General features: G+C 40.6%; 1 protein-coding gene and 1 pseudogene across 1 annotated transcript; one reads left to right on the plus strand and one right to left on the minus strand.

The window, feature by feature from the left end:
• Positions 1–24357: 24357 nt before the first annotated feature.
• On the plus strand, positions 24358–93886 carry LOC126249218 (hsp90 co-chaperone Cdc37-like). Its single transcript, XM_049950873.1, has 4 exons — positions 24358–24531; positions 92529–92649; positions 93181–93342; positions 93588–93886. Exons 1-4 carry the CDS (start codon positions 24358–24360, stop codon positions 93884–93886), a joined length of 756 nt encoding a protein of 251 aa, XP_049806830.1.
• A 4684-nt stretch (positions 93887–98570) lies between these two features.
• Positions 98571–99562, minus strand: LOC126249219 (hsp90 co-chaperone Cdc37-like; annotated as a pseudogene).
• Positions 99563–144179: the final 44617 nt, after the last annotated feature.

Consider the following 144179-nt stretch of genomic DNA (forward strand, 5'->3'; position numbering starts at 1 on the left):
ATATACTAGCAACACCAGCCACTTTCTTTCCTCCACTACTGCCATTATAGTTAGCTGAGCAATTATTTTCGTGTCTACCTTTATTTCTTTGTGGACACCTAAAATATTTAGATATTACTGCCACACCTAAAACTTTCCCTGTATACATACTGGTGGCAGATACTACGCCATGAAGAGATGAGTGTCCCCATTTCTGCCAGGTACCATCGGATGCTGCAGTCAAGTTCTGTTACCACTGTTTTCTATTACTGCCTTTTCCACAGCTTTCTTCATAGATTCTGTTGTGTCGATTCCCTAAGGTCTCGACACAATGAGTGGCTAGGTGCACGCGAAACTAACGCAGACGGGCGTAAATTCTGAAACAGGAGACTGGATGAAAACTATAAAGAAAAGAAGAGAGATTTTAATATACTTAACTTTAATGTAGTCTTGTTCTTGTTGAAATACATCTCTTGCATAGTAGTAAGCAATTAGCAATGATACACATGGCGCCTTGCTAGGTAGTAGCGATGGACTAGCTGAAGGCTATTTAATCTGTCTCTCGGCAAATGAGAGAATGACTTGATACGTCAGGTCGCAAGCTATGTCGTCCGTACAACTGGGGCGAGGTCATGTCCGTGTCTTGTGACCTGCCCTGTGGTGGCGCTACGTTTGCGAATACACAGTGGCGACACGCGGGTCCGACATGTACTACAGGACCGCGGCCGATTTAAGTTACCACCTAGCAAGTGTGGTGTCTAGCGGTGACACCACATTCCTCCCCCGCAAATCGGCGAACGGTCGTGAGATAAGGCTTCCGCCCGCCGTGGGGAGGACCCCATGTTGACGTATGCGATGAGGTGGGGAGCCTAACAACAGGCGAGGCTGTGCCACCCGCACCCGGCCATTCGGTCCGAGGGGAGCTAGGAAACGCCTGCAAACCTAGTCCAGGGTGCACGTCAACATGAGGTGTATGCGCACGGAATGAGACAGAAGGGTCGACCTCCATGTGGTCGGAGCACCCGACGGGCGAAGACGACATCTGGTCCGGAGCGGGCAAGAGGTCCATGGCGGAGGACGGCTGGTCACGGGAAGCAAGCGGCGGCGCGTGACCCAGGGAGGCGCGAGGCGGCTGCAGCGAAGCGTCCGCTGCTGGCGGCGCCGGCGGCGGCTGCGGCGGCGCGACGCCATGAGGCAAAATGGAAGGCATCGTCGGTAACACCTGGGGATGAGGCGAGCCAGTAGATGGGTCCCCAAGGCGCTGACCCGACGGCTCCGTCGCTGAAAGCAGACGGGGAGCGGCAGAACCCAGGCGACGACAGAGGCGCAGCTGATTGAGATGCCGACGCACCTCACCAGAGGCCCCCAAAACCAAATACATCGCGCGGCCGAGGCAGCGAAGAATGCGCCCTGCGAGCCAACGCTGTGAACCGCGATAGTTGCGATAATAGACAACGTCGCCAGGAGCAAAAGCAGGAGTCTGCCGCTGCACAGGAACCTGATGTGGCGGATGCAGCAAAGACATCAGAGTTCGATGAGGACGACCATGGAGCAACTCAGCCGGCGAGCGACCATCGCGGGGCTGAGAGCGATATGAGGACAAAAAGAGCAACAAAGCGTCCTCCCGAGAATGCGACTCTTTCAACTTCAACATCTGCGACTTGAAAGTCCGGACCAATCGTTCAGCGGCACCGTTTGACTGAGGCGAAAACGGCGCGGATGTCAGAGGTTGAATACCATTGGCCTTGCAGAACGACTGAAATTCTGCGGACATGAATTGTGGGCCATTGTCGGAAACAATAGTCTGCGGAAGACCTTCAATGCAAAAGATAGCAGACAAGGCTTGGATTGTGGCAGAAGACGTCGTGGAAGACATCCGGACAACAAAAGGAAAATTACTGAAAGCATCGACCACAACCAACCATCGAGCATTCCAGAATGGACCAGCAAAATCGATGTGCAAGCGTTGCCAAGGGGAAGTGGCTTTCGGCCATGCAAAGAATTTCCGCGGCGGTGCGGATGGTTGTTCGGCACACGCCACGCAAGAGGAGCACATATTCGTAATCGCAGCATCGATCCCGAACCAAGTACAGTGCTGCCGAGCAAGTTGTTTCGTTCGCACTATACCCCAATGTCCTTGGTGAAGAAGCCGTAAGACAGAGGACTGTAACGAACGTGGGACTACGACTCGGGATTGATCATTATCGGAACGCAACAACAAAACACCACGTCGTACAAAAAGTCTCTCCTTGTGAGCAAAAAAACGGCGAACCAAAGGATCCTCGATCCGTGACTTGGACAAGGGCCATTGCGTAGCAACAAAACGCAAAACGGGAGCAAGGACAGGGTCAGCAGCTGTGGCTGTAGCTACACGACGAAAATCAATCGGAAACGATTCGACCACGTCATCGGTTTCCGAATCAATGAACATGCAAGCAAGTTCGGAAGAATCGAATGCTTGATCCTCAGCAACAGGCAAACGGGACAACGCATCAGCGTTGCCGTGCTTAGCAGTGGACCGATACAAGATATCGTAGCGGTACTGCGAGAGAAAAAGTGACCAGCGAATGAATTTCTGCGCTGTACGTGGAGGTACAGGCTTGTTCGGATGAAAAAGCGATGTCAACGGCTTGTGGTCCGTGATGATGGTAAAGTGACGACCATACAAGAAATCGTGAAACTTTGTTACACCAAACACAAGAGCCAAAGCTTCCTTCTCTATTTGGGAATAATTTCTTTGCGCAGATGAGAGCAATTTTGACGCAAAGGCAATAGGGCGATCATGCGAGCCATCCTTGTGCGCAAGCACAGCACCGATCCCGAAATCCGATGCATCTACCATCAACAAAAGGGGTTTTCGGGGATCGAATGGCGTAAGGCAAGTATTTGAAAGTAACGCCGATTTCAACTGGCGAAAGGCGCGTTCGCATTCCGTCGTCCAGACGAACGGAACACCTTTACGGCGTAAGCGATGAAGCGGAGCTGAAATGGAAGAAGCATTGCGCACAAATCGATGATAATAATTTACCTTACCCAGCACACTCTGTAGCTGTTTTAAGTTCTGCGGTGACGGCAAGTCCTGAATGGCACGAAGGTGCTCTGGACTCGGATGTATTCCTTGGGCATTTATGACATGCCCCAGGTACGGTAAGTCACGAGCAAAAAACACACATTTGTCCTTCCTCAAGCGAAGACCATTCTGACGCAAGACCTGAAATAAGGTCCGGAGATTCTGCAAATGTTCGGCTTCTGTCTTTCCTGAGATCACAATATCGTCCAGATAGTTCGCAGCAGTAGGGACCGACGCACAAATAGGTTGTAAATATTGCTGAAATAAAGCAGGGGCGGATGCACACCCGAATGGCAGTCTTTTGAAGCGATACAAGCCAAGATGCGTGTTAACCACTAAGACGCGCTGGGATTCTTCGTCCACAGGTATTTGCAAGTACGCATCGGCTAGGTCCAATTTTGAAAAATATTTTCCCGGGCACAGTTTGTCAAAAAGATCTTCCGGGCGGGGCAAAGGAAAAGTAGCAGTCACAAGTTGTGGATTCACAGTTGCCTTGAAGTCCACGCAAAGTCTCAATTTTCCGGAAGGTTTTGGCAAAATTACTAAGGGTGAGGCCCAGAGAGAAGCCTGCACACGTTCAATGACACCTTGAGATTCTAATTCGGCTAATGTTCGTGCGACCTCATCACGCAATGCGTGGGGAACATTGCGCGCTCTGAAAAATTTCGGTTGCGCGTTGTCTTTCAGTTCCAAATGCGCTTCATAGTTCTTAGCGCAACCAAGGCCCGGTGCAAAAATGTCTGCAAATTCTTCACAAAGACTAGAAACACTGGCGGAAGGCACAGTCTGATTCACTGATAGGACCTGATTTACAATAGACATATTAAACAATTGAAACAAATCTAAGCCAAACAAGTTCACGGCACTAGAGGAACGAAGAACATAAAATGACACAAGTTTTGTCTGTCCCTTGTATGTTGCAATAAGGCTGCACTGTCCTAACACAGGTATATGCTGTCCTGAGTAACTAGTTAACGTAACATTTGCGGCACGCAATGGCGGGGCGCCCAGTTGTTTGTACGTGTCGTGATTAATCAATGAAACTGCAGCTCCGGTATCGAGCTGGAATGGGATCACTTTTCCTGCAAAGTCTAAGTCCACAAAAAGTTTATTGTCTTGTTGACGACAAGAGCGACTGTCTCGTGCAATTTGAACGGAGACAGGTACAGAAGCACTTGCGACTTTACGGGATTTCCGGCGACGTCGACGCACACTTTGGGTGGGACGAACACAGCCACTGTTAGCTAAAGTGTCACTGGACGGGTGGGAATGAACTACATGAATGTCCATGGGCGAAGGTCCACGAGCCTGATTGTCCTGGGTTCGATTCCGGCGCGAAGCAAAAGGCCTGGAATTATTGCGAGTGTCTGATCTAAGCTTTTTCTGGCAAACACTTTGTACATGTCCTTTCTTGTGACAGTAAAAGCAAATAGCTTGGCGTGACGGGCAATTTTCACGCGAATGTCTAGTTGCACACCGCGGGCAAGATTTCACTGCATTTGCTTGCGTACGCGGCGCACGTGGTTGCAAGCTAGGCTGCCGCTGCGAAGTCGGGCGCGAGGGCCGCTTAGCGTCCCGTGCAGCGGGCCCGGCGGGCCGATGAATGTGACACACTGCTGGCGAAGTTTCAAATGATGCCTGAGCAAAGTCAAGTGTGTCTTGCCTGTCCAATATGTCTATCACTTGTTGCAGGGAGGGATTAACTAGCTTCAAAATCTGTTCCCTTATGCGAACATCAGAAACGTTCTGTGCAATTGCATCACGCACCATAGTATCTGAATATGGGAGGCCACATTCACAGGCAAACGCGCAGTCTCTAGTAAGTCCTTGCAAAGTTGCTACCCACTCCCTGTTAGTCTGACCGGCCGTACGTTTTGTACGAAAAAACGTATACCGTTTGGCAACTACATTTACTGTTTCTTTGAAATAGGCATCCAAAGCAGACAAAATTTCCTCGTAGGACAGAGTTGCGACGTCGCGTCGGGGAAACAATTTCACTATCACACGGTAGGTAGCCACACCGACACAAGAAAGCAAAAACGGCTGCCGCTCTTTACCTTGAATTCCATAAGCAGTGAGGTGGAACCGGAACTGATCGGCCCACTCAGTCCAGCTCTCGGTTGTGGCCTCGAAGGGCCTAAATGGCGGTGCGACAGCGTTGTGTGGCTGCGGTAGCGAAGAAGCGGCTGCCGCCGCATCGGTTTGCAGCGCACGTTGACCCTGGACGAGCTGTCCAAGGGCTTCCAATAACGCCTGCGTCTGCTGATTCTGCAAGCGAAAAAATTCGGACAGTACATCTGGAGAATGCGGCGAAGCCATGACACAAGCAAATTAGAGCAAGTATAACACAAAGACTGCAACGTGGGCGCGGCACCACTCCTCGGCGCCAAAATATTGTTGTGTCGATTCCCTAAGGTCTCGACACAATGAGTGGCTAGGTGCACGCGAAACTAACGCAGACGGGCGTAAATTCTGAAACAGGAGACTGGATGAAAACTATAAAGAAAAGAAGAGAGATTTTAATATACTTAACTTTAATGTAGTCTTGTTCTTGTTGAAATACATCTCTTGCATAGTAGTAAGCAATTAGCAATGATACACATGGCGCCTTGCTAGGTAGTAGCGATGGACTAGCTGAAGGCTATTTAATCTGTCTCTCGGCAAATGAGAGAATGACTTGATACGTCAGGTCGCAAGCTATGTCGTCCGTACAACTGGGGCGAGGTCATGTCCGTGTCTTGTGACCTGCCCTGTGGTGGCGCTACGTTTGCGAATACACAGTGGCGACACGCGGGTCCGACATGTACTACAGGACCGCGGCCGATTTAAGTTACCACCTAGCAAGTGTGGTGTCTAGCGGTGACACCACAGATTCTATACCGACATCTTCTACTTAGACACTATAAATCTGTTATAATTGCCGTCCGGGGTGGCCGACCGGTTCTAGGCGCTACAGTCTGGAACCGCGCGACCGCTACGGTCGCAGGTTCGAATCCTCCCTCGGGCATGGATGTGTGTGATGTTCTTAGGTTAGTTAGGTTTAAGTAGTTCTAAGTTCTAGGGGACTGATGACCTCAGAAGTTAAGTCTCATAATGCTAAGAGCCATTTGAACCATTTTGTTATAATTCGTAAACTTGGTTGTGGGATTTGGAAGATTCATCATGCCATAGAAAACTGCACCTGTAGTAGCACCCTTACCAACTGTACACAAGGCATAAACAAATATAATTTTGTGTTCATAGATTTTTCTACTATTTTCTTCATTTTGAGTTACTGCAACACTGTTCCGAAGGGCGGTCATGTATGAACACTTAACACACTTCAGTTCCATTTCACTGGAAAGTCCTACCAGATTTTTTACAGAGAGTGCCAGACCAACTTCACTACACTGAATACATCTTTCACAGTTTGCAAAAATTCCGTTGACAACTGACATCAAATATTTCATACACACCCGATTCGCCCATATAACATTCAGACGGTTCGCTAACTGAACCATGCTTTCTCTACGAAGTACTTTATTTCTCACTTTCATTGCAATGGGCAGGTGTACCATCAAGGTTAGGTTCATACCGTTGGTTATCGTCGTTTTTGTTTACTGTAATAACACCTACCTTTAGCTTTCCAACATTTCTCCTTTTCTTAAAAGCCTTTAGAGTATTTCTAGTCAGTTTATGTTTACCCATGATTATCCTTTACGAAAACAGACTTCAATGAACAGTGTTCACTATGAATATTTTCAGGATTACAAAATAGTGAACAAAACATGAAACACACGACAATCCAGCGAGTGATATACATCTAAATATCACAGGTTAGCCACAACACTTGTTTTGTAACACTACTTTTCTCTCAGATCCCCAAAATGTACATGATGAACATGTACACTCATGAGTACGACATCTGATAACAGTTTAACAGCGCTACAGTGGGTCACCTCATACAGAAGATATTTTAAAAATATTTCATAAATAGTTAGTCTTCTGAACTGAAAAAATTATATGTCAATTGAAAGAGAAATGTCTGTAGATTTTTTAAAAGGAAAAAAAGTGAAAATCAAACATTTCATGATTTTGAACCTTTCCGGAGTCCCTTAAGTGATTTAAGCTGCTTCGCTGCACCTAGGATAGCTACGTCTAAGTTACTAATGTTGACAGTTGTTGTTGTTTCGAATTGTGCAATATTTACTCCGTCTTCTGTGTTGACGGAATCTCAGAAAACCACGTTTAGTAACTCAGCAACGGTGGTGCCATTGGTGTACCTTATAAACAAACAGAATCTATTAGGATTTTCTGCCAGATTTCGAGAAAGAGTTTCATTGTGGAAACTATTAAAAGCATTTCAAATTAAATTCGTGCTAAATTTTGAGCTTCTGTAAAACTTCTCCCGCGCCCGGGTTCCCGGGTTCGATTCCCGGCGGGGTCAGGGATTTTTCTCTGCCTCGTGATGACTGGGTGTTGTGTGATGTCCTTAGGTTAGTTAGGTTTAAGTAGTTCTAAGTTCTAGGGGACTGATGACCATAGATGTTAAGTCACATAGTGTTCAGAGCCATTTGAACCATTTTTAAAACTTCGCCAATAGTTAGGATTTTGCATTCTTTTAAATTCTGCGTGCTTTTTTCACCGCTTCTGCAACAGTTTTGTGACTTCCTTCGTGTACTTTGGGGGATCAATTCCATCGCTTATTAATTTATTTGGCATATACGAGGGTTGTCAAGAAAGTAAGTTCCGATCGGTCGGTAAATAGAAACCACAGTGAAAATCAGAAACATTTTATTTGCAAGAGTTAGCTACAATTTCCAGATACTTCTCTACATTGCCGCCACTCCGACTTAGACATTTGTCGGAGCGTTGTACCAAATTTCCAACACCATCGTCATAGAAGGCAGCCGCGTGTGCTTTCCGATAATTCTCTACGCTGGTCAATAGCGCGTAGCCTGCACCCCAGTATTGTCTTCGTATCCAGCTTTTCATGTGAACAGAGATGATACTCAGGAGGAGCCAATTAAGGCTGTGTTGTGGGTGATCGAACACTTCCGATCGAAAAGGCTGCAGGAGCGTCTTCACTGCCCCTGCAGAGTGCGGCTGAGAATTGCCATGAAGAAGGAAGTGCGGGCCCTCCTACTTGGCGGGAGACATCGTTGTTTTACTCACCTTTACTCGCTCACAGTGCGCTCACAACTGAAAAGAGCGTCTTGATGCGATCGACGGTCATACTAGAGACACTACCCAACACATCTGTGCAAAGCTTCATCGGGTTTTCACTGTGGCGGCCATTTCGTGACCGATCGGAACTTACTTTCTGGACAACCCTCATATTTTTCAATTGCCGTTGACACTATTTCTTTGAATTCAAACCACATCTGGTCTGTGCTTACATAGTCAGATTGGAAGGAGAGGAGACTGTCTTTTAGGTAGCCGTCAAGTGAACCTTTATCTGCTTTTTTAAACAGCTACATTTTTAGGTTACTTTTGGTGGATTTAGATGTTACGGTAGTCAGTCTTACTACAAGCACATTGTGGTCACTAATCTCTGTATCGGTCGACATCCTCATTATTTACTCAAGATTATTTGTTGCTAAGAAGTCACGTATGCAACCATTTACACTTGGAGTGGGCTCCTGAACTAAATGTTTCATACTCTGTGGACAGGATGCAGCCTCCTTTCGTAGTTCTTCCCATGGTACTCTGTGTACAGGATGCAGTCTTCATCCTTACTTCTGCCCATGGTTCCCAATGTACAGGATGCAGCTCGTATCCTTAGTTCTTCGCTTGTTACGCTATAGGTGGGATGCAGCTTCCTTCCTTAGCTGTTTCTGTGAAACTATATGAATAGGATGCAGCTTTCTGCCTGATCTCCACCCATACTGCTCTACAGACATGGTACAACTTTCTTAGTTATCTCTAAACGCGTTCCAAATTTTGATAATGCAACTTACTCTGACTGTAGAAGATGGCACTGCTGAGATCTTTGTATGGTCAGTAGCTAAGTACTTCTTAATACCAGGCGTGTGTAACAATGATGGCTCTGAGCACTATGGGACTCAACTGCTGTGGTCATCAGTCCCCTAGAACTTAGAACTACTTAAACCTAACTAACCTAAGGACATCACACACATCCATGCCCGAGGCAGGATTCGAACCTGCGACCGTAGCAGTCGCACGGTTCCGGACTGCGCGCCTAGAACCACGAGACAACCGCGGCCGTGTAACAATGATTTAAACTAATTAGGTGCTCAGTTTTAATGACCTAAATGAAACGTTATGATGGTATAAATACGAATGCCAGCTGTTTCCAAGTCACAAAGACATTTTCAGATTTAAGTTTCCCTAAAACATCCGAAAACTGCGACTTTTAGAAGCTCAGGAGCAAAAACTAAAGTAATAACTTTCTTGACATTGGAAAATCAGTTGGACGTATAACTATGAAGTGGGTGATACTGGAGAAAAATGTTTTTTTCACGATCACCTCTTCTTTGGACACTTTATGGTTCTGTTGCTAACTGTTCAATCCTTTTCAGTTCATTCTCTGTCGTATAGTGCTTACTGGTGTTGGTTGGTTTGATCATTTCAATTCACGTCAACTGTAACACAGATTCATAGAGAAGGTGATTTAACATGTATCACTGTGACACTTGATTCAACGGTTTTCTATGAACAATACCTAAGTCTTCATGCGACCAGACAGTTATCGGAAAAGCATACATTTGGCAGTAAAAGTTATCATTTAAATAAAGAACTATTGTTCAGTTTCCTATAGCAACATACTGACAATGATTTTATTAGCTACAACTGTAACATTTTACAAAGAAAAAGGATATGTAGATGTTAGTGAGTTGCCTTAGTTGAAGGTGGATATCATTTGACAAATTTCACGCCTGTGAACCATTGGGTTCATTTGTTACTAACGCAACTGTTCAACTTACAGCACCAGTTCTTTCACATCAGAGTGTTTTAGAGAAACTTAAGTGTTACTTCTGACGCACCATTCGGAAATATTTAACGTAGGAAAGGACAGCTACGAGGTGGGAGCATCTAAATCTTCACAATACTCCGCAAGCCACCTGACAGTGTGTCAAAGGGGGTACTTTGGTACCATCATCTGATCCCTCCTTCCCTGTTACATTCCCGAATGTCTCGTGGGAAAAGTGATTGCAAGTAAATGATTATTACCTCCAGTTACTCGAATTTTCTCGTTGTGATTATTTCTCTAGACGTATGTGGGAAGTTTATGTCCGTGAATCAGCACTATTTTAGGAAGCATTTGCCCTTTTCTCACATGATATACTGCAAATTATGAACGAAGGGCAACAGGCAGATTCCAGATTTCCAAAAAGTATATGACACGGTGCCTCACTGCTGACTGTTAACGAAGGTACGAGCATACGGTACAGGTACCCAGATATGTGAGCGTCTGTAATAACAGAACCCAGTATGATGTCGTAGACTGCGAGTGATCACAAAAGATGCGGGTATAGTCAGGAGTGCCGCAGGGAAGTGTGAGAGGACCATATTATTTCCTATATACGTAACTGATCTGGTGGACAGGGTGGGCAGCAATCTGTGGTTGTTTGCTGATGATGTTGTGGTGTACGGGAAGGTGTCGGACTTGATTGACGGTAGGAGGATACATCATAACTTAGACAAAATTTCTAGGCGGTGTGATTTATGGCAGCTGACTCTAAATATAGAAAAGTGTAAGTTAAATCGGATGAGTGAGAACAACAAACTCACTATGTTCGAATACAGTAATAGTATTTAAATATCTGGGAGTAACTTTGCAAAGAGACATGAAATGGAATGAACATGTGAGGATTGTGGTAAGGTGAATAGTCGACCTCTGTTTATTAGGAGAATTTTACGGAAGTGTGGCTCATCTATAAAGGAGACCACATGTAGGATGATAGTGCGTCTGATTCTTAAGTACTGCTAGAATGTTTGGGATCGGCACCAGGTAGGATTAAAGGAAGACATGGAAGCAATTCAAAGGGTTGCGGCTAGATTTGTTACCGGTAGGTTCGAGCAACACACAAGTGCTACGAAGATGCTTCGGGAACTCAAATGGGAACCCTGGAGGAAAGGCGACGTTCTTTTCGAAGAATGCTATTCAGAAAATTTAGGGAACTGGCATTTGAAGCTGACTCCAGAACGATCCTACGGCCGGGAACATACATTTCTTGTAAGACCACAAAGATAAGATACAAGAAATTAAGGCTCATACGTATTCATATAGACTGTCGTTTGTCCCTCGCTCTGTGGAACAGGAAAGGAAACGACTAGTAGTGGTACGGAGCACCCAACGACTCTGTGACGAAACGCACTGCTCTTCATTGGACTTCTCTATGTCCTCTGTTAGTCCTTCAAGATAAGGGTTCCAGAGTGAAGAGCAACACGCAACAGTCGACCGAACAAGTGTTTTGTAAGCACCTCTTTCGTGATGAATTACATTTCCGTAACATTTAGTTCAAGCAAATTACAAAAAGTGGGGGAAAAATTTACAAAGTTTTGAAACTTTGGGGAAACACTCTTAGAGGATGTAGAAGTAAAAAATAGAAAACTTCCCTCCACTATCTGGGGAGCTTCCCCTCCCCCACCCCGTAACATAACTTATTTTCCTTGTTCCAACTTTACGAAAAACGGTACATTCCACGAAGTTATCTATATGACAGAAAATATTTCTGGTGAAATTCTGCTCAGAGAAGGTCAAATGCATGTTTATGCAAGGAAATTAGTTTATGAATGCTAAAATCTAAAGGTAAAAAAAGTGACATTTCTTTTAAAACAGACTTTTATTCATACAGAACAATTTTGCTTTATAGTCTTTTATTTTAGATTTATGCAACTTAAATCACTGGAATGAAAATCATTTTTCATGAAAATTTAGAATTACTGTAAAAATTAATCGTTACTTTTGTTGTAATATATCTACAATCACATTAGCAGTATGTAGACAATGAAAATACCACAATAGCTGTCAAATAAATAAATTCTTGTAAATATTTTTTTTTACATAAATCCATCATCAAAATCTTCTATCAAATCACTGCGAGCCATATTAGTGCAGTTTCATTCACGGCAGTTTTTGCACATTGTTGTGCCATGTAGGTCACCCTTCACACATCCGCACTCTCCTCCGCAGCCTTTAGTGCAGCCGCTTGGAATCAGTAGCAGAATTTTCACTGGAGCAGATGGTCGTTTCATGTGAATCGGTGAGAGGGATGAGTTTGATTCCGTCCAGCTCCAATTTCTGGGATCCAAGTCGTTCCTCAGCCATAAATGGACTTGTAGGTAAACTCGGTAAGACTGGAGGCGACCTGTATCAGTAGTGGGTGGCAAACGAGAGAGTATGACAGCATTGTTTGACTGAACCACAAGTACATTAAAACGTTTAAATCGACTGCCATTTGAGTTATCATCAGAACTCTCTACCGTTTTTGTGTAGAGAGAGAGTATAAATTTCTCTCCTGCTTTTGCAATGGTATCAGGAGAGGAAGCAGGATCGTCGAATATCGGTGGAATGTTATGAAGTTGGGGATACCGGCTGAATAGTTGGAAAGCTTGCAGCTTTCTTTTCCCAAACACGGTTCAAGTGCTCTAGGAACCACATACTGCATGAAGAAACAGTGCTGGATTCCTGCATTCATGAATGAGTGAAGAGTTACGTATATCCTTAGAACTGTATCACCTTGTTCTGATGCTACCTTTACCATCCTTCATCACGATGTCTGTGTCGTCTGGGGCAAGAGCGATAAGTAACACAAGAAGATGCACATCTTGACCCACTATAATCGCTTGCTGGTAAAATTTTGAGGCATTTATTGCTTTTGCAATAATTTCAACATCTTCATCGTCATCCGCAATCCTGGTTTCGATACCAAAGCTGTCTAGTTTTTGCGCAAGCTGTGTAATAATCATTTCCTTGTTGCTGAGGTTACTAAGAAAGGCGGACTGTGATTCAACACATAACGTCTCGTCATTAAAGAAAATTTCTCATGAGGTCTGCTTTATCGTTCAGCTTCGGCTTTCAATAGCTTCATGTTCAGAGAACGTTCTGAATATCCGTCAAATACAACAGCAAAATCATCTTTATAAAGTCTCTGAATATAGGCTATTAAGGTTTTATAAACGTCACCAAAAGTTCCTTCCATTCTCAAGCTACGCGGCATGGTGCATAAGCAACACTCTATCTACAACAAAGAACTTCGATTTATTACTGTCAATATTCCTTTCAGGTATTTGATTGAAAAGATTTTACAGTGACGACTTTTTTGTTTTCCTCGTCAATCCACTGCTGTCAAACAGAGACATTGGTACTCTCGATAATTCGTACGTGAGCCGGCCGAGGTGGTCGAGCGGTTCTAGGTGCTGCAGTCTGGAACCGCGTGACCGCTACGGTCGCAGGTTCGAATCCTGCCTCGGGCATCGATGTGTGTGATGTCCTTAGGTTAGTTAGGTTTAATTAGTTCTAAGTTCTAGGGGACTGATGACCTCAGAAGTTAAGTCCCATAGTGCTCAGAGCCATTTGAACCATTTTGAACCAATTCGTACGTGAAGCAATCCTTTGAATCATCAGGTAAATGACACGTGCGCAGTATTCTCTGAAATATCTGTGTTTTATCTACTTCAATTATATTTTTTTCAAGCCTAACAGTTGAGATGCATAATGTCTTAACCAAATTTTGAGGAGACAGTAACTATTGTTCGAAGAGCTTCTTCACCAACAGACACAGCTTTGTTGCAGTTTATTTCCTGATAGCTACTAATCCAGATCCTAATGAATACAATTGCTCCTTATAAACAAATGGAGTCTATTGTTACAACCATAGCTGAAATATTTTGCGAATTTTTCGTCAATTTCTATTCTCCCACTCCTCAGTTCAACATGTTGATCACTCGAAACCGAATGTAAATTGCAGAACTGTTCCACAGCTTCACATATGTGAGGTGCTATCGGTGAAACCTCTTCCGTGTGAAACACCTCCAACGCTCCTCAGGTTTTTCATCAGCGTTTGTTCCATCGTCATGTCCGTCCATACTCCACACCAATAATAACCAGAGCGTCGAACCCTGAAGAGGCTGTCCTTGGTGAATTTATTGAACTCCGCTAGTTTCATGGTTTCTTTCATTTTTTTCATGTCATGGAGGTACAAATTACACTCCTTAGCATAAGGAAAGTGTCCAGTTGCATGGAATACTGGGAGCATAGCTCTCACACATTCCCTATGGAGCTCCCAATTTCTCATACGCTCTGCCTGGGTGAAATGCAATGCCAAAATGACAAGCTAAATGTATTGTATTCATAACTGGGAAGTTTTCCCTCTTTGTTTAATATCATCCATTGTGTTGGCAAATTTATTTTTCAGCTTTTCAATCACTTGATCTTTTTCCAAATCGCCGAAAGATGCACCGTTTCCACTCAAACCAGAAATACAGTCTGTAAGTTATTTCTTCTCCTCCTCCATGACTGCCATTTCCTCCAGTATTATGATGGAAAGAGTACACATGACTGCAGATTGAGCCTGAATTTCTCTCGTGTACGCACGGCCGGAAAGTATATGGGGAACAGAAGATGCAGCATATACAGTCTCCAAAAGTTGAGAGAGTCCACTGTCTCTAATTAAGAATCCTTTTGCTTCTAGGAAAGACATTATCAAGTGAAAGCCTCCTAATCGAATAAATGCATTAGTGAATAGCTCATTCCCTCCATTAGCCTCCACTGCAACTACATTTTTAGCTTTCATGTAGAGGTGTTGATCAAACTTCAGGATACATGTTTACTGTGTGGTCTTCTTACTCTCCATGATGGCATAAGTTGAAGCAATTAAAATAGTACTATAATCTGTGGGCGGGTTGTTGATGAATGGAAGCGCTAATACATTTTATTGCGTATAAGGTTCTCTAGTTGTGATTTTCTCCATAAAACCTTGCCATGCAGAAACAGAAAGCTGTAATTTCCCATGACCCCAGTAAAATCGTGATAGGTACGCTCCGTCGCTTTAGTGAAAGATTGTTGTGAGTAGGCATTATGCAGAAAAAATTTCTACAATTACAGCACTATTCCGCTTTCGGAATGTTATCAGACTAATTTTTTGGGCACTTTGTGTTTCAGTAGAGCTCGGCATGACAGAGAGTTTCGTTACTTTCTGATGTTCTATCGCTCTCCCAGGAGTCACACACCTGATTTCATCCATAGTATGGAATGTGTCTTTGCCCGTCATCGTTGCATTATTAAAGTCAGCATTATCAAAAACGAACTGCGAGAACAAGTCATTTCAAATATTTGGTTTCCAGAACTGAACGCAGAAGCCTCAAATAAAGCCACAGTGTTATATGAAGAGCAGAAACCCATATTCTAGACAATTTCAACAATGTTTTTTGATCCCACTTTACGAAACAAGTACGCTGCAAGATCAAGTTGCAGTGGGGAGATAAATGGACGAGGCATGGTAGGTGACACAATCGCATGAGATATTGCTGTGCATTTTTTAAAAGGGGATTGTTCACTACCTTTCTTTTTTGACAAAACCACACCCTTCAAAAATTCGGGTAAGGTGTCTGGAACTACAACTTCAGCATTCTCTGTCAAGTCATTGATATTTGGGTAATCGTCAATACTCTAAGGAGACATTCTTTCATCTTCATGGATGATAGCTGTTGCTGCTTCTGCTATTCTCTTTCTCTCAAGTTTTTCATTAACAACTCGTTCATCGTACCATTGATTCAAAAGTTTGTGGCCACTGCCACGAAAACATACAACTGGGGGATTTTTGGCATTGTCACAAACAAGACCCCATCACCGAAGTGTTCAGTCAATTTGTTCTTCAGAATTTTTATAGGCATTGTCTATGCTTCTGGGAGACATTCATTAACTTTCTGCAACAAATCGAGCAGTGAAAATTCACATTCCTCTGAACTATCAATAATTTTTTATAATTCTTGAAAAGCGGCATCAATGTTGGTATCTTGAGGGCGGCCTCTTTTTCGAACAGAGGAGGGGTTCGACACAAATTTAGCATAGCAATCTTGATGATAACGAGCTTCTGCAGCTAAACAAAAGATACTATTGATGCGTTTGGCAACCTTTCTACCGAAATCATCATCGCGTTTCTCTGCTTTCTCAGGCAGCGTCTGTTTCACAGTGAATGAATGAATGTCGTGTGAATAGGGCCTCCCGTCGGGTAGACCGTTCGCCGGGTGCAGGTCTTTCAATTTGATGCCACTTTTGGAACTTGCGCGTCGATGGGGATGAAATGATGACGATTAGGACAACACAACACCTAGTGCCTGAGCCGAGAAAATCTCCGACCCAGCCGGGAATCGAACCCGGGCCCTTAGGACCGACATTCTGTCGCGCTGACCACTCAGCTACCAGGGGCGGACTGTTTCACACTTAAAGAGCGAACTTAAAACACTCCACGGCGTTTGTGTTTCTATGTGACACTTTTCAGCACATATGAAACAGTCTGTTTTGAAATTGAAAGGATAAGAGGAAAATGATCTCAAATTTTTATCATCTGCTTGTGCAACATTCTGATTAATTAGTTTACCTATATTACGTTCCATAGTATATTCACGTCGACAAATCTTATGTTCCTCAATCAGTCCTGCGTTCTGTAGAAGATTATGAGCCCCATCGTTCCGTTCCTTGCTGACGCGTATCAGAGTTTCCAAGTCCTTCGTGACTATTGATGTCTCTCCTTCCGAAACAGATTTACCATAAATAAAACAGAACGCTCTGGCACTACTTTGAGAGTTCACAACATTAACTCAACTGAACTGGACACTGGGCAGCGAAGTAGTCGTAGGGGAGCGCTGAGTGAATGGGAAAGGTAACTTGACGTTTTCATTGTTGACACGTAATCCTGATTTCAACAATTCTGATCGCAAAAGAAATGTCATCAAGTAGAATATATGGGCAACGAAATATTTTCATACACTTAATTACGCTTTTCATTTAAATACTTTGCTAAGTAACAAAAACTGCAAACTATTACTTTAACAGAATTTCATTTCAATTCTTATATCTCAATCTCTATTCGTATAAATGAAAAGACGCACAATATCTTTTTCGTGTACAATTTTGCGAGGAATCTATTTACTACTAAGAGCTCTGTTCGAAAAATAAGCCTTTTTGAGTATAAATTTAAAATATGGTACAAATTGACTTTTGGAGGGGATAAAAGGGGGCCGCTTCCCCCTACGAAGGGGAACTTTTCTGTTTCTTGTTACTACGCCGCATATGAGTGTTTTCCAGAAGTTTCAAAACTATATACATTTTTCCCCCATTTGCTGATTTTGTTACTACTTTGCCTGGAGTAATTCTTCCTATGAATCTTACAAGGGAATGGTCCACTAAGATATGTCGAAACCTACCCTGAAATTTTTTGTACAGAAGAAGACAAGGAAAGAAATGCACTGTCAAAATTTTAGCTGCTAAAAGGCACTGAAATTATTTTAAAAAATAGCTGAAAATTGCCAAATTCGTAGCGCGGCAGGCGGCAGTAGGAATGTACACCCCTACTGGCGCTGTAGCAACTGTGCATGCGCAGCTAGCCACACACACGCACGCACGCACACACACACACACACACACAAACACACACACACACACACACACACACTGCCGATGTCGGCGGTACATTTCTCAACAGGAAAAACGATACAACCCGATGGTAAGTTTGGAATTGTGGATGAGTTAGAAGAAATAAGAAATAACTGTGACGATGCCATGAATTGCGGTTCGAACGACGTCAGTTGTGCCAGCAACAGTTCTGAAGAATAATACCTTCCAAGAAAAAAAAAAAAAAAAAGTACTCCAACAGCTTTCAGCCACAATGAAAAGGCAGTGATATATTGGTTAAAGGAAGGAGGGAAAAAACTCTTGAAGTTACGCAGTGTGCAAAGGCGTTTTCGTTTCGTAAAATCGGAGCGTGAACTGTACAAATGGAAAAATGAATTAAATGAAGCAAGAAATATGCGCCAAGCGGAAACCCGAACCCATCTGAATGAAAAACTGTTTGAAAATCCAAATGAAATTTTCACTTTGCAGCGGAGTGTGTGCGAAATGTCAAACTAACTGGCACACACTTTTAATCTACCAGGAAGTATCAACTGTTCTAAAGATTTAGAGCTGCTCATGTGAGGCTATGCACCGTTACCGATGGAGATCTAGGAGACTGGGCCCTCCGAATTGCATTTGACAAGAACTTTGCAATCTTCCAGCCTTCGTCGACCTGCCTATGCAGGTTCAAGAAATCGTACAGAATAGGAAGTCGCAAAATTACCAAGTTTACGTCACGTAAACGTGTAGAGCAGCTTCCAATGATAGACAATGCTAAAGAGAAATTCGTAACTGACGTAAAGACGAAACTTTCTGTAAACCCTGCAACTGCTGTTTGTAAAGCTGATCAGTCAGATTTCGTGAAAAAAAAAATGGTTCAAATGGCTCTGAGCACTATGGGACTCAACATCATAGCTCATAAGTCCCCTAGAACTTAGAACTACTTAAACCTAACTAACCTAAGGACATCACACACACCCATGCCCGAGGCAGGATTCGAACCTGCGACCGCAGCAGTCCCGCGGTTCCGGACTGCAGCGCCAGAACCGCTAGACCACCGCGGCCGGCAGATTTCGGGAAAGAACTGCATGCACACAGAACTTAATCATTTCGGGGTGAAAAAAAGACGGAGTCGATTGCCCAATCAATAAATGCAATAAAACATTCATATACGGTAATGCCAGTCATAAGTATGAGTGGTTTATTGTTTACGCAGTTGTATATCTGTCTTCAAGTACCGCAAGGCAAATTAGGACAAAAAATAAAAAAAAAAACATGGAATGTTTAGTTGCAAAAATCTTGTAATCCACATATCAGAATCTGGGAAAATGGGAAAGAATAATTTTCGACATTTCGTTCTAAACGTATTCCTACTAGCTGCAGAAACTAATTCATTGCTTTTGTTGGATTCATGGTCTCGACATAACAACGCCTCTGTTTTTGTGGAGGACGGCGAAAAATCTGTAGATGTAATGTGGATCCCACCTGGAACTACTAATGCGATTCAGCCTCTCGGAAAGAATTTTTTTGACAGTGGAAAGCAGTTTTCAGGAAATTATCAGACAACATAATTTTCGATACCTCTCTCTCTTTTCAGATATATCAGCGGAACAGTATTCTTAATCTCCAGTCATTTGTGCAGTCATTTACCAGTTTTCTTCGCCACGCTTTACGAATTTGATCAAGTATGCCTGGTATGCAGCGCAATATGCAGAACAACGGGAGGGACCATTTATAAATCCATCCCAGTTCTGTCTACATACAATTAGTGGTTAATGGAAAGTGCCTGACTGCATCAATTTTTCCTTTGTCCTGTGTGCCTGGTGCTAGAAAAGTGTTTGTTTTTGTCATTCAACAGACACTTCGTACTTTTGTGACGACTACAGGGAATAAACTAAGGATTGTTTAACTGATAGTCAAATGTACAACATTCAAAAATTATTATAAGGAATGATCTACAAGGATTGTTATATAATGAAGTACTGCAAGACACATTTCATTTCAACAAGTTACATGTGCTCAATGATGGAAGTCATTTGTGACATCAAACACTGGCATGATTTTATTTTCTCTGCTACCCATTTCATCAGAATTACATGTGCAAGAATTGAACTGTCGATATGAAGTTAGTCAAAGAAAAGTTTGTACAGTTTAAGCCAGGTTTTCACCGGAGCAAACAAGCACGAGCAAAAGAGTCTTCTGACTAGTTTACCTGGTAGGCCACTTGCAGGTCTTTCAACTGGACGCCACTGCAGCTACATAGGTGTGCCTATCCTTCCCCAGTTACCTAATCGGAAAATGGAGACCTGCAGTTCAACGTGGAATCCGAACCACATGTCTTTCGTGGCCACTCCAACATCTGTGGGAAGTGAATGCTCGGTTAAAAATCACAGTGAAAAAGTTGTTAGGGTCCGAACGGAATTAGATCCTGCGCTCTCTGGATCACGAAGCGAACTCTTTGCCACTAGACCATTTTTGTTTTAGAAAAAAAAAAGGAATATGACCATTAGACCATACACGCGTAGTGGAAACGCTAGCTGTGTCACCTCTTGAGATGATGCTCGACGTCAGTAATTAGTGTTCTGTTTATAAATTTCCCCTCAATGCTATTGAGTAGCCAGGGAAAAATGGCAGCCGGCATACATGGGATATTTTGGACCAGTGCTAAGGAGAGGTGGAGATGCAATTCCGTGTAAAGTGCACGATCTCCGCGCATGTCACTCTTACATACAAATTGAAACACTTAAATTCTTCCTTCCCTGCACCATTTTGGGTACTCCGTCAGGAACAATGCGCTCGCCATACTAGATACTCCTCACTAAATAGCATAGTTTCGCTTTGTGGCTCTAACAAGATAGAGTCGTATCCTTTATGCCGAATATTAGCTACGAAAGCTAAAAACTAAAATCACAGCGTTCACAGGCAATGTTCGCTTCATCGTGTTCTCTTCCGTTCCTTCTAGTATAAACGATTCTACCCATATACAAGCGAATGGTAGACAGTTTTCTACAAATGCTCATTCGCAAGTGTTCCCTTCCATCCGCCACGTTGCAAATCAGGCTTCAGGTGCTTAAAATTGGTTTCTGTGAACTCCCAATAATTCCGCCACACGGCGCTGCGTGAGTGACTCGCCGAGTCGAGCGGTGAGCGGGCAGGGCTGTACAAACTGAAGTTATTAGCTGTTCTTCGCGCAGCATAACTGTGTAATTTCAACATTTTTAACAAAATACTTTCAGAGCCTCTTAGCAGCTAAAATTTTGGCAGTGCATTTCTTTCGTTGTCTTCTTCCAGTGTAAAAATTTCAGGCTAGGTTTCGACATGTCTTATTGCACCATTCCTTTGTCACACTAGCAACTGCTTCTCGTGTACTTTGTTTTATGTGCTCCGCATTCTTAATCCTAGATATTTTACGGTAGATACTGTTTCCAGCAGTTTTCCGTCAGTACTGTACTGCTGTAACAGTGGATTTCTTCTCATATGTATGCGCAGTGTGTTACATTTATTTATGTTCAGGGTCACCTGCCAGTGACTGCACCATTCATCAATTATGTGCAGGACCTTTTGCAAATCGCTGCAGTCTTGTGGCATTGCTACCTTCCTGTAGAAATCCATATAATCTGCTTTTAGTCTTACGGAGAAGATGGTTCAGATGGCTCTAAGCACTATGGGACTTAACATCTGAGCTCATCAGTCCCCTAGACTTAGAACTACTTAAACCTAACTAACCTAAGAACATCACACACATCCATGCCCGAGGCAGGATTCGAACCTGCGACAGTAGCAGCAGCGCGGTTCCGGACTGAAGCGCCTAGAACCGCTCGGCGACAGAGCCCGGCTTACGGAGAAGGCGAGGAATTTTCTATCGCGTGACAGTAGAACACTCGGAGTTGTGAAACATAATTTCTTGGCTGATACGTCATCACATGCCACTAAAATGTAGCGTCACACAGAAGTCTTGAAACTTCTTACTTCAAAGTACCTGTGACCGTAAAGTATTTCGCTAAGTGTGCAGGCTGCTCAAGAAGCAACCGAATACATTTGTCTTATCATCTTCGACTTTTATAAAATAGTGCAACATCTACATCTTCACTCCGCAAGCACCGTTACGGTGTATGGGGGAGGGTATTTCTGGTGCCACTATATTTTTTCCCCGTTCCCCGTTCCATCGCGAATGGCTGTCAGGAAAGATGTGTATGAGCTCTAATTTCTCTGATTTTCGCATTGTGGTCACAATCCATATGTGTGAGTAAGTAACGTGCTGGCTGACTCTTCCGGATTATACTCTCTCGGAATTGCAAGAAAAAACCTCTTCATGATGCGAACACCACTCTTGAAGCACAGCCATTAGTGTCTGTTTAGCATCTTCATAACACGCTTGCACCGACTAGTGACGAAACACGCCACTCTTCGTTGGATGTTATCTGATTCTAGACTGATGAACAATACTCAAGAATTGGACGAACAAATGTTTAGTAAGCCACTTCTTTCGTGGATGAATTGCATTTCCTTCCAATGAATCTCAGCCAGCATCTGTTTTCCCTGCTATTTGTGGTGGTCGTTCTACATCAGTTCGTTCCGGATGATTATTCCTGGGTATTTTGTGGTAGTTGTACTGTTTCCAAAGATATGTAGCCAATAGTATAACCGAACACTGACAGATTTCTTCGTCTACTTTTGAACAAATTGTTCAAATGGCTCTGAGCACTATGGGACTTAACTTCGGAGGTCATCAGTCCCCTAGAACTTAGAACTACTTGAACCTCACTAACCTAAGGACATCACACACATCCATGCCCGAGGCAGGATTCGAACCTGCGACCGTAGCGGTCGCGCGGTTCCAGACTGTAGTGCCTAGAACCGCCCGGCCACTCCAGCCGGCTACTTTTGAACAATAAGTTACATTAATTTAAGTTCAGAAGCAACTGCCAGTCCCTGTACCAATCATCTACCCTCTCTAGTTCTTCCTGCAAATGAACGTCCCTTAATATACAAGCTGCACAATAATAATTTAGTGGGTTATTGACTCATTTACTGAATCCCATAAAATTACAAGTGTTATGTTGTAAGAGTCTCATTATATGATGTTATGAACTCTACAGTGCGTAAAAGTATCATTGAAAATGCAAAAATTTCACGTAATATTCTCTGTTCACAGGTCGTCGATCAGTTGCCGTCGTGGGACAAGTTCGGTGAGTAAAACTTTTTATTCATTTGCATTTTCATTTTCCTATTCTTAAAAATTAGCAAGTAATCGTATAAGGCGTAGAAATAGCATTTCTGATAATTAATGTGTTTAGTGTCCACCTTCCTAGGTTATATTCAGGAAACAACTGCAGGATCTATAAGGAGTACACAAATGAAAACGAAACACATGGAAAAAGTAAGTAAAATGTTTATTTCTTCAAAAGTAATCACCGTAACTGTTACTACATTTCTCCCACTGTGAGAAAAGACGGCCAATGCCTTCATGGAAAAATGTTTGCAGCTGCCTACGGAAACATATTTGTACCCAGGCGTGCACCCATTCTTCTGATGCAGATTGATGGCGACGAAAGTCTTTCTTCAGGTCTTCAAAAATATTAAAGTCGGATAGAGAGAGATCGGGAACTTGTGGAGAGTGTGTAAGGTTGTCCCAGCGAAACTTCTGCAGCGTGGTCGAAACAATGTCCCACATGTTGCCAACTTTTTCAGCTACGATGCAGAATTATCGCTCGAAAGCCCTTACACATCCTCCATATAGTCCCGCCCTCTCCTCACGTGATTTCCATATTTTTGGAGCGTTGTAGAAAGACGTTCGTGGCCGTCGATTTACTTCGGACGAGAAGTTGCATGCCAGGTTGCAGTCAAGGTTCCGTAGGCAACAGCAATCATTTTTCCAGGAAGGCGGGAGAAAGGCATGAACAGTTATCGCGGTTAATTTAGAAGTAATGAACCGTTTTACTACTTCTTGTCCATCTGTCTCGTTTTCATTTGACTGTCCCTTATAAAGACGCTAGGAAGACCTGCTACAGGAAGGCCTCTTTTTAAACACAGCTACCTCCGAAGCAGTTGTAGGGGTTGTGATTTATACAATATTAATTTACTTCATGCAGTTTTTCTATAAACATTTTTTGATTACAAATTCAAGATCATAGTAAATCTCCAGGAACCGTTTTCTTCAAATACCTCGACCGTGTAGTGACAGGACAGTATTATGTGGATGCTGTCTGTTCGAATTTGCAATCTTCAGATCGAAGTTTCGAAATCTGGCAATAGGAGATATTTGTTTGGTGGTGTTGTCTTTACAGCAAATACAATATGACGATAAGAAGATGAACGAGTAGCTAGTTTCAAGGTATAGGGAGATGACCAAGATAAAAACGAAGAAGCAGATTTTGTTACGGAGAAAGTGGGTAAAGGACCAAATATTGAAGTGGAACCAGGTGTCGAAGAGCAAACAGAGCAGAATGGAAGAGTGTAGCTAGGTTGTTAGCAGAAGTGGAAGAAATGGGTGGAAGGGTAGATTCAGGTAACAAAGAAATGGGTGGAAGAGTAGAAGCTGGTAACAAAGACCTGGGTGGAAAAATAGAAGCTATTGATAAAAAGGTAGAATCTGTTACTAACAAAGTGGAAGTTATTTGCATATCTCAAAAGCAAGTGCGGAAAGAACTCAAAAGCCTAGACAAGAGATTTGAATAAAGGTTGAAGGGTTTTAAAAAGGGAGTTCGAAGAGGGATTGGAAAGGAGAAGTTCTGAGGTCAAATTCGACATGGGAAAAGAGTTTGAAAAGCTTAAGGATGATGTGAAAGAGCCATTTAAGGAAACAGAACTCGGGTTAAAGGAGAAACAAAAGAAATTCGAGGAAAGGGTGGAGGAAAAACAAAACGGCTTGAATAAAGATGTAGGAGCCCAGGCTAAAGAATGTGAACAAAGAAAGACTGAGGTAAAGAAGTATTGTAATCACATTGTTGAGAAACATAGGCAGAAAACTAAAGCAGAAGTGAAAGAGATTAAAGAGACCACTTCTGTGATTGAGAATAGGGTAGGGACGCTATAAAAACAGTACAGGACAGGAATTGTAGAGCTTCTGCTGTGGTGGTGTGTGTGTGTGTGTGAGAGAGAGAGATGGTAGTAGCTTTAATAATATAGTGTTTGATCCCAAAAGGGAATGTACATCCGATGTCCTTTGTAAATAGTTTGAAAAGTCAGTTCACAGCAAATTGGACAGAGAAAACAAGCCAAGAAAGGCCAGTGCTTATTTACAAAGTGAGAGTTTAGATTGGGGGGCAGATGCACCCAATAAATATGAAACTTTTGAGGAATTTGAGTCGGCTTTAATGGGAGAGTACTGATCCAAAGAGAAACAAAGTGATGTTATAGGGGCTTTTAAGACCGCTCCATGGTATGATAGGAGAAAAACAGAGAGAGTATGAGAGAACATTGTGAAAGATTGATTAATAGACTGAAACATTTGAATGGTACTTGGAATGACACGGATACTATAGAGGTTTGCTTTGAAGTTTCCGGAAGTACAACGGGTTCTCCGGGTTTATACAGTATTAATTTACTTCGTTCAGTTTTCCTTTAAACATTTTCTGATTACAAATTCACGGTCATTGTAAATTTCCAGGAACCGTTTTCTTCAGAGGATCGCTCGCTGCCGGGCTAGAAACCCCTGTTGTTTTGTCAGGATCCAGACCGAGAACTGTGTGGCGTCGTTAGACGCAATAGAACACTATTCAAGATTTTTTCGTTTATTACTCAGAATAAATGTCGCGTCCGTGTCTTCGGCAATGGCTGAGGTCTATGTAATCCGGAGAGGAATCTGCTGAATCCAACAGCTGCCGGGGAAGTTGCATCAGCTCGGAGCGGAAATCGATGAGACCCTGGTGCGGGGGACTGCCGCCTGCCGGCGAGGTAGGCGCGCCCCGTCGGTACCCTGCTTGGAGATGGCGGTGCCCGCGACGTGTGGGTTTTTACTCACACGCCATTTTCATGGAGTACTCAGTCCCTCCTGCTCGTGTTGTCCCTCAGGTGGACTGCGATGTCGGATGTCGTGATGTCACGCTGAATGCTGAACGTGGCCGACCGATATGGTAGACCGTCAGATTCGTGAGACGCTGTAATCTTAGGGCAGCCTCCCGCCTGCACCAGAGCTGTGTTGGTAGAGCCCTAGACTATCCATTATTGTTGGCTGCTGTGCTGACTTCAGTGCTGGATGCTAGATTTCTTTATCCGTGGTTATGGGTTTCTGATCTTCTCGTGAGGCAGCAAGTGTAAGACGAATACTAGAACAATCTGATGCGCTAAACGTTACCATACCATACCAAGAGAATGTAGTGTGAACGGCATGGCCGCCATCGGTTGTACTGATTAAAGTGCTCTAAACTAGTTGGAGTGGAGTATTTATGACATTCGTAACGACCGAAGCAGTTTTGCTATCTTCGAATTGACAGCGGCCTTCATTTCCGCCACATTTGCTTAAAGAATTTGTTACAGTGTCTTTACTACTTAGTCAAACTTCTGCTAGGTGGTGTTGTGTGCTGCCTATTGTCTCGTACATAACGTTACGAGAGTAAAGGAGACAGTTCGGTCTTTGCTCTTCGAACCATTTTCTGCTGAGCTCACTCGCAGTTGCACACAAGAGTGTCGAGGCCGGTGTCTTCCTGACCGAGGAACGGTATTGAAATGATTACGTTTCCCAGCTAGCGGCTGTTGATATTTCCCCGTGATTGAATAACGCCGGCTCACAGTGGGGCCGAATCCCCTAAACGTGGCAGAAACCCCAAGAAGACGTTTAATTCAGACAAAACGCATCACATGGGTGTATTTGTGGTCGGTGATTACGAATTTGAAGTTACATATTGTCTAAACAAAATGGCGGATCCAATATCGCAGCGAGACGCATGAAAACCCGTCATAGTTTATTAATAATAGCGCATATATAGGATTTGGAGATCAGTAATTATAACAATTAACACAGTGACAACGTGATTTGTTTATTAAACTAAAATAACGGAATATTCGTCGAAAATGTATTGGAGAATAATACTTCTTCGATACCACACAAATTGCCATACAATAGTATAGTGGAACAATCTTCAAAGTCGGTGATTAAGTACAATTAATACGCGTAATAGTATAATCAACGATAGAAGTAATTGTTACTGTTTCGGCGTAACGGCAAGCGCCGGCACGCGGCCAGGAACGTTACAGCAGAGAGGGCTATGAGACGACGTCAGCCAATAGTACCCTGACGGAACCCTCTGTAGGAGCGGCTTCTACACGAAGAGAATACGAGGGGGGACCCAAAAGTAACCGGAATCATAATGCTGCACTTCGTGTAATTGTAGTAGCAGGTTGCGCCGCCAGAGGGTTGCAGTAGGAGCTCTGCTGAGTCATTCTGCCACGCGGCGTCACCCAACAGTGAGACGTGTGGTTTCTTTGGCAGTTCTTTGTGTGTGCGTACAGTGCAGACGTGACACGAGGAAATGGCTAGTTCTTACGAACAACGTGCGCCAGTGAAGTTTTGTTTCTTGCTCGTCAAGAACGCAGCATAAACTTTTGCGATGATTCACACAGCCTACAAAGACCGTGCTCTTTCTAAAACGCAAGTGTACGAATGGTTTTCTCGGTTTAAAAAGGAAGAAATGGTGGTTGAAGATCAGCCCCGTTCCGGTCGACCTTCAACTGCTCGAAGCGAAGACAACGTCGACAAAATCAGTGATCTCATCAGTGAAGATCGACGCAGGACAATCGACCAACTCGATAACTTGTCCTGGTTGTCCTGGAGCTCAATTCAGCGCATCTTGACCATCGATTTGGGGATGAGAAGAGTGGTAGCAAAATTCGTGCCTAAGCTTCTTACCGGAGATCAAAGGAATCGTCGCGTTCAAGCCTGTCTCGAAATGAAGGACGCGTTCAAAGATGATCCACATTTTTTCAACAAAATCATTACAGGTGATGAGTCATGGTGTTATGGGTACGATCCAGCAAGTAAACGACAGTCATCACAATGGAAGTCACCTGTCTCACCTCGACCAAAACAAGCTCGACAAGTGAAATCGAATGTGAAAACGATGTTGATCTGTTTTTTTTTTTCTTTTGACATCAAAGGGATCGTACACTCTGAATTTGTCCCTGAAAACCAGACAGTAAACCAACAGTTCTATTTGGAGGCTATGAAACGGCTTCGCAGAAGTTTGTCGCGAAAACGTCCGGCTTTGTGGGATTCTGGCTTGTGGTTCCTGCCTGCATCATGACAGCGCTCCCGCGCACACGGCTCTCAGCGTGCGCCAGTTTTTGGCCTCAACGAAGACGACTACCTTGACCCACGCGCCCTATTCTCCGGATTTAGCACCCTCGGACTTCTTCCTATTCCAGAGGATGAAAAGAGACTTGAGAGGGAAGCGTTTTGCGGATGTGGAAGACGTAAAACGCAATGTCATGAAAGTGCTAGCAGGTACCAAAGAGCACGAATGTAAAAGGTGCTTCAAACACGGGAATGAACGTTTGGACAAGTGTATTAATGCTAATGGAGAGTACTTCGAAGGAGATTAAGGTTGTATTTGAAAACAATAAAGTATATGCTTTCTAGAAAGAAATGCCGGTTATTTTTGGGTCCCCCCTCGTATAAGCGTTGCGGCGCCTAGTCGCGGCCAGAGTTGAAGTCGAGCCACCCACGAACGCTAGAGCAGTGACTTAGAAACTGTATTGGTTCACTTTTATTACGAATTGTATATACTGAAGAGCTTGCTTATGTTTGTCTGTCGCTCCTTGCTTGCGACACGTCTATATCTCATAAAGTTAAGTATTTTAATAACATCCTTTTGTAACAAACTCCATTAATACGATTTGCTTGAATTATTGTCTAGTGATCCGAGAAAGCAGCTTTCCTAGGCGTCCTATATAATACGAGTGGGCAGAACACAACAGTTATGATGACAATAACCATTATTATTATTATAACAGTAGCTAACATTCAAAACGTAATCTGACTGATGCTGAAGATGTTCTTCTGCTGCATACAAAATTATGTGATTGGTTTCTACTTATTAATCCGAATCAGTATCGCTCTCGAAGTCCTCAGAAGCCGCATCGGAATCTTGTATGGACTGTAATGGTATGATTGGAATTGCAGTAATAGCTCTATTGTCTCCTTCGACAAACAGTTCATATGTTTTTGTGGCAGTATTCTAATACTGGAAATATACTGATCGGAAGTTGCCAGAAACCTCTTGAAAACGTCTTCCATTGTTTTTACTTTCTGGAAAAGTCATCGCGATATATTTTAATATCTTTGTTTCTCGCTTCTTGTGCTTCTTCGGATAACTGATCGATTGGTAGCAATGCGTGGTCTAATATTTGTGGACTGTGACTCAATAGCTTACGCACTGTAATGAGCATATAATAACATGGATACTGCTCAACGAATTTTCTCGCAGTTGCTAGGGCATAGTCGTGGAACTTAACATTATTGATTTCATGTATACACGAAGTGACTTGTAATATGACGTGAAACCGTTCTATCAAATATATGTCCAATGATGTTATGAGAGCACATGTTTTTGAATTTTCAAAAAAGCATCGAGCTGGCACTTCTGTAGCCAGGTTTTGAACGATCGACAATAAGCCCCAGTTTTGAGCTGAATCCCTTTTGAATGATCTTCTTGCGCGTTTCTTCTTCTTCTTCTTCTTCTTCTGCTGCTGCTGCATATCCACTAATGGATGTTTACGATCACATTTGCCTAGTCTTCTCTATCTCCTCTGCGTTTCTTCCGTTCCTTTTCCTTCGGTACTGCGTGCTCGCCAATTTTTAGTCCCAAGTTTCTATGACAAATGCAAGCAGCTTTCGAAAAACCTGATACAATTATATAATGCTGATAGTCCAAACCGCAGATTCTGTTCGTTGACTTCTTTTTGTAAAACATCATCGATGTTACTGAAATCTTTGTTAGCACTTCCACATAATTATCATAGTGACAAAGAGTTTGTTGATGCGAGTGCGTTGCATACTTTGCCATCGATCATTGTGAACGCCATATATAAGAATTTTTAGCATATTGCAGCCCCGTCAGCAACTGTGATAGACGAGCCGAAACCTGGGTAAAGACCAGAAAATTTTCGCATTATAGATTAATCTAGCCGAAACCTGGGTAAACACCAGAAAAATTTCGCAACTGAGGCAGATTTTTCAGTATAATTGAACGCCATATTGTACGAAACCAAGATTTCTTTTCCATGCATTATATTTTTAAAGGAAACAAGTGACTTTATCTGCCTTTTCAATATACCGTACCTGTCTGACCGTAGTTTCTGTGCTTTCATGCAAAAATTGTAGTCTCAATGGTCTACAAAATCGAGGGGACGAAGGTCTAGGATTCTTCCAAATCACGACAGCTGCCTCTGATTGTGGATCCACAGAAATGAGTTGCAAGGATACCACCGTTGTAAAAAATACATTCGCATCTGACAAGCGCTCATCCTCAAATGTTTGTTTATATTCACTTTGTCAAAAAATCAAAATGTTCAAATGTGTGTGAAATCTTATGGGACTTAACTGCTAAGGTCATCAATCCCTAAGCTTACACACTACTTAACCTAAATTATCCTAAGGACAAACACACACACCCATGCCCGAGGGAGGACTCGAACCTCCGCCGGGACCAGCCGCACAGTCCATGACTGCAGCCCCCTAGACCGCTCGCCTAATCCCGCGCGGCTTCACTTTGTCCAGAACTTCCTTGACAACCCCATTTGAAAATGCTTTGCATGTGGCTAACATTCGCTTGATCCTCACTACGAAAGATATCCTCTTGGCATAATAAAATAAAATACGGTCGGTTGTCTGAGCCAATAGCTGGACTTCAGCCATATTTTCTGGGATGGTGGTAGCAGTATTAGTTGGATAGCAATTTTTTTTTTTTTTTTTTTTTTTTTTTTTTTTTTTTTTTTTTTTTGCTTCCGGCAATTTCTTGTAGGAAGGATACAGCTTCTCCTCACTTCTCGCTCCCAATCCCTGACACTCACTCTTTATGAATTTGTATTCAACGTATTGTGAAAATGCGGCTTCGGCGGACAAAGTTTTCTCACTTGCCGCAGCCGATTCAAAGGCGTGTCGATACTTTGACTCTCTAGATGGACTTGTCATTGTTGTTTCAATAACAACCTTTGCAGCATCCAACTGACCTGCTAAGTGCAGGCTCATTCGAGTAGCATAAGCCGACTGTTGCTGCGTCGAAATTTCAAGGGCTAACTGGGTTTATCTGAGTTTAGACCTCTTGCTCAATGACGCAAATTCCCCAGAAGGACGCCACTGCATTTACTAGTCGATGATAGATCACAGTCAACCTGATACTTGACAGTAACAGTAGATGCTGGAAATGAAACTAGTGCATTAAGCCATTCATTGTTTTGTTTCAAAAAGGGGCCTTTGCCCTGTTAGCCATTTACCAACTTGTCATCGATTTACTAAACTTTCATATCCTCCGGTACCTGCAACAATCGACCAATTTTCCCGGAAAGTTGTTCCTCCAAGTAAGGGGTTAATATGCATGTAGACAATCATTCAACCGCTGTTTAAAGATGTTGAATATTTCTTGCCGGGTGAATTTCACGTATTCTTCATCATAACCTGTGTGAAAAATATTACATTAGCGTTAGCAACAAATTAAGTACAGACAAATAGTCAAATATCGTAAGCGTGTTGCACGGAAAACGTAGTTCTGTAGCCTGTCGCGCCACGCGTGACACCATGTGATACGATATGTGGGATGCACGGGCCCGAGGAAACATTCATGATACAAGACCGTTGGCACATTTAGGCAGTTGTTTCTTGTCAATTCCATCAGATAATTGACCAATCTGTAGTCTGAGAGTTGTAATTTCGCGGTACATTGCTGTATACGCTACTTTTGCTCTGGTTGAAAATGCAAGTTCGGCAAATATTGGTCGTTTTGTACAAGCATCGAAAAATATATAATATAAATAGGATAACCATGAGATATAGACTGCATTAGTCTATGAATATGTTCTACATACCTGTAGCAATCGATTCCGTGGTGTAGAATTGAATTTCTTCACTTCACTACGTAACTCACTAACTGAGCGTAAATTTGCCTAGCTGTCACAGCGACCCATGTCAGGATCACCTTTGAACTGACGTAATTCGACATGTATCGAAGGCAGGGACTTATCCTTTTAGCGTGAGATGCACCAATCCTTCCCCTACCTTACCCACCCCACCAAAATCTCAGAATCGAAAATTCATTTTTCAACGTTTTGAGGATTCGTCCCCACTGTGCGGCTGTTGGAACCTACAAGGGGAGGCCGCCAGTTGTGAAATTCAGGTTCGATTCATACTGCGCACAATGAAAGCTCATGGCCAGAGCTGTAATGTGGCAAAGCACCAAGATGCACTTCTCAGCCGTTGTCGAGAAAATGGACTGTTAAAAGAAACCGTTGCGGTGAAATACTCTCTACTACAGCGTCGTGGCGCAGCGGTAAGCGCTCTGGTTCATAATCCAAAGGTCAGTTGCAACAATTATGCATATAATAAGTTGTTGAAAGTCGTTTGTCGTGGAAAAATAATACTTGAAATAAAACACAATATCACAAATAATATTCAAGTGGATACAATTTATTGAAAAGTTCGGTATACACTCGCACTAATTAACAATTAGTGACCAGAAGTAGCTGGAGTATCGCACGAACCAGAGTTATCATAGGAACATGGAAAGCAGAAAACAGCACGACATCGAGCACATCTGATAAACGATACACCAACGCATCTGTCAATTGTTGTTTCGCCACTTCACTGTGTATAGAATCCTCTTCGATCACATCACTTTTATGCGAAGAGCCCGGATCGCTCTCCAATAGTACCGCCTCCATTTTTCCGTTTGTTTAACAGGGTGTACCAAAGCTCTCACACACGCACTGATTTTCGACGATGTTAAAAGTTGCGCTAGGGACCGCATCTACCTTCTTTCGAAGTTAGCAGGCAACTACGCTGTTATGCGGCGGCTCGTTTCGGCCAATTCAACATTGTCCTTCAAGTTTAACGAGCGAGTAACGGAGTTTATATTTCATACCTGCCACAGCAAATTAGTGTTCATGGGGTCTCTATTCTAATTCGAACGTTTGACTTACACTACACGTATTCGTTTCGGAATATCGTTTCTACGTCTTTCGTTAACTATACGTGGTAAACATTATGAAGACAATTAATAACATTTGTGAAATACAACTTTGTTTGCGGAAAACATAATGATGTTCGAAGTCGCCAGTTTTTCCACGACAAACGACTTTCAACAACTTATTATATGCATAATTGTTGCAACTGATTGATGGGAATTTTATATATATATATATATATATATATATATATATATATATATATATATATATATCTGAATTACAAAAAGCAAATACTAAAAAAAAGGTTGCATGGCGCGAGATTCGATCCGGCAACCTTCGCATTACGAACCCTAGCGCTTACCGCTGCGCCACGACGCCGTGCAAAATTATTAATCGTAGAGAGTATTTCATCGCAACGGTTTCTTTTAACTGTCCATTTTCTCGACAACGGCTGAGAAGTGCATCTTGGTGCTTTGCCACATTACATATCTGGCCAAGAGCTTTTATTATGCGCAGTATGAATCGAATCTGAATTTCATAATTGGCAGTCTCCCCTTGTTAGAAAATGTTACTCGCCCGTTTCCTTACTCATTTGTTGCGTCACGAAATGAGTCTACAAAGTCTCTGTGTCATATACCGGTGAATGTGAAGTAAGGTGGTGCTGAATGAGGAAAGGCAAGAGTAGTATTGTGAGTGGAAGTTACTTTCAACACTGAAAAGTATCACAAAACGCAATTTTAGTTTATAGCAAGGAAATCGTATGTTCTGGAGTGATGAACCAGTGGCCAAGTCTTTGAGTGTCCGTATTACACGGGATACTTAGCATTTGACATTGATGAGAGAGAGTAACCATTTATACGATTTATTTTTAATTTGTTGTTGTAAGGACATAATGATGATGTAGCGTCTTCTACCATTTCAAAAAATGGTTCAAATGTCTCTGAGCACTATGGGACTGAAGCGCCTAGAACCGCTCGGACCCCGCGGCCGGCTTCTACCATTTCCTTTTTGCAAGCTGGTAATCTGTTCATGCTTCATGACAAAAAATAAACGCAGCTAATTGGCACAACATATTACACACTTCATCCCAGAATGTTTTTTTTTATGTCCACCTATTGAAAATTTTACAGAGAGCTGTTAACTTACCTAAAGCTGTATATACCAAGGCAGAGGATTTTTGAGAATGAAAAGCACGATATGAGGCGAGGTTAGAGGACAAAAGGAAAAAAGGGATCTACAATTAATATGACGATCTTAGCAACTAGAGAAACTAAAGCAGAAGATATTTTGCTTGAAAAGGTGGATAAAGCCAGCGACAATGAAGGCTAAACATAGAGAGTGGAAGATTGGCTATCAGGGGCGCTGTACGGCTAAAGAAAGAAGGAAACCATAATTGATAGGACGTTGTTAAAAGCAAGAGTAACGGAAGAAGAAGTAATCATTAGTACACTACCAAGTACAGAAAGGACATAGAAATTCAAGAGCACAAAAACAGTTTTGAGAGAAAAGAAGGAGGACTGATATTAGACAAGTTGAGAGCCTTAGTGCTAAATAAAAGAAACAGCGCCAACTCTTTGCCACTACAAACTCCATTACATACGTAGACACGACTCGGCGCTCTTAGGCAGCGGTCTGATGACGTCACGAACCGACCGTTTTGTGCATACATACAGCTTGTCCCAGGAAGGCTGCTCAATATTCAGGGATATGACCGGAACGATCATTCGAAGCAAATTAATCTAGTAAACATGAGCTCTGAAACGCATACCTCAAGACCTATGAGCATTTGTTCATTTTCGCTATTGTGAAAGTTATCTCTTCTACTGAACAAGTGCACATAGTTCATAACGCGTGCATTTTAGTGACCGTTTTTACCAGACGTTTTTGCTTCGAATGATCGTTTCTATCATTTCCTAGTTACCAAAATACATAGATGGTCTCCTGGCTAAACTGTTTCTCCGCAACATTCTTTCTTTCAGGAGTGCTAATCTTCCAAGTTCCGCAGAAGAGCTTCAGTCAAGTTTGGAAGGTAGGAGGCGAGGTGTGGCGGAAGTATTTCTAGGACGCGTCATAAGACGAACTTGGGTAGCTCAGTCGGTAGAGCACTTGCCTGCTAATGCCAAATGTGCTGAGTTCGAGTCTCGATCCGGCACACAGTTTTAAGCTGCCAGGATGGTTCATATCAGCAATAACTCCACTGATTAACCAAAATCTTATTCTGGAGACATACTGCAGGCTGTGGCTAAGCCATGTCCCAACAATATCCCTTCTTCGAGGAGTACTAGGTTTGCCAGTTTCGCAGGGGACCTTCTGTGAAGTTTTTAATGTAGGAGATGAGGCACTGGCTAAAGTAAGACTGTGATGACGGGTCGTAAATTGTGCTTGGGTAACTCAAACGGATGGATATAATCACACTGACATTTTACTACAAAGGCTGGTCTCTTGTGGATAGGATCATTGACTATGAATTCGTCGACAGTTGGCTTTTCGTTCCTGAGGGTCTAAATCCATTTATGAGGTGAATTGGTTATTCATCCGGACGCATCCTTTTTTTCACAGACGAAAACGAATACAGTTGTCTCGCTCCTGAGTCACTACGTCCATTATGTTGTTGAAGAAACCGACGAACTTGATTTCCGTGTGTTTCACCATTATCTGGAGGTCGCACATTGTAAATGCCACGTTAATAAGCACTGTTTGCAAAATCGTTTATTCTTGTCTTTAATCTACAGGGTGTAAGCTGTGATCCCATGAGTGATGTTTAATTCCTTCCTGTTTCTGGTGCACAATCATGTGAATCCTTGATCTGTTCACTTTTCTTCCATTTACATAGGTACATCACAATAATAATAGTAATAATGTTTTGAACAATAGGTTGGGAGTTAGTTTCCTGGTTGTTCACAATCTATTTCTCTTCTTCTGTTTCTAGTAATTAGGAGGAGGAGGAGGAGAAGGAGGAGAAGGAGATTAGTATTTAACGTCCCGTCGACAACAAGGTCATTAGAGACGGAGCACAAGCTCGGATTAGGGAAGAATGGGGAAGGAAACCGGCTGTGCTCTTTCAAAGTAACCATCCCGGTATTTGCCTGAAACGAAGTAGGGAAACCACGGAAAACCTACATCAGGATGGCCGGAGACGAATTCGAACCGTCGTCCTCCCGAATGCGAGTCCAGTGTGCTAACAACTGCGCCACCTCGCTCGGTGTGTTTCTAGTAATTTGCAGCAATTATCATATGATAATTTAAACTATGTTGGGCTGAATGTTCATGAAAATACCGAGTTAGTCTGATATTAAGAGCAATAAATTAATAAATAAAAAGGTAAAAATGTCGGTAGAGCCTTTGCATGCGAAAGGCAAAGGAGCCGATTTCGCATCTCGGTCCGGTACACAGTTTCTTTCAGTCTGCCAGGAAGTTTTACGTCAGTCAGCTTGAGGGCGAGATATCGGTGCTTTGGAGCCTCATTTGCAGAATTATCGTCAGCTGCTTCGCACCCCAACGTTAGTTTTGTCACTTGAAGAGCAAGCAGGATAGGATATCTCAGTTGTGTTTACGTATAGTTCACATTACTAATAACTCACTGGGGCTATATTAGTAAGATCCTAATGCGAATCTCCTGTTCATTTGACATTTATAACAACATCTTATTAATAAGTTGGTAGAACATGTCCTAAAGCCGACGTCCAGTTCATTTGGTTTTTTAAACCTTATCATATTAATAAAATAATAGAACATCTCCTACTGCCAAAATAATCATCATTAGGATTTTGAAATCCCATCACATTAATACAATAGTAGACAATGTCCTAAATTTGACATGATGTTCGTTTTATGTCTCTTGATTCACAATGAATTAGTACAAACCTAATTTTTGACTAGCATAAGGCTGCAATAAATCCTGGAATTCATAGTTAACATAACTAATCTGCAGCGCTAGGAGAGTGGAATTGTGTTTGTATAGCTGCATCGAGGTCCGTATATCTGGTTATGATCTTTAGTTTAGATGGCCTTTAGGTTAGATGGCCTTGGGCAAGTACAGAAAGGGCAACAGCCTCAACGGGTGCGGGGCAAAGTCAGGACATGCGGGGACCAAGCAGCAATCGGTATTGTAATTGTCAACTGTCGAAGCTGCGTTGGTAAAGTACCGGAACTTCAAGCGCTGATAGAAAGCACCGAAGCTGAAATCGTTATAGGTACAGAAAGCTGGCTGAAGCCAGAGATAAATTCTGCCGAAATTTTTACAAAGGTACAGACGGTGTTTAGAAAGGATAGATTGCATGCAACCGGTGGTGGGGTGTTCGTCGCTGTTAGTAGTAGTTTATCCTGTAGTGAAGTAGAAGTGGATAGTTCCTGTGAATTATTATGGGTGGAGGTTACACTCAACAACCGAGCTAGGTTCATAATTGGCTCCTTTTACCGACCTCCCGAATCATCAGCATTAGTGGCAGAACAACTGAGAGAAAATTTGGAATACATTTCACATAAATTTTCTCAGCATGTTGTAGTCTTAGGTGGAGATTTCAATTTACCAGATATAGACTGGGACACTCAGATGTTTAGGAAGGGTGGTAGGGACAGAGCATCGAGTGACATTATACTGAGTGCACTATCCGAAAATTACCTCCAGCAATTAAACAGAGAACCGACTCGTGGAGATAACATCTTGGACCTACTGATAACAAACAGACCCGAACTCTTCGACTCTGTATGTGCAGAACAGGGAATCAGTGATCATAAGGCCGTTTCAGCATCCCTGAATATGGAAGTTAATAGGAATACAAAAAAAGGGAGGAAGGTTTATCTGTTTAGCAAGAGTAATAGAAGGCAGATTTCAGACTACCTAACAGATCGAAACGAAAATTTCTGTTCCGACACTGACAATGTTGAGTGTTTATGGATAAAGTTCAAGGCAATCGTAAAATGCGTTTTAGACAGGTACGTGCCGAGTAAAACTGTGAGGGACGGGAAAAACCCACCGTGGTACAACAACAAAGTTAGGAAACTACTGCGAAAGCAAAGAGAGCTTCACTCCAAGTTTAAACGCAGCCAAAACCTCTCAGACAAACAGAAGCTAAACGATGTCAAAGTTAGCGTAAGGAGGGCTATGCGTGAAGCGTTCAGTGAATTCGAAAGTAAAATTCTATGTACCGACTTGACAGAAAATCCTAGGAAGTTCTGGTCTTACGTTAAATCAGTAAGTGGCTCGAAACAGCATATCCAGACACTCCGGGATGATGATGGCATTGAAACAGAGGATGACACGCGTAAAGCTGAAATACTAAACACCTTTTTCCAAAGCTGTTTCACAGAGGAAGACCGCACTGCAGTTCCTTCTCTAAATCCTCGCACAAACGAAAAAATGGCTGACATCGAAATAAGTGTCCAAGGAATAGAAAAGCAACTGGAATCACTCAACAGAGGAAAGTCCACTGGACCTGACGGGATACCAATTCGACTCTACACAGAGTACGCGAAAGAACTTGCCCCCCTTCTAACAGCCGTGTACCGCAAGTCTCTAGAGGAACGGAGGGTTCCACATGATTGGAAAAGAGCACAGGTAGTCCCAGTCTTCAAGAAGGGTCGTCGAGCAGATGCGCAAAACTATAGACCTATATCTCTGACGTCGATCTGTTGTAGAATTTTAGAACATGTTTTTTGCTCGAGTATCATGTCGTTTTTGGAAACCCAGAATCTACTCTGTAGGAATCAACATGGATTCCGTAAACAGCGATCGTGTGAGACCCAACTCGCTTTATTTGTTCACGAGACCCAGAAAATATTAGATACCGGCTCCCAGGTAGATGCTATTTTTCTTGACTTCCGGAAGGCGTTCGATACAGTTCCGCATTGTCGCCTGATAAACAAAGTAAGAGCCTACGGAATATCAGACCAGCTGTGTGGCTGGATTGAAGAGTTTTTAGCAAACAGAACACAGCATGTTGTTATCAATGGAGAGACGTCTACAAACGTTAAAGTAAACTCTGGCGTGCCACAGGGGAGTGTTATGGGACCATTGCTTTTCACAATATATATAAATGAGCTAGTAGATAGTGTCGGAAGTTCCATGCGGCTTTTCGCGGATGATGCTGTAGTATACAGAGAAGTTGCAGCGTTAGAAAATTGTAGCGAAATGCAGGAAGATCTGCAGCGGATAGGCACTTGGTGCAGGGAGTGGCAACTGTCCCTTAACATAGACAAATGTAATGTGTTGCGAATACATAGAAAGAAGGATCCTCTATTGTATGATTATATGATAGCGGAACAAACACTGGTAGCAGTTACTTCTGTAAAATATCTGGGAGTATGCGTGCGGAACGATTTGAAGTGGAATGATCATATAAAATTAATTGTTGGTAAGGCGGGTACCAGGTTGAGATTCATTGGGAGAGTGCTTAGAAAATGTAGTCCATCAACAAAGGAGGTGGCTTACAAAACACTCGTTCGACCTATACTTGAGTATTGCTCATCAGTGTGGGATCCGTACCAGATCGGGTTGACGGAGGAGATAGAGAAGATCCAAAGAAGAGCGGCGCGTTTCGTCACAGGGTTATTTGGTAACCGTGATAGCGTTACGGAGATGTTTAATACACTCAAGTGGCAGACTCTGCAAGAGAGGCGCTCTGCATGGCGGTGTAGCTTGCTCGCCAGGTTTCGAGAGGGTGCGTTTCTGGATGAGGTATCGAATTATAGCTTCCCCCTACTTATACCTCCCGAGGAGATCACGAATGTAAAATTAGAGAGATTAGAGCGCGCACGGAGGCTTTCAGACAGTCGTTCTTCCCGCGAACCATACGCGACTGGAACAGAAAAGGGAGGTAATGACAGTGGCACGTAAAGTGCCCTCCGCCACACACCGTTAGGTGGCTTGCGGAGTATAAATGTAGATGTAGATGTAGATGTAGATGAAACTTCAGAAGACTGGAGATTGTGGACAGTTGAAAGGTTTCACGCTGTAAGGTTGTTAGTGTAAATACTATGTTTAGGGACATGCGTTATATCTCATTTTATAATTAGAGATTAGCTGATAGTTGTCTCAAAGTAAATAGCTTAATATTCGTCAGATATTTTGAAATCTAAATGCGTGAATATAGGTTAAATATATGACTCGTTCTTGTTGCCTTCTGTCGATATATATCATGCCTTAAATTAGTATATATATATATATATATATATATATATATATATATATATATGCAACACCGATCCTGTTATGTGTATTTGAGATTCCGTGTAGCGAATCAATAGTATAGACAGCTGTACCTCCGCATAAGTATGAATTTCAGTTGCACATTTATCTTCTCCTAATGTTACCATCAGTCATCCTGACAAACAAATTTCTTCACGAAATAGGGTTACCGTTTGCAATGAATATTTCACTCTACAGAAGAGCGTGCGTTGATATGAAACTTCCTGGTAAATGAAAGCAGCGTGCAGGACCGAGATTCGAACTCAGAACCTTCGACCTTCTTGGTCAGGTGATCTACCGATAAACATACCCAAGCATAAACTAGTATATTTCCTCACAGCCTTACTTCCGCCAGTACCTCATCTTCTACTTTCCAAACTTCACAGAAGCTCTCCTTTCTCTGCAAGATTCATTCTTCTACGAATGCGCGTCCTGCAGGTATCGCAGGGGATGTTCTGTCAAGTTTGGAAGGAAGGAGATGAGGTACTGGCGGGAGTAATGCAGTGATGACAGGCAGTGAGTTGCGCTTAGGTAGCTCAACCGGATGAATCCGATCACACTGACATCTTACTACACACGATGGTCTCTTGTGGACGGGATCATTTGCTCTGGAATCGTCGACTATTGGTTTTTGTTTCCAGAGGGCACCAAACTTCTTTTTCGGCTGAATTTATTATCAATTCCGACGTATCGTTTTTTTCTCAGACGATTGCTATTATTATCACGTGTCTCCTGGGTAACTCACGATGTTTTTTGAAGGAACGAACGACCCTGATCCCCGTGTCTTTCACCAATATCTGGCGACCGCGCAGTGGAAATATCTTCGGTCGACACGCTATCGAGCAGTTTTTGCAAATATGAATTTTCTTGTCTTTAATCGACAAGGTGTACATTAATTTCAGCTGTAGTCTTTGATTCCTTACTGTTTCTGGTTCCCAGTCCCGTGAAGCCATTTTTTGATTACTTTTCCTGTTTATGCACATATATAGAATGAACAATGTCAATGTAAAGAAGCCCATATTGGATGATGATTTTGACTATGGTGGACTGAAAGAAAGGAGTGAACGACCCTGATCCCTGTGTCTTTCACCAATATCTGGCGACCGCGCATTGGAAATATCTGCGGTCGTCACGTTATCGAGAATTTTTTTCAAATATGAATTTTCTTGTCTTTAATCGACAAGGTGTACAGTAATTTCAGCTGTGGTCTTTGATTCCTTACTGTTTCTGGTTCCCAATCACGTGAAGCCATTTTTTGATTACTTTTCCTGCTTATGCAGATATGGAATGAACAATGTCAATATAAAGAAGCTCATATTAGATGATGATTTTGACTATGGTATTCTGAAAGACCAGAACACACCAAGTCAGTCTGATAATAAGAGCAGTAAATAAATTAATAAAAATAAAAGAGCTTGTAATGTAGGAGAGGCAAAGGTACCGAGTTCGAATCTCTGTCTGGTACACTGTTTAATCCGCCAGGACTTGTACATCAGTGTTGCTTTTAGGCTAGATATCGGGGCTTTGGGGATACATTTCAATAATTATCATGAGTTTTGGTAAGGTGGGAATTGGTGTTATCAGTTTAATTCCTCAACTTAAGTTTTGTTTCTTGAAATGGAAGCAGTATAGAATATTTCATCTGTGTTTACATATACTTCATACCAGTACTAACAGACTTGGTCTATATTATTTAGATGGTAGACCATGTCGTAATGCCAAACCCCTGTTCATTTGGCTTTTGTAGGCCCATCATGTTGAGAAGGTGGTAGACTATGTCCTAATGCCGATGGCCTTTCATTTTGTTTTTGAAATCTTATCATATTAACAAGATATTTGACGATGTCCTAATGCCAAAGCCCTTTCCATTTGGATTTTAAAGTTACGTCATTCTAATGACGTGGCAGACCATGGTTTAATGCCGAGATGCTGTTCGTTTTTTTAATTGTGTCTCTAGATTCATACTAAATGAGTAGAAACATAATTTTCGACGAGAATTAAGTTATAGTAAAACGTGGGATTCCCAGTCAACATATCTAGTCCTTTGCAGCGCTAGGAGAGTCTAATTGGATTTGTGGAGATGTTTCAAGATCAGTTATCTGGTTATGATCATTACTTTACATGTATCACCATCCTGGAGAGTGTAGGCAGTCGTAAGCTTTCTTGCTGTAAGGTCGTCTGTATAATTTCTATGGTTGGGAACATGCGTTTTATCTGCTTTTATAATTAGAAATAAGTTTATAGTTTTCTCAAAGAAAGTAGCTTAATATTCGTCATATGTGTTTAACCCTAAGTATGTATAGATTTTGCCTGTAGTCTACAACTTTGTAGGCACTCAGCATGCCACCGTAAAGTGCGTGCCGGAGGGTACCCTGTACCACTACTTGTCATTTCCACTCATGTTCCACTCGCAAATAGATCGAGGGAAAAGCTACTGTCTGTACGCATCCGAATGAGCCTTAATTTCTTGTATCTTATGTTCGTGGTCCTTATGAGCGATATATGTTGGTGGCAGCAGAATCGTTCGGCAGTCAGCTTCAAATACCGGTTTTCTAAATTTTCTCAATTGAGTTTCCCGAAAAGAATGCCGCCTTCCCTCCAGGGATTCCCATTTGAGTTCCCGAAGCATCTCCGTAACACCTGCGTTTTGTTCGAACCTGCCGGTAACAAATCTAGCAGCCCTCCCCTGAATTGCTGTTACGGATCCCAAATACTCGAGCAGTACTCAAGAATAGGTCGCACCAGCGTCCTATATGCGCTCTCCTTTAGAGGTGAACCACTCTTTCCTTAATTCTCCCAATAAACTGAAGTCGATCTTCCCTACCACAGTTTTTACATGCTCGTCCCACCTCACATCGCTTTGCAGCGTAACGCCCAGATATTTAAGCGCTTTGACTGTGTCATGCTTGACACTAATGCTACCGTATCCGAACATAACAGATTTGATCTTCCTACTTATCCGCATTAACTTACATTTTTCCACATTTAGGGCTAGCTACCATTCATGACACCAACTGGAAGTTTTGGGTAAGTCGTCTTGTATCTTCCCATACTCAGTCAACTTCGACATCTTACCGTACACCACGGCATTATCAGCAAACAAGCACAGACTGCTGCCCACCCTGTCCGCCGAACCTTTTATCTATATAAAGAACAACAGCGATCCTAACACACTTTCTGGGGCGCTCCTGAGGATACACTTGTCTCTGACAAACACTCGTCATCGAGGACAACATACTGGGTTCTATTATTTAAGAAGTCTTCGAGCCACTCACATAGCTGTGAACTTATTCCATATGCTCGTACCTTCGTTGACAGCCGGCAATGGGGCACCGTGTCAAATACTTTCCGGAAATTCAGAAATATGAAATCTGCCTGTTGCCCTTCATCCATAGTTCTCAGTATATCATGTGAGAAAAGGATCAGCTGAGCTTCGGACAAACGATGCTTTCTAAAACCATTGTGATTCGTGGACGTAAGCTTCTTAGCCTCAAGAAAGTTTATTATATTCGAACGGAGAATCTGGTTCAAATGGCTCTGAGCACTATGGGACTTAACAGCTATGGACACCAGTCCCCTAGAACTTAGAACTACTTAAACCTGACTAACCTAAGGACATCACGCAACACCCAGCCATCACGAGGCAGAGAAAATCCCTGACCCCGCCGGGAATCGAACCCGGGAACCCGGGCGTGGGAAGCGAGAACGCTACCGCACGACCACGAGATGCGGGCGAACGGAGAATCTGTTCAAGGGTTTTGCGGCAAACAGAATTAAGGTATACTGCTCTATAATGATATGGCTTAAATTTGTGTGTATGTGGAAGACCGGTCCAGTAACGTGTGTTTCAGATTCCATGTAACGAGTCAATAGCATAGACAACTCTAGTACTACATGTGTATGACTTCCACTTGGAAATTTGTCTTCCTTCCCAAAGACTTATATTCAGGCATCCTGACAACCAAGTTTCTTCAAAAATACCATTAATTTTTGGAATGAATTTTCCACCCTTCAGCCGAGTACGCGCTGATATGAAAGTTCGTGGCACATTAAAACTGTGTGCTGCACTGTGACTCGAACTCGAAAAATTTACCTTTCGTGGGCAAGTGCTCTATCGAGTGACCTTCACCCTGACAATGGTGTGATCTGCATGTTCATGACAAACCAAGTCAGTCTGATAACAAGAGCAATAAATAAATAAGTAAAACAGTCAGTAGAGCATTAGCATACGAAAGACAAAATGCCGATATCGAATACAAAACCAGTACACAGTTTTAACCTGCCAGCAAGTTTCACATCATTGACTGTTTTGGGCGAGATATTCGTACTTTGGAGCCACATTTAGATAATCATCGTGTGTTGTGAGTGATGTGGGATTGGTTGTGATCAGCTTAAAAACCTCACTTCAATTTTGTCTCCTGAAGTGCAAGCTGGATAGAACATTTCATCTGTGTTTACGTGTAGGTTATATTACTACTAACTGACTGGGTATGTATTGTTAAGATGATCTTAATGCCCTAATTTCCTCTTGTCGAACTCCTGTTTATTTGGATTTTGCAGTTTCATCTTATTAATAAGATGGTAGTCCATATTCTAAGGCCGAAGTCCTGTCTATTTAGCTTTGAAATCTCATCGTATTAATGAGATAGTGGAACATGTCCTAATGACAATGTCCTTTCCATTTGGATTTTGAAACCTCATCATACTACTAAAGTAGTTGATGATGTCTTAAAGCCGAGATGACAGTAGTCTGAATTAGTATGAACCTAATTTTCGACTAGCACCAGGATATAATAAATCCTGGCTTTCCCAGTCAACATAACAAGTCCTCTGCAGCGCTAGGAGAGTGGAATTGAGTTTGTATAGATGTATCAAGGTCGGTGTATCCGGTTATGATCATTACTTTATAAACTTCAACAGAATGGAGATTGTGGACAGTGGTAAGGTTTCATGCTGTAAGATTCTTAGTGTAATTACTATGCTTGGGGACACGCGTTATATCTGTTTTTATAATTAGAAATTAGATGATAGTTGTTTCAAAGGAAATAACTACACAAAGGAAGCGGCTACTCGGGTAGCAGAGTACTTGTGGCGTGAACATGGGGGTTTTTTAGGCTAGGCAGTAGTGCGAGGTGTCCTGATGAACACTCACCAGTCGACGTGCAGGCAGGGAAATCAGGACGCGCTCAGTGTAAAGACACTTCAGCTATCAAGATATTAGCAGTAAATTTTCAGCGTTCGGAATAAAGTTCCTGAATTTACTGCCATCCAGGAAGCGTATGGCACGCAAATTATTCTCGGGACTGAGATCTGGCTGAACCCTGAGATAGGAAGTTCTCAAATATTTAGTGAGGGTTGGAACGTGTATCGGAAAGACAGACTAGATACCGTAGGAGGCGGTGTCTTCATTGTAGTTGACAAAAATATTGTGTCTACTGAGGTCGAAGTAGAGTGTGATTGTGAAGTTATCTGGACACGTTTAACAGGGCTAGGAGAAATAAAGTTAATTGTTGGGTGTTATTACCGACCACCAGGCTCCACCGTGACAGTTCTAGAATCATTGAAAGGGAGTCTACACTCTGTATCGCAGAAGTACCTGGATCATGCTATATTAGTCGGAGGCGACTTCAACCTATCTAGTATTGACTGGGATGTCTATGGTTTCATTACAGGTGGTACAGACAAGCAGTCGTGTGAATTACTTTTGAACACATTATCCGAAAACTGTCTTGAGCAGCTAAATCGACAGCCAACGCGTAATGGAAATATTTTAGATCTGGTAGCCACGAACAGACCAGACCTCATCGACGGTGTCAGTGTTGAGACAGGGATTAGTGATTATGATGTTGTCATTACGACTATGGTTACGAAAGTTAAAAAGTCGGTCAAGAAGGCTAGGAGAGTATTCTTACTAGAAAGAGCCGATAAGCAGTTTTTAGCATCCCACTTAGTAAATGAATCGACTTTATTTACTTCCGGTACGATGGACGTGGAAGAATTATGGGCGAATTTGAATCACATTGTAAATCACGCATTGGAGAAGTATGTGCCGAAAAGTGGGTTACGGACCGAAAAGACCCACCGTGGTTTAACAGCGCAATTCGGAGAACGATCAGGAAGCAAAGACAGTTGCACTCGCGGTACAAGAAAGATCGGGAGAATGAGGACAGGCAAAAGTTAGTAGAGATTCTTTCTGCTGTAAAAAGAGCAATGCCCGAAGCATACAACCACTACCACCGTCATAGCTTAGCAAAAGATCTTGCTGAAAACCCAAGGAAATTCTGGTCTTACGTAAAATCGGTAAGCGGGTCGAAGGCTTCCATCCAGTCACTCACTGATCAGTATGGCCTGGCAACGGAAGACAGCAAAACGAAAGCTGAAATTTTAAATTTAGCATTTGAGAAATCTTTCACGCAGGAGGATCGTACAAACATACCGCCGTTTGAGTCCCGTACAGATTCCCGTATGGAGGACATAGTGATAGACATCCCTGGGGTTGTGAAGCAGCTGAATGGGTTGAAAATAAATAAATCGCCAGGTCCTGATGGGATTGCAATTCAGTTTTACAGAGAGTACTCTACTGCATTGGCTCCTTACTTAGCTTGCATTTATCGCGAATCTCTTGCCCAACGTAAAGTCCCGAGAGACTGGAAAACAGCGCCGGTGACGCCTGTATATAAGAAGGGTAGAAGGACGGATCCTCAAAATTACAGACCAATATCCTTAACATCGCTTTGTTGCAGGATTCTCGAACATATTCTCAGTTCTAATATAATGAATTTCCTTGAGACAGAGAAGTTGATGTCCACGCATCAGCACGGCTTTAGAAAGGATCGCTCCTGCGAAACGCAACTCGCCCTTTTTTCACACGATTTATTGCGAACCATGGATGAAGGGTATCAGACGGATGCCATATTCCTTGACTTCCGGAAAGCGTTTGACTCGGTGCCCCACTGCAGACTCCTAACTAAGGTACGAGCGTATGGGATTGGTTCCCAAATATGTGAGTGGCTCGAAGACTTCTTAAGTAATAGAAGCCAGTACGTTGCCCTCGATGGTGAGTGTTAATCGGAGGTGAGGGTATCATCTGGAGTGCCCCAGGAAAGTGTGGTAGGTCCGCTGTTGTTTTCTATCTACATAAATGATTTGGATAGGGAGGATAGCAAAGTGTGGCTGTTTGCTGATGATGCTGTGGTGTACGGGAAGGTGTCGTTGAGTGACTGTAGGAGGATACAAGATGACTTGGACAGGATTTGTGATTGGTGTAAAGAATGGTAGCTGACTCTGAATATAAATAAATGTAAATTAACGCACATGAATAGGAAAAAGAATCCCGTAATGTTTGAATATTCCATTAGTAGTGTAGCGCTTGACACAGTCACGTCGATTAAATATTTGGGCGTAACATTGCAGAGCGATATGAAGTGAGACAAGCACGTAATGGCAGTTGGGGGGAAGGCGGATAGTCGTCTTCGGTTCATTGGTAGAATTTTGGGAAGATGTGGTTCATCTGTAAAGGAGATCGCTTATAAAACACTAATACGACCCATTCTTGAGTACTGCTCGAGCGTTTGGGATCCCTATCAGGTCGGATTGAGGGAGGACATAGAAGCAATTCAGCGACGGGCTGCTAGATTTGTTACTGGTAGGTTTGATCATCACGAGAGTGTTACGGAAATGCTTCAGGAACTCGGGTGGGGGTCTCTGGAGGAAAGGAGGCGTTCTTTTCGTGAATCGCTACTGAGGAAACTTAGAGAACCAGCATTTGAGGCTGACTGCAGTGCAATTTTACTGTCGCCAACTTATATTCCGCGGAAAGACCACAAAGATAAGATAAGAGAGTTTAGGGCTCGTACAGAGGCATATAGGCAGTCATTTTTCCCTCGTTCTGTTTGGGAGTGGAAAAGGGAGAGAAGATGCTAGTTGTGTGACGAGGTACCCTCCGCCACGCACCGTATGGTGGATTGCGGAGTATGTATGTAGATGTAGAAATAACTTAATATTCGTCAGATGTTTTAAACTTTAAATGAGTAAATTTGATTTAAATATATGACTCGTTCCTGTTGCCTTCAATTGAGCTTCAAGGTAGCGAATCCATAGGGCCTCAAACTGATTTTTCGGATGAATTTATTATTAATTCGGATGCATCATTATTTTCTCAGACGATAGCGATTATGATAATCTGCCTTCTAGGTTACCTTGTTCAGTACATTGTTGAAGGAGTGAACGAACCTGATCTCAGTGTCTTTCACCAATATCTGGAGACCGCGAACTGGAAATATCTGCGGTCATCTCGTTATCGAGCAGTTTTTGCATATATGAATTTTCTTGTCTTTAATCGACAAGGTGTACATTAATTTCAGCTGTTGCCTTTGATTGTTTACTGTTTCTACATCCCAGTCACGTGAAGTCATGTCTTGCTTACTTTTCTTGCTTACGCACATATAGAAAAGAATAAAGCAATGTAGAGAAGGAATAGGTTATGAGTTAGTATCCAGGTTGTTCAGAATCCTTTTCCCTTTTTTTTAATAATATCTGTATTTCAATTTGGAGCTCATATTACATGACGATTTTGACTATGTTGGTTTGAAAGTGGATGAAAATACCAAATCAGACTGGTAATAAGATCAGTAAGTAAATCAATAAAAATAAAAGAAAAGGTAGAGGATTTTCTTTGAAAGGCAAAGGTGCCGAGTTCGAGTGTTGATCTGATACACAGTTTTAATCCGCCAGGTCTTTTTATATTAGTGACGCTTTTGGGCGAGATATAGTGGCTTTGGGACCACATTTGAAAAATTATCGTGAGTTGTAGTAATGTTGGGATGGGTGTGATTAGTTTAGAATCTCATCTTAAGTTCTATTTGTTGAAGTGTAAGCAGGATATAACATCTCATCTGTGTTTACATGTAGCTCAAAACAGTACTACTTGACAGGGGCTATTTTATTAAGATGGTAGATCATGTCGTAATGATAAACTGCTGCTCATTGAGCATTTGTAGGACCATCTTACTGAGAAGATAGTAGACTGTGTCGTAATGCCGATATTACATTCAATTGATTTTTGAAATCTTATCATATTAATAAGATATTCGATTATGTCCTATTGCAAAAGTCCTCATCATTTGAATTCTAAAGTCCCGTTGTGTTAATAAGGTAGCAGACCATGTTTTAATGCCGAGATGCTGTTCGTTTTTTTATTTGTGTCTCCAGTTTTATACAAAATAAGTAGAAATCTAATTTTCGTAGAGAATTAAGTTATAGTAAAACATTGGATTCACAGCCTTTGGATCGCTAGGAGAGTGTAATTGTGTTTGTGGAGATGTTTGAAGATCTGTTTCCCTGGTTATGATCATATTTTAAGAACTCCATCACACTCTAGTTTGTGAACAAGTGTAAGGTTTCATATTGTAAGGTTGTTGGTGTGATTACTATGTTTGAGGACAGGCGTTATACCTAATTTTGTAATGAGAAATCTGTTGGTAATTGTTTCAAAGGAAATAGCTTAATATTCGTCAGATGTTTCAAACTCTAAATGAATTAATGTGAAATAAATATACGACTCGTTGCAGTTGCCTTCAGTCGATATACATCATGTCATAAATTAGTGTATATAAGCAACACTGATCCTGTTATGTGTATTTGAGATTACGTGTGGAGAGTCAATAGTATAAACAGCTGGACCTCTATATATGTATGGATTCCAGTAGGGGATTTAACTTCCTTCTCGTGATGTTACCATCAGTCATCCTGCCAATCAAGTTCATTTACGAAACAGGATAACTTTTTTGAATGAATACTTCACTCTGCAGCAGAGTGTGCGTTAATATAAAATGTTTTGGATGATTAAAACAGAGTCCAGGACCAGTACCTTGCCTTCCGCGGTCAGGTGCTCTACTAACGCACCCAAGTACGAGCCACTACACTTCCTCACAGCCTTATTTCCGCCAGTACCTCATCTCCTAATTCCCAAATAACAGAGAAGTACTTCTGTCTCAACCATGTTTCCGCAAGCTCCACTCTTACAGGAGTGCTCGTCTTGCAGGGTTCGCAGGGGAGCTTCTGTCAAGTTTGGAAGGAAAGAGGTGAGATACTGGCGGAGGTAATGCAGTGATGACAGGCCGTGAGTTGCGCTCAGGTATCTCAACCAGACGAATCCGATCACACCGACATCCGACTACACAGGATGGTCTCTTGGAGACGGGATCATTGGCTCTGGATTCGTCGACAATTGTTTTTTTTTCCGAAGGGCACTAACTTCTTTTTGGGCTGAATTTATTATCAATTCCGACGTATCTTTTTTTTTTTCTCAGACGATAGCGATTATTATTATCTGTCTCCTGGTCACTTTGATCATTATTTTGCTGAAGGAGCGAACGACCCTGACCCCGTTTCTTTCACCAATATCTGGCGAGCGCGCACTGGAAATATCTGCGGTTGTCAATTTCAGCTGTAGTCTTTGATTTCTTACTTTTTCTGGTTCCCAATTTCGTGAAGCCATTTTTTCGTTTACTTTTCGTGCTTATGCACATATATAGAAAATGTAATGTCAAAGTAGAGAAGGAATAGGTTGTGAGTTAGTTTCCAGGTTTTTCAGAATCTTCTTCTCGTCTGTTGTTTAAATTAATTACGTGGATTGAATTTGCAGCTCTTATTACATGACGCTTTTGACTATGGTGGTCTGAAAGTTGATGGAAATACCAAGTCAATCTGATAATAAGAGCACTAAATAAATTCATAAAAATAAAAGATCCCGCAGAGCATTTGCTTTGGAAAGGTGAAGGTGCCGTGTTCGAGTCTCGATCTGGTACATAGTTTTAACCCGCCAGGACGTTTTACATCAGTGACGGTTTTGCGCGAGAAAACGTGGCTTTGGGGCAACATTTGAAAAATTATCGTGAGTTATGGTAATGTGGGGATGGGTGTGATCAGTTTAGAATCTCATCTTAAGTTCTGTTTGTTGAAAAATGGCTCTGAGCACTATGGGACTTAACATCTTAAGTCATCAGTCCCCTAGATCTTAGAACTACTTAAATCTAACTAACCTAAGGACATTACACACATCCATGCCCGAGGCAGGATTCGAACCTGCGACCGTAGCAGTCGCGCGGTTCCGGACTGAGCGCCTAGAACTGCTAGACCACCGCGACCGGCTCTGTTTGTTGAAGTGTAAGCAAGATAGAATATCTCGTCTGTGTTTACATATAGTTCATGTCAGTACTAACTGACAGGGGCTATTTTATTAAGATGGTAGACCATGTTGTAATGATAAACTCCTGTTCATTGGACACTTGTCGAAGATAGTAGACTATGTCATAATGCCGATATCCTATTCAATTGGTTTTTGAAACTCATATCATATTCATAAGATATTCGACAATGTCCTAATAACAAAGTCCTCATCATTTGGAATTCTTTAGTCCCGTCGTATTAATAAGGTAGCAGACCATGTTTTAATGCCGAGATACTGTGAGTTTATTTGTTTGTGTCTCCAGATTCACACTAAATTGGGTAGAAACCTAATTTTCGACTAGAATTAGGCTATAGTAAAACAAGGCATTTCCAGTCAACATATCTAGTCCTTTGGATAAGTTGGAGAGTGTAATTGGGTTTGTGGAGAGGTTTTTAGTGTAATTATTATGTTTGGGGACGCTCATTGTATCTAATTTTATAATTAGAAATTAGCTGATAGTTGTTTAAAAGGAAATAGCTTAATATTCGTCAGATATTTTAAAATCTAAATGAGTGAATATAGATTAAAAATACGACTCGTTCATGTGGCCTTCTATCGATATATATCATGCCTTAAATTAGCATATATATACAACACCGTTCCTGTTATTTGTATTTGAGATTCCATGTAGCGAATCAATAGTATAGACAGCTGGATCTCCGCATAAGTATGAATTCCAGTTGGACATTTATATTCTTCTAACGTTACCATCAGTCATCCTGACAACCAAAGTTCTTTATGAAATAGGGTTACATTTTGGAATGAATATTTCACTCTAGAGAAAGCGTGCGTTGATATGAAACTTCCTGGTAAATGAAAGCATCGTGCAGGACCGAGATTCGAACTCAGAACCTTCGCCCTTCTTGGTCAGGTGATCTGCCCTTAAACATACCCAAGCATAAACTAGTATATATCCTCGCAGCCTTACTTCCGCCAGTACCTTATCTTCTACTTTCCAAACTTCACAGAAGCACTCGTTTCTCTGCAAGATCCATTCTTCCAGGAATGCTCGTCTTGCAGGTGTCGCGGGGGATGTTCTGTCAAGTTTGGAAGGAAGGAGATGGGGTACTGGCGGAAGTAATGCAGTGATGACAGGCCGTAAGTTGCGCTTAGGTAGCTGAGCCGGACGAATCTCATCACACTGACATCTTACTACACACGATGGTCTCTTGTGGACGGGATCATTGCCTCGATCATTGCCTCTGGATTCGCTGACAACTGGTTATTGTTTCCAGAGGTCCTCAACGTCCTTTTCGGATGAATTTACTATCCATTCCGTATGGTTTTTTTCTCCTGGGTCACTTCGATCACTATGTTGCTGAAGGAGCGAACGACCCACTTCGCCGTGTCTTTCACCAATATCTGGAGACCGCGCACTGAAAATATTGCAAATATGAATTTTCTTGTCTTTAATCGACAAAGCGTACATTTATTTCAGCTGCAGTCTCTGATTCCTTACTTTTTCGGGTTCCCAATCACGTGAAGACATTTTTTGTTTACTTTTCTTGCTTATGCACATATATAGAATGAACAATGTCAATGTAAAGAAGCTCATATTAGATGATGATTTTGACTATGGTGGTCTGAAAGTTGATGAACACACCAAGTCAGTCTGATAATAAGAGCAGTAAATAAATTAATAAAAATAAAAGAGCCGGTAGTGGAATTGCTTTGGAGATGCAAAGGTGCCGATTTCCAATCTCGGTCTGGCACACTGTTTTAATCCGCCAGGACTTAGTACATCAGTATTGCTTTTAGGCTAGGTATGGGGGCTTTGGGGATACATTTCAACAATTATCGTGACTTTTCGTAATGTGGGAATTGGTGTGATCAGTTTAGCACCTCAACTTAAGTTTTGTCTCTTGAAGTTCAAGCAGTATAGAATATCTCATCTGTATTTACATACAGTTCATATAAGCACTAACTGACAGGGGCTATTTTATTAAGATGGTAGACCACGTCGTAATGATAAACTGCTGTTCATTGGGGTCTTGTAAGACCGTCTTACTGAGAAGATAGTAGACTATGTAGTAATGCCGATATTCTATTCAATCGGTTTTTGGAAATCTTATCTTATTCATAAGACTGTGGACATTTGTAAGATTTCATGCTGTAAAGTTATTAGTGTGATTACTATGTTTGGGGACATGAGTTGTATCTATTTTAAAAATTAGAAATTTTGTCATAGTTGTGTCAAAGGAAATAGCTTAATACTCGTCAGATGAATTTCAGTTCGAGATTTATCTTCGTTCTCCTACTGTTACCATCAGTCCTCCTGACAACCAAGTTTCTTTACGAAGTAGGATTAATTTTTTGAATGAATATTTCACTCTGCAGAAGTGTGTGTGTTCATATGAAACTTTCTTGCAAAAGAAAACAGCGTGCCGGACCGAGATTCGAACTCAGCACCTCGGTTTTCGTGGTCAGGGACTCTACTAACATACCTGAGCACGATCTAATAGACTTCCTCATAGCCTTACTTCCGGTAGTAGCTCATATCCCTCTTTCCAAACTACACAGAAATTCTCCTATCTAACTCATCCCCCCGGAAGATCCATTCTTCCAGGAGTGCTCGCCTACCAAGTTTTGTAGAGGATCTTCTGTTAAGTTTCGAAGGAAGGAAATGAGGTACTGGCGGAGGTAATACAATGATGAGAGGGCGTTAGTTGCGCTCAGCTAGCTCAGCCGGACGAATCTTATCACACTGACATCTTACTAAACAGGCTGGCCTTATTTGGACTTGAACATTGGCTCTGGATTCGTCGACAATTAGGTTTTGTTTCCAGAGGGCCTCAAACTGCGTTTTCGGATGAATTGCTTGTAAATTCTGACGTATCATTATTTTGTAAGACGATAGCGATTATGATCGGCTGCCTCCTGATTCACATTGTTCACTGTGTTGTTGAAGGAGCGGAAGACCTTGCTCCCCGTGTCTCTCACCAATATCTGGATACCACGCAATGGAAATGTCTGCGATCGTCTCGTCATCGAGCACTTTTTGCACATATGTATTTTATTGTCTTTAATCGACAAGGTGTACGTTAACTTCCGGTGTGGTCTTTGATTCCTCACTGTTCCAGATACCCAATCACGTGAAGCCATTGTTTGGTTACATTTCTTGCTTGCGCACGTATAAAAAAGAATAATAACAATGTAGAGAAGGAATAGGTTGTGAGTTATTTTCCACGTTGATCAGAATCTTGTTCTCGTCTTTTATTTATAATAATTATCTGGAACTGAATTTGCAACTCATATTATATGATGATTTTGACAATGGTGGTCTGAAAGCTGATCAACACACCAAGTCAATCTGATAATGAGAGCAGTAAATAAATTAATAAAAATAAAAGACGCGGTAGAAGTTTGCTTTGGAAAGGTAAAGCTGCCGAGTTGGAGTCTCGGTCCGGTACGCAGTTTTAATCCGCCAGGGCTTTTAACATCAGTGACACATTTGGGCGAGATATCGGGGCTTTGGGGCCACATTTGAAAAGTTATGGTGAGTTGTGGTAATGTGTGGATGGGTATAATGATTTAGCACCTGAAGTTAAGTTCTGTTTCTTGAAGTGCAAGCAGGATGGTATAACTCACCCTTGTTTACATCTAGTTCATTTCAGTACTAACTGACTGGGGCTATATTATTAAGATTAGTCATTCTGATAATAGGAGCAATAAATAAATAAAATAGTAAAACAGTCGGCAAAGCATTTGCATACGAAAAGCAAAGGTGACTATTTCGAATAGAGGTCCAGAAGACAGTTTCAAACTGCCAGAAAGTTTCACATCAGTGACGGTTTTGGGAGAGATATCGATGGTTTGGAGTGACATTTGGACGAATATCGTGAGTTGTGAGTGATTTGGGATTTGGTGTGATCAGCTTAGCACCTCCACTTTTGTTTTGTCTCTGGAAGTGAATGCGGGATAAAACATCTCATCAGTGTTTATGTGTAATTCGTAACAATACTAAGTGACTGGGGCTATGCTATTAAGTTGGTAGACCTTGTCCTAATGCCAAGTCCTGTTCATTTGGCTGTTGTAGTCCCATCATATTAATAAAAGAGCAGAGTTTGTCCTAATGCCGAAGTCTTGTTCATTTTGTTTTTGAAGTCCCATCATTGTTTATAAGATAGCAGATCATATTCTAATGCCGAAGTCTCGTTCATGTGTTTCAAATCATGCTGTATAAGCCGCTTGAGGAAAGTCTTCAGTTTCAAGCTAAATCAGCAGAAAATTAAGATTTTAATAAGCTATGGCATTCCTAGTCAACATATGTAGTCATCTGTCATAATATGACAATAGAATTGTGTTTGCGTGGAAATATTTGTAAAGTTCTGTTGTGACAGGTAATTATTATTACTTTAAATACATTTATAGATTGAAGGCTGCTGTTAGATGATTTTTATAAGTTCAGTGGTAGGTGATGAGAACTGTATTTCATTGTATATACAAAGATTTCGTTGAAATATGTAAAATTTCGTCACCTCCTCTACTTTCGAAATGGGTCAATGTAAATTAAGTATGAAGTTTTCCTATTTCCTTCAAACGGCATATATAATGCCTTAAACTAGTGTATATTTGTAACAGCGATCCAGTTGTGGTTGTTTCAGAAACCAAACTATTGCAGTGGATGGGTTTTGTCATTAGAACGCCGCAAATGAGGTTCACCAAGAAAGTCATTGAAGTGCTTCATAATACACTCCTGGAAATTGAAATAAGAACACCGTGAATTCATTGTCCCAGGAAGGGGAAACTTTATTGACACATTCCTGGGGTCAGATACATCACATGATCACACTGACAGAACCACAGGCACATAGACACAGGCAACAGAGCATGCACAATGTCGGCACTAGTACAGTGTATGTCCACCTTTCGCAGCAATGCAGGCTGCTATTCTCCCATGGAGACGATCGTAGAGATGCTGGATGTAGTCCTGTGGAACGGCTTGCCATGCCATTTCCACCTGGCGCCTCAGTTGGACCAGCGTCCGTGCTGGATGTGCAGACCGCGTGAGACGACGCTTCATCCAGTCCCAAACATGCTCAATGGGGGACAGATCCGGAGATCTTGCTGGCCAGGGTAGTTGACTTACACCTTCTAGAGCACGTTGGGTGGCACGGGATACATGCGGACGTGCATTGTCCTGTTGGAACAGCAAGTTCCCTTGCCGGTCTAGGAATGGTAGAACGATGGGTTCGATGACGGTTTGGATGTACCGTGCACTATTCAGTGTCCCCTCGGCGATCACCAGTGATGTACGGCCAGTGTAGGAGATCGCTCCCCACACCATGATGCCGGGTGTTGGCCCTGTGTGCCTCGGTCGTATGCAGTCCTGATTGTGGCGCTCACCTGCACGGCGCCAAACACGCATACGACCATCATTGGCACCAAGGCAGAAGCGACTCTCATCGCTGAAGACGACACGTCTCCATTCGTCCCTCCATTCACGCCTGTCGCGACACCACTGGAGGCGGGCTGCACGATGTTGGGGCGTGAGCGGAAGACGGCCTAACGGTGTGCGGGACCGTAGCCCAGCTTCATGGAGACGGTTGCGAATGGTCCTCGCCGATACCCCAGGAGCAACAGTGTCCCTAATTTGCTGGGAAGTGGCGGTGCGGTCCCCTACGGCACTGCGTAGGATCCTACGGTCTTGGCGTGCATCCGTGCGTCGCTGCGGTCCGGTCCCAGGTCGACGGGCACGTGCACCTTCCGCCGACCACTGGCGACAACATCGATGTACTGTGGAGACCTCACGCCCCACGTGTTGAGCAATTCGGCGGTACGTCCACCCGGCCTCCCGCATGCCCACTATACGCCCTCGCTCAAAGTCCGTCAACTGCACATACGGTTCACGTCCACGCTGTCGCGGCATGCTACCAGTGTTAAAGACTGCGATGGAGCTCCGTATGCCACGGCAAACTGGCTGACACAGACGGCGGCGGTGCACAAATGCTGCGCAGCTAGCGCCATTCGACGGCCAACACCGCGGTTCCTGGTGTGTCCGCTGTGCCGTGCGTGTGATCATTGCTTGTACAGCCCTCTCGCAGTGTCCGGAGCAAGTATGGTGGGTCTGACACACCGGTGTCAATGTGTTCTTTTTTCCATTTCCAGGAGTGTAGATACATTGACAGTTTTAAATGCGATTTGTAGAAATTGGGTCAGTTTGGTGATTGGAAAATCAAATATAATGGAGCTTTTATTCTCTGTGGTCATATCTGTATCGATGAGACTCTACTTCTCGTTAAGCTTAGTAATAATCACAATAATAATATAGCAGTAACAATAACAATAATACCATAACTTCTTTCCTTGCCACAAAGAACCCCTGTTCAAGCACACATCCATCCAATACCATCTCAGCTCCACCTATTGATAGAAACATTACCCTAATACTACCACACCAACTGCCGACTGCAGGTTCCTCAACAGTAAACGATTAACCAACTGTAGTGACCTGTTTCGAAGTTACATTTTGCACCATTTTAACAGGTGCCTGTGTGAGCTTTGGAAACATGTTACAGTGTCTAGCTGTACACTTGGTGCCAAAGACCCAGTAAAATAGGCCACCTGCAACATCCTTTTCATAATTTATCCATAAACATCCTGTCAGTTAAGGATTAGTCATTTTAAACTGATATTGTTATTATGATACTATTGGTCAGGTGACCGACTATTTACTGCAGTTAATAATCACCATGAAATACTGAAGCTTGATTAAATTAGACTGTCCAGAGACTTATTGACCACAGGCACAGCTTTAGGGGTGTGATTTTCTTTATATAACCAGAATGGTTTATTGCCGATAACGTATAACAAGCGCATCTTTACAAAACTGGGAATGCAAGGAAATACTATAATATTGGTGGAATGCGAAGACAATTATGATCAAAACATATGAATGGACTGATAGTGTTTGTGCAAGCTTCAGTAATTGTATCTTATTGGGAAGTGTTTTATATGAAACTGAAAGGGAACCCAAAAAAATTAGGTAGATAGGAATAACGAAACGAATGAGTGCGTCTCCTTTGAGGGAAAAGAATGCCAGAAAAGATGTAGAAAATTAAAGTAAAAAATGTATCTATGGATAAATGATGACAGTATTGTATCGATACCAGGTACAGCGTTGAATTACGTAAGCTGGTTTTAGAAATATACATGCTAAAGCTATTATTAACAGGGTGGAAGTCCCTGTCTCTCTCTCTATCTCTATCTCTCTCTCTCACTCTCTCTATATATCGTATCCTTTTACATATCGAAAAAGCTACTAGTGGTGGTGGGACTATTAAAATGTATTTTGAAGCACATGAGCCTATAGTGAAACGTCGAATAGCCTTGCGTAATAAAATTTATAATTTTTCATTGAAAGGATTCGATTCAACTGCCATTCCATGGCATGCGCATAGAGGGGAGAATCATTTTGTATTTACAGTAGATTCTAATCCTAAAATGTCTGTTGTTTCTATTAATGTAGATAGTTGTGTAAACACTGACAAACTGTGCCAAGCTCAGAGTATATTATTTGAAGAAGGCAGTCCATTTCGTTGTGATATATTGATATCTGGATGAAAAGCTAAGAAAAACTATCAAACTATGTCTGAAAAATGGCTCTGAGCACTATGCGACTTAACTTCTGAGGTCATTAGTCGCCTAGAACATAGAACTACTTAAACCTAACTAACCTAAGGACAATCACACACATCCATGTCCGAGGCAGGATTCGAACCTGCGACCGGAGCGGTCGCTCGGCTCCAGACTGTAGCGCCTAGAACCGCACGGCGACTCCGGCCGGCAAACTATGTCTGAAGTTTAATATCTGTCATTTACGGTAACCAATGAACTGTATATGACGTTTTCTAGGATGAAACCAAAAGCTACCTTCGGAATACTGGCTTTGTATTTCAGAGAACGACTGCTTTGGATTATATGTTCCTGATCTGGGACTACCTACATTTCTTTCGTGACAGCATCCATCTGTTTATCCTGTCACCAGATGAGTGGCTAATGGAATATGTAGGTTTATTATTCTACGGAAATCGCATCAGCCTTGTCTCACGTCTGCAGATTCCAAGTCAGCTGAGGTTAGCGAAGTTTATGTTAACAGCACGAATGTGTTTCTTTCACTGAATGATGGTATCAGTAAATGGAATTAAATCAGTATTAAGACTGACTTTTAAAAAAATTGGAAGCTTTCCAAGCTCGCGGTTCCAGTCGGTCTTTAAAAGAATTTTTGAGACTTTGCATTAACATGAATATAAATATCGGTTTTTATGCAGGAATGCGTAGAAAAGCCATCCATTTATTCACCTACTGTATTCGGTGGTTGACCTGTACATATAGTAAGGCAGTGCACGGTTGCATCAGTCTCTAAATGTGTGTCAGTGGTTTGAGGAACAGTAAATGGACAGCAGGATGCTTTTATGCTACCCCAGGTCACTAGTCCTCAGTCGTATTGAATGGATCAGTGATGACTTCGGGCGAAATGTCACCACCAGTTCTCTGGAGCCATATTTGACTAATTAACATGATTTGTGACTGCCATATTGTCGTTGTGTGTACATCTTAGCACCCCAACATATGTTGTGCCTCGTGAAGTGTCAAAGAGATAGAACATATATATACATAGATAGAACATAGATAGAGATAGAACATACATATACATATTTCGAAGCAGTATTAACTGACAGGTAGTCGTCCATGTCCTAATGCTGAAGTCCTTTTCATGTGGTTTCCCAAGTCCTATCATATTACTAAGCTAGTAAAACAGATTCTAATGCCGAAGTCCCATTCATGTAATCACGTGTTTCAAACTGTGCTGCTTAACGGTTTGAGGCGAGTCCTTAATTTCAAATTTAATGAGTTAAAATTTAAGATTTTTAATAACCTGTGGCATTCATAGTCATCTGTTATAACATGAGAGTGGAATTGTGTATGTGTGGAAATATCCGTGAAATTCTGTTTTGACAGGTAGTTATTATTACTTTAAATACATTTGTAGATAGAAGACAGTTGTTAGATGATTTGTGTAACTACTGTGGCGGGTGATGATAATTTTATTTCACTGTATAATCAAAGATTTGGTTGAAATATATAAAAATTCGTCAGTTGCTCTACTATCGAAATGATTCAATGTATAATTAAGTATGAAGTTTTCTTATTTCCTTCAAATGGTGTATATTTTGCTTTAAACTAGTTTATGTTTGAAACAACGATCGACTTATGTTTGTTTCAGAAACCTAAAAGATTACAATGGGTGGGGTTTGTCATTAGAACGACACAAATGAGGATCAGCAAGAGAATGATAGAAGCGCTTCGTGATAGACACGGTGAAAATATGAAGTACAATTTCTACAAAGTGGGACAGTTTGGTGATTGGAAAATCAAAAACAATGGAGCTTATACGCTCTGTGGTCACTTCTGCTCTGTGGTCACTTCTGCATCAATGAGCCTCTACTTGTCGCTAATCTTTAATAATTATAATAATAATAATAATAATAATAATAGTAACAGTAATAGCATAACTTTTTTCCTTGCCACAAAGACCCCCTGTTGAAGCATACATCGATCCAGTACCATCTCAGCTCCACCTATTGATAGCAGCGTTCCCCTAACCTTACCACACAACCTGCAGCTTCCTCGACAGTAAACCGTTAACCCACTGTAGTGATTTCAGTCGGTGTCACATTTTGCACCATTTTAACAGGTGTCCTTTTGAGTTATGGGTACATGTTATACTGTGTATCTGTACGCATAGTCTACTGGAACTTAATATTAATCTTTCTGGTGCCAAAGACCCAGTAAAATAATTTGTTTGTAGCTTATTTTTAACTGTTCGGCAATAAGCATCCTTGATAATCCCCCTGTAAGTCAAGGAATAGTAATGCGAAACTGATATTGTAAATAGGACGCTATTTGGTCAGGTGACGTACTATTTACTGCAGTTAGTAATGACTATGAAATACTGAAGCTTGGTTAATCAAGTGATTAAGTAAGCAGTTAAATTAGACTGCCAAGAGACATATTGAGCATTGTCGCAGCTTTGGCATATGCTTTTCCTTATATCAGTAGAAGGTTTTATTGTTGGCAGCAGATAACAGGCATGTAATACGTTTACGTCTGCACACATATTTGCATAATCAGGAATGTATTAAATTCGATAATTTTGATGGAATGTGACGAATACTATGAGTAATACATATGGAGGGACTGAGAGCGTCTGTATAAGCACAAATACTCATAGTTATTTGGGGAGTGTTTTATATGAAACTGAAAGGAAAGCCAAAACGATAAGGTAGATAGGAATAAGGGAATGAGAAAGTGTGCTGCCACTGAGGGAAGAGAACGCAATAAAAGATGCAGAAACATAAAGTAAATGATAAGTGTTGGGATAAATTATGACAATATTGTATCGATACCAGGTACATGGTAGAATTACGTAAGTCATTTTTAGGAATATACGAGGGTTGGAACTTAAATAGTGGCAGCTATTTATTCACAACTGATACAAAAGAGTTACATGTTTGCACCTGTTACTGTCCTTCAAAATAGTCACCAGCGTTGTGTAGAACCTGTTGCCAGCGATGTGGAAGGCGTAGTATACTGTTAGCAGAGTCTGTTCTCTTGATGGTGCGAATGGAGCGGTCTACTGCCTGTCGAATTTTTTGGAACAATTCTGAAGCGAATGCCACTAAGTGGTTCCTTCATCTTCAGAATCAAATCAAAGTCACAAGGACTTAGGTCCGGGAGTACGGTAGATGGTATAGTACTTGTCAGTTGCATCGACCGAACAGAGCAGCCACAGCTTGCGCTGTATGCGCCCGCGCATTGTCGTGCAAAATGATGGGTAGGTTGTGCAGAAAGTGTCGCCGCTTTTTTCGCAAAGCTGGTAGAAAGAGATGCTCCAAACACGAACAGTAATACGACTTAAGTCCTTGTGACTTTGATTTGATTCCGAAGATGAAGGAACCACTTCGTGGCATTCGCTTCAGAACTGTTCCAGAGATTCCATAGGCAATAGACCGCTCCATTCACATCATCAACAGAACGGGCTCTGCTAACGGTATACTCCGCCTTCCACATCGCTGGCAACGGGTTCTACACAACGCTGGTGACTACTTTGAAGGACAGTAACAGGCGCAAACATGTAACTCTTTTGTATCGGTTATGAATAAATAGTTGCCACTATTTAAGTTACAGCCTTCGTATATGCTAATGACGTTATTAACAAGGTGAAAATGTCTCTCTTTATATATACACTGAAGCGACAAAGAAACTGGTATAGGCATGTGCATTCAAATACAGAGATATGTAAACAGGCAGAATACGGCGCTGCGACCGGCAACGCCTATATGAGACAACAAGTGTCTGACACATTTGTTAGATCGGTTACTGCTGCTACAATGGCAGGTTATTAAGATTTAAGTGAGTCTGAACGTGTTGTTACAGTCGGCGCACGAGCGATGGGTCCCAGCATCTCCGAGGTAGTGATGAAATGGGTATTTTCCAGTATGACCTTTTCAGGAGTGTACCGTGAATATCAGAAATCCGGTAAAACAAATCTCCAACATCGCTGCGGGCGGAAAAACATCCTCCAAGAACGGGACGAACGACGACTGAAGAGAATCTTTCAACGTGACAGAAGTGCAACCCTTCCACAGATTGCTGCAGGTTTCAATTCTAGGCCATCAACAAGTGTTGACAAGTGAAACGCCATCGATATGGGCTTTCGGTGCCGAAGGGCCACTCGTGTACTCTTGATGACAGCACCACACAAAGATTTACACTTCATCTGGGCCCGTCAACATTGATTTTTGAATCTTGATGAATAGAAACATGTTGCCTGGTCGGACGAGTCTCGTTTCAAATTTTATCGAGCGGATGGACATGTACGGCTATGGAGACAACCTCATGAATCCATGGACCCTGCATGTCAGCGGGGACTGTTCAAGCTGGTGGAGGCTCTGTAATGGGGTGGGGCGTGTGCAATTAAAATGATATGGAGCCCCTGATACGTCTAAATACGACTCTGACACATGACACGTACGTAAGCATCTTGTGTGATCCCCTGCATCCATTCATGTACATTATGCATTCCGACGGACATGGGCAATTCCAGCATGACAATGCGGCACCCCACACGTCCAGAATTGCTACAGAGTGGCTCCAGGAACATTCTTCTGAGTTTAAACGCTTACGCTGCCCCCAAACTCCCCAGACATGAACATTATTGTGCATATTTGGGATGCCTTGAAAAGTGAATTTTAAATAATTATAGGGGAATAGATTGACTTATCTTCGGGACATAATTCATTAACCGTCTTATTGTAATTCGACGATAAACCTCTAAAAATAATGTCTTGAAATGTACCGTTCAAGTACAAGATCTAACAAACTACCATTTATTTTTATCCATTGTACTACCAGGTTACTGTAGACATATTACGTACGTCTTGCACGTAGGGTAACGCAATCTAAACCCATTCTTAACAAGCACTCTTGAAGGCCGCATTATCTACTGGCAAAAACTTCCTCCCCACTCTCTGGTTTCCTAGCACTGATATAAAATGATCCAACCCCATCAGGACGTGGTAATATCTACAAAATACTTAAACAATAACAGATACGCACAGGTGATGAATTAATGTATCTTCGAAATGAGAGTGGTTAAGGACCAATCGAGTACTGTCACAGTCTTGCACTGATGTTAGTCGCTTTGTCGACAGAAATGTTAACAGTCGATAAAGAGTGAGAAAAGTGAAATGTTATTTTGTCGGCACATTAAGTTAAAGGATTGAGAATTTAGGATACAAATCAGCAATAATTATTTGTTATCAGAAGACGGCTACGGCGTTAAGAGTCAAATGAATGAATAAATTCAATAATACGGAGTATATGAAATGGTAGGACATAATACAGTACTCAAGAAGAAAAACTAAGAGAAAACATGGATTATTAAAACATTCATAATCCGATATCGGAAACTGATTAGCTGTTACGCAATAACGTAAATGCACGCAAATGCTATCTGGTGTTGGGTGAAGATGAAATGAAGCGTAAGCTTTTCCGTCCTCCTAAGATATGAAATAGCTGGGAAGGCCTCAGTTATACGAGAGACTTAAAACATGCGAAAATGAAACTCTATCAGAATCTTATTCCTTCACAAATGTATAGAAGGACAAGCTCGTGTTGCCGTGAGGATATTGTGAGTTCTCATTAGAAACAGAAGAAGAATATCACGGCGTGTGATGCCGGCTCCTAATAAGGCGCCTTCGGAGAGCGAAATGAAGGATATAAGGTAAACTGGAGGCCAAATAAAAAATAAGAAAAAAAACAGCGAAGAACTCTGTTTTCAAGGGAGAAAGTCTTAGAAGGCATAAAACCAGTCCTGATAACGTCCGCCGTTGGAGGCATGAATGTGGCGAGCGTAAGGATGGGCTAAAGGGGCGGATGGAGGCCCAAATAAAAAATAAATAAATAAATAAAAAAAGAAAAGAAGCAGTCTGACTGTAAATCTGAAGTTCCGTAGTTCATTCTCCGACCGGTTGTTTAATTTTTCCCGACCTCTTTTAAATATTTTAATTCTGGCAATAATTTGTGGATGTGAAAAGTACTGACTTAACACTGGAGTCGTCATTAAACTGTAGATACTACCATAAATGGAACTGGAGAATGGAAATGGTACCCCATCTCCAACAAACAATACATAGTGGAGCACTGTGGTGTTCAAATCAAGCTTTAGGATGACCGCAGTTGGCCGACCGCAGTGACCATGAGGTTCTAGGCGCTTCAGTCTGGAACCGCGCGACCGCTACGGTCGCAGGTTCGAATCCTGCCTCGGGAATGGATGTGTGTGATATCCTTAGGTTAGTTAGGTTTAATTAGTTCTAAGTTCTAGGGGACTGATGACCACAGATGTTAAGTCCCATAGTGCTCAGAGCCATTTGAACCATTTATTGACCGCAGTTGAACCTTTTACAATGACACAGTAATTTTTCTTTGATATTTTCGTCACGGCTGGTAGTGATTGAGGGAACTCCGACAACATAACGGTACGTCACAAACATCCTGCCCGTTCATATGTTACTCTCATTCGACAGTATCATGGTGGCAGTCTCCAGGATGACAAACTGCTTATTGGCTTCTGTCTCGGGTTCTTCGGCCGACGTTCACCTAATGATTTTACTGACGTTTCGCCAGCACGAATGGCTGACATTGTCAAAGCTTCACCCTCCATTGCCGGTGGTGAACTGGAGCCGAGCTCGCGGCCGCAGACAATATGTACCTGGCGCACCAACGACCGAGGCCTTCTCCGGGGTCATTTCCGGTGCGCTTCTCCTCTTGCACCTGAGACGGTCGTTCGCTGCAGTACGGGAAGCCAGGTCGCGTGTTTTTGTATTTCTACAGCTTTTCTGAACAAGCGCGTGTGATAGTGCTTCTCTACAGCCAGAAATCCGTGTCGGCGAATTTTATTATATGGTCGGTCTCACTCAGTGCGTGCTCTGCCACGGCCGATTTCTTCACCTGCCCCAACCTGCAATGAACATGAGCAACATTGCACCTTGTGGCAGGTGGAGAAATAGGTACGGTACTCTTTCAACCCAGAATACGCCGCACTCAAAATGAACGAACACCAAATGTCTATCACCCGCATCTCGCTTTGTTTTAGGGAACTTGTGCAATTTATTACATTGTTTTTATATCCAGAACCACTATATTCAAAAGCTATCAATGAGAAACTTGTGGATGATGCACTTAAGGATAACACAATGAGATAAATACCGAATCAGGGTTAATATTTTTCTGACTTGTCGAACATTCAGCACTTTTATAATGTTCTCTTTCCAACAACTATCACTAGAAGAGCAGCTTTTACTTGCTTTGGCAACCGTGTTACTGATCTAGCATCCCTAACACATGTAAGTAATTCAGGAATGGGAACAGTGTTTTCCTAAGTACATTATTAACCGAATCCGTAATATTTGAGGAAGCACCCTAGGACTTGTTATATAACGTGTGTTTATGTTCCTGTGCAGGTTTTCGTCGTGATAGATGTCTCCCATTATTATTAAAGATTGACGTATGTTAGAAATAATTATCATGAAGATGCGTTTATGTTTCGAATTTAAAAGTGGAGCGCAGCGGATGGGAGTGTCTCACGTACACGGACTGTAGAATATGTGGTCGGCTACCGTACGTCTATCCACCTACTGCCCAGCATCAAGTTGGGCTCTCAGCCGTAAAAATTACATCTACATCTGCATCAGTAATCCGCAAGTCCCCTGACGGTGTGTGGCGAAGGGCACTTTTGGTGCCACTAACAGAGCTCCACCCCTGTTCCATTCACGGTTGGCACGTGGGTAGAATTATTCTCGGTTAGCCTCTGTATTAGCTCTAATTACTATAATCATAGTAAAATGAAGGTGGCCTGTGAACTGTGTTTAATCTGCCGTTAGCTGATAAAGTGTCGTTCTTTTCGAGTTGATATTTTATTTAATTTTGTGTATTTTTCATTATTAAAATGTGTAAAATTGCAACAAAAAATGAGTATTTACAGTCTCCATCCTGAAACTTATAGCATGCGTATAATGACTAGTGACTTTCTGACATGTCAATACGAAATTGCAATCTGAAGTAATTTCAGTTGTTTAAATGGATCTGCAGTCGAGTAGTGCTGAATCTGTTACCGACTGACTTATGCAAATGCGCGGGCTTATTTCCGAATAGAAAAATGATTTGAGGGGTTTAAGTATGCGACAGGGTATTTGCACCTCCACTACCAATATCCGGTTTCAATTTAAACATTTTATTCCTGATGATGAAATCGTTTCGCGTTATCAGCCGACTAGTGGCGTCGTGTTGTTGCAACTCTTCAACGAGATTCCTACTCGTCATCTCCGACTGAAGCTGACGGGTAGGAGACTCGTCGATATGTTGAGAGCACAACTTTAATGATAACGGAGAGGATTTCATCCATGAAATTTGCTGAGGAAGCCTCCACTCGCATTTTATTTCTGGTTTATGGACGTAAGTACAGCCCTAATTAATAGGTTCAGGATAATGCTAATAGTTTCTGAAACTCGGGATTACTTAATGGCATCAATAACAGATAAGATAATTTCTATCGAACTATGACTGCCATGGCTTAGGGAGCATAGTCAGTATCTTTCAAAACTAACAGCGAATCCTGGATGATCTGTAAATTTACTTCTGTTTCCACTGACAGCAACGTGAGTAACTTTAGTTTGAATTATCACTACACAACTGCTGACTCCTTGCCGTAACCTTTAGAATGAAGTCGGCAGTAAGACAACAGATGTGTGATTGTTGCATTCATAAAGGGTGCGAAGCAAATTTAACTGTCGTGCATGATTCGATAACTGAAGCACAAAAACAGTTACTGGTCGAATTTCATCCACGAACTGTTTACTGTATCGTAGTATTATGTATCTATATTTGTAGTCAGAGTATCCGACATCAAAACCGATAAAAAGTGTGTCACTGAGATTGAATCTACTTACTGGAAGTGCAGTAATGAATTAATTGCTCACAAAGGAGAAACTGATGAAGTTTTAAAGACAGGAAATCTTTTCAATTGCTCCCACATGTATAGAATGAATTTCTCTGCGACATGCACTTGTAATTTAAGGAAATTGAGCATTCTCTCATATGACGAGTGGAAGACGTTACTGATGAGTCGTAATACTGCCTGAAGTGTATTACTGTTCAATAAATGTGGCTCAATTTGGACGTGTTTGTTTCCTTGTGTGTAGAGCTGGATTTACACCCTTAACCGTAATGCAACGTGTTAAACTTCCCATAAGTAATTCCCAAATAACCTAAGTTACATAGTGCACAAGGCATACATTCTGACAAATAGTAATGGTAAAGATATTGTGAATTACCACCTAGTTGACGAGTTATTAAGAGTTCAGAGAAATATACACCTGTAGAGCCAAAAAACGGACGTGGTGCGTTACTTAAAGTAACAACTGTACGTACCTCGCTCGTATCACTTTCACTGGCGAAGACAGGGTCTCGATATTTGAATAACTGTTACTCTGAATCCAAACTCCCTAACCCCTTGAAAGTAACTCAGATAATATTAACAATTAGCTGTATCGCTTACCTGCGATATTAAGATGCCCTCAAAATTTATCTGATGATGATGAAACTCTACAGTTAATCTGGAGATATGTCCAACGATAGTTTCGCAAGTTAAATTTAAAAATATACTCTGTATGTGGTTACACTTGTGAGTTATTCATTCACGGAACCTTTTACCACGAACATCTCATTCCGTAAACAATAATGACCGTTGTTTCCACACATCATTGGGAAGGATCTATGTTTCCCATTAAAAACATCGTTCCCAGCAGGAGAAAATTAGCTGCTTAACATGGGGTATAGACGACGTTTACAGCTTCTTTTATGCTACTGGTAGCCATGACGATTTTAAACAGATTCTACGAACTTTTGAGGTACATAAAGACTAACCATGATCTCTCTCTTCATCCCCTTGTGACACCGTATTGTATTGGATTAGTTACTGATCTGCAGTTTGAAACTGATGGCTGTGTGTGTTCTTCGACAAATTCCAGTAGAGAGAAGAATTTTAGTTTGTCTCTCTAACTATGACATTGAATCAACATCTCTACCATCTGTAGCTTATTTAGAGTTAGAAAGAATTTGACGGTAACACATTTTCCTAATTATGTAGTTAATCAGCGCCTTATTATTTAAAAACTCAGCCCGGAACTTGTGAACTGACGCATGTTTAGGTTCTTACGTAATTGCATTTTAATTCACGGTCGTTCGCCACCATTAATGTTTCCTGTTATTAACAACAGTTAACGTTAAATTAGTAACTAATATCTTGAAGAAATTCTTATATTTCCAAGTATAAAAGTACACCAGAGCGGGTGAGTGTTGATGTACGTGGACTGTACATGATGTGTTCACGTACATCCTGTGAATTATGTTCATGAAACATAATTTTTGTTAGTGGATGAAGAATTTTTTTTCGGTTTGGAGTTCGATATGCTTAGGTGTGTTCGATTTAAAAAAACTTCTGATTTTTGGTAATCGTAATGTTATTATTAGTATGCAGTGTAGTACCTGGAGATATAGGAAATGTAAATATGAAATTACAATTTGGAGTAATTGTAACTGTTTAGCTAGTGCTGCAATCTATTACCGGCCGACTTCTGCGAAAGGAAAACTTATTTTAGATTATACGAATTTTTGAGCGTTTTAAGTTTGCCATTGAGCATTTTCTGTATCCATGAGGCTGTGCGAAAGTATGTTGTCGATTCGATTTGTCTATTAACGTATCACTTTCTATAACGGTATGTAGTATCGGACTGGATATTTTATCTTTGGTCTGAGAACATAAAGTTCGACATTAATTAATAAGATGAGGCAAATTGTAAAGGTTTTTGAAAATCCAGTTTCTGTAACGGCGTCGATAATAGATAAGATCATCTTCAGTGAAATATGACTGACATGGTTTCTTTCAGACTGTACAGCGAACACTGCATGTTATTTTATAGCTATGAAATTAATTGTTGTTGCAATTATCACTACGTACCTGCTGACAATAGCAGTAGACGCAGGAGAGAGGTGAGACGTAAAGAAACAGATTTGTGGTTGTTCCCTTTATACAATATGTTAAGCCGGTTTATCTACAATGCACGATCCGATAACAGACATGAAAACACCGTAGCTGGCCGAACTCCAGTAATTAGACCATCCGATATCAGATCTGATAAAAAGTGTATCACTGACAGTAAATCTACGTATTCTAAGGCTATTAATGAAGTAATGCTTCACAATGAACAAATCTGTGAAGCTTTATAGACAAGGAAACTTTTTGAACGGTGCCTCACATATATATAATGAAACTCACAGGAACTTGAGGTCTGTTGAAGACATATTGTCTTCTCTCTTATTATGAGTGAAAATTATCATTGATGAGTATTTATATCACCTTAAATTCCTTACTGTTCAGCAAATATGGAACAGAAACTGCGGTATTTATCTGCTTTCGTCGGCAGTTGGCTTGATCCACAGTGTGAAATCAGTGGCATGATCAAAAGATCAGGAAACGTTCAAGAAATTGAAAGATACCTTAACCATAATGCTATGTTAAGCTTCAAGTACGGCAAATAGTTAGTTTGTTAGTTACACGTGGCACGGATCATTTTGCGCTATAGATCGTAATGATGTGGAACGACCCATTTTACATTCACATCGCAAATTGACTTGTATATACCTTTATATTCCGAAACGATTTTTTTCTTTTTACAAAAAGAAAAGAAGATATACAGATGTGAGTTAGTAATTCCTGCCCACCACCTTTTACACGTTACAGCAATAGAAATTCTTCTACGGAATAGAAGGAATTGTCAATGCGAAACTTTCCCAGTCTGTTATGAAATTTTTCTTTGCAGACATTTTATACCACTGCATCAAAAATTTTGTGTTGCAGCATTGTGCACTCCTTTTTGTGCTAAGGAAAACCTTAATGTGTGGTAATGAATATCATTTTTTCTTCTAGTACTGTAATTATGTAGCTCATTATTGCTTTTGAACTGCAGTGGATTATTTACGACGAACTTCATGAGGAAATAAATATACTGTGGAGCAATAGTCAGAATGTCTACAAGATGATTGTGGATGGCCACCACGGTTTTGTGCAGTGAAGACTTTCTTTCTTAAAGATGAGTTACCCAAGGATTTTATTCCATGTGACATTATTAAATGGAAATATGCAAAGTACGTCAACTTACTGATTTGTCTCTCCCCAAGATTTGCAATGATTCTAAGTGCAAATGTGGCTGAACTAGTCCTAAGTTGTTTTAGGAGCCCCAGAATGTGTTTTTTCCATTTTAAATTCTCATGAGTATGGATCCCTAAGAATTTTGAAGTTTCCACGCTGACACCCAAAGATGCCAAGTCAATTTGTATGGGAATCATACGTTGTCACAAACACTGAGGACAAGAACAGAGTGAATTACCAACTAGTGAATGACTTGTTTAAGATTCAATTAAATATACAGCGGTGTGTCCAAATGAGACGTAGTGCGTTACTTTAGACTCAAATGATATATCATGCTTGAAAATCTTTCATTAGTGAACATAGGCTGTAGGTGTTTAAGTATCTATACACAGAATACACCGAGCCCTTACCCTTGCAAATAACCCGGAGAATATTAATAGTTCCATTTATCTTTCACATGTGCGATTAAGATGGTCTCACAACTTAGATGAGTGGGCGGAATGCTGAAGTTACATAAAATTCGAAAGGAGACAGGTGAATCGAAAATCGTTTACCGTATTTGATTATACGTTTGAGTTATCAACTCACAGAATGTTTTCGCCAGAAACCTTTCATTTACGAAACATTAATAAGGGCTCTTTCTATGCATCACGACAAAGGAACCATGTGTTTCGACTAAAAGCATAGCTCCCAGGAGAACAAAAGGAGCTGGTGGACATGGCATAGAGACGATGTGCACCACTCCTTTTGCTCCCCTGGTGGCCATAACGAACTTCAAGAGTTTCAACGATCTTTTGACGTATTTCGACACTAATCATGAACTACTTATCCACTTGTGGACAAAGTGAAAACATTGACTGTCGTTTTAGACGCTTTCATAACGTGTTGTGGACCTGCAATCTGATACTACCGTGACAGTGTGTTTACTAGAATCTGAGAATACGAAAACTAACCTTTAGTGCAGCTTTGCTTCAGTCATCAATTTCTATGCAGTAAAATAAGTTGAAATTGTAATAGAAACTCAGAAATTCTGAAGAAATACAATGATAACACAAAATAAATGCCGAGGGAGACGTAACCGAAAACAGTGGTGTCTTACAGGAAAAGGTATCATACCAAACACAAAAGAAAGCAACTGTAGATCGCAAGCAAGTTAAATATAGATTTATACTCTGTCTGAGGAACTTCTGCAAGGCATGTTAAGCAAGAGAATCTACGTTAGCTGTGAGTGATCTCAAGAGCACACAACAAAAGAACAGATCATATTGAATCCCATTCTGGAAAATATGTGTTTCTAAAATGTCTATGAACACAGGTAGATGTCGACTTAAGAATGTTATACAGCCAACACTTGTGACAGTGTCTGCTTGAAAACTGTTTTCGTTGCCTGAGAATAGAAGTCGTCTCGTCTTGAAGCTGAGAATAATGACTACAATTAAAAATATAACTCAAAGAAGATAATTAATTTCATGTTGAATGAAGTTAGTACCACAGAAGGCAATGTTCGAGAGAAGATGGAAAGTACAAGGGGATGCCGGCCGGAGTGGCCGAGCGGTTGCAGGCGCTACAGTCTGGAGCCGCGCGACCGCTACGGTCGCAGGTTCGTATCCTGCCTCGGGCATGGATGTGTATGATGTCCTTAGGTTAGTTAGGTTTAAATAGTTCTAAGTTCTAGGGGACTGAAGACCTCAGAAGTTAAGTCCCATAGTGCTCAGAGCCATTTGAACCAGTATAAGGGGATGTTTTGTAAGGAAGGAGAAAACAGATGAAAAGCGGAGCGAAAAGGAGGAAACAGACAGTCCCAACTTCGTCCTTCAGTGGAAAAAGTACGTGTTCAAGCTTAAATTCGATATTTCATCTTCATGTGTGACGAAATGTCATAACAGTCTGCCGCAGCTGTAGCGTAATGTTTCACTTTTATTTTCTGCATTTACCGTGGCATTCAGTACATCATCGCAACACCTGCAATGCTACACCGAAGGAAGTAATTACACATTAATAATTTCTAAATTAACATCAATGAGCTTCAGGAAATTGCTGCAGTTTTGTTGTGCATGCAAAAACACATTTAATTTTTTCTTCACCGACACTGTTTGGTACAAGAAGAGTTCTATATAAAATAATCACAACTCTTTTGTTAATTTAAATTAATTTGTCATTTAACCTAGTTTAGCTTAATTGATTGACTTATTTTTAGTAAGTGTAACCGCCCTTTAGAGAGTGGTTATACAGAAACGAGTATTAGATTAAGTTCTGCAATACGAAATTACCTAAGAGCCAAAAAACGGTAGTAGTATTTCGAAGTAATAGTTAGTTAAAATTTTACAAAGAGTAGATATTCGAAATAGCGTAGCGCAAAGTAGTACAAAGGGAATCCAAGGAAGACATAACAGAGCTGCGTTTTGTTCTGAATGTCATATATAAACCAATGCGCAACATTGTTAGCTCTCTTGAGTTTTTGTTTTCAGCTGTGGCGAGTGTGTTCGCAGTTCTTCCGTGGTAGTCGGAATTTACGGATTAGAATCCTAATTAAATTGCGTTCTTAGAACTGGATTAGACATTGGAGTGGTGGAGAATAGATTATTTTGGGATAAATTCAGAGACGGAGTCAATTAGAGGTGATTGTGTGTATGAACATTGATATTCAATTGAATGGTGATTGTACGTGTTAAACGAAACGCTACGATCGTATACTTACGATTGTGAAGAGATTTATTGACAATAAGGGAACTTTTATTTTGAATTAGGACTTTATTCACTGTATGCGAATTATTAGAGTATTGGGACCGAAAATAGTTTGGACCTTATCACACTAGTATCTTTACCGCTCGTTGTCAAGGTGATTCCGCTAATAAACGAGAAGTGAAAAGGATCAACTCTCCTTTCATTTATCCCATGGTACCATCCCTCATTAATTTAAGAACTTAATTGTGTCAATAAAACAGAAATATACGAGTCATTCCCAGTGTTTACTAAATTCCATAATCAGCTAGTACATAGACAGTAATATCTGTGAACGTTCAAGGGTTATTGAAGGAAGCTGATAAACCTTTTTACAAACAGTTTAATAGGATTCAATGGATGCATACAGACTGCTAAAGTAACTAAATGAAATTACTGAGGGAAAGAAATTATTAAAATAGACTGGAACTCAATTGATATCTTACTCCAGAGTGATAAAAACAGTTTTTGGGTCCTTCGTGGTTGAAAGTGTATGAAAAATCTCTGGAAAAAACGCGATCAATTTTCAACTGCTAGTTCACACGACGAGATTCCCAACGTGATTCAGAGATGTTTTATGCCCGAACCACACGGCAGGGAATGGTTCTTAACTACCTGGGGCAATATATACACAAACGTTTGAGATCAGCTCCAGTGCCATAGGGGAAACGGCGAAGCGATATCTGTGCAATCGCGACGACGGTAGTTGTGCGGCCATATAAGGAAGTCACGAACCAAACGACTGAATGCAGACGATAAGTCTTGAAATCGCTATATTCCCACAATTCATAACTTCCTTGTTTTTCGTTTTACCTCATGGTCCATATGAAACAACTGTTATGGCATTATTGAGGATGGTTAACAATTGCAGTCTTACAAGGGGAAGGCCTATCTAAGAAATTTAGCCTTCATGTCGCTCAATCGACTCAAAATTGTCGGGATCAAAAGACAATTAAAAACCGGGCATTTTTCATCATCATACATGGGGTTCGCAAAAGCATGGTTTCCTAAAAATCGAGAAAAGAACGTTTTTGGCTGCTGGTTATGTATCCACAAAGCAAACGCTGTGCAACAAAAGCACCGCTGGAGTACTGACCAACGCATAGGGCTGGCGAGCAGAGAACCTGTGTTGGGGTCCCAAATTTATTTCTTTACTTGTGTATTTTCTCCATTTCGAAATTGGTAGGAACAGGACTGTAAGTAAGGTAAATAAATCAATAACAAATAATAAAAAGGTAGATAAATTTCAGGAATGACTTGGATTAATAAAGAATTAAATTTTTAAGCCTCATTGTATGAACAGTTATGAGTAACAGTGATGCAAAGACGATCATTCACCACATTTTGTCGCATAAGGGGAAAAAACGAACCCTTGTGAGTCGTGTTGCAGCTCGCATTAGTAACGTTGCTAGGTTGGCATCATGTAATAGGGATAGTGGCGTCTCGTTTCCTTCTTGTGTTTACTGGCGCCACTATGTTTGCTAAGGTTGTCTGTCCACGAGTGGCAGCAGCGGCGGTTATCGATATCTAGCACTGTGGTACTATCTTTGGAGAGATATCAAGTGTTTTCTGGGTTGGAGTGTGTGGGAGGAGTTCGGTTGATACCGAGCAGCAGTGAGGTCCGGCAGCGCGAGGACGTACCGGGACCGCTGGCGGCACACAGACACTGCCGGAGCGAGAGACTGTAGTTGCGAGGGCCACAACCTCGTTGTCCACTGGACTCTGGACGTTTGAGTTGAGTGAACATTAACCCAGTTGTGAAACCTCCACTATTTTGAGATCACATCATTTGTTCAAGCGCTGCTGCTCGCAGGGTCGCTGAGATGAAGAGCAATGAGTGAATGTTTGCAGCTGGTGAAATTAATTAACCATCCTCCACATCTTATTATTAATCATTGAATTCCTTGTGTTATTCAGATGGTTCAAATGGCTCTAAGCACTATTGGACTTAACACCTGAGGTCATCAGTCCCGTAGACTTAGAACTACTTAAACCTAACTAACCTAAGGACATCACACACATTCATGACTGAGGCAGGATTCGAACCTGCGACCGTAGCAGCCTCGTGGTTCCGGACTGAAGCGCCTAGAACCACTCGGCCACAACAGCCGGCCCTTCAGTTACTATTGGTGAAGTTCAACAAGAGGTATTTTTCTGCCTAGTGGCCTCTAACGCCCCAGTTACCTGCCATGGAGGTTAGCGTATTTTAGCGGTAGTGTACCTTTCCTCGCCTTGCCGCTGCTGTCCAGTAGGGAGTGTAATTCGACAGCCTCCTTGATTGTGGTTCAGATAGTTTGTTTCTTTTGGTCCTTGTGGTTCCTTCTGCTTCTGAATGTTCAAAACACCGGATTCTGAAGACGCAGTGCTGTCCGCCAGTTGCGCCTTGTTTGGGTTATTACATTGTTGCATTGGTTATCAGACGTTAGGTAGATTTTGCAAGAGTGGTGGTATGCGTTTAAGCTGTCATTAGTTTGAGATGCCATCCGGTTAAATGAATAAAACGCTTGGTTACCTGTCTCATGGTTTACGAATTTGAGTGACTTTCCCAAGTCGATCCTTAGAGCGCTGTCTGAGGCCCACTTCTCTCTTGATTTGGTCAGATTGTGATGATTCTTTTTTTTTTAAATTTAATTTTGAATTATTACTGTTTGGGCCTTCACCCGACAAAAAGTTTGAATTTCTTGCTAAAAGGCCTTCTGCCGTGAGTGTAACTTGTCTTAAGAAATTTTAATTAGACAAAATATCCTGACATTGAAATGTTGATGATTGTTCTTTAACTATCTCTCGAAGAAGTTTAATTGCTTCTCAAAATTTTGCTATCCAGTCCTTCAGCCATCAAATTGTTTTTTGAGATTTACTGTTGGGGACTTCAGCTGACAAATTATTTGAATTTCTTGTCAGTAAGGCCTTCAGCCATGAATGCAATTGGTCTTAAGAATTTTTAATTAGATATTGTCTCTTAATAATGAAATTTTGATGATTGTCTTTTTAAAAATATTTAGTATCTCCTGGAGAAATTTAACTTGTTCTTAAGAATTTGCTATCCAGGCCTTCAGCCATGAAATTGTCTTTTTGAGTTATTACCATTAGGGACTTCAGCTGACAAATAATTTGAATTTCTTGTCAGTAAGGCCTTCAGCCATGAATGCAATTGGTCTTAAGAATTTTTAATTAGATATTGTCTCTTAATAATGAAATTTTGATGATTGTCTTTTTAAAAATATTTTAGTATCTCCTGGAGAAATTTAACTTGTTCTTAAGAATTTGCTATCCAGGCCTTCAGCCATGAAATTGTCTTTTTGAGTTATTACTATTAGGGACTTCAGCTGACAAATAATTTGAATTTCTTGTCAGTAAGGCCTTCAGCTATGAATGCAAATGGTCTTTAGAGTTTTTAATTGGATATTATCTCTTAATAATGAAATTTCGATGATTGTCATTTTAAAAATATTTTAGTTTCTCTTCGAGAAATTTAACTGGTTCTTAAGAATTTAATATTCAGGGCTTCAGCTGTGAAATTGGTTCTTGACTTATTATTGTTGGGGCCTTCAGCCAACATAGTTTGAATTTCTTGCCAATAAGGCCTTCAGCTGTGAATGCAATTGGTCTTAAGAATTATGTTAGATATTGTCTCTTAATAGTAAAATTTTGATGACTGTCTTTTTTTAAAAAAATATTTTGGTTTCTCTTGGAGAAATTCAACTGGTTTTTAAGAATTTGCTATCCAGGCCTTCAGCCATGAAATTGTTTTTTGAGTTATTACTATTGGGGTCTTCAGCCAACAAATAATTTGAATTTCTTCTCAATAAGGCATTCAGCCATGAATCCAATTGGTCTTAGGAATTTTTAATTAGATATTGTCTCTTAATAATGAAATATTGATGACTGTCTTTTTGAAAGATATTTTAGTATGTCTTGGAGAAATTTAACTTCTTCTTAAGAATTTGCTATCCAGGCCATCTGCTATGAAACTGTCTCTTGAGTTATTACTGTTGGGGCCTTCAGCCAACAAATAAAAATGGTTCAAATGGCTCTGAGCACTATGGGACTCAACTGCTGAGGTCATTAGTCCCTTGAACTTAGAACTAGTTAAACCTAACTAACCTAAGGACATCACAAACATCCATGCCGAGGCAGGATTCGAACCTGCGACCGTAGCGGTCTTGCGGTTCCAGACTGCAGCGCCTTTAACCGCACGGCCACTTCGGCCGGCAGCCAACAAATAATTTGAATTTCTTGCCACTAAGGCCTTCAGCCATGAATGCAATTGTTCTTAAGAATTATATTAGATATTGTCTCTTAATAGTGAAATTTTGATGATTGTCTTTTTTAAAAAAAGTATTTTAATATCTCTTGGAGAAGTTTAACTGGTTCTTAAGAATTAACTTTCTAGACCTTCAGCCATGAAATTGTTTTTTGAGTTATTACTATTGGTGCCTTCAGCCGAAAAATAATCTGAATTTCTTCTCAATAAGGCATTCAACCATGAATCCAATTGGTCTTAGGAATTTTTAATTAGATATTGTCTCTTAATAATGAAATATTGATGATTGTCTTTTTGAAAAATATTTTAGTCTCTCTTGGAGAAATTTAACTTGTTCTTAAGAATTTGCTATTCAGACCTTCATCTGTGAAACAGTCTCTTGAGTTATTACTGTTGGGGCCTTCAGCCAACAAATAATTTGAATTTTTTGCCAATAAGGCCTTCAGCCGTGAATGCAATTGTTCTTAAGCATTATATTAGATATTGTCTCTTAATAGTGAAATTTTGATGATTGTCTTTTTAAAAAAATATATTTTAGTGTCTCTTGGAGAAGTTTAACTGGTTCTTAAGAATTTGCTATCTAGGCCTTCAGTCACCAAATTGTTTTTTGAGTTATTACTATTGGGGCCTTCAGCTGACAAAGAATTTGAATTTACGGTCAATAAGGCCTTCAGCGGCGAGTGCAACTTGCTTAAGACAGTGTGTCTTAACAGCAAAATTTGATAATTGTTCCTTATTGTCAACTTTATTTGCAATTGTTTCCAAATAAAGTGTACGTGATATAAAAAAGAAAACTGAGCAACCAACGGTAATTGATTACAGCCCCATCCACATTGAATCCTGCCTTTCCCTAAGTACCAGGTTTCACCTTCTCTGGGTTGGTAGTATACATAAAACACGCAATATTACATCACAACATCTGAAAACTTGTTTCCTGAAGATTTCTTGTGCTTATACAGAACGAATGATTAACATGTTTACATCACTTGCTCCAAATTCAGTAAATTGACAAAATAAACTTCCAAAACATATCTAGAGAACATTTTGAAACCATATATTTCTAATAATAAGTTCTGTTTGCCTCTGGCATTCTGCGATGGACAAACCAATACCGTAATGTTTGATAGCATGTTTATAGATGATGACGGTCAACTAACTTGCACAGCACGAGTAATACCGGCAAACTGCACGCATGTGTGGTGTGCCAGCTATGTGGTTTTTATTTTTGTCGTCAAGTTAAAAACTTTTTTTCCAAGGCTTCTAAATTGTAATTTTTAATTCTTTACTAATCCAAGTCATTTGAGAAATTTATTAGTCAACCTTCCTACCAACCCCAAAATAAAAAAAAATTGAAAAATGTATGCTCTTCGAACATAATTTCTCTGCTCACCAGCCAGATACTTTGGTGGCGTTCACAACATTTACTTTATGGCTACATAACCAGAAGGCAAAAACGTTTCTTTCCTCAATTTCTAAGAAAATACTGGTTTGTTTATTCCGTATATGATGATGGAAAACGCTCAGATTTGAACTACTTATCAATACCGTCAGTTCGGAGTCGATTGCGCCTCATGAACTTTAGACGTCGCTTTCTCAAAAACGGGGTGGTAGCGGGGGTGTTGAACCTAGATATCTTAGAGACTTTAATTTCAGGTTGTTCACAAGCAAACTGCCAAATAGAAGCCGAATCGGTTGGCCGTGTCTGAGACCTTCCCCTTGTTAGTGTATCCATATTATGATCATGTCCAACACGCAGTAAAACGCTAACAAGGTCTAGTCATACTATGAAAGACTGCTATTCGTCAAGTGTAGCGGCCACCTATACTCCACTGCTTCACTGTAACAGGTAAAACAGGTAACATCTGTAAGAGAGAAATACATTAAAAGCGAGCACGCAGAGGCTGCCTATGTCGACGTGGATCTGAGATCGGTACCTTGTGAATGGAGTACACTCAAAACCCTGAAGGAAAATTTTATCCATATATTGGTTTTCATTCTATTTAATTAGCCTATTTATAAATAAATAAGTAAATAAATGCGTTCTATCTAACGTACGTAGGGGACGGCCCTTTGACATGATGTGCTACGTAATGCAAGGGGATCAAAATTTTCGTAAGAACTATATTACAGGAACTCTTTTAAAATATTTAACGTCAACTAATTAATTTCCCGATTGAGGGAAGTCGTCTGTAATATAAAGTCATACACTACCTTGTCTCCTTTCCTCTGCTAGTCACTTGTGTAAAAAGTACATTCGCAGCAGTTTTGCTGTCGATATGAACTACAAGTTACTCAAGAAATTAATGATCCAAGACATATTTAGGTTGGATTTAAGTGTTTCAAACACACTTGTGTGGAGACCAGACCGCCCACTACGGTGCGCTACGTCCTCTTGTCATGGGTGCGTCAACTTTCGCCAGTATCCACGCTAGGAAGGAAGGGCTGAACAAACCTCTGTTATAAGCAGTTTGTCGTGCTGCAAAGATGAGAAAATTTAACATTTTAAAAAATACTCTCAGTTGGCCTTAGCAGCTGAAATTGTGATAGTGCATTTCTTCCCATATATTCATCCTGCTTGAAATTTTTCAGGGTAGGTTTCTATATGTTGGACCAGACCATTTCCTTGTGAGTTGTGTTTCAACCACTGTTGAGTTGTGGTTCAACCAGCCTTACCACATGATATTTATTTTATACGTGACGTGTAAGTACTGTTTCTTTCTTGTGTTGTTAGACAGTACTTTCACTTTTATAAAAAAAAATCCCATAATCTTTGTACTTATGTTATAGGCCAATTTGAATATTTAATTTTCTGATGAAGGCAATCATAGAAGTATCGAAACCGAGTCAAAAGACTTTAATTTGTTCATAATTGTATGTGCTAGGTATTTAGCTGAGTTTATAACGTTTAAATTATTGTGAAATAATCACGTAACCGAAAGTTAAAGGATTCCTTTTAGTATTCATGTGGGTAACCTAACACTTTTTATTGTTTAGAGTCAATTGCTGCTTTTTGCACCCCATGATTATCGCCTCTAAATCATTTTACAATTGGTTTTGATTTCCTGATGACTGTGGTGGACGGTAAAGGACAACATCATCTGCAAACAGTCTAAGAAAGCGACTCAGGTTGTTTCCTACATCATTTATATAGATTAAGAAGAGCTGAGGCCTATAACTAACATCAGTTATTTAATGACAAGAATAAAAATAGCGTCTGCTATTTCTTCTAACAAAGGTACAATGTATGCAGTTTGATTAGCAGACAAAAATTTCTAGCATTTCCCATGACATAATAAGTGCTTTTTCAGAATAATTACATATCTTTGATAGGAAACGTGCATTGAGTCTTAAGACAAGCGAAAGATTATTTGAGGTGCGCTAATTCTGATAGCCCTTCAGCGCTCTCAGCCGAACAGCACTTTTTTTGTTCTTCTGCTAATCATCAGTAATGTGACCACCACTGGCATAAGTAACAATCACAGACAATTTCGCAGGCAAGGAATTTTCTAAGTCATAATGTACGAATTATAAATAGCTTCTCTTATACCTGAGGCTGCCGTATCACGGCACAAATGGACGGGAAATGTATATACACATGGACTTTATACTGTGGTGTACTAAAGAAATACATATTGTGGACAGGCAATTACAGGTTGTGTAATGTAATGCTGAGCCGGAGATACCGTTACAGATCCAGACGGGACATGGTACTTTACTTTTCGTACCGTTTGTAAACATTTCGCTCTATCAATTTTCGCTGTTTAACACAGTTAACTATTTGAGCTTTAGTTGTGAAATTTATGTCAGTTCCCTTCAAGGAATTGTTAATGCGACCATACGTATGAATTTATGACTGTAGAACGCAGGAGTTGCGTTTGTAGTATTTTTTAACAATCGATCAACAACTGGTAAGAAAATATTGTAATTTGTTCATAGTACAGGCTATTTAAATCACAAGACATTCTACCATTTTATTTTTTGTAATAACAAAAAGTGGTTAAGAGCGGATGGAAGCAGCTGACTAACATGGTATTTAGACAGTGTTGTCAGCTACTTCTTTTCAGCTGTTGTCCATAAAATGCAAATTAAGATCAGTAGCTTACACCAGGGAAACGATGGACCATTCATTCATCATGGTCGGGTAGAACTGCAGTAAATTATTGTTTGGCGCTTTTATTTATACCATAGAGCCCAAGGTTTAATTTCGCTTCGATTTTCTGTAATTTTTGCTGCATAGTTAAATACGTGGAGACGCTAATTTGCAGCTTTGTGTAATGTATCTTGTTCATATACACCAGTGCTGTATTAGTGATTAATCGATGAATAGTAAACGCTGAACAACAGTTTTTCACAGAATAATCTAGAATTTTAGGGAAGGTAGGTCTGAATGTGACTCGTATATTTATCTTAAGTCTAAACTACAGTTCCCAAGTATTTACTCTTCATGTCGAATTGAAGAATAATAAAAAAAAAACAAGAAGAAGTATATGATTACGTAGCCTGCAAAAGCTGTTGGTGACTTCGAATATTTAACCAACTAACAGGACGCCAGATAGGTGGTGAGAGTATTCTAGTGTTGGGGATATTTACATCGGATGAAACAGGACTGTTGATAATCTCACATCTGCTCTCACCATCGAATAATAAATGAAGGTAGTGTCTGATCAAATGTACACGTTTTTTACACCTTCTGCACACCCCAAGTGACTTGTACGCTTATCTAAACAATGCAACACCAATACCTCCTCAATTGTGTCAAAATGGTATGAGGAAATCTGCTAGGACCTAATGATGGTTGTGTGCCTTGCCCCTCCCTCCTCTACCAAGTACCTCAGACTACTTCACGTTACGTAAATTGAGCACATCTGGGATGCCATAGAATGAGATTAGATCACCCAGGGCTCAACTCCGATTACTGCCTGTGGATTTTGGGCGACGGTTGAGCAGTCATCACTCAGGGTGGTCCATACGTGTGGAACTACCCTTATAAAACAAAAGCAGGTGGATAACCAGAAATTTTAAGTGGAATAGTTAGAGATGGAAGAGCGAGAAAACTTATGAACTTCTCTTAATAGCATGGCTTCTATTTCGGAAGCCGTCATCTTGGGTTCAGATCCTAATATTCAACTAGAAATAGGGTCATGTGACACATGTAACAGATAGGCGACTACACTAAAAGAATAATGGTGTCTTCCATTTGAGCAATTCATTCTAGAGTTATGTCTGATGTTTCTTTCTTACAGGCTAAGTGATAGCTGATGGTGTTAACACAAGAAGGACATACTGAGATCGTCCAGTTATTATGAGGGAGGAGCAGTTGTGTTGTCACAGTGGTTTTCAGCCAATACCACACTGGCCACAACCCATTACAAACAAAGCGGATAGTGAAATTTCTCGTGAAATTCCCCCCGTCCCCCTCCCTCTCGCCCCCGCCCCTCCCAGGAAACTGGCAACTGGCTCCGTCGCGAAAAGAAAGGAGACTGGGCAATCGCAAAGAGCTACGAATGAAACAACATCAACTGCTGTTCTGGCGTCGTTGAGTAAGAGGAAAGAACGCATTCTTTGCTGCATCCCGCAGGAGTAAAATGAAACTTTTGGAGGGGTAAAAGCAAAATGTATTGATTTATGACTTAGTGACCTCTCAAAATAAGTTTTTGAAAGTAATCACTATTATTGTATAGTCTAATATACAAGAGAGCATCATCATCTGCCATTTGGCATCCACTGCTGAATAAAAGCTTCCACTAAATATTTCCATGCACTGCGATTTTGAGTGATACTGTCCTGACTATTTTCTATTACCATCTACCTACCTACCTTCCGTTAATTTTTCTCAGTTCAGGTATTTCTTGGAATCCACAAGAGAATTTCCTTTGGCCCTGTACCATCTGTAACGAGAATTTTGACTATGCACAATGCAACATAACATGGGAATGACTGTATGCTCAAATGGAAGATAACATTGCTTTTATAGTGCAATTCTTTGTCTGTATGATATGTCTCATGACCTCCTTTCCATTTGAAAGTAACGAGCTGCACCGAAAATGACGGCTTTAAAACTGGCCACCATGTTAGTAAAATAGCCTCATATTTTAGAGGGATTAATTCCAGTCCAAGTGAGCTTGATAGGGATTGATTCCAGTCCAAGTGTGTTTGATGCACTGGTAGTTTTGAGGTGGGCAATAAATACAATCAGACATCTACAAAAAGATAGCGCATTAATAGGTGTATTTAGAGTCTGCACACTTAATGTACTATGAAGTGCTGAGTTATAACCAGTCAGAGTAAAGTTCTATATAGGAACAAGTAGCCTTGAATACTAACAGCAATCTGATAGGACACCGACCGGCATGTAGTGAAGTGTAGTAGCGTGGTGTTGTGTCGATGTATTAACCTCACAGGAGTCTAACGTACTAATATTGATAAGCCTGTAGATGCACTTAATCTCGGTCGATGCTCTGAGTGCGGGTGTTTAAACAGACGTGACGGCCAATCAGAGTCACAGGCAATGAGGTCACGTGCATCTAGCGTCCTCTGGTGGCGTGTATGCATGTGGGCCCTCATCAGTGTCAGCGAGGGATGGAAGAGCGTAGAGTTGTAAACCTATCGTCGGCTACCGTAGACTATCGCAAGTACGCATTGACTGTGGTAGTTTTTTTTAATAGCTTTGGTCAGTTACGATCGTAAGTGTGTTACCCGTACATTCGGTGTGTTGCATATCTATCGGGCGTTACCTCATTCCGATGGCATTGTCTGGTTAAGCGATTAATGTCTTACAAGACTCCCTTGGAAACTGAAAGGGGTGAACCGCCTAGAAACTGAGTGCGGATGTATATATATGGACACGTAACCCATGGAACGTTTTTGTTCTACATAGATATCCTCCAGTCTGTTACTTAGAAATAAACGACGTTTATAGCAAAATTGAAACTGTCAATATTTAATTGGAGTTTTGTTCTAAAACTGTTGATTTGTAACATGAAAAAGCGGGACGTTGTAGTAAAAATGAAAACAAAAATGCGTATTTTCCATATAGCGCAAGAAAACGCTATTTTCTCAAAAAAGGTAAACTTAAAAAAAGCGCAAAACAGACGTATCAAACATCACCTCAATACTTCGTCGAGCTTATATGAATCATGTTTGTTTTATTGCAATCGACTTTTGCACTTACAAATAACAACAGAAAACTCTTGCTTGTGATCATGATAAGGAATATTCCACTGAGTACAAAATAACAACAATAATTGTATAGCTTTTTATAGCTGTCAATGTAAACTGTATTTTCATAAAAAATAAATGCTTTAGTTACGTATGAGCGCAGAAATTACGTGGACGACTAATTTTTACTTTCTATAAAATGGAGTTTGAATTTTGTGAGGATATGAAATACAGAATGGACTATCGTCGAATGACGTGTGGTTGTAATAATGTGGAGAACAAACAAACAAAAAACAGAAAGAAGTCGTTGGCTGTCAGTTTCTCTCATTCACATTCACTTATGTTTCCAGTGCAACCAAAACTGATGGTGAGCCTAACACTTACTACGTTATTTATGTGCCGTACCAAAATTACTGAATCATAGTTTTGGTACAGAGTAACGCTCTTTTAGAGCGAGATGGGCCAACGACGCGCTTGCGGGTGATATAAAAGTGCCTTCTCCCGTGTAGCTATGGGCGGCTCTTGGCGCGCCATGTGGGGTGGACGAAGATGCCGTCAATACCGCAGTGTTACTGAAGAAGAACAAAATACTGACTTCGGATATTTCTTCGTACAACCTCATTGTGACTTTCAGCATTGGCTCATCTGAGAGAACTTTATCGTCAGAACAGCTCGAAATGAGACCAATCAACATCGTAAGGATCTTAGAATGCAGAGGATCAAAAGGAACTTATTGAGAGCTAATCCGAGCCCATAAAAACTGTTAACGCAAAAAATTTCTAGAAAGATTATTTAATGGAGTGAGATTAGTCATGGACAAATAGAATACGCTCATAACATTAGTGGAATACAGATTCACTTAACCTGTGGGAAGGTTTATGATTGATGAGGGATCACACACATGAATTGCGACTTTATTGAAACCACAATTCACTGAATTATGGATTTAAGATATAAGTTTATATGAATGGGAATTAAAAAAAAGGAACGTGTTAAGAATCAAATGTATGGACAGTAGAAGAATAAACATAAACATCCTTGAGTTGGGGGAGGATGCATCACTGTGAACCAAAAAGCGTGTAAATGATGTCATAAACAATAAAGTATTCGATTAATTGTGAAACAAAAAAAAATGAATAAGGAGAACGTAATAAATTATGTTAGAACTAATACTCATGATCATAATTTCTGCAATACAGTCTTATAACAGAAGCAGGGTATGAGCTAGAATTAGGAAAGTCGTAGATAATGATGTTACTGCACGCTAATGGAGAAATCGTTTGGTGGGGTTGATTATAGCGGGAATACCTTACAGCCCATACGTTACCTGTGGTGTCACCGCCAGACACCACACTTGCTAGGTGGTAGCCTTTAAATCGGCCGCGGTCCGTTAGTATACGTCGGACCCGCGTGTCGCCACTATCAGTGATTGCAGACCGAGCGCCGCCACACGGCAGGTCTAGTCTAGAGAGACTCCCTAGCGCTCGCCCCAGTTGTACAGCCGACTTTGCTAGCGATGGTTTACTGTCTACATACGCTCTCATTTGCAGAGACGACAGTTTAGCATAGCCTTCAGCTACGTCATTTGCTACGACCTAGCAAGGCGCCATATTCAGTTTCTATGAATGTATTCTGAACAGATAATATTGTGAATCATGTACCGTCAAGAGCGACGTTCATCATTAATGGATTAAAGTTAAGTATCTAACTAATTGCGTCCGCTTTCTGAATTCTAATTCTTTGTCATGTTCCAGACCTCACGTCAGTATAGTTCTTCCCTCCTCACGCCAGCTTGCGTGAGCTAAAACGCGTGCATTTCGGCCTCCACTAGTAACACGGTGTTGGCTCTTCTGCCAACACAACATTACCTATGACGGACTCATTAGTATACTGAACATAGAACACGTGGCAATAAAAGGAATCCACCATATTTAACTCCTAAATTATTGAAGACGACTGCCTGATGACGACGAAATGATGTTATAAAGCAATCACGGGCGACTACTCAGCCTGCGAGGCTCAGTCTGGTGTGCGGCGCTTCGTGGTGTAGCAGACAGGACATGTAAGCAAGTGTTATTGTACGTGTTAGAGGTAACATCAGGAGTGCCCCAGGGATGTTTGATATGAGCGGTGCTATCTTCTACATACAAAAATGATCTGGCAGACAGGGTGGGCAACACTCTGCGGTCGTGAGCTGATAATGCTGTGGTGCACAGTAAGGTGTCAAGGATAAGTGACTGTAGGATAATACAAGATGACCCAGTCAAAATTTCTAGTTGGTCTGATATATGTCAGCTGGCTCATAATGTAGGGGAATGTAAGTTAAAGCGGATGAGTAGGAAAAACAAACCCGTAATCTTCGGGTACAGCATTATCAGTGTCCTGCTTGACACAGTCACGTCGTTTAAGTATCTGGGCGTAACGTTGCAAACCGATATGAAATGGAACGAGCATGTGAGGATTGTAGTGGGAAAGACGAATGGTCGACATCGGTTAATTGGGAGAATTTTAGGGAAGTGTGGTTCATCTGCCAAGGAGACCGAATACAGGACTCGAGTGCGATGTATTCTTCAGTACTGCTCGAGTGTCTGGGATCCGCATCGGGTCGGAATGAAGCACGCATCGAACCAATTCAGAGGCGACCTGCTAAATTTGTTACTGCTAGGTTCGATGAGCATGCAAGAGTTGCGGGTATGCTTTGGGAGCTCAAGTGGTAATCCCTGGAGGGAAAGAGACATTCATTCCGAAGAACACTACTGAGAAATTTTAGAGAACCGGTATTTGAAGCTGACTGCAGAACGATCCTACTGCTACCAACATATATGTAGCCCAGGACCACGAAATACGAGAAATTAGGGTTCATACGGAGGCACATACACACTCGTTTTCCCTCGCTCTGTCTGCGAGTGGAACAGGAAACGAAACGACAAGTTGTGGTACATGGCACCCTCTACCACACAACGTACGGTGGCTTGCGGAATACGTATGTAGATGTAGATACACATATCATGTTCCTTGTGAAGCCACCGAAATTGAAAGTAGTTAATCCTAATTGTTCATCCCCTTTTGCGTGTCGTTTGTGAAACAGAGGTTCCGCTTATAACCCGTGAATCATCTTATGTATTCGATCAGAATTAATACATTGAGATTCACCTTTGACAATAAACAAGGCATGTGCAATGTACAGCGTTGGAAGTTTATCATAGGTTGCATGATAATTTCGGTATTTCTGGTGATAATGCTGAGTTTATTCAAACGGATAGTGAGAAATACTGCGTTTTTGCTAAATTGTATAATTCTGTTGTTTTGAATGTTACTGAAAATCCAGGGTAAAAGTGAATTCCATGCCTCTGTCATTACTGTTGAAACAAGTAACGCAAATAGTGAACTTAGAACTGTGAGGACGCTAAATCTTCCTCCATTATTAATCAGCAAGAACTTCATACGGGTACCTTCTAAATGTGGTCAGATAAAAGGTATTGAATTCGAAAAGTGGTCTAATAGATACAAGATTGTGCTACAACGGGATTAGTTCTGTGCGATTGTTTGCTACTTCCGGTATTACATTCTTGTAGGCGGTTACAAGGATTACGTAAACATTCACATGTCACGTGAGCAATGAGCCAGAGCATTTTTGAGAAAACTGCCTAAATCGAGTGTTCATTCTATGAAATATTCTGCAATAGCGGATAAGACTAAAGTGGCAGGAAATGGCCCCCTCCTGTAATGCAACGGGTGACACCGAGAACAATGATACACTGGACAATCTCTTATTTAGGATGAAAAGAACTTCGGACTAGGCGAGATACCAGACAACGCTGAAACAAATGAAACGAATAAAGATCAGTCTGAAAATACTTTCTAGGAATAAAGCTTACAGAGTGCATCAAATTTCAGTTCATCATCAATACAATGAACTAGAAATGATAAATTATATTGCTTCCAGTTCTAATCCAGATCACAATTGAAGAAAAGGCCATCAGAAAATGAAAGAACAAGCTCCGAAGAAGACGCAAAAGAAAAAGCAGCACAGATATCAAGGAAACATAAGTCTGATCACATTACAATATTACAGGGTATTAAGAAACGAAAAAACATGCAGAAGGGATGTTATCAACTCATTGCTTCCTAATGAAGAAATATTTTCTTTCAACACTGAAAAACTATCAGAAGATGAAGACATGTTTCGTTAACTGTTACTTCCGTCTCTTCTTGGTAGAGCAACTTCATAAATATAAGTGAAAGGCACAGAATTATATTTGGTCTACACTATTGGTATAGTTCATTAACGGGTTATCAGCCTACAAGACTGACTGATGATAGCCTTCTAAATCGAAAACCGGTTAACGAAATAAGTTAATACTGTACGACATACACAATTTAGTGTGTATCATTTATAGTTATGAATTTTTCGTGCCGAAAGAAGACGGTGTCAAGGGTGGCGATATTGAACAGTAAAATCAATGCTGTGAACGGAGTTTTGAAGCCAAATAATATGAATAAAAACCAAAAGAACAATAAAAAGAAGTAGCACTGTCACCACTGAATTAAGATGCAGTACATATTAGTGAAAGTAAATGCCGAATTTTACTTAAGTGTAACTGATATCGAGGAAATGGTTTTATAAAATTTTTCCAATTGAAGATTTTTTGTTTCATCATTGAAGATAACGTGTTTTCTTACAAACACAGAAGAAGATGAAGGCAACATGCTTTAAAGTGCCAAAAATGACGGTTTTGAAGAGTAAAAGGCAGACTATATGTGAAGTTGGAGGAATGAAATGTGAAAAAATCGATAAAAGAGCTATCTTGGATTTTATATTGACAAGCAAAAGCCCAACTTAAAGCTCAGATTTTGTTTCATCGAATTAGAAAATATCATATAGTCCCTCTGATCTGTAGAGTAATGAACATAGAATTCGTGCAAGTGAAGCGAATCACAAAGTTAATTTCGAAAATTACGTAAGAAGCTAGGATGTTTCAATGGCAGGATCTATGGTTTTATTTTCCTTATTCAAGAAATGCTTCCCTATAATCCTGAAGATACTCAGGTTAAGCATTTGGTTTTTTAACTAACGAAGTTTTGTGGCACAAATATTTTGCATTTTTTTACATTAATTAATATTGAGGGTAGTGCCATTTGGTTTTTTAACTAACGAAGTTTAGTGGCACAAATATTTTGCATTTTTTTTACATTAATTAATATTGAGGGTAGTGCCATGCGGAATGATATGCGTTTATCAACGGAAACATGATATACACGCGGAACTATCTATTTCATTTAGATCGACTGCAGAATACGTAAATAACCAGTCAGTTTCCTCTGGCTGCTATATTAATTGTAGAGTCAGTGTTAGTTCTCATCCAGTACACATGAAGATAAAAACGAGCCTTTACTCAACTGAAGCTTATGTGAAGTATCCACCGTCTGAAGTCCCTAGATTTGTGTCATCGTATTTAACATGCAATTTCTTTGTAAATCGTTTTTTCTATAGAACTGCAGTTCATATTATTTCGGTCATTTCTTTATCACAATTCGATAATACGAAAAACAATGTTTTGTTTCTTTACTGTTATGTAGCTGTCGAAACGCATTATAATACATAGAGACTATGTGTCATATTGGCACTCTGTTCTAGCTTAAGCTGAAGCAGTAACAGTTTTATAAAAAGTCGATTATTGACTTCTGTCAATCCAGAGTTTCTCTTAGATTTGTCAACCGCGGGCTCAGACATTATATACTTTCCATTTCTTCCATTGTTATCCTATGCTATGTTTAGTACACATTATAAATCGTGAATACTGTAATAGATTGAAGTACGAAGCTCCTGCTGTGGATAACGGTAATTTCTCAGATGGAGCAGCAGCTGGTTTTTGATAAATTGATGATTTAGGTCTGCTGATTCGTAGTGTTTCTCAGAATTGGGAACTGCTTCCATAGAATTAAGTCTGTAATGCTATTTGTTTCCTTCCCATCACCGAACAATTTCCATTTTCATGAGGAATTAAGATGATATATTTTCAGCTCGAGTCTCCCATTAACGTAAAGGGTAAAGCCTCTTGTTCTAAAGGCAGATTTTTTTTTCGAAGAAGCCGTTATATAGCTGGTACAGGACTATAACGTGCTAAAAAAATTAACAAACTGAGTGTAACATCTAATTTAAAGAAATATGTTCAGACTAAGTTCTAAAGTAAGTGAAAAGTTTCGGGTATTTCCTTATAATTGGCTATACGATCGTTTCAGATCCAAAAGAAATTTTCTGTGGAAAACGGTATTCCATTTTAGAGACGAGCGGAAAATATAATTAGGAGAGCTACTTCCAACATAGCTTTAGTGTTCTGTTTTATGTTCGGCCAACTAAGTTACAACTTCCTGTATCTGTGCTCTCAAAAGCATCTGCAGTGTAAGATCAACTGCAAACACCAGCAGTGTATCTCAGTTACTCAGATAAGAATATTCCTACAGGCAGTGAAGAAATGCAATAAAAAATCTGTAGCAACTGATTACCAACTCTTACAACGAACGTAGTGTAAGGAGGTAACAAATTGCCTTAGATTTCATTTTGAGTGACAAACGCTAAAGACAAGAAAGCTGTTCTTAAACAGCTGGTTTTTGAGCTATTTTAGGTTCATAACAAGAGATAAATAGTATTCTAAAAATTATATGAGACCATTAAATTACGAAACTTACAATATTCGACACTTGTTAAGGTATTTCCTTACAATTTTCCTACCGACGGCAGTTTTAGTTCCCATAACTATGTCAAAGAATTCAGTATCTGTAACATACGGAGTAGTAGGAAGCTGTGATTTACAGCTACATGTTTTCGTTAACGAATCCTTAATGTGAACCCTGTTACACAATATATGCCTACAAAAATTAGGGGCAGTAATTATTGTTCATGTAAAGAGTCAGCGACAAAGATGTGATGAAATATGTGTTTAATTTCTTACGGAGTTGATTTTCCATTCTCAACAGTCTATACTGTTTGTAAGCAGTGCCATGAAAGAGGATGTAAACTTCCTAAATGTTGAATGGTGCGGTGAATTGTCATCCACTGTACCGACGCACGGTAATCCTGAGGACTTCATCTAGGAGCGCTTACATTACTTCGGGCGCGGAACACTTGATACAAGAACTAGAATGTCTTACATGTGTATTCAAGCATAACTAATGTAGATTGTTTGCTTTCCTGCCATTTGCTGGAAGCGTATCTTCAAAGACAGGAAGGGTTCTGAAAAGATAAAATATTAAACGAGAATTCTTTCGTCAGTCAACGTTAGGCTCGGTTAGAGATGATCTATGTAAGTAAAGCAGTTATCAATCCGAAGATCTCATGTGTTTTTCTTGGGAATGTTGTGCTTTGAAAATAACAGCGTGTGCTCCTGTCGAAATATCGGCGATTGTGGCGACGTCACCCGGTTGCAATCCCATAAGTTATTTTAATATTGTAATCTTGTTTGCAAATTCAGATTGCTGAAGGTGAAGATAAAAAAGCATTTGATAATGAACCTCACTCATCCATAGACGAGATTCATTCAAGAGCAGCTGTAAAGTTGAAGGTTGCTCTGGCTGAAGCTGACGAAGAAGAATGTTAAGTAAGACTTTGCCCAGGAGGAACTGATCAACTGGAAGTCCTAGACAGCCTTCCCCAACACAAAGCTCAACACGTGATTTGATGTAAAACATTTTCAAGAACCAATTCTGAATATAACTGAACAAGACTCATATTCGTGTCAGAATCAGTATTGGTCTTCAAATATTTAATTTACTTTTATGTATGTGCGTAATATTACATTACTTAGGTAAATTCTATAAGTCAATATTGTTGGGAAAGTACTTCTGCAGAAGCGATGTTTCTGACTGAAATATGTTATTAGGAAGGCAGACAGTTTTTGACATACTACAATCAGGATTTTTAAAAACTATAAAATTAGATTAAAAAAACACAAATACAAAATTAAAAGTGGGAAAGTTACGAACTAAACATAAAGATGTCTCGGATTCAACTTCTCTTTATTCTGATAATATTCTTGTCGGTTAGACGGATGGATACCAAGGAAATATAAAATGCTGAAGTGCAGATGTTTTCCGGTTTATCCATATGTTGCCAATGAGCTGAAGTGAACGTGGTGGCCTACAGTAAATGGAAAGACACTGAAATATCTGACGTTGAAGATGATACGCATCCTTATATCGACACATCATCATTATTTCGATGGAGACATCAGGCACGAATAGAACGCATGGAAGAGCAAAGACGATGCAAGAAAGAAACTGAAAAAGGTAGAATAACAAATGATAATAAAACAAAGAAACTAAAAAATTAACTATTGTGAAAGGAATGGGACAACTAGCTCTTCTATAGCTTGAGAAAGAATCTAAAGAAAGAAAGAAAGGAGAAGAGAAATTCGAGAAGAAAGAAAATACAACTCCATGGACCGTTGATAGCATAGGTAAAACTGGATGCGTCAGAACCGTAATACACACAGCTCCAAAACCCCAAGAGGTACAAGGAATTCGTTAGAAAGAACATATTGTGCAATATGAAAAGTTCGTAAAGAATTCTGAAATGCTACGACGGTATAATGACAGCAAGCGTTTCCTGACGCGTCAACCGGAGCATGAAAGTGAACATACAGCAAATTATTTGGTTATTTGGTGCATACATTTCGAGATGGAGGAGAAACATGACCTAATGAATCATGTGTCTCACCTACGTATTTGTATTCAGTACATACAGGAACGGCACAAAAAGTCTATCTTTTTTGCTTCATATGTCTTACCTACAAAGGCAGACAATGTTCAAGATATTAAAATCAGAACTTAAAAAATGCTGAAACAAAATAAAATTAAAAGTGGGGAAGTGCCAGACTACAAATCTAAATGTATGGGGTTCTATCACCGGTCAGTCTCAGAAGTTTTTCTGTCACTTGTCACTTCTTTCACGAATGACAATGTTTGTTGGTGTGAAAAATGCCGAGTCAGAGAGTAGTTTCGAATCCATGACTGTAGGGCCTCCTATAGCTGGCTGGGTAAGTTAGTTCAAAGGATAGAGGAAGGCAACGGCATGCCGTCTCGAACAGGACCATGTTTAATAAAACACTGGAGCGTTCAAAGGAGTCTTCGGAATGATTTCTGCTTTACTTACTTAGATCATCTTTAACCGTACCTGACCTTGACAGGCGGACGAACCTCTCTTCTAATATTTTATCCTTTTGAAACCGTTCGTGTGATTGAAGTTACACTCCCAGAAAATGGTAGAAACGCAAACGATCTACATTCGCTTTCCATCCATTGGTTTTCTGTAAACACTCATCACTTTTACCTAAGAAGTCTGCGGTGGCGCAGCACTGCCTAACCGAGGCATGGAATAATGTATAATGTGACACAGATATTTGGGATCTGTATCCACATTCATTGACTTGACATCCACCATCCTCAGATTAAGTTGAGTAATTGCTATTACTTGAAATTGGAATCCCTCATTTACGTTTCCCACAGTTTCCAGGTATTGTATTGCATATAACTTACGACGTAATTATAGAGACAAATCAAAGCCTTTTTCATTTAGAAAATGTTAATAAAATAACAACAAATATCAAGTAAACTAATGTTTTGAAAGAACAGCAGCTTTATAACTGGTTGCTTATGGCAGATCTATGATAACAGCGACTTGAAACACACTAAATGATTCTCACATTAAGATTCCTGTAAGAGGAATAACATTTCATCGTTTACCCTGACTAAGAAATGGAGCATAATATTTCATTCTGCTAGTAATAGACAAGAGGAGAATACTCGTAGAGCTGGTGACAGATTCTACTCTATATGTTAACAGGCAATCCGTTCAACTGTGCGCCATTTCATTTAGGTAGTCTACAACCTTTTCCATTATTTTCAAGCAGCGTTGATTATTGTTAATAGACAACGCATAGGGTTCTTTGCCCCGTAAAATAGAAACCAGTTCTACGACAAAATAAATACACACAGAGTAGTTCTTCACATTTTTGTAACCGACTCTTTACGTGAACAGTAATTAGTACTCTTGATTTTTGTATACTTCTATTGTGTAACAAGATTTGTATTAATGATTCGTAAGGGAAAAAAGCTTCGTGCTTTTTCGTATGCTAGAGATACTGAATTCTGTTTCATAGTTACATAAACAATCAAACTTGTGTTCGGTACCGAAAACTGTTGTAGGAAATACCTACGTAAGTGTTGAAAACTCGAAGTTTAGTATTTTAGTGGTTACAGGTCATTATGAAATCACTATTTATCTTTTGTTACGATTCCGAAATAGCTCAGTAACCAGTTGCTTCAGAACAACTTTATCGTCTTTACTATTTGTCATTAAAAATGAAATTTGAGGCAGTTTTTTACTTCCTTCTACTAATTTCGTGTTAAAAATTGTTAATCAGTAGCTACAAATTTTATATTGCAGTTGTTCTTTGTGTGTAGAAAAATTCTTACCTGAATAACTGAGTTACATTGTTGGTGATGTTCTATTGATCTTACATTGCAAATTATTTTGCAAGCCACTTATACCGAGAAACGTAACGTAATTGGCCGAATGGAAAACGAAACGCTAAACGTATGTTGGATCTAGCTCACTGTTTTATATTTTTTGCTCTTCCTTAAAGTGAAATACCGTTTTTAACGTAAGATTTCTTTTGGATCTGAAGCTATTTTGTAGGTAATTGTAAGAAAGCACTTGGAACCCTTCAATTCATTTAAGACTTTTCCTGTTCTGGATAACACTATGAGTCAGCAGAAGTAATTGAGCGATTTAACAGACTCCAATTGCTGCTGCTTCTGAGCAGCTACCATCACACCTGGTTGGGGGTTCATCCTTCAGTATATTACAGTATCCACGATTTATAACGTTAACTAAACATATTGTAATAGCGGAACAGATCGAAAGTACATGATGGCACAGCCCATCGTTAAGGAAACTACGAGAACATCCGGAATAACAGAAGTCAGTAATCAACTTTTCATAATACGTTTGTTTGCGTTGCTATTTTCCGCAGCGGCTGTTAACATCTGTTATTAAGTGTTATCTCTTTTGAGCTGACTGCATTAGAGCATGTTGTCTTCATCTTCTTCCGTGTTTATAACGACACTCATCCTCAGTGTTAAAACAAAAATATCTGAAATCGCAAAAATTTTATAAAATTATTTCATCGATGTCAGTTACTCCTAAATTAATTTCACGATTTCTTTTCAATAACATGTACTTCATTATTCATATTATTATGCTTACAATGTCCGTATTAGCATGCTTTTCACAGTCCAATATCGCCACTTTTGACGCCATGAAAAATTTCTAATTATAAATGGAAGAAATCAAGTTGTGTATGTTCTATGTAAAGGCTCTCTGCTGTTTCACTCCAGACTAAACTACGGGCGACGGACTTTTTCCGCTGACACCAACGTCCGCAAAATGGCTTACGCTATTTCGGACGCGGAAACCTTGAAACAAGAACTAGAATGCCATATGTCTGTATTCAAGCAGACTAGCTGCACAGCGAAACAGATCCGTTGTGCTTTGGTGTTTGGACCTTCCACGGAACCTATAGAAGATGAATGCAGAACGTTTGCCTTCCTATCATAAACTATGGTGACACAAGTTATGGGATATCCATATACACACATACAGAAGGCGGTCGTATCGCCTACACAACGTATAAAAGGGAAGTATATTGGCGGCGCTGTCTTCTGTACTCAGGTATTTCATGTTATAAGGTTACCGACGTGACTGGGACGGTACGACAGAAATTAACAGGCTTTGAATGCGGAATGGTAACTATAGCTAGACGCTTGGGACATTCCATTTCTGAAATCGTTATGGAACTGAGTATTCCTCGGGTGATTCATGTGAAAAAGTTTCCGAGGTGGCTGTGGCCGTACGACGGGAATTAACGGCTTTTGAACGTGGAACTGTAATTGGAGCTGGACTCATGGGAATTTCGTTTCGGAAATCGTTACGGAATTCAGTATTGCTACATCAGCAGTATCTAGAATGTGCAGAGGAAACCAAATTTCAGGCATTACGTTTCACCATGGACAGAGTAGCGGCTTTTGCGTAGTACAGACAAGCAACACAGCGTCAAATAACCTCAGAAATCAATCTGGGACGTACGGCGAACATATAACAGTGTGGTGACATTAGGCGTTAATGGGCTCTGTCAGCAGATGACCGGCACGAATGCCTTTGCTAACTGCGCGATATCGCCTGCAGCGCCTCTCCTGGCCCCGTGACCATATGGGTTGGATCTTAGACGACTGGTACACAGTAGCCTGTTCATATGAGTGCCGATTTCATTTGGTAAGAGCTGATGGTAGGGTTTGAGTGTCTTGCAGACACCTGAGACTATGGACCTAATTGGTCAACAAGGCACTGAGCAAGGTGATGGTGGTTCTGTATTGGTATGGGTTATGTTTACATGGAATGAACCGACAATTGACTGAAAATCATTACGTTCGGCTTCTTGCGGACCATTTGCACCCATTTATGAATTTCATGTTCATGAAAAACGATGGAAATTTTATGGACGACAAAGGCCACATCACCGGGCCACAAGTTTTGGCGATTAGTTTGAAAAAAATTCAGGACAATTCGAGCGAATGATTTGGCAGCCAGATCGCCCATCCATTATGAATTGGACGTAATTGAAAAGTCATATGTGAAAAAAATCCTGCACCGGAACCACGTTAACAGTTGTGAACGACTATAGAGGCAGCATGTCCCAATAGTTTTGCAGGGGACTTCGAACGACTAGTTCAGGCTATGCCTCGTCAAGGTACGGAAATACGCCCGGCGAAAGGAGGGTCCGACACGATATTAGGAGTTATCCCATGAGTCCTGTCACCACAGTGTATGATGTGAGCATGTCTTCAAAGACAAGAAGGGTTTTCAAAGAGTAAAACGTTAGACTAGAATTTCGTGCGAAATCCAAGGTTAGGCTGATGCTCTATTGAAGTCAAGCAATCATCATTCCGAAGATACCTTTGAACCCCACAGTACTTGACTAGGCGTGGTCCTGTTGGAGGTGGCATGCAATTGCCTCCTCCGACTTTTTAATTGTCTTACCCAGCCAGCTACAGGGAAATCTAAAGTTAAACGAGGATTTCGAAACACGTCGCGATTCGTCACTTTTCACAGCAACAAAGATTCCATTCGTGAAAGAAGTGTTAGATAAAACTACTGTGAATGACTGGAGATAGAACACTAGACATTTGGATTTGGAATATGGCACTTTTCCACTTTTAATTTAATTTTGTTTTAGTGTGTATTTAGCTCTGATTACAGTATGTCAAACATTGTCTGCCTTTGTAGTAAGACAAATAAATCACAAACAGACATTTATCTTTAAATCAGAAGTATCTTCATCTCTGCAACTAAATGTTATTGACTGATATTCAATATTTGCCTTATAATATTTGCGTAAGTACTTTAATATTACTTACATTCATGAAAACGCATGAAATATTTTAAGTTTAACACTATTTCAAAACAACTTATTGGTCATCAGAAACTGTAATTTCTCTTTCTGCAGATTCTTTCTTTTGTATCTGGAACCCACAAATCCAGAACCTATGCAGCGTTTCATTTGGTACTGTGCTTCTTGTTCAGGCACGTTCAGATTTATTTGTTGAAGTAGTCTTACATCTTGACCTTCAAAACACTTTTCCAATTGTCTTGAGAGGGTTTCTAATATTTTCAGTATATTAAATCCTCCTGAGGCAAGTCTGCTTTACGTTCCTCTTCTTCGGCTTCAGACAGAGCGCTCTTCCGTTTCACAGTTGCTCTTGCCTGAATCATTTCTCTGAATGAGTAGAATTAATCATCAAATGGCGTTTTACATTCCTTTCAGTTATCTCAATAAAGCAGGATCCAGTACATTCTCGTGCCTTAATATCTAGTTTTTGTGCCATTCCTGTATGTGCTAAATACAGATACGTAGGTGAGCCACATGATACATTAGGTCATGTTTCTCCTCCATCTCCAAACGAATGCACCAAGTAACCAAATAATTTGCTGTATGTTCACTTACATATTCTGGATGGTCCTTCAGGAAACACAGCATTTCAGAATTCTTCATGAACTTTTCATATTTCGCAAATTGTTCTTTCAAACGTTTTCCTTGTTCCTCTTCAGACAAAACTTCTCGTTTTGGTTTTGGAGCTGTGTTTATTACGGTTCTGACGAATCCTGATTTACCTATGGCATCAACGCTCCATGGATAGAAGAGCTAGTTTCAGCTTATCCAAATTTTGTTTCTCATTCCTTTCACTTTCGTTAATTTTTTATTTTCTGTGTTTTATTTTCATTTGTTGTTCTACCATTTCCAGTTTATTCCTTCTATAGTCTTTGCTCTTCCATGCGTTCTATTCGTGCCTGATATCTCCATCAGAATAACGATGACGTATCAATATTAATATGTGTATCATCCTCAAAGTCAGATATTTCAATGTATTTCCATTTACTGTAGTCCACCATCTCCACTTCAGCTGATTAGCAACATATGGATACACCTGAAAACAACTGCACTTCAGCATTTTATATTTCCATGGGATCTATACCTCTCGCTCATTTCTGTGAAAGCATGCATCAAACACTGCCATTTCCATATTTTACAAAACGCATTTTTGTCTGTAGGTCTCGACTAGATTACGGTAATTTTATCCCGTAAAATATCCCAAAGATTGGTTGCTTCAACGAATGGCTCCATCCACACGGGGGATAGGGGGCTGCAGCGATGGCTTCTGGCCCACACACTGTTGGTTTTCCGCGGTATATAAAGGAGCTGCCGTTTACGGTATTAATCAGTTCTGGCGAGACGTAGCAAACAGTGTTCTGACTTGAAGATGGCGGCCAGGGGGACCCATGAAATATCGTGTCAAGATGATTGTATAATAAGGCAGCATAACCGACAAGAATATTAACCGAACAAGAAGATATGTTATGTCCATGTCCGACGTCAAGTGTCGTGATATTGGAGAGTGAAAGGAAAACTGTAGTTTCAGGATGGATGTTTAAAAAAGGAGAGATACAGATGAAAAGTATAAAGTACTGATATGTCAGAAAATATCACAGGAACGTACCATAGCTGCAGAGTAACGAGTCATTATTATTCTTGCTGTTTATTACAGAATTATAAATATTTTCGTAAAGACACATTGAAGCAAATAGTATCACTTATTTTCGCTTTTGGCGCGAACAGTCTTTCAAAATATTTTACAGTGCGATATATTATGCTTCCTGTGTCGAAATGAAGCTGTAGGTTAAGGAAAGGTACGTCCACATTAAGTTGTAACGAACTAATCAGAATATGTTGCGGTGTGTACTGCACAAAAAAAATTAAGGGACTGATATCATTCTTACTTAGACGTTATATAAGATTTTATCAACGCTCATTTCATATAAGGCAGTTCCGTGTTTCCAGTGCTCCACATAATCTCCCAACAATGCTTCCACAGCCCTTCACCCTTCCTTCCCCAGCTCCTAGACAGTTGAATCCGCCCTGAGATATGCCCCTCCTGACAGGTCCAATCCATTCGTCCCTATCTTTCCTCACATCACAGCTCTCTTCTTCTTTCCCACAGTATCCTCTTCTGTTTTATCCATATTCATGACCTGGCTCTTTCGCAAGTCACACCTATTCAAAATACATTCTCCCCTAACACCAACCCTCCAACATTACACAGCCCCACATACCAATCCTCCAGCTTCAGTCACACTCCTCTCAGCAGCACTTAACCCTCTAAACACCATTTTATCGTTTCCTAATGCAGTGTTAAGATTTTCTACAGTAAAATGAAAGACTCCATCTTTATTATAAGGAATGCCATCAGAATCTGTGTTTTAAAAGATATCTATCGGTTTTTAGCATTATTGTGATAGAACAGTCCTCTTTAATACTTGCAATAGAATCGCATTTTCGGTAATGCACATTGCCAGTGGTGGGTGGGGATTCAGGGGAGTACTTTATGGCAACCATGAAAAGTTTGAAAAAAAAGTATAATTAGTTATTTGTTGTTGACCTACGTGGACAACATACTTTTTACAAACCATTCTAAGTAGGGTACAGAACCAGAAAGTATCTTTTAACTCACTCTTAGCAATATCAACACTCTTTCAGTCATGTATACTACCGATGCGGGGATTACTTTACGCCCACAGTGAAAAATTTAGGAAATGCAAATTTCGTTAATTGTTATTGTCTTCGGCTTGCAACATACTCTATGAATAGATATTCATGTATAAGTAAGTAAGGCATAAAGTACCCCCGACCCCTTGGTTACCTGAGGGTTAGTTAAATGAACAAATAAATCTTTTTGATTAAAGGAGACCACTCATTGCAGAACGGAAGTGTTGAGTTGTTGAAAGAGAGAAAACTTGTTAGATTCTGCAGTTATCTTTTGACAAAACAGAGTGAAATGCACATAGAAAACTCACATGTGCCTGTGGCAGACCAAGGTACAAGACTTGCCTACTCCATCCATCCAGCACCTCCTAATCCAGTCCTGTCACAGGCTTATACTTCCCGATCATAGTCCAGGCCACCTGTGAAAGCACCTGTGTCATATACCAACTCTGCTGCAAACACTGCACAACTTTTAAGGTCGGTATGACTACGAACTAGCTGCCCACCAGGACGAATGGCCACTGCTAAACTGTTGATAAGAACAAAGTTGAACACCTGGTGGCACAACATGCTGATGAGCACAGCGTGATGAATTTCAATGGCTGCTTCACAACTCTGGCCACAAGGATATTTCCCTTCGCCACCAGCTTCTATAAATCGTGCAGATGGGAGCTATCCTTCAACACAACTTCTGTTCCCGTTATTTTCCTGGCCTCTGTCTCAGGTAACCCACTGTCCCCACACCCTCCATCCAAAACTTCTTCCTTCGTCCTTCCTGTCACCCCCGTCCCAGCTTACGTCCCCACATCGCCTTCAGTGAGTATCGCTTCCCACCGGCCTCTACCGTCATACATCACATGCCTAGCCCATATACTTGCCATCCTTCCCTGGCACATTTTTAGCAGTCAAATTGCGTGCTTCCCTCTGAGACGCCAGCCAGCGTCCTAGAAGGACAATACAGAGAACGGGCATTTAAAGCTGACTGCAGAAAGATCCTACTGCTGCCAACATATAATTCGCGTAAAACCACGAAGATACGATACGAGAAATTAAGGGTCATACGGAGGCCCACAGACAGCCGTTTCCAGCGCTGTATAGGCGAATGGTATAGAAAAAGAAACGACAAGTTGCGGTACATGGTAACCTCCAGTACGCACCGCGGAGTATGTATGTAGATGTAGATAAAGGTATCACGTTCCTTGAGAAGCCGCCGAACTTGTAAGTACATAACCCTAATTGTTCATCCCCTTTTGTATGTCGTTCGTGAAACAGAGATTCCTCTTCGAACCTGTAAATCATGTTGCGTATTAGATCGGGATAAATATACAGAAGTTCTTCGACAAGAAAAAAGGCATGTGCAATCTACAGCGTTGGAAATTTATGATAGGCTGCATGATAATTTCCTTATTTCTGGTGAAAATGCTGAGTTTATTCAGACGGGCAGTGAGAAATGCTGCGTTTTTGCTGAATTGTATAATTCTTTTGTGTTAGAATGTTACCGAAAATCCAAGACAAAAGCGAATTCCATGATCACGATGGCTCTATCATTACTGTTGATATAGGTATAGCAAAAAGCGAACTTAGAACTGTCAGGACGGTAAAACTTCCTCCAGAAATAAACAGCAAGAACTTCATTGGGTAGTTATTAAATGTGGCAAATAAAAGGTACTGAATTCGAAAAGTGGTTTAATTGACAGAAGATTGTGGTACAAAGGGACTGGGTCTGTCCGAATATTTGCTACGTCCGATATTACATTCTTGTAGGTATTTAGAAGGCTTACGTAAACTCCCACATGTCATGTGTGCAATGAGCTAGAGCATTTTTGAGAAAACTACCTAAATCGAGTGTTCATTCTAGGAAATATTCTGCAATGGCGGATGGGACTAGAGTGGCAGGGAATGGCCCCCTACTGTAACGCAACGGGTAACACCGCGAACACTGCCAATGAGTCCACTGGACAATTCCTTATTTAGGATGAAAAGAAATTCGCACTAGACGATATTTCGGACAACGCTGAAGAGAATGAAACGGTTAAGAATCAGTTTGAAAATACTTTCCAGGAAAAAAGCTAACAGAGTGCATCAAATATCTGTTCCTCATCAATATAATGCAAGAATGGTGCCGTAAGAAAGTACCAAGGCGACGAGATGGGAGAAACGGAAAATGAATCTATTTGAAGCGAATCCGAACAAGACAATTAAATGGCGGAATAAGAAGGAACAGGAAAACTTCAAAATAGCGATATGACAATGCTGACTCTACTCATGCGTCATGTCTGTGGAATAACAAGTGAAACGAGGATGAGGATTTTGGGGAATTTCTTAAAAGCCAATGACGTGGACATTGCTTTCCTTCAAGAAATAGCTTGCTAAGAGATGAACCTGCTGCCGCAATACAATCTATAGAACAAAATTCGTCTCTAGCGTCTGGGGCTGCCGAATATTAACCAAAATGGGACTAGAATCAGAGAACTTAGAAACGCAGCAGGATGGACGTGTCGTCAAAGACAAACCAAACGAAACTAAAATATTAAACCTTTATGCCCCATCAATATCAGATAACAGAGTTAGCAGATGAAAGTTTCTTAGTGAAACAATCCCGAACTTTCTGAGGCATAAAAAGGGTGATGTTAGAATGGGGGAACAATTCAGTTGTCTTGTAAAGTAAGCAGGCACAACAGGATGAACCCCTACACAACATGATTAGAGGACTAAATCTGACCGATGTCACAGATCGAGCAGTCATCACGGTATCCCACTGGAAGCCTGCCGTTGAACGAAATTTTATAACTCATACCACAATCATTTACAGAATACGACTAAGTGGAATTGTTTGGCGTTAAACTGTGAAAGAACACGGCGAACTCTTACATAATAATTCAAAATAAATAGCGTAGGAAGTAAGAGGCGCCTTAATAGTAAACAGCAGTAGAAACGTAATATTTGTTCAAAAAATTCAATACGTTGATGTACTGGCACTCTAAAAACGTGTTATACAGCTAAATAATACCCACAGAGCGAAAATGTATTGCTCAAATAAAGAAATACTTAGAATGGTCCAGGGGGAAAGGGGTGCTACTCCGTATAACCACATACCAGTTAACTAAACAATCAAATGAGGGTGGATTAGGATGAATAGACTGTGAGAAAAAATGCACAGCTCTCTTAGTTAAAAATCTCGAAAGCCCCTTGAAACGACCACCGAGACAATCGTATGTATTGGAATTCGCATGACGAATTACCAGAAGATGTAGAGCTTATCGACGGATACCAAATTATATAACTCACACTCTCAAAATCACAACGAGAATTCTGTAAAAACTCCTAAATGAAAAGAACTCCATTACGGAAAGAATTACGGAAGAACTGCAGAATGAAACAGTACACACACTACTCGTCCAAATCAAACACAATTATATTAACTGAAAGATAGCGTAGTCTAACGTTTCGGATGCGCCTGTAAGTTCAATGCTGCGCTCCTCCTTAAAGGATCTGTTTCCGGCGGCGACACCAAGTGAGATTCATGTTAAATTCGTATTGCGAACACTGTAGTTTGACTGACACAGTGCTTCTCCAAACAATAGATTTTTCAAGGATCCTAAGCTAATGGAAGTGGACTAAATGAAATGTAAGATGTTATTAACAACAACACGGCTTAAATTAACATCAGAAAAACAATGAATGCAGATCTCAAAACGTCCCCGCTTCAAAAACGAGCACACGAGAACAGTCACGTGGCTTATATATTCCTATAGAAACTACTTCATCAGCTATGGAAGTGAATCTGTAACTGAATTCAAACAGTACTTAAACCAAGGAAGGGACAAAATAGTCAACAGCATCTGGAAAAAGAAAGAAATTGGCCCGTTCATACAATTTTTGTAAGTACAAGGAATATCAAAAATATTTAACAGGAAAACCCGAAACTTACGTTTCAGAGGAAGAAGTTTCGAGTTTATGTTCAAGTACAATTGAATTCCATAATTTCAAATAAAATAAGAACATACTTGTAATACTTGTAGATCTTTGTAAACTCCACAAATGAATTAATAACACGCACTTAATAAGAAGAAAGTTTGTGTTCTATGAGGAAATAGTCACTTTTAGTTAATTTTAAGCAGGAAGAATCAAACTTCTTGACAGATTAAAACTGCGAGCACACAGTTTTAATATGTAGGAAGTTTCATATCAGCTCACACTCCGCTGCAGAGTGAAAATTCATTGAAGAAGAATCAATTTAATTAAGGAAAATACAGATATAGCTGAAGGAAGCTAGCTGATGAAAGCATAATCTGGAGAGGGAAAGGACGGGCTGTAGGGGTGGATGGAGGCCCGAAAAAAAAGTAAATGAAGAAATAAAGTGATATTGTGCGAAGGTGGAGACCGTGAGGTCGCGGGACTGAAGCAAGATCAGACACTGGAATTTTCCATTTTGCGTTTACGCTAGCCTTCAGGTCTCATAATGTGAATTTGCACCAGGAACAACACACGGTTTGGATTCCAAATTAAACTGTAGTTTATCTTTATCCAGTAGCATTACTGGGGTAGGTTGAGGGCGCACAAGTCTCAGAAGTAGAGTCCAACCGAGGAAACTTGCAAAGAGGCAGCTGAACATACCTCTTGAGGGACTCACAGCCAATCAAGGACATACGTATTTACTTTTTTCCTTACAAACATAACAGAACGCGAAGTCAACATGTGTTCGTGTTAAATGATAGCGACGTTACTAGTGACGATTTTGGAGAGTGAAAGAAAGGCTGTAAGGGCAGAAATGAAGTCTAAATGTAGGAAATAAAGTGAAAAACAGTTCGAAAAGAAAGGACAGTGGCAAGTGTGCTAGTGAATGCTAATAGGCCAGGTTGAGGCTCATTTTTATTTACACAGCAGGAAATACTTCAGTCAGCCACAAGTTTATTTGAAAATGTTTTATTGTACCATAATTATTTCCCGCTTGAGCCCATTTTCAAATGGTAGCATTGATTTCTTTGCAAGTTTTGCGTTCGTGTCCTAAAACATAACATAATTTTTGTAATTGTATAGTTTAAAAAAGGTTTTATATCTGCGTCCTAAAGTATAATGAAGTTTTTGTAATTATGTAGTTTTACACTTATATGATCTGTACATTGTACTTACTTCATAAAAAGCCCCCTTTTACGCATTGTGAGACATAGGTTTCATTTCTTTTACAGTCGTGTATTTAATTCAGTTCAATGATCAGCATGGATTGTAAAAGAAAGTTGAGCCCACGTCGTAGAATATGTATACTGATCAGCATGGATTGTAAAACGATATGCGGTGTTCTCTAACTAAAATGGATAAAATAACGTCATTTTTAATTATTTTTGGTGACTCTAAAGAAGTCACAAGTCTTTGGGTGATATAGAGAAATGAATAAAGCATACGTGGAAGTGAAACGAATCACGAAGTTAGTTACCTAAATTATTTGGAAGACTGTTTGTCGACAAAAGGATGTTATCAACTCATTGTTTACTAATGAAGAAATGTTTTCTTTCAACACTGAAAAACTAACAGAAATGAAGACATGTTTTGTTAACTGTTACTTCCGTCTCTTCTTGGTAGAGCAACTTCATAAATATAAGTGAAACGCACAAAATTGTATGTTGTCTACACCATCGGTGTAGTTCATTAACCGGTTGTCAGCTTGCAAGGCCATTATCTGACTGATAATAGTCTTCTAAGTCGAGCACCGGTTAACGACATAAATTAATACTTTAGAAAATACACAGTTTAGTGTGCTTCATTTATAATTAGGCATTTTTCATGCCGAATGAAGACGCCATCAAGAGTGACGATACTGGACAGTAAAAACAATGCTATAAACGGAGACTGGAAGCCGAATAACATCATTAAAAACGAAACGAAGAACTAAACGCAGTTGCACAGTCACCACTGAAGGAGTATGCAGTATATGTTACTAAAAAGAAATGCCGAATTTAACTTAAGAGTAACTGATATCGAGGAAATGTTCTTATAAAATTTTTCTGATTGAAGAATTTTTGTTTTAAAATTGAAGGTAATGGGTTTTCTTACAAACACAGAACTAGATGAAGACAAAATGCGTGAAAGGGGGCTGAAGCCGACGCCAATAATGACGGTTTGGAAGAGTAAAAAGAAGGATATAAGCGAAGGTTAGAGGAATAAAATGTGAAGAAAAATAAAAGAAGAGCTATCTTGTATTTGTTACTGACAGGCAAAAGATCAGCTTAACGCTCGTATTTCGTTTTAACGAATTAGAAAGTACCATATAGTCCCTCTGGTCTATATCATAATGAAAAAAAGAGTGCATGGAAGTGAATTACATAAGATGCCAGGATGTTATAAAAGCGGGATATGTGTGTGTGTGTGTGTGTGTGTGTGTGTGTGTGTGTTTGTCTGTGTTTTCCTTTTTCTTTTTAACGCAAGAAATGTCTCCCTCTAATCCGGAAGATATTGAAGGTTAGGCGTTTGGTTTTTTAACTAACGAAGTTTATGTGGCTCATTATTTTGCATTTTTTACAATAATTAATATTGGATGAGTGTAGCCTCATGCGAAACGTTAATGCGTTTCTCAGGTGAAACATGGTATAGACGCGGAACTACACTCCTGGAAATTGAAATAAGAACACCATGAATTCATTGTCCCAGGAAGGGGAAACTTTATTGACACATTCCTGGGGTCAGATACATCACATGATCACACTGACAGAACCACAGGCACATAGACACAGGCAACAGAGCATGCACAATGTCGGCACTAGTACAGTGTATATCCACCTTTCGCAGCAATGCAGGCTGCTATTCTCCCATGGAGACGATCGTAGAGATGCTGGATGTAGTCCTGTGGAACGGCTTGCCATGCCATTTCCACCTGGCGCCACAGTTGGATCAGCGTTCGTGCTGGACGTGCAGACCGTGTGAGACGACGCTTCATCCAGTCCCAAACATGCTCAATGGGGGACAGATCCGGAGATCTTGCTGGCCAGGGTAGTTGACTTACACCTTCTAGAGCACGTTGGGTGGCACGGGATACATGCGGACGTGCATTGTCCTGTTGGAACAGCAAGTTCCCTTGCCGGTCTAGGAATGGTAGAACGATGGGTTCGATGACGGTTTGGATGTACCGTGCACTATTCAGTGTCCCCTCGACGATCACCAGTGGTGTACGGCCAGTGTAGGAGATCGCTCCCCACACCATGATGCCGGGTGTTGGCCCTGTGTGCCTCGGTCGTATGCAGTCCTGATTGTGGCGCTCACCTGCACGGCGCCAAACACGCATACGACCATCATTGGCACCAAGGCAGAAGCGACTCTCATCGCTGAAGACGACACGTCTCCATTCGTGCCTCCATTCACGCCTGTCGCGACACCACTGGAGGCGGGCTGCACGATGTTGGGGCGTGAGCGGAAGACGGCCTAACGGTGTGCGGGACCGTAGCCCAGCTTCATGGAGACGGTTGCGAATGGTCCTCGCCGATACCCCAGGAGCAACAGTGTCCCTAATTTGCTGGGAAGTGGCGGTGCGGTCCCCTACGGCACTGCGTAGGATCCTACGGTCTTGGCGTGCATCCGTGCGTCGCTGCGGTCCGGTCCCAGGTCGACGGGCACGTGAACCTTCCGCCGACCACTGGCGACAACATCGATGTACTGTGGAGACCTCACGCCCCACGTGTTGGGCAATTCGGCGGTACGTCCACCCGGCCTCCCGCATGCCCACTATACGCCCTCGCTCAAAGTCCGTCAACTGCACATACGGTTCACGTCCACGCTGTCGCGGCATGCTACCAGTGTTAAAGACTGTGATGGAGCTCCGTATGCCATGGCAAACTGGCTGACACTGACGGCGGCGGTGCACAAATGCTGCGCAGCTAGCGCCATTCGACGGCCAACACCGCGGTTCCTGGTGTGTCCGCTGTGCCGTGCGTGTGATCATTGCTTGTACAGCCTTCTCGCAGTGTCCGGAGCAAGTATGGTGGGTCTGACACACCGGTGTCAATGTGGTCTTTTTTCCATTTCCAGGAGTGTAGTAGCTGTTTCATTCAGATCGACTGCAGAATAAGTAATCAGTCAGCTGCTATATTAATAGTACAGTCAGTGTTAGTTTTCATCTAGTACACAAGAAGATAAAAACGAGTCTTTACTCCACTGAAGCTAATGTTCAGCCGTCTGAAGTTCATAGATTTGTTTCATCGTATTTAACGTGCAGTTACTTTGTAAATAGTTTTTCTTTTAGAACTGCACTTCATTTGATTTGGGTTATTTCCTTATCACAATTCGAAAATTCGAAAGACATTTTTTTTATTCTTTTCTATTATGTAGATGTCAAAACGTATTATAATACGTAGAGAGTATGCGTAATATTGACAATCTGTTCTAGCTTACCAGTAACAATTTTATGAAAAGTCGATTTCTGACTTCTGTTAATCCAGAGTTTCTCTTAGATTTGTCAACAGGGGGCTCAGACATTATATACTGTCGATTTCTTCCTTTGTTATCTTATGCTATGTTTAGTACACATTGTAAATCGTGAATACTGTAATTACCCAGATCGAGCAGCAGTTGCTTTTTGATAAATCGATGATTTTCTTCTGCTTACTCGTAGCGTTTCTCAGAATCGGCAATTGCTTCCATAGATTTAAGCCTGTTATGCTATTTATTTCCTTCCCATCACCGCATATTTTCCACTTTCATGAGGAACTGATGTGATATATTTTCAGCTCGAGTCTTCCATTAATAGTCTTGTTCTAAAGATAGACTTTTTGACGAAGCCGTTGTATAACTGGTACAGGACTATAACGTGCTAAACAAATTAACAAACTGAGTGTAGCACATAATTCAACGAAATATGTTCAAACTAAGGTTTAAAATAACTGATAAGTTTCTGGTATTTCCTTATAATTAGCCGGCCGCTGAGGCCGAGAGGTTCTAGGCGCTTCAGTCCGGGGCCGCGCTGCTGCCACGGTCCCAGGTTTGGATCCTACCTCGGGCGTGGATGTTTGTGATGTCCTTAGGTTAGTTTGGTTTAAGTAGTTCTAAGTCTAGGGGACTTATGACGTCAGATGTTAAGTCCCATAGTGCTTAGAGCCATTTGAACCATTTGAGCCTTATAATTAGAAACGATCGTTTCAGATGCAAAATAAATTATCTGTGGAAAACGGTGTTCCATTTTAGAGACCAGCGAAAAATATAATAAGGAGAGCTACATCCAACATAGCTTTAGTTTTCTGTCTTGTATTCGGCCAACTAAGTTACATCTGCCTGTATCTGTGCACTCAAAAGCATCTGCAGTGTAAGATCAACTGCATACACCAACATTGTATCTCAGTTCTTCAGGCAAGAATATTCCTACAGGCAGTGAACAAATACAACATAAAATTGGTAGCAATTGATTATCAGTTTTTACCTCTAACTTAGTATAAAAAGGTAAAAAATTGCCTCAGATTTCATTTTGAGTGACAAACGCTAAAGCTGTTCTTAAAAAGCTGGTTTTTGAGCTATTTTAGGTTCATAACAAGAGATAAATAGTATTCTATAAATGATTTGGAATCAATAAATTACGAAACTTCAAGTATTCGACTCAGGTTAAGGAGTTTCCCTACAACTTTTGCTACCGAGGCCAGTCTTAGTGGTTTCCATAATTCTGTCAAAGAATTCATTATCTGCAACATACGGAGTAGTAGGAAGCTATGATTAACAGCTACATGTTTTGCTCAACGAATCGTTTATATGAACCCCGTTACACAATAAAAGTCTACAAAAATCAGGCGTAGTAATTGCTGTTCATGTAATGAGTCAGCGACAAAGATGTGACGAAATATGTTGACATTTTCTTACGGAACTTGTTTTCCATTTTCAACAATCAATAATGTTTGAAAGCAATATCACGAAAGAGCATGTAAACCTCCTAAATGATGAATGGTGCGCAGCTGAACGGAGTGCCTGTTGGCATAGAGTGTAAAATATGTCTCCATCTACCTTTACGAGTTTTATGCTGTTTTTTATAACCAGCACCAGTCAGGATATGCGATGAACATATACTCCAGCGACAAGAATATTACCATACCCTTCATCACCACGCAGTAGGAAAGCTGCTGTTCTTCCAAAACTTTACTTTATTTGACTTTGTTGTTGTTTTATTAAAATTTTTGTCTCTATCTTTACGCAGTAAATCGTGCAGCAGAATACCTGGAGACTGTATTAAATGTAAATACAAAATTCCGACTTGGAGTAACAGTAATTACTCAGTTGCATATGTGGATGGTGCATAACAACGCATTGGTTGGAGAGACCGGTCCCAATCATCTTTGTCTCATTTTACACCACTTTGGGTGCGTCGGTTAAACAGTGCTCTGCCACTACAGTCTTCTCAGGTTGTAAGTAATCTGTGTTTACAGAAAACCAACGCATGCTGACATGTATCCACAAGTGGTGAGTACCAACGCATGGTGTTCCTGAGTACTTGATGTAAAAGCGCTTACATTACTTCGGACGCGGAACCCTTGATACAAAAACCAGAATGTCTGAAATGTGTATTCAAGCAGACTATCTACACTCAGAACACATGTGTTATGCTTTGGAGACTGGCCATTAGTCGGAGCCAGTAGAAATCTACTGTAGATTGTCTGCTTTCCTATCATTTGCAGGGAGATATCTTCAAAGACAGGAATTAATTTGAAAAGGTAAAAAATTAAAAGAGGTTTCGTTCGTGAGTCATCGTTAGACTCGGTTAGAGATGATCAATGTAAGAATCCGAAGGCATCCGTTATTTTGTGTAGACAATTTTCAAAGATATAGTTAAACATCAGTTACGTCTGTTTCTGATTCAAATGTCTTATTACGAAGGCAGACAGTGTAGGACATATTAAAGGAATAATTTAAAAAAAAATAATAAAATAAAATTAAAAAGAAAATACAAAACAATTTTCAAGTGAGAACATTATTTGCTGCATCTCGCCGGAACTGATTCCTACCGTAAATGGCAGCTCTTTTGTATGCTGCGTAAAACCAACACTGTGTGAACCAAAAGCCGTCGCTGCTACCCTCTGTAGCAGACTTCCGATGATGAGAATGATGCACATCCCAGTATTGATACGACATCATTATTCCGTTGGAGACATGAGGGACGAATAGAACACTTGCAAGAGAAAAGACGATACAGGGAAGAAACTGAATAACCCAGAACAACAAATGAAAATATAACAAAGAAAATTCAACGAACGTAATAGGAATTGGGCAGAAAATATGGATAAGCTGAAACCAGTTCTTCTATCGATGGAACGTTGATACCATAGGAAAACATTGATTCGGTAAAATCGTAATAAACACAGCTCCAAAACCATAAAGAGAAGTTTTGTCTGAAGAGGAACAAGGATAACGTTTGAAAGAACATATTGCGAAATATCAAAAGTTCATGAAGAATTCTGGAACGCTGCGATGGTATAATGACAGCAAGCGTTTCCTGAAGAACCGTTCAGAATTTGTAAGTGAATATACAGCAAATGTTTTGGTTACTTGATACATTAATTTGGAGATGGACGAGAAATATGACCTAGTGAAGCGTGTGGGTCATCAATGTACTTTCATTTAGCATACGCTAGAACGGACACAAAAACTTGATATTGAGGCACGAGAATGTGCTGGATCCTTCTTTAGCAAAATTGACTTTACTGTAAGAAATATAAAACACAATTTGATGATGAGCTCTACTCATTCTTAGAGAGGAGCTCTACTCCTTTATAGAAAGGATTCAGGCAAGTGCAACTGCGAATACTAAGGCCGCTCTAGCTGAAGCCATAGAAGAAGAAGGTAAAGCAAGACTTGCCTGAGGAGGCTTTGACGCACTGCAAGTCCTAGAAAGCCTCCCACCGCAACTGAAAAAGTGTTTTGAAGATCAGGATGTAGGACTACTTCAACAAATAAATCTGAAGATGCCTGAACGATAAGCGCAGTACCACATGAAACGCTGCATAGTTTCTGGATGTGTGGGTTCCAGATGCAAAAAAGAAAGAATCTACAAAAAAAGATACTACAGCTTCTGATGACAAGGAGGGTGTATAGTAACAGTGTTGAACTTAAAATGTCTCATGCATTTTCATCTATTTATTTAATATCACATCATTTATCCAAATTGTATAAGTTACGTATTGAAAATCAGTTAGTAGTATCTGAAAAAGCTTTTGTAGTCTGAGAAATTTCTTTTTGACATTTTTCGAAGATGAAGTTATAAACAAATTTTCTCTTTTTTGCTTTTATGTCTTACGAGGACAGTTCAATAAGTAATGCAACACATTTTTTTTCTGAAACAGGAGTTGTTTTATTCAGCATTGAAATACACCAGGTTATTCCCCAATCTTTTAGCTACACAACACTATTTTTCAACGTAATCTCCATTCAATCCTACGGCCTTACGCCACCTTGAAATGCGGGCCTGTATGCCTGCACGGTACCATTCCACTGGTCGATGTCGGAGCCAACGTCGTACTGCATCAATAACTTCTTCATCATCCGCGTAGTGCCTCCCACGGATTGCGTCCTTCATTGGGCCAAACATATGGAAATCCGACGGTGCGAGATCGGGGCTGTAGGGTGCATGAGGAAGAACAGTCCACTTAAGTTTTGTGAGCTCCTCTCGGGTGCGAAGACTTGTGTGAGGTCTTGCGTTGTTATGAAGAAGGAGAAGTTCGTTCAGATTTTTGTGCCTACGAACACGCTGAAGTCGTTTCTTCAATTTATGAAGAGTAGCACAATACACTTCAGAGTTGATCGTTTGACCATGGGGAAGGACATCGAACAGAATAACCCCTTCAGCGTCCCAGAAGACTGTAACCATGACTTTACCGGCTGAGGGTATGGCTTTAAACTTTTTCTTGGTAGGGGAGTGGGTGTGGCGCCACTCCATTGATTGCCGTTTTGTTTCAGGTTCGAAGTCATGAACCCATGTTTCATCGCCTGTAACAATCTTTGACAAGAAATTGTCACCCTCAGCCACATGACGAGCAAGCAATTCCGCACAGATGGTTCTCCTTTGCTCTTTATGGTGTTCGGTTAGACAACGAGGGACCCAGCGGGAACAAACCTTTGAATATCCCAACTGGTGAACAATTGTGACAGCACTACCAACAGAGATGTCAAGTTGAGCACTGAGTTGTTTGATGGTGATCCGTCGATCATCTCGAACGAGTGTGTTCGCACGCTCCTCCATTGCAGGAGTCACAGCTGTGCACGGCCGGCCCGCACGCGGGAGATCAGACAGTCTTGCTTGACCTTGCGGCGATGATGACACACGCTTTGCCCAACGACTCACCGTGCTTTTGTCCACTGCCAGATCACCGTAGACATTCTGCAAGCGCCTATGAATATCTGAGATGCCCTGGTTTTCCGCCAAAAGAAACTCGATCACTGCCCGTTGTTTGCAACGCACATCCGTTACAGACGCCATTTTAACAGCTCCGTACAGCGCTGCCACCTGTCGGAAGTCAATGAAACTATACGAGACGAAGCGGGAATGTTTGAAAATATTCCACAAGAAATTTCCGGTTTTTTCAACCAAAATTGGCCGAGAAAAAAAATGTGTTGCATTACTTATTGAACTGCCCTCGTACTACAAAGACAGACATTGTTTGACATATTAACATCAGAACTCAAAATAATACTAAAACAAAAGAAAATTAAAAGTGGGAAAGTGCCAGACTACGAATCTAATTGTGTCGCATTCGATCTCCAGTCAGTCTCAGGAATTTTATCTGTTACTCATCACTTCTTTCATGAATGGCAAAGTTTGTTGCTGTGAAATATGTCGAGTCAGAGCGTGGTTCGGAATCCACGACTGAAGGATGGAGGAAAATAAACGACCATGTATAATAAAACACTGTGACGTTCAAAGGAATCTTCGGAATGATTATTGCTTTACTTACTTAGGTCATCTTTAATCGTACCTGGCCTTGACCGGCAGACGAAACTTTCTTTTAATATTTAATCGTTTCGAAACCCTTTGTGTGGTTGAAGTTACACTCCCAGAATATGGTAGAAATGCAAACGATCTGCATTCGCTTTCTACGCATTCGTTTCCTGTCCACACTGATCACTAACCGAGACATGGAATGATGTATAATGAGACACGCGTTTTTGGGACCGGTATCCATATTCGATGATTTGACGTCTACCATCCACAGATGAAGCTGAGTAATTGCTATTACTTCAAATTGGAATTTTGCATTTACGTTTCCTACAGTCTCCAGATACTCTATTGCATACCACTTATGACGTAATGATTTAGACAAATCAAAGCTATTTAATTTTTTAAAAAATTAATAAAGTAAACATTAAGTAAACTAATGTTTTGGAAGAACAGCAGCTTTCCAACTGGTCGCTTATGGTAGTTATGTGATAACAGCGACTTGAAACAGGGCAAATGATGCTCACATTAAGATTAATGTCAGAGGCAGTTCATCGTTCACCCAGACTGATGCAATGGAGTAATTTATTTTATTCTGAATTAACGAACGTCAGTAATCGACTTTTCATAAATCTGTTACTGCTTCAACTGCGTAGCTGAGCAATGTGTCTCATAGTCTCTACGTATTATAACACGTTTGACAGTTATATAATAGCAAATACACAAATAATAGTTTCCGTATTAACAATTTGTGGTAAAAAAACTCTCCAAATAACAAGAAGTATATTTCGATAGGAAAAACTATTTAAAAATTAACTGCATATTATATACGATGACACAAACCTAGGGACTTTAAACGGCGTTTATTTCACATTAACTTCAATGGAGTAAAGGGTGGCTGTTATCTTCGTGTGTACTAGATGAAAAGTAACTCTGATTCTGCAATAAATATACAGCAACTAGATGAAACTGTTTGATTACTTATTCTGCAGTCGATCTAAATGAACAGCAACCAGAGGAAACTGCCTGCTTACTTATTCTCCAGTCTATCTAAATGAAACAGGTAGTCCCACGTTTACACCGTGTTTCAGTTCAGAAACGTATATCTTTCCGAATTTCGCTATCTCCATCAGTGATTAATTGTTGTAAGAAATGTAAAATGTTTATGTGGCAAAAATTCTTCTCTCAAAGATGCAAACGCATAACCCTTATTTTCATCAGGATTAAAGGTAAACGTGTGTTGTGTAAGAAGAAACAGAATTCCTTCTTTTATAACGTCCTTTCGCCGACAACAGCTAGGCCTACGGCAGCTCTCTTTTTTTAACTTCCTTTTAAGCCTCCCATCTTTCTTTATAGCCTTCCTTTCAGTCTCAAGAAACGTCATTCTTGGTGTCGGCTTCGTCCACCATTAGAGCATGTTGTCTTCAACTTCTTCTGTGTTTATAAGGAAACTCATCCTCAGTATTAAAACAAAAATATCTTAAATCGGAAAAATTTTATAAAATTATTTCAACGATATCAGTTACTCTTAAAATAATTTCAGGAGTTATTTCACTTACATAACTTCATGTTCATTCAGTGGTGGAAATGGAAATGATTTTTGTTCTTCTTTTAGTTTTTATTCATATTATTAGGCTCACAACCACCCTATTAGCACTCTTTTCATCGTCCAATGTCGCCACTCTTGATGCCATGGAAAATTTCTAGTTATAAATGGAAGAAATCAAGTCGTGTATGTTTCACGTAAAGGCTCTCTGCTGTTTCACGCGAGACTAAACTTGGGGCGACGGACCTCTTCCGACGACACAAACTTCCACAAGAAGGGCTTACACTATTTCGGACGCAGAAACCTTGGCACAAGAACTAGATCGCCGTAAGTCTGAATTCAAGGTACACTGAGAAATATATCCGTTGTGCTTTGGAGTTTAGACCTTCGTCGGAACCTCTAGAAGACGAATGCAGAACGTTTGCTTCCCTGTCATAAACTGTGGTGAAAAAAGTAATGCGATAGCCATATACACATATACAGATGGCTGTCGTATCACGTACACACGCTATAAAAGGGCAATATATTGGCTGAGCTGTCATATGTACACAGATGATTCATGCGAAAAGGTTTCCGACGTGATTGTGGCCGTATGACGCGAATAAACGGGTTTTGAACGCGCAATGATAACTTGAGCTAAATGCATGGGACATTTCGTAAATCTTTATGGACTTCAGTATTCCGACATCAACAGGGTCAAGAATGTGTCGAGAATACCAAATTTCAGGCATTATGTCTCACCTTCGACAGAGCAGTGGCCGACGGCCTTCACTTAACGACCGAGAGCAGCGGATTTTGCGTAAATTTGTCAGTGTTGACAGACAAGCAGAAATCAATGTGAAACTATGACTAACGTATCCGTTTCGACAGTTCGGCGGGCATTTGGTGTTGGCGGGCTATGGCAGAAGATGACAGCACTATATCGCATGTAGCGCCTGTCCTGGCCTCGTGACCATGTAGGTTTGACCTTAGACGTCAGGTAAACCCTGGGCCGTTCAGATGAGTCCCGATTTCATTTGGTAAGAGCTGAGTGGGGTTCGAGTATGGTGCAGACCCCCGAGACCATGGACCAAAGTGGTCAACAAGGCACTGTGCAAGGTGATGGTGGTTCTAGAATAGTGTGAGCTCTATTTACATGGAATGAACCGATCATTGACTGGAAATGGTCATGTTCGGCTCTTTGGAGACCATTTGCTGCTATTTATAAACTTCGTGTTCCCAAAAAAGATGGAATATTTATGGATGACAATGGCCATATTCTCGCGGTTGTCCGCGATTGGTTTGAAGAACATCAAGGACAATTCGAGCGAATGATTTGGCACCCAGATCGGTCCATCCTATATGTATGCGACGTAATCGAGAGATCATTTCGTGAACAAATTCCTGCATCGGCAACACGTTAGCAATTATGGACGGTTATAGAGGCAGCATAGCCCAGTATTTCTGCTGGGGACTTTGAACGACTAGTTGAGTCCATGCCATGTCGAGCTGCTGCGGTACACCGAGCGAAAGGAGGGTACGATATGATGTTAGAAGTTATCCCATGAGTCCTGTTACATCAGTGTATCCTGGGAGCGTGTCTTCAAAGACAAGAATGATTTTGAAAGCATGAAATGTTAGACTAGAGTTTTGTCCGCCATCCAACGTTAGGCTGATGCTTTATTGATGTTGTGCAGTCATTTTCCCGAAGTTACCTTTGAACCCCATAGTGCTTTACTAGGCGTGGTCCTATTGGAGATGGTATGCCGTTGCATTCCTCCGACTTTTGAATCGTCTTACCCAGGCAGCTACAGGGGAACCTACAGTTAAGCGTGGATTTCGAAATACGCCGCGACTCGTCAATTTTCACATAAACAAGCATTGCCAGAGGTGAAAGAAGTAGTAAGTGACAGATAAAACCCCTACGAGTGACAGGAGACAGAACGCGAGACATCTGCATTTGGAAGCTGGCACTTTTCCACTTTTAATTTCATTTTCTTTTTGTATTTTTTAAGCTCTGATTTCAGTTTTTCAAACATTTTCTACCTTTGTAGTAAGAGAAATAAGTCACGAACAGACATTTATATTTAGCTTTATATTCGATAATTAACTGTATGAAATCAGAAATTTCTTCATTTCTGCAACTACATGCTATTGACTGATATTCAATATTTACCTTATAACATCTGTATAAGTACTGTAATATTACGTACATTCATGAAAACACATGAAATATTTTAAGGTCAACACTATTTCAAAACAACTTATTGGTTATCAAAGCTGTATTTTCTTTTTCTGTAGATTCTTTCTTTTTTGCATCTGGAACCCACAAATCCAGAACCTATGCAGCGTTTCATGTGGTACTGTGCTTCTTGTTCAGGCGTGTTCAGATTTCTTTGTTGAAGTTACATCCTAATCTTCAAAACACTTTTTCAATTGTCTTGAGGGGGTTTCTAATACTTCCAGTAGATCAAATCCTCCTGAGGCAAGTCTTGCTTTACGTTCTTCTTCTTCTTCGGCTTTAGCCAGAGTGGCCTTCAGCTCCGCAGTTGCTCTTCCCTGAATGAATGAATAGAGTTAATGATCAAATGGTGTTTTGCATTCCTTTCAGTAATCTCAATTTGCTAACGCAGGATCCAGTACATTCTCGTGCTTCAACATCTAGTCATTCGTGAAGGAAGTTATAAGTGTCAGATAAAACTCCTGAGACTGACTCGTGATCGAACCCCCACATATACATCTGTAGTCTGGCACTTTCTCACTTTTAACTTTGTTTCAGTAATTTCTTTTTAGGTTCTGATTTTAATATCTCAAACATTGTCTGCTTTGTAGGTAAGACATATGAAGCTAAAGACAGTATTTTTTTGTGTCGTTCTAGCATGTGCTGAATACAAATACGTTGGTGAGCCAAATGCTTCATTAGGCCATGTTTCTCCTCCATCTCCAAATGTATGCACGAAATAAAGAAATAATTTGCTGTGTATTCACTTACAAGTTAAGGATGGTCCTTCAGGAAACGCTTGCTGTCATTATTTCGTTGCAGCATTTCAGAATTCTTCATGAACTTTTCATATTTCGCTATATGTTCTTTCAAACGTTTTCCTTGTCCCTCTTGAGACAAAAGTTCTCGTTTTGGTTTTGGAGCTGTGTTTATTACGGTTCTGACGAATCCTTATTTACCTATGGCATCAACGCTCCATGGATAGAAGAGCTAGTTTCAGCTTATCAAAATTTTCTGTCCCATTCCTTGCACTTTAATTAATTTTTTATTTTCTTTGTTTTATATTCATTTGTTGTTCTACCATTTTCAGTTTCTTCCTTCTATAGTTTTTGCTCTTCCATGCGTTCTATTCGTGCCTGATGTCTCCATCGGAATAATGATGACGTATCAATATTAGGGTGTGTATCATCCTCATTTTCAGTTATTTCAATGTCTTTCCGTTGTAGTCCATCACGTTCACTTCACCTCATTTGCAACATATATATTTACACGTGGAAACAACTGCACTTCAGCATTTTATATTTGGTGCAAATGGTTCGAATGGCTCTGAGCACTATGGGACTTAACATCTGAGGTCATCAGTCCTCTAGAACTTAGAACTACTTAAACCTAATTAACCTAAGGACATCACACACATCGATGCCCGAGGCAGGATTCGAACCTGCGACCGTAGCGGTCGCGCGGTTCCAGACTGAAGCGCCTAGAACCACTCGGCCACAAACGGCCGGCATTTTATATTTCCATGGTATCTATCCCTCTCGCTCATTTCTGTAAAAGCATACACCAAACACTGCCATTTTCATAATTTACAAAACGTATTTTTGACTGTAGGTCTCAATTAGATTACGGTGATTTTATTTCGTACAATATTCCAAAGATTCGTTGCTTCACCGAATGGCTCCATCTACAAAGGGGATAGGGGGAAGCAGCGACGGCTTCTGGTCCAAACACTGTTTATTTCCTGCGGTATGTAAAGGAGCTGCCGTTTACGGTATTAATCAGTTCCGGCAAAAGGTAGCAAACAGCGTTCTCACTTGAAGATGGCGGCCAGATGGATTCCGTCTTTATTACAAGGAATACCATCAGAATTTGTGTTTTAAAAGGTATCGACCAGTTTTTAACAATATTGTGATAGACCAGTCCTCTTTAATACTAGCAATACCAGCGCATTTTCGGTAGCGCCCATTAGCAACGATGGGTGGGGGATCGGGGGGATCATGCCATCCGTGAAAAGACTGAAAAAAAAAACAATGGGAAGTCATCAGAAGTCTATTCGGCGGAGCTCTACGATTTTCAGCTGTCGGGGAGAGCATCCGCGGTCGTCTCACCTGACACACCTGGCGTAGCACCCTCGGACTTCCACTCTTTTGGCCCATTAAAAGATGCCATTCGTGGAAGACATTTTGAGGACAGCACAGTGAAGCACTGGCTCCGCCAGCAGGACAAGGATTGATACCGACAGGGCATACACGTCCTTGTTTCAAGCTGGAGGAAGGCCATAGAACGGGATGGAAAAAGAGGTGTGTAGATAATACACCATTATTTCGTGTGTGTAATTCTCATTATGTTGAATAAAGAACTGTTGAAGAAAAAAATGTGGTGCATTACTTTCTGGGCAACTCTCGTAATTAGGGTCACAGCCCGACTATGGAGAAAAGTTAGTTAATGACAAAATTCCACCGAGAAACAGTTTCATGTATCACTACTACACCATCAGAGTCGTCAACACGGAATGAGGTAAAAAGTGTGTGACTGATTTGCAAACATCTTGGTCGGATTTTAGTTCTTCACAAGATTAGCATTGTGCTTTTGAAAAAAAAAAAGAGATGTCTGTGATGTTTTAAAGTCAAGGAAACGTTATCTGCGATTTCCTGCAAATATTGAATTGCGTGTGAAATCTACCTTCTCATATTCTTCTTGATTAAAAAAAAAAAACGGAAAGTAAATTTGTTCTGAGTTAGCGACGTAAAAGGTGTAAGGTTGGGCTCATTTTTGGGCATGTCGCGTAAAAACTTTCATAAGTAAATACTGAATTTGAAGTTTTCAGTACATGAGACACAGAGTCCACTGTTTCTGACTTACGAAAACAAATCAAACAAAATTTTGCGTAAGTACACTATTTAGGTGGCCTCCCAATTTAATAGAGGATAGTAAATCACTAAAGTTGCAATAAATTCGACTGAAGACAAAGAAAGATATCAACAAAAATCTGAAAATAAATGCTATTTCATCTTACATGATTAAGTTATTTATACGAATAAAACTCCGACCACCCTTGTTTCGTGTTGTAGAGAATAATGACGATTGTTTACCTACTGCATCCATCAAGGAACCATATTTCCCAGCTAGTAGTGTCACGTCAAAATCACAGTCATGTCCAAATGCGATGGCAGGTTCGTCAATGAAGTACAACACTAAGAACTGAAAGTACGTTTACTACTGACACCAGCGTGCTGCCAGATGGGAACTGACTTCCTGGAAGGACAGTGAGGCTATTTATATAAACTCCGAATATTCCAGAATTCTGGTATTTATACATACATCCAGTACTACAGAACATAGAAACATGTGAAATGTAAGATATTTCAAGACCTTTCCAATACTAAATAATTGCCGTTGGTTGGACATGAACTGTCGAGTCACAGAACGTCAGTCAGCGACGCTGACCACTACACCACACTGCGTGCTCCACATCTTGAGGTAATATAATTGCTCCCAGCAAGAGAAAATTGGATTGTTAGCTTAGTTTGCAAACGATATTCACAGCTGGGTTTTCTTTTCCTAGTGGCCGTGACGATATCAATCGGTTTAACAATCTCAGTAAAACACCCAGAAATGAATATATGCAATCCAAAACAGGAAATTAAGGTTAAGAAGACAGGCTGATGTTGACTTCCGGAAGTAATGAAGTCATTACCTATGGCAATGTCACTTTGAACTACTGCTCCATTTGGTCCAAAAAATACAAGATCTTTTTTTCAAAATTAATATGATAACGGTAATGTCAATAACAACAGTAGAAGAAGCAGGGATTTTGTTTTCATTGCGACTCATGCCCACGTCCATAAGGTGATTTTGCGAAGTAAACGGAAAGTTATAAAGTGGAGGTCGGATATCTCTACAGAAGAAAAAAAAATTATGATTTGAACAAAGGAAGATGCGCCATTACCATTGAGTGGATGAAATTTTACTTCTAGTCGGTAACTGACGAAGTGTGTTTAGGCTACAGTAGGAAATGGCTTAGTTAAGTGCATAATGATATTAAATGGTGATTAATTCCTCCATCACTGTGTGGTATAACAAATTCAAATTTATAAAAGGAAAAGAAAATGTGGTTGTACAGTATTAATCTATTTAGTTGATCGGTTTTCGGCTTGAGAAGCTATCACAAATATATAGCTCTCATCTTCAAAGAGGAAACAGTAGTGGAAGAAATATTTTTTTTTCCTCTCACCCTTACCAGTACTATTTCTGCTTTAGAGACGATGGTCTTTTACAGTTTGATGATGGATTTGCAAGTCGCAACTGGTTAACCAGATTAGTTTACGCTGTAGAACACTAATATATTTTAGCTTTGAAATGAAGTATAGAAAACCTTTTTACAAATGGAATCTCGGCCTTGAGGCTCCAACTTTACAAATAACTAAAGACACGTTATTGCTCGAAAAATCCTGTCAGGAAGGTTAAAAAAACCGGACGTGTAGGAGGTCGTGTCCTGTCCCATGAAGTAGCCAGTCCTCACTCCTTCTGTTATGGGACGCCACGATATCCAGTAAACAATCTTGGTGAATTGTAAGCGGCTGGCCGGCTGCTGTGGCCGAGCGGTTCTAGGTGCGACTGCTACGGTCGCAGGTTCGAATCCTGCCTCGGGCATGGATGTGTGTGATGTCCTTAGGTTAGTTAGGTTTAAGTAGTTCTAAGTTCTAGGGGACTGATGACCTCTGATGTTAAGTCCCATAGTGCTCAGAGCTATTTGAACCATCTGATTTGTAAGCGGCTGCAGAGCAGTCATGGGTTAGAATACATGTCGAATGATTCCGATGGTCGTGGATTTCATGTCACACTGCGTCTCCACCATGTATAGGCTGAAAAAGGTGCCACACGCAAGGAGATACGTTTTGTTACTACAGTAGCTCAGCAGTGTAATTTTGTAGATGGGTGAATATGTTACACGGTCTAAGTAGGCACTACAATTAACTCATGACAGAGTTTTCCACATGTCGGCAGTAGAGACCAACACTGCCATAAAACTGCGGCACTAATTCTTTGTCTCCCGCACATCTTGTGTAACACACGCTTTCTTTTGAAAAAACAATACCTGGTCGCACGTTAGAAGTATGTTACAGCTATCATCCTATATTAGTTTTACTAGTCAAACAATGACCGCTTCCGACCTTCACTGTAGTTTAATCTACAACCAGTTCCTCTTCTAAAAATAATATAACAACAGATGCTTGACAGATATTGTAATTCCTGTAATGACAAGTTACCGTGAGGAAATTGAAATCCCGGCCTTAGTCACAATCAGACATTGAAATAAATGTCATGGCGACAAGTGAAAATTTGTATCGGACCAGGGCTCAAACCCGGATTTAGGTAGACGGTCGCCTTAACGCTTTGGCTGTGCGATCGCACTTCGCGTCCAAACCCAATTCCCTTCTGAAATGATAATTAAATCAAGACCCTACGCTGTCGAAAGGCGTTGATGTACATCAACGGCGACAGTTGAAAATGTGTGCCCCCATCGGCACTCGATCGCGGGATCTCCTGCTTACATGGCAGACGCTCTATCCATCTGCGCTACCAAAAGACAAAGTATCAGACATTTAAATTTATGCGTCTGAAGGCATTTTGGTAGTGGGTTTATTCCGTTGCCGAGCAACAACTGGAATGAGCAACCGCAGTTGGCTGGTTTAAAATCCCGGGACAACAGAAGTAATCACAGTTGGCAATTGGCAACCGCGGCGGAAGTTTGCACTCCGTGCGCCACGGCAGAACACCAGCAGCTGCGGAACGCTACGTGTCGCTCTGGATGCACTGCCGAGCTTTCCACAGTTTCTGGGTACTGTCTATTTAATACTGTTGTTATAAACGTCTTAATTTCTTGAATTTTCATTTGTTTCGTGTTTTCTGTGATTTAAAATTAATGCTCAGTGAATATCGTTGATGTGTTGACAACCTACTCTTAACGTCTCTCCTCCGTCTCTTCGAAACGCGTTGATTTGGATTTATTACAGTGCTTTATAGCGTCTGTTTAAGATTGTTATTAAAAATATTGTGGTTTTTAGTTTTCTTTCATTTCGTGTCAGTTGCTACATAAAACTTACGTTCAGTGAACACCTGCGTGCTGTTTTCTTTCTCGTATTTCTTACGCCCGCCTGCAACTGAGAAATTAGCTGCACACCTCACCGAAAGATAAGTTTTTACTGATTATTGCGTTATAATATTTTAAGTGTGTTGTAGTGCTTTTTAGTTTACTGTAAATATTGCTTTATATTATTTTAAGTGTATTGTAGTGATTTTTAGTTTACTGTAAAAGTAGAGTCATGTGTGACAAATTTAGATGTTGTCGTAGTTTACTTAGTGTGGCAGGTACTTGTCAGTAGTGTTAGTTGGTATTTCACGTGACTGATTGTAGCGGGGAAGCCAATTAAGTGTCAGATGAGGCTCATCCATGGAGTTGTAGATTATGTAATCGAGACAAGAAAATCACGGAACAGGGAAGAAAGATTTGTGCCCTTCAAGAAGAATTAGAAATGGCGTATTTTGAATTAGATAATAAATCTTTTCTTAGGTGACTGTCTATGACTGTTAAACATTTTGAAAGAAGCGTATTTGCGCCATCACTTGCACAGTTATACATTTATTCTCTACCGGTTCCTATTATATTAAAAGAACTCTAAGGTACAAAAGGGAGACGAATTTAAAATATACGCAAACGACATAAAAATTGTACGAATTAAAAAGAAGTGTTTAAAAACCTTCGTACTCACACAATATACACCAATGGTTGAAAAATATATTTCCGTCAAATGCGACACAGCCAAATGTAGAACATACAGAACTGCCATAAGAGTCTTTGTGAATATAATCCATATAAACGTGCCGTACATTAGCACAATTGCAGTAATGTACACTTGGTGAGAACTTCGCACTTAATGAATGACATGTTATAATTTTCAAAGGTACAAGTACATTAAGGTGACAAAAGTCATCGGATAGCTATATGCTCGTGTACAGATGGCGTTGGTATCGCTACACAAGAAACGGCAGCGCATTCACGGAGCTGTCATTTGTAGTCAGGTGATTCATGTGAAAAGGTTTCAGACGTGATTATGGCCACACGACGGAAATTAACAGACTTTAAACGCGAATGGTGGACCTAGAAGCGTGGGACATTCCATTTCGGAAATCGTTGGGGAATTCAATATGTCGAGAAATCATATTATCATGAGTGTGCCGAGAATAACAAATTCCAGACATTATTTCTCGCCACGGACAACGCAATGGAAGGCGACCGCCATTTAACGACCGCGAGAGCAGCGGCGTTTGCGTAGCGTTGTCAGTGCTAACAGACCAGCAACACTGAGTGAAATTACCGCAGAAATCAGTGTGGGACGTACGCCGAACATATCCGTTAAAACAATGCGGAGAAACCTGGTGTTAATGTGCTATGACAAAAGACGACCGATGCGATTGCCTTTTCTAGTAGCACGACATCGCCCACAATGCCTCCCCTGGGCTTGTGGCCATATTGGTTCGACCCTAGACAACTAGAAAACCGTGACCTGGTTAGATGAGTCCCACTTTCAGTTGGTAATAGAAGATGGTAGGGTTCGAGTGTGGCGCTGACCCCACGAACAAGGGGAGGCCACAACGTTTGGAAAGCGGATTGACTGAAAACTGTTCGGTTAGAGGGTAAGCTACCCTCTGTAATAAAAAAACGGAGTGAACGGATCAACGAACACACTAAACGGCTGTCATCGGACGTCCGCAACGAAGAATTCAACGAACAATGTAGAACAAAAATGAGACTAAAAAGAATGGTTAGCGTTCAAGTCGCTGGATCGCTGGATCGAGTCCCGTTCGTCAGTTGTTTTTTTATTTTCAACACAGTCATTTTCTTTACTATTTATATCACAGTTAATATAATGGGAAAAATACGTGTAATCGGATGAAGTTTTATTAAATTTACAATGTTATTTGGCAATCTACAAATTTTTACTATCACAAATAATATAATATTCATAACTATCGACTAGTAAACGACCAAACGCATAAAGTGATACTGAAAATATATGCTTGTCCGTGTCTTCAAAATTGTTCGTATTTAATCGAAAGAGAACGAGAAATTGCTTCTCGTGAAGACGGTATTAAAATACAGGGCGATCAAAGAGTCGGTATAAATTTGAAAACTGAATAAATCACAGAATAAAGTAGATAGAGAGGTACAAATTGATACACATGCTTGGAATAACATGGGGTTTTATTAGAACAAAAAAAAAAGGAACAAAAAATACAAAAGTTCAAAAAATGTTCGACAGATGGCGCTTCATCTGATCAGAATACCAGTAATTAGCATAACAAAGTAATACAAAGCAAATATGATGTTCTTTACAGGAACAAAACCAGAATCACGCATGTCCTCGAAGAAAAAACGCCCGATAACGGTAGATGTGGTAAATCCAACCCATACCGTGACTTTCTCGTCGTACAATGGAGTTTCCACGACAGTTCTAGGATTTTCGGTAGCCCACATTCTGCAGTTGTGGGCGTTGACAAACCCATGGAGCGTGAAATGAGCTTCGTCGTTCAGCAACACGTTACTCAACCAATCGTCATCTTCCGCCATCTTTTGAAACGCCCACACCACAAATGCCCTCCGCTTCACTAAATCGCCAGTTAACAGTTCATGATGCCGATGGCTTTTGTACGGATAGCATAGGAGGGTGCGCCTAGTGCCAACCAAACAGTAATGTATGGAATTCCGGTGCGACGTGCGACTGCACGAGCGGTGATTCCCCCGTGCATAGACGAACCCGCTACAGTCTCCATTTCTTCCTGAACTGTCTCAGCAGCATTACGCCTTGTGCTCGGTCGGCCACTACGGGGTCTATCGTCTAAACAACCCGTGGCTTCGAACTTCCAAATCATTCTCGCCACAGCTGCATTTGTCAACGGACCTTTACCCGTTAGAATCCCCTTCCTATGGCGATAGGATCGTAACGCTGAAGTAGCACATTCCCCATTCTGATAATACAGTTTCACTAAAAGCCCCTTTTCAGGTAACGTCAACATGCTGCGACTGCTGGCGCATCTGATTCTCTCTCTCATTACAGCTCCTTTTATACACGATTGTTATGCGCAGTCACTGACGTTTTGCTGTCCAGCGCCATCTGTCGGACATTTTGTGAACTTTCTTTTTTTTGTTCTAATAAAACCCCATGTCATTCCAAGCATGTGTGTCAATTTTTACCTCCCAATCTACATTATTACGTGGTTTATTAAGTTTTCAAATTTATACTGACTTTTTGATCACCCGGTACATTCGATAGTCCATGACCAATAATCAGCCCCGATATTTAAGTAAATACTGCGTTATGCACGGTTTGCTTCCAAATTATCGGCTGAAAGAGAGGTTTTTAAAAACGTTGACGAGGTTTGTTTTTCCACGGAAAATCTCAAAAGACCTTGCGTTTGCGGAAACAGGATTTATTCAATACAGCTGGCTCCGTTTAACTTTGTTTTCCATGTTTTTACGAAAAATACCATCCTGCAACTTGTACTCGTAATGTTGAAAGCAATGATTAATTGTACATCTTTCGAAAGCCGTCTGTGCCGGTCAAAACTTGGAGGTAACATATCGTTTCGAGCTCCTTCCAGGTATAAGGGATTTCTCAAATCACGGACGAGCATACATTTTCAGTATCACTTTATGCGTTTGGTCGTTTACTAATCGATAGTTATGAATATTATATTATTTGGGATAGTAAAAATTTTTAGACTGCCTAATAACATTGTAAATTTAATAAAAGTTCATCCGATTACATGTATTTTTTCGTTATATCAATTGTAATATATATATTTTGATTAAAATTCAGTCTTGATCACGTTATGTCTGTTTTAATGAGTAACCGGTTTCGGTTTTTTTTCTATAAAACCATCATCAGACCTATTGGCTCCCTTGGGTTGGTAGGTGGAGCTCTCCTTGTTGCTGTGCAGTTGACTGCACAGCAACAAGGAGAGCTCCACCTACCAACCCAAGGGAGCCAATGGGTCTGATGATGGTTTTATAGAAAAAACCGAAACCGGTTACTCATTAAAACAGACATAACGTGATCAAGACTGAATTTTAATCAAAATATAACAATTAATTGATCACTGTATTCCAAAAATGTTTACCAAAATTGTAATATATATAGTAAAGGAATTGACTGTGTTGAAAAATAAAAAGAAACTCACGAACGGGTCTGGATCCAGTGATTACGGGGATTGGACGCTAACCACTTTTTTTTGTAGTTGTTCTCATTTTGTTCGATTTTGTTCGTTGCATTCGTTCGGTGCGGATGTCCCATGACACTCGTCCAAGTTCAGTGTTGAGCCGTTGACTTCGTTTTTTATTACAAAGAGAAGTTAACCCTCTAACCGAACACGCTGGGCTGCCGTGCCGGCTCCACTCGGCTGCTGCCGCGTCAAGGTAAAAGTGGCTACGCACAGGTATATATTTGACGACCGAAATTATCTTGCGATTTTCTCAATAACGCTTGAGAAGTACGCGTTACTGCTTACACATTTTGTTGTCCTCATGGAGTACTACGAGTGTACGAAGTTTGCAGTAAATCCGCGTTCCAAACGTCGTGACCTCCCTTTGTAAGTCATGGACCCAACCTGTCAACAAGATACTATGCAAAGCTGGTGGTGGCTCCATAATGGTGTGGGCTGCGTTTGCATGGATTTGACTGGGTCCCCTGGTCTAACTACTGCTCGACTACTTGGAGACAATTTGCATTCATTCATAAACTTCATATTCCCAAACAACGATGTCATGTAACTGGGCCGCAGTTGTTCGCGACTGGTTTGAAGAACAGTGTGGACAATTCGAGCGAAAAAATTGGCCACACAGTTCGCCCGACATAAATCCAATCCAACATTTATGGGACATAATCGAGAGGTCAGTTCGCGCACAAAATCCTGTGCCGGTGACACTCTCGCAATTATGGGCTGCTATAGTGGTAGCATGGCTCAATATTTCTGAAAGTTTTTTTCAGAAACCTGTTGAGTCCATGCCACGTCAAGTTGCTGCACTATTATGGGCAAAAGGAGCTCCGACACGAGTTTAGGAGGCATCCCATGACTTTTTTCACCTCAAGCAGTATGTGGTCGTCAAAGATATCAGCTGAAAGAAATACAAAGTGTGGATAACTAACAGGATAAAAATGATCTTTGCTCTAGTCAAGGATTAGACTAACAAAAATATAGCTATGGTATGGCGTCCATTCTCTGAGAAACAACATCGACCCCTAACCTGATATAATGTAGTTTGTCGATCTCGGTATTAGAGGTATTAAATAGGAGGTATTTATTTGAACTGAACACTGTGTAAGAACTCAGCCTAGAGGATCGTAATGGAGTAGGACTTTGGAAACATTATACTGTCTAAATTGTAGACATGGTTGCTAGTATATGTAGATCGACAGTAGCAGTCCTATCATGGATTATGGATCTAAATGAATCCACGAGGGCGTGCTGAAAAGAAATGCCCCCATAATTTTTATTCTGGTCACAATATCAGTTGAGGTGTTACATGTCATGCATTTTACTCGGTGAACTTTTCCGGTTCCCTGACGAAAAACCGAGCGAGATGGCGCAGTGTTTAGCACACTAGACTCGCATTCGGGAGGACGACGGTTCAATCCCGTCTCCAGCCATCCTGATTTAGGTTTTCCGTGATTTCCCTAAATCGTTTCTGGCAAATGCCGGGATGGTTCCTTTGAAAGGGCACGGCCGATTTCCTTCCCCATCCTTCCCTAACCCGAGCTTGCGCTCCGTCTCTAATGACCTCGTTGTCGACGGGACGTTAAACACTAACCTCCTCCTCCTCCTCCTCCTGACGCAAGACGCAAACCGTTGTAGATAGAGGACTCCGAACTGTAGCGTAAAACGTGGCAGAGTGTAACGTAACTGAAAGCACGAATTTGGAGAGTTCGTCCATGCATGGAAAACATTCTCCTTCAGCAAGACAATGCCAGTCCACACACAAGCGCTACGACATCTGCGACAACTCGACGCCTTGGGTTCACTGTCATCGCTCATCCACCATACAGTCCCCACTTGCTTCCATCCGATTTTCATCTGTTTCCAAAACTTAAAGAATACCTTCGAAGGCTTCACTTTGACAGCGATGTAGTGGTGCAAGCAGAATTGAGGTCACTCCGTCATCAAAGTCTTACACTCTGCAGTGACGGTGTCAATAAACTGGTCTCTTGCTGGGAGAAACGTGTTCCTCGCTAGAGTGACTATGTTGAGAAACAAATATGCAGACACGAAGAATAAAGATGTAGTACCTTAATAACGTTTATTTGATTTGAAAATCTTTACGTTTTTACATGAAAAATTAGGAGGCATTATTTTCCAGCAGGCCCTCATATGAGAGAATAGGCAATAGACATCATAGTACACATTCTCATCCTACCTCTTAAGTTAACTTGCTGACAGAAAAGATAAGAAAATCACCTTCACAATAAGAAATAATTACTAATCAGTAAAGAAGTGAAACCAAAATCTTACGAGGAAGAAACTAAATGTATTGTGTTACGGACTGCCACCCATTCGACAGTTCTGAAAACTGGCATCGTCGAGAATCAGATAACTGTAACATATGAAGTAGGTTCAGAGAGCGAAGAGAATAATACTTATAAGGTTTCTTGTAATGAATCAGTAATCTGTCACAATGGACAGATCACTACAAGACTTTGGAGCGGTATTAGCAGTTTCATAAGAATGGAATTACCGTTTTAGATAACAAAGGTACGTCCCACAAACGTTTTATTCTTTAACAACAATTAACTTTTCGATGGCGGTACTACTATCAAGAAATATTTACCCTTCACAACTGAAAAATGGACCACAGCGGAAAGAAGTTTCCGATTGACATGGCCTGTGGAATGTGTCATTGGAGACTTCTTTCAGCTGCTGTCCATGACTCTCAATATCGAATGCAGCGCTCATTTGGCAGACACCAGGAAAAACGATGAGCATTTACTGCTTTGGCGGTAATATCGTTTAGATCGACTGTGAAAATCGTTCTAATTGGGTTCACCGTGCATAGGCTGTAATTGTTTGATAAAGTGTTGTTCTCATCGCATTACAGTTCGTTGTTCTTTGTGCTGTTCATTAACATATAAAATAACTGGCGTTTCTCTCCCTTACGAAGTAACTCTCGGTAGGAATTTGGAGACTATAAGACATTTCAGAATGATATCTCATAACTTCATAGCTGGAATAATTGTACTTGCTCAGCTGGTGCTGAAGTCTGCTACTGAATCAAAGCTAATTTCAAGAGAGACAACAGTTAAGGATATATAAGTCTGCAATGCAATTTGTTGTTACCAGTTAATGGAGCATTTTCTTTACCATATTTAAATAAGAAAATATCGTCAACTCGAACTGCCCATTAACAGTATTTGATATGTGTTACTTTCTCGATCGGTAGTTACTCTTCGAGGTAGACATTTTATTATGTGATAATTAAATCAGGACCCTAAGCTGTCGATATGCGTTGATACACATCAACGGGGACAGTTGTAAATGAGTGCCTCGACAAGGGCTCGAACCCGGCGTCTCCTGCTTACATGGCAGACTCTCTATCCATCTGAGCCACCAAGGGCACAGAGGATTGTGCGACTGCAGGCATTTATCCCTTGCACGCTCCCCGTGAGACCCACTTCCCAACTTAATGTAGTGGGCTGGGGCACTACGCACGTAGTGTGTGGACATTAAGTTGGGAATGTGGGTCTCACGGGGAGCGTGCAAGGGATAAATCCCTGCAGTCGCACTATCCTCTGTGCCCTCGGTGGCGCAGATGGATAGAGCGTCTGCCATGCAAGCAGGAGGTCTTGGGTTCGAGTCCCGGTCGTGGTACACATTTTCCACTGCCCCCATTGTTGCATATCAACGCCTGTCGACAGCGTAGGGTCTTGATTTAATTATTATTTCATTCTAGAGAGTTGCATGGTCACCGATGGTATCTGTTCTTTCGGACTGCCCGAAAGAACAGATAGCATCTCCATATATTTTATTATGTGGTTGGACTGTAGCGTATACGGACAAAAAAATACGACTGAGGATAAAAAGAAACATATTTTGAATAAATAATGAGCCAATGGAATTTAGATGGGGAAAAGATACGTTTTGTGGTGTACGCCTGCACTTGTTGGTGAATATACCTTACTTCTTCCAGCGTGAAGAGTCCACAGTGCTTGATATGCGGACTCTTTACAGACGAATTCCAAGTTCATGTCAAGAAGTCAAGGAACGGTGGGAAAGGAAATCATCCGTGGCCCTTTCAAAGACATTATCCCTGCACTGGCTTTAAGCAATTTAGTGAAATCACATAAAAACCATTCCGCCATTTCATTCTGTACAAATTTGTTTATAATGTTACTAAAAGCAATGACATTACATTTCTATTATTTTCTGTAAATCTGTAGAAAGTTCATCTACTACAGAAGGGGTGCATAGAGAAGGCAAGAAGTGGCCGCGCGGTTCTGGCGCTGCAGTCTGGAACCGCGAGACCGCTACGGTCGCAGGTTCGAATCCTGCCTCGGGCATGGATGTGTGTGATGTCCTTAGGTTAGTTAGGTTTAACTAGTTCTAAGTTCTAGGGGACTAATGACCTCAGCAGTTGAGTCCCATAGTGCTCAGAGCCATTTGAACCATTTTTAGAGAAGGCAAACATCAACATAAGGGCATGATACTAGGAAGAACTCCACTTACAACTGGCAAAATTGCTGTGTATTAAAACACAACCATTTTCTCAGCTTAAAGCCGTATCATCAGGAGCAACAACGATAAAAGATCATAGGCATATCTATCGCTTCTAGTCAAAATTTGCTATTCAGACTACTATTTTAACTAGGAGCGATGAGTATGCCTCCGATCTTTTAACGTTGTTGCACCTGATGATGCGGCTTTAAGCCGCGAAACAGATTGTCTTTTAATAAACAAGAATTTTACCGGCTGTAAGCGGAGTTCTTCCCAACATCACACCTCTCAATAGCTGCGGTAGCCCGGAGTATAAAATAATTTCTAATACAAGGGCAGTTTTCAAAGCAAGTCAAAATTCGTGAATGTGGCACATATTCTTATATCGCAGTGAAATGTAGTTGGGAGTGGATTAATGTGACCTCACCACTCTTAGCAAATTAGGGAGTTCCTGTTTAATTATAGTCAGCAAAATGCTCAATCTGCAGATTCCTGTGGAACAAAAATCACCATAGAGAACTTAATCTACTAAAGCAAGTTCACATTGGGTACGTAGTCAGACTATGGATAAAAATTAGTCAGTGACAAAATTCCATTTAGAAACTGATGTAGCACTAATATACAACTAGATCCCCCCAAAAGGGATTGGATAATAAGACTGTGAGTGACGTATAAACAACTTGGAAGAGCATGAGTTCCCCATCCACAAGCTTAGCATGGTAGTCCTGAATGAAGGAAAAATTGGAAATTGGAAATTTGTGGTAAGGTCTTATTGGACCAAACTGCTGAGGTCATCGGTCCCTAAGCTAAGCTTACACACTACTAAACCCAATTTGAACTACCGTGCGGTGACGACGACACACACACACACACACTCACTCACACGCTCACACACACACCCATTCCCGAGGGAGGACTCGAACCTCCGAGGGGGGGGGGGGGGAGTGAGCCGTGCGGACCGTGACAAGACGCCCCAGGCAGCGCGGCAACCCCGCGCGGCCAAGGAAATTTGAATGCCAGACATTTGCCATGCCGGACATTTGCCACGCCGGACATTTGCCACGCTGGACATTTGCCACACTTGCCCCTTCGCCAGGTAGCTTCCCTCAGGTAAGGGACGCCCTTCCCCGCACTACCTCTGTCCACTTTCAAACCGCCGTCTCCACATCTTACTCGATACAACCAATACGTAAGAGACCTTCTTCGACATCTTGGCCAAATACAGAACTTCTTTTCCGAAATCGAAATATTTATAACTTTTGGAAAACGAAAGCAATACCGACGATTATGTCAGTATGTAATTATTTCTGCCAAGTATAAATATAGATTCCTCTGTCTGTACGGTAGCATCCTTTCACGCTTACTGATTGCGATAGAAACAGTCCATCGGCATTGGAGCAACAGGAAAGGAACGATGTAACGAGAATGCGAATGTACGCTAATCATTTCTTTTTGATCACTGCATTTGTGCCTACTTTAATTACTACAACTGCATACCCAAAAGACAGTAGGGAAGAATAAATGGGTATGTGAATGTTTGAAAAGAAGAACGACATACTCCATATTAATTTACTATCTAAAACATTAGTTAATAAAGTGTAGCGGGACAATGTTCAAAACATAACTGAAAACACATTCACTAAATAGAGATAAGAACATCTATGATTGATATGTCATCTTAAGTCGACTTACAATTTTAAAATGTTAGAAATAAGGAAATGAAGTAATACAGAATGCTACGCTTGTAACGTACATTTTTATTCTACATTGTTTAGGTCTGGTATTTACAGGGTCACAGAGAAAGCATCCTAGGTTCTGGGGGGAAAAGCCGTAATTGCAATTATCTGCACTACAGCAGAAGCAAGAAGGACAACTTAAGGAAAAATAATGTAAGCTCACAATCGACTTTGAAGCAGATAGTTCCTGTCACTTAGTATGGGCAGAGGTTATATTCGACAACCGGAATAAATTAATAACTGGCTCCTTTTACCGGCCCTCTGTCTCAGATGAAACAGTTGCTGAACAGTTCAAAGAAAACTTGAGTCTCATCACCAATAGGTACCCTACTTATACAATTATAGGTGGCAGTTACTTCAATCTACCTTCCGCATGTTGACAGAAATACATTTTCATACCCTGTTGTAAATAGAAAACAACTTCTGTAAGTGTTCTAAATGCATTTTAAAAATTATTTTAAGCAATTAGTTGACGAGGCCATTCAAATTGTAAATGGTTACGAAAACACACTTGACCTCTTAGCCACAAATAATCCTGTGCATCACGATGGATACAGGGATTAATGAACACGCAGTCGTAGCGAGGATCACCTCGGTAACAAAGATATTCACCAAAACTAAAGGCGAAATATATCTGTTTATAAAAGCAGCTAAAAATTCGGGTGACGTCTTTCTAAGAGATAGTCTCCAATCCTTCCAAACTATGTAAATGAAGACCATATGTGGCTTAAGTTCAAAGAAATAGTATCAAGAGCACTCGAGATATTCATACCAAATAAATTAATAAGAGACGGAACTGATCCCCATGGTACACAAAACACGACAGAAAGCTGTTGCAGGAGCACCGCAAAAGGCACGTATAATTTAGACGAACGCAAAATCTCCAAGATTGGTGAAGTTTTACTGAGGCTCGAAATTTGGTGCGGATTTCAATGCGAGAGGCATTTAATAGTTTCTACAACGAAACTCGCTCTAGAAATGAGGCGGAAAATCCAAAGAGATAATGGTCCCATGTTACGTAAACCAGCGGAGAGGCTCAGTAAGTTCCTTTACTGCGCGACAGCGACGGTAATGTTACTGATGACAGTGCCACTAAAGTGGAGTTAGTAAATGCATTTTCCGAAATTCCTTCACCAAAGAAGACGAAGTAAATATTCCAGAATTCGAAATGAGAACAGCTGCAAACATAATTTAGAAGTATATATCCCTGCTGTTGCAAAGCACCTGAAATTACACTATCAGTGACAGAGGAAATAATCAAATATCTTTTCAAAAGGTATCTAATGTATAAGAAAAGTAGGTCTAATACATTTGCTTCTGATGTTCTTTAGTAACAATTAATTTTCAGTAGTAAGCTCCTTGCTTTTACTGACCTGTTTAAAGATAATCAACAATATAGTAAGAAATTTTAATTTTTAAAGGACTATATCTAAATGTACTTAAGTTGATTTACATCTGCTATAAATGTTTGGTGCTAAACTTAAATAAAAAATATTTGAGTTGCCAAAATTGTCAACCTTAGGATCAGATCAGTTTTGGGATGTCAATTTTAGGCGCAATTCAAAGGTTCAGTTCCCATTTTCTTTTACAAAAGCGTATACTATCAGTTTAACAAACCATGATATTTTAGGTGGTAGTTGCGATTCCGAAGCTTCAGAAAATTATTTTAGAACTCACAATTATTTAATAGTATGGCCATAATATTGGAAGGTAGAAAAAAGTTATCTTAACGTGACAACAATAGGAATACTTTTTTGAGGTTTGAAACACTTTTTAATTTGTATATTAAAGGCTGATTCGCAACACACTTTGCACAGGCTTTGGACCGTGAAAATGATAAATGACCATTTACCATTCTGGCGTGTGTAAAATCAACCTAACACGCGGAACTAATGTACACTCTATTTACAATTACAACATAATATTAGCTCCGATAATGCTGCTTCATTGTTTTAATAATTTTATCTCAGTAATCTGTGAGGACTCAGTGGTCTTCATAGTTTTTTAATACATTATTTTTAACGTATTTTAGTCCAGTTTCTGAATATGGGCAATGGCTTTCAAGCAAGGCCTAATGTTGCCAGTCTCTTCATAATTCTTTACGATTCTCTCTATCCTGTCACCCAGCTTCAAGTACTTCTTCTTCCTCTTCTTACCTTCAAGATTAATTTCCAGTTTCATGTACATGCAGTTTGTAAGCTCTGCATCCTTTTTCAAGCGCTGCAACAAATAGTTGATTCTAGGGTGAGGGTTTCCAATAATACTATTTAATTTGTTGTGCCACCCTTCAACATCATTCGTCATTCGGAGCCTTTTTCCGTAACAGTCCCACATTTCTATTGCGATATTCTCATTCTCTAGCCAGTTTTCCATAAAGTAGTCAAAAAATTGAGAGAACCTTCCGTTATCAGGAGCTTCTGCTTACGTCCGCCGGTTTTACAGCTGCCAGCGCTGCACACATGCTTACGTGAAGTCTTAATCCCTCGTTCTCAGTTAGACCGAGAACTCGAATTCTTCTCCATAAACTCTTCTTCATATGGAAATAGAATCCATTTATTTCAGTTGTGAGAAAAACTTGACAAATGGCCAATATCGCAGTTGTCTCAAAGTCCACGTTTACTTGTTTAGGACACCACTCAGAGACTGCCTGTTTTATCAGACGAAACAGACGAACATATGTGTCTTTCTTCTTATTAGGGTGCAGTGCAAATACACCAGGAAGAGTGTTTGTTTCTTTAATCGGGCCTCCTAAGTCTACGTGTATGGTGTAGATCTGTGCAAACTGATTGGGCATCTCTTAAATGTTCAAGCCATAAAAAAATGGGAACATGTTCTTAAACTTTCTTTTCCTTTGTTCCACTAAAATCATTATTCTCACCTACAATCTATCGTTTTCCAGAAGAAAACTACTGCCATCTCCCATTTTTAATAGATCTTCATGAAGATCAATTTCATAAAGAGTTCTTAGGCTCTTGTTGGTTCCCCCACTCTTGACTCCATCGACGACGCATGGTTCTCTTCATAGATTCTGATTTAGGCATCACTGTCACAAACTCATAAACTTTATTATGTAGATTTCCCATTTCATCCGCGTATATCTCCGATAACTGTGTAGTTTCTTCTCTAGACCTTCTCTTCGCCCTTTCCATTTGCTTTCTCACTTTCAGAGCCACAGCGTCAGGTGGTCCACAGAGATGTTCTAATACGTTCAACACTTCTCCGTTCCTCGAAAGCAGCTTTGCCCTGAAATGATCCGCTTTTCGGCGTAAGCACGTCCATGTAACAACACCTTCTTTAGATTCCCTCTGTTTAAGATACGCGTAACCTTTGTAATGAGCACGAGGCCTGCCCTTTTTCGTTGTAATAACTTCCATACTGATGGTCACGTTAGGAACTTCGAAAGCAAAATGGGTGGTTGGGTGAGGAGGAGGAGGAGGAGGAGGAGGAGGGGGGGGGGGCGGGGAGACAAGGGACCCAACCCTTCGGAGCAGGTAAAATCGTGGCAAATGTGGAAAATGTCGGGCGTGGCAACTGTCTGGACACCGGAAATTTATACGAAGTTTTAGATGCAATGATACTTTATCAACTATTTCCTGTAAACGTTGAATTGTGTACAAAACATACATTTTCATATTACTGTTAGGTCAAATAAAACAAAATATTCGGAATTAATATCTAGCGGATGAGGCATTTAAGGGAAAATGAAGTACAGAAATGTGAAACCAAAATAGAGCAGCAAAAAATATTTTACATGTGACGTAAACAGCATAAAGGCATCTGGCTTAAAACCTTTCAAAAGTGAGCATAGAATGTGGACTTTTCTACGTCAGCAACATAGAATCCAGTGTCTCCATACTACGAAAATAGCACAGAGAGTATTAATAGTTGATTGATTTGTTCTCGCACACTGTTCGCGTAATCTCGCAATGTAACAGACAGTGATGAACGCTAAAGCTACATGAAGTTCGTCTGAAGAGAGATAACGGTCCTCACCAAAAAAATCTTAAAATATATATTAAGATTACTTAGACATATGAGTTATTAATTTATGTATCAATTTCATGACCAAACTTACATGTTATAGACAATAACGACGAATGATTACATTTTATCACGACCAACTAAAAGCGTTGGTGCTAACAGAAGAAAATGATTTATAAACAGTGTTGGTATACTTTCTTCTCCTGGTGACCATGGCGATCTTCACCCGTTTAAATAATGTCAAAGATACAAGGAGAAATGAATATTTGCAGTGCTGAACACGAAATTGTGTATAAGTAGCTGATGTTGAAGAAAGGACGTTATGAAAACAATATCCATAGCAATTTAACATTCAAAGAAACATCATTTGGTAACAAGAAAGAAAAGCTGTTGATTTAATAATAGATGAGACAGTGTAAATTTCAAGAACAATGGAAGAAGACGGCGATGAAGAAGAAGAAGAAGAAGAAGAAGAGGTGGAATGCGATTTTGGGAGTGAAAGAAAACCTGTAAGGAGTGGTTGGAGGCCTAAAAAAAAAGAAAAAAAAAACAATGAAAATGACGACGTTACCTACGCGAATAGCAGAAGGAGGCGATCTTACATTTTACGTGGTGTGTACAGCTAACATCACACAAAGGGATTCTGAGGAGCCAACATAAAGGAAGGTGACGTTGGAGAGTGAAAGTGAGGCCATGTAAAACGAGGTTGGAGGCTGAGAAACCAAGGAAAAAGAAATGGGAGTTGACGACGTTAATCAGACGTGTAGCAAGAGAAGATAATGTTTGGTGCATATGGCAGACATAGCCAACACCTAATATTGTTAGGAGTATGAGAGGATGCCTATAAAGGGAGGTTCGGTGTCTAAACATCAAATGCAATAAATAATAAGGAATTATTAACAAAAATAACTGAAGAAGAAATCCGTTTGGTTTAAGTGGTAGACAAAACTAAAGACAAAGGAAACGATTCTGGAGAATAAAGGAAGGCTTTAATGGCAGGGGGAAGAAAGGAAAAAAATGTGAAAATGACAACGTTAATCACAGCTATAGGAGAAGAAGAAAACGTTTTGTTTTACACGCAATATGTATGTCGCACCACGGAAGGAGTTCTTGGAAAGTGAAAGAAAGGCCATAAGGGAAGACGTAAAATTCGAAGGAAGAAGCAATAAAATCATTGACAACATGAAATACATAACTAACAGAAGAAGAATATGTTTTTGTTTTATGGGAGATACAGCCAACACACTGAAAGGTGATACTGGAGAGTGAAGGGATAAGGTGAGGCAGGAGGCTTAAAGAAATTGAAAGAGCAATCAACGTTACGACGTCAGTCACACGAATAGCGGAAAAAGACAAGGCAGATATAATCAACACATGTGAAGGTGATACTGAAAAGTGAATATTATAAGTCGAAGCCTAAAACAGGAAACATACGCAATAAATAAAGCGAGGTTAGTGACAGGTATAAAAGAGGAAGAATATAGTTTGTATTAAGTGGTGATAAGGCTGACGCTGACGGAGACGATTATGTTGACTATAAAAGGAGGTTGAACGTCGAAGAAAAGAACGAAAAAACAATGAAAATGACAAAGTTAATCACAGGAATACCAGAAGAAGAATATGTTTTGGTTTACACATCAGATATAGCAAACACCTAGGAAGATGACTTAGAGAGTGAAAAGAAGGCTACAAGGGAAGGTTGGAGATATAGAAAAAAAGAAAACTGCAATGAAAATGGCCACATGTATCACATGAATAGCAGAAGAAAAAAAAGTTTTGTTTTACATAGCGAATATATTTAACATAACAGAAGGAGTTTTGTAAAATGAAAGGAAGACCAAAAAGGGAGGTTGGAGACCTAAACTTAGAAGAAAAAAACAATGAACCTGACGATGTTAGTAGTATAACTAGGAGAAGAGGACATAGGGATACTGGAGAGTTAAAGGATGTTTATAGGATGAGGATGAAAGCTAAAAAAATGAAAAAAAAGCAATCAAAATTACGGCGTTATTCACACCAACGTCTGATGATTAGTATGTTCGGTTTAAATGGAACTTGTATACTACACCCGTGGAGGTGACTTTCGAGATTTAAAGGCAGGCTATTAGCCGTGGTTGGAGGCCTAAAAAGGGAAGCGAAAGTAATACGATGTTAGTGACAAGTATAAAAGTAGAAAACGTTTTTCTTTAGGTGGTGGATAAAACCAACGCCAAGGGAACTATTTTGTAGAGTGAAAGGCAGTCTATAATAGGAGGTTGAAGGCGTGAAATGAAAGAAAAAAAGAATGAAAATGACGACGTCAGTCACATTAATAGCAGAAGAAGAATATGTTTTGGTTTCCATATCAGACATAACCAGCACCTAGGAAAGTGATTTTGGAAAGTGGAAGGAAGGATAAGAAGGGAGGTTGGAGGCATAAAGGAAAGGAGAAAGTAATGAAAGTTACAACGTTAACCACAGGAATAACCGCAGAAGAAAATGTTCCAGACTACATGGCAGATATAGCCATCATCACGGAAGGTGTTGTGAACAGTGAAAGAAAGTCAGTAATGTGAAGTTGCAGGCTTAGAAAAAGGAAAGATAATGAAAATTACTACGTCAATAACATGAAAGAAAATATTTTGGTTTGGATGAGAGATGAAGCCAATACCTAGTGAAACAAATACTATAAGGAGAGGATGAATATTTTTAAAAAAGTGAATAGCAATAAAAATTACAATGTTACTCAGACGAGTAGCAGAAGAAGGAAATGTTTTGGCTTCCATGGCAAATATAGTCAACATCTAGGAAGATTATTTTGGAGAGTGAAAGCAATGCTGTGAGAAGGGCATGGATGTTTAAAATAAATACAGCCAGCACCTAGGAAGATGATTTTGTAGAGTGAAAGGAGGACTTCAGCTGCATGTTGGACTCAAAAAAGTAAACAAACCAAATAAATAAAATGATTTTAGTAACAAGAATAACACAATAACAAAACTCTTCGTCTTAAGTGGTGTATAAAATAGAGGCCAAAGAGACGATTATTCAGAGTGAACGAATGGCTATAAGTGGAGGTTGGACAACTGAGAAAGGAAGGAATACAATGAAGACGACGTCGATAATCGCCGTAGCAGCAGAAGAAGGAAGTTTTTTGGTTTACATGGAAGATATAACCAACAGGTAGGAAGTTCATTTTGTAGTGTGAAAGAATAACTAAATGGGAAATTGGAGGCCTAAAAAGGAAGCGAACATATTAGATTCCACGATGTTAGTAGCAAGAATAACACCAGGAGAAAGTGTTTTGAATTAGGTTGTTAAAAAACCTAGAGTCAAATGTGACGATTATGGAGCGTAAAGGAAGACTTTAAGGGAATTGTGGAGGCCTCAAAAAGTAAGCAAACGCAGTGCATACAACGATGTTAGTAACAAGAATAACAGAAGAAGAAAATGTTTTAAGTGATGTTTAAAACTAACGTCAAATAGACGATGTTGGAGAATGAAAGGAAGGCTATAAGAGGATGTTGGAGCCGTAAAATAAAGGAAAAAACTATGAAAATAACGAAGAGAATCAGACGAATAGCTGAATAAGAAAACGTTCAATTTTTCGTGGCCTACATATTCAACATCACACATGGAAAATGAGGAAAGTTAAAGGACGCTCATAAGGGGAGGTTGGATGCCTAACATGAGAAGTAAAAAGCTGTTGAAATGACGACGTTTACCAGAAAAAAAAGCAAAAGAAGAATTTGTTTTGCTTTAGGTATTAACTATAACCAACAACTAGGTATGTGACTTTGGAGACAAACAGGAAGGCTATAAGTGAAGTTTATAGGCATAAAGTAAGGAATAACCGATGAAACGGGCATCGTTAGACGTATGAATAGGAGAGGAAGAAAATATTTTACTTTACATGGTGGATACAGCCAACAAGGAGGAAGACAATTTTGCAGATTGAATGGAGAGCTATAAGAATTTTCTAGAGGCCTAAAAAAGGAAACAAATTGAATGAACAACCCAGTTTTAATAACTAGAATAAAGGAAGAGGAAAACATTTGCTTTATGTTGTGGGTAAAGCTAACGCCGAAGTAGGCGATTGTGGAGAGTGAAAGGAAGGCTGTAAGGGGTGGTTGGAGGCCTATAGAAGGAAGCAAATGCAATACATACAACGATGTTAGTAACAAGAATATCAAAAGAGGTAACTGTTTTGTTTTAAGTGATGTTCAAACCTAACAGCAAAGGGACAATGTAGGAGAGTGCAAGAAAGATTATAAGTGAAGGTTGGAGGCCTAAAAAAGGAAGGAAACGCAGTATATACAACGAAGTTAGTAACAAGAATAAGAGAAAAAGGAAATGTTTTGTTTTAAGTGATGTTTAAAACAAATGGAAAAGAGACGATTTTGGAGAGTGAAGGGAAGGCTAAAAGGGGAGATTGGAGGCCTAAAAAAGGAAGCAAATGCGATACATACAACGAAATTAGCAACAAGAATAACAGAAGAAGAAAATGTAAGTGATGTTTAAAACTAACGACAAATAGACGATGTTGGAGAATGAGAGTAAGGCTATAACAGGAGGTCGGAGGCCTGAAAAAGGAAGCAAACGCAGTACATACGACGATGTTAGTAACAAGAATAAGAGAAAAAGAAAATGTTTTGTTAAGTGTTGTTTAAAACAAACGCCAATTACACGATGTTGGCGGCAGGAGGTTGGAGGCCTGAAAAAGGAAGCAAACGCAGTACATACAAGGATGTTAGTAAAAAAATAAACAATAAGAGAATGTTTTGTTTTAAGTGAAGATTAAACCTAACGGCAAAGAGACGCTGTTGGAGAGTGAAAGGAATGCTCTAAAGGGAGGTTGGAGGCCTAAAAAGAGAAG

Source organism: Schistocerca nitens, chromosome 3, assembly GCF_023898315.1.
Source record: "Schistocerca nitens isolate TAMUIC-IGC-003100 chromosome 3, iqSchNite1.1, whole genome shotgun sequence".
NCBI classification, from domain to species: Eukaryota; Metazoa; Arthropoda; class Insecta; order Orthoptera; family Acrididae; genus Schistocerca; species Schistocerca nitens.

Coding starts and splice junctions, on each gene's coding strand:
- LOC126249218 (XM_049950873.1), top strand. CDS start 24,358: ATGGGAAAAGAGTTTGAAAAGCTTAAGGATGATGTGAAAGAGCCATTT. Junction 92,650..93,180: donor TGAAGCTGACGAAGAAGAAT/GTTAAGTAAGAC, acceptor AATGAGCTGAAG/TGAACGTGGTGGCCTACAGT. Junction 93,343..93,587: donor CAAGAAAGAAACTGAAAAAG/GTAGAATAACAA, acceptor TTCGTTAGAAAG/AACATATTGTGCAATATGAA.